This window comes from Bos grunniens, chromosome 6, assembly GCF_055505025.1.
Source record: "Bos grunniens cultivar Pamir isolate PY7600 chromosome 6, Bosgru_T2T1.0, whole genome shotgun sequence".
Lineage (NCBI taxonomy): Eukaryota > Metazoa > Chordata > Mammalia > Artiodactyla > Bovidae > Bos > Bos grunniens.
The window spans coordinates 55,133,079-55,277,257 of record NC_141170.1 but is presented as its reverse complement, the minus strand read 5'-3'; the positions used below and the strand labels follow the sequence as shown (position 1 = coordinate 55,277,257).

Sequence of the window (144,179 nt, the reverse complement as noted above, 5' to 3'; positions counted from 1 at the left end):
GTCCACGCTTTTCAATCATTTTCAGACTCCTGGGCTTAGGGTCTAATGTTCATTCTGCCTGGAAATGCCCTACTCTGCACACAGCCACCTTCTCCTGTCCTTCAGGTTTGTATTAATCTGCAGAGGGTGCTGTAACAAATACCACAGACTAGAAGGCAATGGCACCCCATTCCAGTACTCTTGCCTGGAAAATCCCATGGACGGAGGAGCTTGGTAGGCTGCAGTCCATGGGATTGCTAGGAGTCAGACATGACTGAGCGACTTCACTTTTACTTTTCACTTTCATGCATTGGAGAAGGAAATGGCAACCCACTCCAGTATTCTTGCCTGGAGAATCCCAGGGACAGGGGAAGCCTGGTGGGCTGCTGTCTATAGGGTCACACAGAGTCAGACACAACTGAAAGTGACTTAGCAGCAGCAGCGGCAGCAGCAGCAGGAGGCTTGAATGACAGACATTTATCTCCTCACAGTTCTGGAGGCTAGAAGTCTGAGATCAGTTACCATAGGTTTGCTTTCTGGGCCCTACCTTTAAGACCTTGTTTAACTTCAATCACTTCTTTAAAGACCCTGTCTCAAAAGACAGCCACATGAGAGGTTAGGGCTTTAATATATGAATGGAAGGTGGACACAAGGTCCCTTACAAGGTCCTCAGTTAAAACTTTCTCAGCCAGAGAGTACTACCCTGCTCCCGCCTCTCTAAATTTAATCTCTTCTCTTTTTCTCTCACACTTACATGTTCATTTACTTCAGTGTGTTTCAATGTACATGTTTATATACACATGTAAACATATATATGTAGATTTTATAGTGTTTATTTATTTAGAGTCTCTTCATCACTCCTCTTCACGGATCACAGTCTTGTCGTGGCGAGGGGTTTGTGTAGCTCGGTGAAGCTATGAGCCATGCCCTGCATGGCCACCCAAGACAGACAGGTCACGGTGAAGAGTTCTGACAAAATGTGTCCACTGGAGGAGGAAATGACAAACCTTCCCGCAACAGTATAGACTACATCATAGTCTCTTACACTGTATCCTAAGAGTAAGAGAAAATCCTGTAATATTCACAATTATGTATTCAGCAGTTAGCATAGGGTCTGGCACATAGTGGGCAAGCAATACATACTGTGGTTTTCTCACTCACTTATTTATTGCCTGCGCACATTTTAAGTCAAGATGCAAAAGGAGAACGATTCCTAACATTTACTGAACTCCTCCATGTCCTGGCAGTGTTACAGGCAGTTTTCAAGTGTTATCTCATGTTTATCTCATGTTTAGCAAGTGTTATCTCTTGTAACATGTGAAGTGTTACACTTCACAGCAATGTAAGTTGTTGCCATTTTATCTCCTGGTTGGTAATGCTAAACATTGGCTGCATTTATGATACACAAGAGTGGAATGAATGGGTCAAAACATATGAGCATTTTAAATCTCTTGACACATAGTATTAAATTAATTTTTAAAGAAGTTTTCAATAATTTACACTACCCCCTCCCTACACCCTCACAATTATTAGCATTCATTGGTATTTTTGCTAATTTTAGGGGTAGACATAGGACAGTATTGCTGTATTAATTTGATGAATTTAATTTATTTGGTTACTAATGAGTCTGAATGAGGCAGGAGATAGATGGGTTTGAGGTTAGATATTTACAACTGCCCCCCTGTTCACACTTTCTGGGTTGAAAAAAAGATGGGTCCCAGAATGGACGCTCACTATCAAGCCCAAGTTTACATTTCTTGAGGCAAGGGACAAATGGGCCCCGGGCTACATGCTTATGATCAGATTTGGGTCTACACTTCAAGATCTGCACTTCCATATAAGGAACAATAACAGGAATGGGATGAGTAACTGGACATTGGGTACTTTATGTCAGAAACAAACAGGGTTTAAACCCTGTTAGGAGGTAAAGAGTTCATATATTTCCCATCCTTGGGGCAAGGGAGACGATAACTGAAACTGAAGTCGCTCAGTCATGTCCGACTCTTTGTGATCCCATGGACTGTAGCCTACCAGGCTCCTCAGTCCATGGAATTTTCCAGGCAAGAGTACTGGAGTGGGTTGCCATTTCCTTCTCCAGGGGATCTTCCCAACCCAGGGATCGAACCTGGGTCTCCTGCACTGCAGGCAGACGCTTTACCGTCTAAGTCACCAGGGAAGGGAGACGATACACATGTACAAGTCTTTGAGAGTAAAAAAGGCAGGGAAAGCCAGGCCATAACTCTTGCTAACCTCCCCTCCGGCCCCCCACGATGAAATCCGTCTTGACTGAAGAATGCACGTGCACCTAGGGGAGCATCCTGTGACAAATTAGCCAGGGGAGTCAAAGCAATGAGACTGGCCAAGAAGACAAAGAGCCAGAAGACTGCCCCATTATAAAGAATTTACTCTTGCAAAGGGATGACTCCAGCAACTCTCTCTCAGAGATAGACAACAGGCAACTACAAGGCTTTACCCAGTGGGCCTCCTAAGAGGAAGTACACCTTACCAGACTTGGTGCACAGCCAGGGCCTTCAAGCTCTCTGGAAAGAGTAACAGTCCTAGGAGCCAGGCTCCTCTGATCCAGCCAGGCTCATCTACATATCAGAGATAACCTTATCAGAGACGTTGGAGTCTCCTCCTTCCTCATGTATCCATGAGCTGGCAGTGCGTGCCTGCTAAGTTGCTTCAGTCGTGTTCCACTCTTTGCGACCCTGTGGACTGTAGCCCACCAGGCTCCTCTGTCCACAGAGTTCTCCAGGCAAGAATACTGGAGTGTGCTGCAGTGCCCTCCTCCATGGGATCTTCCCAACGGAGAGACTGAACCCCAGTCTCTTATGTCTCTTACGTTGGCAGGTAGGTTCTTTACCACTAGAGCCACCTGGGAAGCCCTGAAGTGGCAGGAGGGACTCGAAAGTCAAGTAGAGAAGTGTCTTAGGCAAGACTCTTTAATAAAGAGCAGGAGGTGCTGGAAGTGCCCCTAATGAGGTGATCTCATAGGTAGAAGAGCCTGGCTGAACCAAAGGAGCCTGGCTCCTAGGACTGTTACTTCCTCCAGAGAGCTTGAAGGCCCTGGCTGTGCACCAAGTCTGGTAAGGAGTGCTTCCTCTTAGGAGGCCCCCAGGGCAAAGCCTTGTAGTTACCTGTGGTCTAGCCTGAAAAGTCAGGTGGGGTTCTGACATGGAGCTAGACTCCTCTGAGGGAAGCCATTAGCATTCAAGAGTTTAGTTTACTTGGGAATTGTGGGAAATGTCAATGCTAATCAATTGCCTATAACATCAAATCAGGAAGGTGAAAAACCTCATATTTGCCTTCTGCCAAAGCCCTTGTTTGCCCACCTCTGCTTAAGGAGGAATAATGGTTTCTGCTTCTTTTTGGCCAGCTACCCCTTGCCTGAAATACTTATTGGAATCTTACTTGGAATTTTGGTAAATATAATTCTCACATTTTAAGCCCACATGATACAAAATAGCACACAAAGAAAAAAAATAATTCTTGTCAACAAACAAACAAACACAATACATAATACAAAATGTTTCAATGAAGGAATATTATTGCTAGATAGACTCAGTTGATGTCAGATAGATACTTTAAAGTATAGGAAGCAAGATTAGAATGGATGACCACTGGAGGACACTGAGAATTGAGAGTGACTAAGAGGAATGGCGTGGCAACCCACTCCAGTATTCTTGCCTGAAGAATCCCCGTGGGCAGAGGAGCCTGGTGGGCTATAGTCCATGGGGTTGGAAAGAGTCAGACACAACTGAGCGACTAAGCACAGCACAGTACAAGAGGAATGGGGAGACTGAGACGGCCAGGAATAGTCCAAGTGGCCACTTTTAAAATGTGAATAAAGGACTTCCCTGGTGGTTTGGTGGTTGAGTCCCTGATTCCAGTGTAGGAGGCATGAGTTCAATACCTGGTCAGGAAAGGAGACTTAAGATCACCACATGATGAACAGCCAGGGGGGAAAAAAAAGCAATAAATTAATAAAATGTGAATAAGAAATTCATAAAATAATAGATATGAAAAAATTTATAAAGTGAAACATTTAATCTTATTAATAATCCAAGATATGAAATAGACACACAAAAGTTTTGGCCACTTATATTTGCAAAGACTTGTTAATGCAATCAGTACTACCTTTAGATAAGCTATTCAAGGTGCCAAGTAGTTGGTCTTAACTTCCACTGTTAATAGATTTCTTTGTCAATTTTCTCAAAGGCAATTCAAAAGCACTCGCAGAACTTCAAAACTGATTTTCTTTAGCTTCCGGGTCCTAAGTTTAGAAATGCATTCTAGAGGAAAAAAAGTTTGAGTTGCTGGTCAATAGCAACCTAAAATCCAGCATTAAAGGAAAGTTAAAATAGGTATAATTGCCTAAAAGGGGAACTGTTATGAAGCCAATAAAAATTAGACATGGCATAGATTAATTTCATAATAGTGTAAGGGGCATTCTGTAAGTTAAGAGGTACATTTTGTCTGTTATTTATATAGAAATGTGATCAGAAGGAAAAGCACCAAATTGTCATTTGCAATTTGGTGTGCAATTTCAACTGGACAATTTTTCTGTGCAATATTATCAGTGTCTTTTCTCCCCACATTTTGTTATTTTTTGTTTGTTTTCATGAGTTCTATACAAACATGTTTTACTTTTATAAAAATTGAGTTGTTTTGTGAACCTATTTGATATTTTAGTTTATAAACTGAAGTCATAATCAATATTGTTGTATGATTCTTCAGTTTTCCAGCAATTCCCATTAGACCAAGTAGGAAATTAGGTCACCAGGAGTTTGTATTAAAGTAAGATTATATGCAGTTTGGCAAAACAAGTTGGGAGAAAGGCAAAATCCTTAGGGAGTTGGGAAAGTGAGATTCCATGACATCTGGCCTGGATAGAAACAAAAGTTAAACATTGCTCAGTCATGTCCAACTCTTTGCAACCCCATGGACTGCAGCACACCAGGCTTCCCTGTCCATCACCAACTTCCAGAGCTTGCTCAAACCCATGTCCATTGAGTCGGTGATGCCATCCAACCATCTCATCCTCTGTCGTCCCCTTCTCCTCCAGCCTTTGATTTTTCCCAGCCTCAGGGTTTTTTCCAAGAAGTCAGTTCTTCACATCAGGTGGCCAAAGTTTTGGAGTTTCAGCTTCAGCATCAGTCCTTCCAATGAATATTCAGGACAGATTTCCTTTAGGTTTGACTGGTTGGATTTCCTTACAGTCCAAGGGACTCTCAAGAGCCTTCTCCAACACCACAGTTCAAAAACATCAATCCTTTGGCACTCGGCTTTCTTTATAGTCTTACTCTCACATCCACACATGACTACTGGAAAAACCAAAGCTTTGACTAGACAGACCTTTGTTGGCAAAGTAATGTCTCTGTTTTTAACATGCTGTCTAGGTTGGTCATACTTTCCTTCCAAGGAGCAAGCGTCTTTTGATTTCATGGCTGCAGTCACCATCTGCAGTGATTTTGGAGCCCCCAAAAATAAAGTCTGTCACTGTTTCCATTGTCTTCCCTTCTATTTGCCATGAGATGATGGGACCGGATGCCGTGATTTTAAGTTTTCTGAATGTTGAGCTTATAGCCAACTTTCCCACTCTCCTCTTTCACTTTCCTCAGAGGCACCTTAGTTCTTCTTTGCTTTCTGCCATAAGGGTGTTGTCATCTGCATATCTGAGGTTGTTGTTATTGATTAAATGTCTTGGGAATGGTAAAAGAATACTGGGGATGGGTTGGGGAGAAAGAAAGAATTGAGGAACTGAGAATTCTGATGAAATATTTTTTCTTGAGATGGATTCTAGAAGACAGCAACATTCAGAGTGTGGCTGTGGTGGCAGGATGGAAATAGGAGAGAAATAAATATTGCTGTGATTATCAAAGATCTCAGGATGGAGTGCAGGACACATTATCCACAGGATGCAAAGGACACAGTAAGGACACCAAGTCCTCAGTGGACCCAAAAGGGCTCCCCAGAGGAGAGGGAAAGAGAGTGCAGCTGTGGCTTGGGAAGCATACAGGCAGCAACAGTGAAGGAAAAATCAGAATTACAGCATTGCTTCCAAGTTTGAGATTTTCAGAACGTTTCTTTTTTTAACTTAAAAAAAAAATCTTTGATTTTTACCATTTTTAATCATCATCACTCCTTAAAAAATGTGTTCGGATGTAACCAATTTTCCCATGGTACCTTTATGATTACTTAGCTTCTGAAGGGGAAGAGGTTATTGTATCAGTTAATTTACTTCCCAACTATCATTGCAGTGATTAATGACTGACCGTCCAAAGAAGTGTGCTTTTAATTTTTTTTCTCATTAAAATTGTGTAAGGAATGTTGACAGCACCAATTGTACCTTAACAGGCATTTTAGGTTTAAGAATATTTGAGAACCAATCTGTGGATGGTTGCTCCAGTGAATAGATTTCAAATTATGTGAAATTGGTTTCATGTTAAAAGTGCAAGAGTTTGGCCTAAAAATATATTAATTTTATTAAATAGTTCAGTGGTCTAGAGTTCCCTTTGGACAGAGCTAGATAAGGGTAAGGACGAAAGAGAAGACTGCTCTCATGCCTACCCTATGCCCTGGGCTAGTTCAAAGGAATTCTCTAAGGTTATGGCAATCTATGCACCTGAAGGTCATAAATGGGGCCACTGAAGTCAAAGGAACATAGAGTGATTATAACTGATAGTACTTCTAGTTAGAGTTCTTATCAATATATTCTCAAGGTAGGAGCTCTCTGCTCGAGATGTCTTCCTCACCAACATTCCTAGCTCCTCAGTGTTCCTACAGGGACTGTCTTGTTGCAACAAAGGAGCCTGGACTTCATACACAATGGCTTAAGACCTCAAGAGCCAGGGAGCAGAAGTAGCCAGTCCTCCTAAAGGCTGGGCTCAGAACTGGAACATCATATACACCATGTTATACTGGCCAGATGAGTCATAAGCATCCCAGATTCAAGAAGGGGAATAAACATTGTACAGAGAGGGAAGGAACTGTTGACAGCAGCCATACTTCCAGGCACATTTACACAAAGAGTTGGTGGGCAGGTGGGGGCTGTATCATAAAGGTATAGAGAAGAGCTATTCTTAGAAAATTGAGGAAGAAGTTAGAAAATTACTTGAAAAGATGGATAATATGATAGAAACAAACATTAACTCTGTGGTGAGGACATAAAAATGATTAGACATGAGAGTGCTATGAACTGAACTGTGCTCTCCAAAACTCCCTTCCAATTTATACATTGAAGTCCTAAGCCCTAGTGCTTCAGAATATGAATGTATTTGTGGATAGGATCTTTAAAGAAGTTATTAAGGATGGCATCACCGACTCAATGGACGTGAGTTTGAGTGAACTCCGGGAGATGGTGATGGACAGGGAGGCCTGGCGTGCTGCGATTCATGGGGTCGAAAAGAGTCGGACACGACTGAGCGACTGGACTGAACTGAACTGAAAGTAAAATGAGGACTTACAGGTGAGCCTAATCCAATATTACTGGTGTTCTTTTAAGAAGAGGAAATTAAGACATAGAAGTCACAGGCCAAGGAAAGAACATGCGAGGACACAGATAAAAGGAAGCTACAGACAATCTAACAAGAGAGGTCTCAGAGGAACCCACACTAACAGACACCTTGACTTTGGACTTGTAGCCTTCAGAACTGTGAGAAAATAAATTTCTGTTGTTGAAGACACCCAGTCTGTGGTACTTTGTGATGGCAGTCCTAACATTCAGTATCAGTAATATAATCAGTATCCTCAAGACACTTAACTCCACTGAAGGTATAGACAAATATATAGACATTTCTAATACCTACAACAGGGGTAGACACATGATGCTATGGGAGCATATGAAATAGGCATTGTATTATCTTAGTTTCCATTTTGTACAATACCATAATATCTCTGAACAACAATGAATGTCTCATTGTTTTTTATGACACTAAAATAAGAGTGTCTACATAAAACAATGAAACATAATAGATACCCAACACATATCAGCTCTTTAGAGACTTCCTTTATGCCTATTGTATACACACACTGTGCTGTGCTTAGCCGATCAGTCGTGTCTGACTTTTTTTGACCCCGTGTTCTATAGCCCAACAGACTCCTCTGTCCGTGGGGATTCTCCAGACAAGAATACTGGAGTGGGTTGCCATGCTCTCCTCCAGGGGATCTTCCCAAGCTGGGGATTGAACCCAGGTCTCCCGTATTGTAGGCAGATTCTTTACCATCTGAGCCACCAGGGAGTCTGTCTACCCATGGGAGGAAAAAAAAATGTAGAAAGCAAAAGTGGAAGAGTCTTAAAAAACGTTCCATTGACCCTACCTACTGGTTGCACACCCAGGGTATGACAACCTGGCCTTGGAGCCGTGGCTCATGGAGGAGAGGAATCTGTCACCACTAAATGGCTGCTCCTACTGGTTGCACACCCAGGGTATGACGACCTGGCCTTGGAGCCGTGGCTCATGGAGGAGAGGAATCTGTCACCACTAAATGGCTGCTCCTACTGGTTGCACACCCAGGGTATGACGACCTGGCCTTGGAGCCGTGGCTCATGGAGGAGAGGAATCTGTCACCACTAAATGGCTGCTCCTACTGGTTGCACACCCAGGGTATGACGACCTGGCCTTGGAGCCGTGGCTCATGGAGGAGAGGAATCTGTCACCACTAAATGGCTGCTCCCACTGGTTGCACACCCAGGGTATGATGACCTGGCCTTGGAGCCGTGGCTCATGGAGGAGAGGAATCTGTCACCACTAAATGGCTGCTCCCACTGGTTGCACACCCAGGGTATGATGACCTGGCCTTGGAGCCGTGGCTCATGGAGGAGAGGAATCTGTCACACCTAAATGGCTGCTCCTACTGGTTGCACACCCAGGGTATGATGACCTGGCCTTGGAGCCGTGGCTCATGGAGGAGAGGAATCTGTCACCACTAAATGGCTGCTCCTACTGGTTGCACACCCAGGGTATGACGACCTGGCCTTGGAGCCGTGGCTCATGGAGGAGAGGAATCTGTCACCACTAAATGGCTGCTCCTACTGGTTGCACACCCAGGGTATGACGACCTGGCCTTGGAGCCGTGGCTCATGGAGGAGAGGAATCTGTCACCACTAAATGGCTGCTCCTACTGGTTGCACACCCAGGGTATGATGACCTGGCCTTGGAGCCGTGGCTCATGGAGGAGAGGAATCTGTCACCACTAAATGGCTGCTCCTACTGGTTGCACACCCAGGGTATGATGACCTGGCCTTGGAGCCGTGGCTCATGGAGGAGAGGAATCTGTCACCACTAAATGGCTGCTCCTACTGGTTGCACACCCAGGGTATGATGACCTGGCCTTGGAGCCGTGGCTCATGGAGGAGAGGAATCTGTCACCACTAAATGGCTGCTCCTACTGGTTGCACACCCAGGGTATGACGACCTGGCCTTGGAGCCGTGGCTCATGGAGGAGAGGAATCTGTCACCACTAAATGGCTGCTCCTACTGGTTGCACACCCAGGGTATGACGACCTGGCCTTGGAGCCGTGGCTCATGGAGGAGAGGAATCTGTCACCACTAAATGGCTGCTCCTACTGGTTGCACACCCAGAGTATGACGACCTGGCCTTGGAGCCGTGGCTCATGGAGGAGAGGAATCTGTCACCACTAAATGGCTGCTCCTACTGGTTGCACACCCAGGGTATGACGACCTGGCCTTGGAGCCGTGGCTCATGGAGGAGAGGAATCTGTCACCACTAAATGGCTGCTCCTACTGGTTGCACACCCAGGGTATGATGACCTGGCCTTGGAGCCGTGGCTCATGGAGGAGAGGAATCTGTCACCACTAAATGGCTGCTCCTACTGGTTGCACACCCAGGGTATGATGACCTGGCCTTGGAGCCGTGGCTCATGGAGGAGAGGAATCTGTCACCACTAAATGGCTGCTCCCACTGGTTGCACACCCAGGGTATGATGACCTGGCCTTGGAGCCGTGGCTCATGGAGGAGAGGAATCTGTCACCACTAAATGGCTGCTCCTACTGGTTGCACACCCAGGGTATGATGACCTGGCCTTGGAGCCGTGGCTCATGGAGGAGAGGAATCTGTCACCACTAAATGGCTGCTCCTACTGGTTGCACACCCAGGGTATGATGACCTGGCCTTGGAGCCGTGGCTCATGGAGGAGAGGAATCTGTCACCACTAAATGGCTGCTCCTACTGGTTGCACACCCAGGGTATGACGACCTGGCCTTGGAGCCGTGGCTCATGGAGGAGAGGAATCTGTCACCACTAAATGGCTGCTCCTACTGGTTGCACACCCAGGGTATGACGACCTGGCCTTGGAGCCGTGGCTCATGGAGGAGAGGAATCTGTCACCACTAAATGGCTGCTCCTACTGGTTGAACACCCAGGGTATGACGACCTGGCCTTGGAGCCGTGGCTCATGGAGGAGAGGAATCTGTCACCACTAAATGGCTGCTCCTACTGGTTGCACACCCAGGGTATGATGACCTGGCCTTGGAGCCGTGGCTCATGGAGGAGAGGAATCTGTCACCACTAAATGGCTGCTCCCACTGGTTGCACACCCAGGGTATGATGACCTGGCCTTGGAGCCGTGGCTCATGGAGGAGAGGAATCTGTCACACCTAAATGGCTGCTCCTACTGGTTGCACACCCAGGGTATGATGACCTGGCCTTGGAGCCGTGGCTCATGGAGGAGAGGAATCTGTCACACCTAAATGGCTGCTCCTACTGGTTGCACACCCAGGGTATGATGACCTGGCCTTGGAGCCGTGGCTCATGGAGGAGAGGAATCTGTCACCACTAAATGGCTGCTCCTACTGGTTGCACACCCAGGGTATGACGACCTGGCCTTGGAGCCGTGGCTCATGGAGGAGAGGAATCTGTCACCACTAAATGGCTGCTCCTACTGGTTGCACACCCAGGGTATGACGACCTGGCCTTGGAGCCGTGGCTCATGGAGGAGAGGAATCTGTCACCACTAAATGGCTGCTCCTACTGGTTGCACACCCAGGGTATGATGACCTGGCCTTGGAGCCGTGGCTCATGGAGGAGAGGAATCTGTCACCACTAAATGGCTGCTCCTACTGGCTGCACACCCAGGGTATGATGACCTGGCCTTGGAGCCGTGGCTCATGGAGGAGAGGAATCTGTCACCACTAAATGGCTGCTCCTACTGGTTGCACACCCAGGGTATGATGACCTGGCCTTGGAGCCGTGGCTCATGGAGGAGAGGAATCTGTCACCACTAAATGGCTGCTCCTACTGGTTGCACACCCAGGGTATGACGACCTGGCCTTGGAGCCGTGGCTCATGGAGGAGAGGAATCTGTCACCACTAAATGGCTGCTCCTACTGGTTGCACACCCAGGGTATGACGACCTGGCCTTGGAGCCGTGGCTCATGGAGGAGAGGAATCTGTCACCACTAAATGGCTGCTCCTACTGGTTGCACACCCAGGGTATGACGACCTGGCCTTGGAGCCGTGGCTCATGGAGGAGAGGAATCTGTCACCACTAAATGGCTGCTCCTACTGGTTGCACACCCAGGGTATGACGACCTGGCCTTGGAGCCGTGGCTCATGGAGGAGAGGAATCTGTCACCACTAAATGGCTGCTCCTACTGGTTGCACACCCAGGGTATGATGACCTGGCCTTGGAGCCGTGGCTCATGGAGGAGAGGAATCTGTCACCACTAAATGGCTGCTCTCACTGGTTGCACACCCAGGGTATGATGACCTGGCCTTGGAGCCGTGGCTCATGGAGGAGAGGAATCTGTCACCACTAAATGGCTGCTCTCACTGGTTGCACACCCAGGGTATGATGACCTGGCCTTGGAGCCGTGGCTCATGGAGGAGAGGAATCTGTCACCACTAAATGGCTGCTCCTACTGGTTGCACACCCAGGGTATGATGACCTGGCCTTGGAGCCGTGGCTCATGGAGGAGAGGAATCTGTCACCACTAAATGGCTGCTCCTACTGGTTGCACACCCAGGGTATGATGACCTGGCCTTGGAGCCGTGGCTCATGGAGGAGAGGAATCTGTCACCACTAAATGGCTGCTCCTACTGGTTGCACACCCAGGGTATGACGACCTGGCCTTGGAGCCGTGGCTCATGGAGGAGAGGAATCTGTCACCACTAAATGGCTGCTCCTACTGGTTGCACACCCAGGGTATGACGACCTGGCCTTGGAGCCGTGGCTCATGGAGGAGAGGAATCTGTCACCACTAAATGGCTGCTCCTACTGGTTGCACACCCAGGGTATGACGACCTGGCCTTGGAGCCGTGGCTCATGGAGGAGAGGAATCTGTCACCACTAAATGGCTGCTCCTACTGGTTGCACACCCAGGGTATGACGACCTGGCCTTGGAGCCGTGGCTCATGGAGGAGAGGAATCTGTCACCACTAAATGGCTGCTCCCACTGGTTGCACACCCAGGGTATGATGACCTGGCCTTGGAGCCGTGGCTCATGGAGGAGAGGAATCTGTCACCACTAAATGGCTGCTCCCACTGGTTGCACACCCAGGGTATGATGACCTGGCCTTGGAGCCGTGGCTCATGGAGGAGAGGAATCTGTCACCACTAAATGGCTGCTCCCACTGGTTGCACACCCAGGGTATGATGACCTGGCCTTGGAGCCGTGGCTCATGGAGGAGAGGAATCTGTCACCACTAAATGGCTGCTCCTACTGGTTGCACACCCAGGGTATGACGACCTGGCCTTGGAGCCGTGGCTCATGGAGGAGAGGAATCTGTCACCACTAAATGGCTGCTCCTACTGGTTGCACACCCAGGGTATGACGACCTGGCCTTGGAGCCGTGGCTCATGGAGGAGAGGAATCTGTCACCACTAAATGGCTGCTCCTACTGGTTGCACACCCAGGGTATGACGACCTGGCCTTGGAGCCGTGGCTCATGGAGGAGAGGAATCTGTCACCACTAAATGGCTGCTCCTACTGGTTGCACACCCAGGGTATGATGACCTGGCCTTGGAGCCGTGGCTCATGGAGGAGAGGAATCTGTCACCACTAAATGGCTGCTCCTACTGGTTGCACACCCAGGGTATGACGACCTGGCCTTGGAGCCGTGGCTCATGGAGGAGAGGAATCTGTCACCACTAAATGGCTGCTCCTACTGGTTGCACACCCAGGGTATGACGACCTGGCCTTGGAGCCGTGGCTCATGGAGGAGAGGAATCTGTCACCACTAAATGGCTGCTCCTACTGGTTGCACACCCAGGGTATGACGACCTGGCCTTGGAGCCGTGGCTCATGGAGGAGAGGAATCTGTCACCACTAAATGGCTGCTCCTACTGGTTGCACACCCAGGGTATGACGACCTGGCCTTGGAGCCGTGGCTCATGGAGGAGAGGAATCTGTCACCACTAAATGGCTGCTCCTACTGGTTGCACACCCAGGGTATGATGACCTGGCCTTGGAGCCGTGGCTCATGGAGGAGAGGAATCTGTCACCACTAAATGGCTGCTCCTACTGGTTGCACACCCAGGGTATGATGACCTGGCCTTGGAGCCGTGGCTCATGGAGGAGAGGAATCTGTCACCACTAAATGGCTGCTCCTACTGGTTGCACACCCAGGGTATGATGACCTGGCCTTGGAGCCGTGGCTCATGGAGGAGAGGAATCTGTCACCACTAAATGGCTGCTCCTACTGGTTGCACACCCAGGGTATGACGACCTGGCCTTGGAGCCGTGGCTCATGGAGGAGAGGAATCTGTCACCACTAAATGGCTGCTCCTACTGGTTGCACACCCAGGGTATGATGACCTGGCCTTGGAGCCGTGGCTCATGGAGGAGAGGAATCTGTCACCACTAAATGGCTGCTCCCACTGGTTGCACACCCAGGGTATGATGACCTGGCCTTGGAGCCGTGGCTCATGGAGGAGAGGAATCTGTCACCACTAAATGGCTGCTCCCACTGGTTGCACACCCAGGGTATGATGACCTGGCCTTGGAGCCGTGGCTCATGGAGGAGAGGAATCTGTCACCACTAAATGGCTGCTCCTACTGGTTGCACACCCAGGGTATGACGACCTGGCCTTGGAGCCGTGGCTCATGGAGGAGAGGAATCTGTCACCACTAAATGGCTGCTCCTACTGGTTGCACACCCAGGGTATGACGACCTGGCCTTGGAGCCGTGGCTCATGGAGGAGAGGAATCTGTCACCACTAAATGGCTGCTCCTACTGGTTGCACACCCAGGGTATGACGACCTGGCCTTGGAGCCGTGGCTCATGGAGGAGAGGAATCTGTCACCACTAAATGGCTGCTCCTACTGGTTGCACACCCAGGGTATGATGACCTGGCCTTGGAGCCGTGGCTCATGGAGGAGAGGAATCTGTCACCACTAAATGGCTGCTCCTACTGGTTGCACACCCAGGGTATGACGACCTGGCCTTGGAGCCGTGGCTCATGGAGGAGAGGAATCTGTCACCACTAAATGGCTGCTCCTACTGGTTGCACACCCAGGGTATGACGACCTGGCCTTGGAGCCGTGGCTCATGGAGGAGAGGAATCTGTCACCACTAAATGGCTGCTCCTACTGGTTGCACACCCAGGGTATGACGACCTGGCCTTGGAGCCGTGGCTCATGGAGGAGAGGAATCTGTCACCACTAAATGGCTGCTCCTACTGGTTGCACACCCAGGGTATGACGACCTGGCCTTGGAGCCGTGGCTCATGGAGGAGAGGAATCTGTCACCACTAAATGGCTGCTCCTACTGGTTGCACACCCAGGGTATGACGACCTGGCCTTGGAGCCGTGGCTCATGGAGGAGAGGAATCTGTCACCACTAAATGGCTGCTCCTACTGGTTGCACACCCAGGGTATGATGACCTGGCCTTGGAGCCGTGGCTCATGGAGGAGAGGAATCTGTCACCACTAAATGGCTGCTCCTACTGGTTGCACACCCAGGGTATGATGACCTGGCCTTGGAGCCGTGGCTCATGGAGGAGAGGAATCTGTCACCACTAAATGGCTGCTCCTACTGGTTGCACACCCAGGGTATGATGACCTGGCCTTGGAGCCGTGGCTCATGGAGGAGAGGAATCTGTCACCACTAAATGGCTGCTCCCACTGGTTGCACACCCAGGGTATGATGACCTGGCCTTGGAGCCGTGGCTCATGGAGGAGAGGAATCTGTCACCACTAAATGGCTGCTCCCACTGGTTGCACACCCAGGGTATGATGACCTGGCCTTGGAGCCGTGGCTCATGGAGGAGAGGAATCTGTCACCACTATATGGCTCTCCCACTGGTTGCACACCCAGGGTATGATGACCTGGCCTTGGAGCCGTGGCTCATGGAGGAGAGGAATCTGTCACCACTAAATGGCTGCTCCCACTGGTTGCACACCCAGGGTATGATGACCTGGCCTTGGAGCCGTGGCTCATGGAGGAGAGGAATCTGTCACCACTAAATGGCTGCTCCCACTGGTTGCACACCCAGGGTATGATGACCTGGCCTTGGAGCCGTGGCTCATGGAGGAGAGGAATCTGTCACCACTAAATGGCTGCTCCTACTGGTTGCACACCCAGGGTATGACGACCTGGCCTTGGAGCCGTGGCTCATGGAGGAGAGGAATCTGTCACCACTAAATGGCTGCTCCTACTGGTTGCACACCCAGGGTATGACGACCTGGCCTTGGAGCCGTGGCTCATGGAGGAGAGGAATCTGTCACCACTAAATGGCTGCTCCTACTGGTTGCACACCCAGGGTATGACGACCTGGCCTTGGAGCCGTGGCTCATGGAGGAGAGGAATCTGTCACCACTAAATGGCTGCTCCTACTGGTTGCACACCCAGGGTATGACGACCTGGCCTTGGAGCCGTGGCTCATGGAGGAGAGGAATCTGTCACCACTAAATGGCTGCTCCTACTGGTTGCACACCCAGGGTATGACGACCTGGCCTTGGAGCCGTGGCTCATGGAGGAGAGGAATCTGTCACCACTAAATGGCTGCTCCTACTGGTTGCACACCCAGGGTATGACGACCTGGCCTTGGAGCCGTGGCTCATGGAGGAGAGGAATCTGTCACCACTAAATGGCTGCTCCTACTGGTTGCACACCCAGGGTATGACGACCTGGCCTTGGAGCCGTGGCTCATGGAGGAGAGGAATCTGTCACCACTAAATGGCTGCTCCTACTGGTTGCACACCCAGGGTATGACGACCTGGCCTTGGAGCCGTGGCTCATGGAGGAGAGGAATCTGTCACCACTAAATGGCTGCTCCTACTGGTTGCACACCCAGGGTATGACGACCTGGCCTTGGAGCCGTGGCTCATGGAGGAGAGGAATCTGTCACCACTAAATGGCTGCTCCTACTGGTTGCACACCCAGGGTATGATGACCTGGCCTTGGAGCCGTGGCTCATGGAGGAGAGGAATCTGTCACCACTAAATGGCTGCTCCTACTGGTTGCACACCCAGGGTATGATGACCTGGCCTTGGAGCCGTGGCTCATGGAGGAGAGGAATCTGTCACCACTAAATGGCTGCTCCCACTGGTTGCACACCCAGGGTATGATGACCTGGCCTTGGAGCCGTGGCTCATGGAGGAGAGGAATCTGTCACCACTAAATGGCTGCTCCCACTGGTTGCACACCCAGGGTATGATGACCTGGCCTTGGAGCCGTGGCTCATGGAGGAGAGGAATCTGTCACCACTAAATGGCTGCTCCCACTGGTTGCACACCCAGGGTATGATGACCTGGCCTTGGAGCCGTGGCTCATGGAGGAGAGGAATCTGTCACCACTAAATGGCTGCTCCCACTGGTTGCACACCCAGGGTATGATGACCTGGCCTTGGAGCCGTGGCTCATGGAGGAGAGGAATCTGTCACCACTAAATGGCTGCTCCCACGGGTTGCACACCCAGGGTATGATGACCTGGCCTTGGAGCCGTGGCTCATGGAGGAGAGGAATCTGTCACCACTAAATGGCTGCTCCCACGGGTTGCACACCCAGGGTATGACGACCTGGCCTTGGAGCCGTGGCTCATGGAGGAGAGGAATCTGTCACCACTAAATGGCTGCTCCTACTGGTTGCACACCCAGGGTATGACGACCTGGCCTTGGAGCCGTGGCTCATGGAGGAGAGGAATCTGTCACCACTAAATGGCTGCTCCTACTGGTTGCACACCCAGGGTATGATGACCTGGCCTTGGAGCCGTGGCTCATGGAGGAGAGGAATCTGTCACCACTAAATGTCTGCTCCTACTGGTTGCACACCCAGGGTATGATGACCTGGCCTTGGAGCCGTGGCTCATGGAGGAGAGGAATCTGTCACCACTAAATGGCTGCTCCCACTGGTTGCACACCCAGGGTATGATGACCTGGCCTTGGAGCCGTGGCTCATGGAGGAGAGGAATCTGTCACCACTAAATGGCTGCTCCCACTGGTTGCACACCCAGGGTATGATGACCTGGCCTTGGAGCCGTGGCTCATGGAGGAGAGGAATCTGTCACCACTAAATGGCTGCTCCCACTGGTTGCACACCCAGGGTATGATGACCTGGCCTTGGAGCCGTGGCTCATGGAGGAGAGGAATCTGTCACCACTAAATGGCTGCTCCTACTGGTTGCACACCCAGGGTATGATGACCTGGCCTTGGAGCCGTGGCTCATGGAGGAGAGGAATCTGTCACCACTAAATGGCTGCTCCTACTGGTTGCACACCCAGGGTATGATGACCTGGCCTTGGAGCCGTGGCTCATGGAGGAGAGGAATCTGTCACCACTAAATGGCTGCTCCTACTGGTTGCACACCCAGGGTATGATGACCTGGCCTTGGAGCCGTGGCTCATGGAGGAGAGGAATCTGTCACCACTAAATGGCTGCTCCTACTGGTTGCACACCCAGGGTATGATGACCTGGCCTTGGAGCCGTGGCTCATGGAGGAGAGGTATCTGTCACCACTAAATGGCTGCTCCTACTGGTTGCACACCCAGGGTATGATGACCTGGCCTTGGAGCCGTGGCTCATGGAGGAGAGGAATCTGTCACCACTAAATGGCTGCTCCTACTGGTTGCACACCCAGGGTATGATGACCTGGCCTTGGAGCCGTGGCTCATGGAGGAGAGGAATCTGTCACCACTAAATGGCTGCTCCTACTGGTTGCACACCCAGGGTATGATGACCTGGCCTTGGAGCCGTGGCTCATGGAGGAGAGGAATCTGTCACCACTAAATGGCTGCTCCTACTGGTTGCACACCCAGGGTATGATGACCTGGCCTTGGAGCCGTGGCTCATGGAGGAGAGGAATCTGTCACCACTAAATGGCTGCTCCTACTGGTTGCACACCCAGGGTATGATGACCTGGCCTTGGAGCCGTGGCTCATGGAGGAGAGGAATCTGTCACCACTAAATGGCTGCTCCTACTGGTTGCACACCCAGGGTATGATGACCTGGCCTTGGAGCCGTGGCTCATGGAGGAGAGGAATCTGTCACCACTAAATGGCTGCTCCTACTGGTTGCACACCCAGGGTATGACGACCTGGCCTTGGAGCCGTGGCTCATGGAGGAGAGGAATCTGTCACCACTAAATGGCTGCTCCTACTGGTTGCACACCCAGGGTATGATGACCTGGCCTTGGAGCCGTGGCTCATGGAGGAGAGGAATCTGTCACCACTAAATGGCTGCTCCTACTGGTTGCACACCCAGGGTATGATGACCTGGCCTTGGAGCCGTGGCTCATGGAGGAGAGGAATCTGTCACCACTAAATGGCTGCTCCTACTGGTTGCACACCCAGGGTATGATGACCTGGCCTTGGAGCCGTGGCTCATGGAGGAGAGGAATCTGTCACCACTAAATGGCTGCTCCTACTGGTTGCACACCCAGGGTATGATGACCTGGCCTTGGAGCCGTGGCTCATGGAGGAGAGGAATCTGTCACCACTAAATGGCTGCTCCTACTGGTTGCACACCCAGGGTATGATGACCTGGCCTTGGAGCCGTGGCTCATGGAGGAGAGGAATCTGTCACCACTAAATGGCTGCTGGTTCTGAAGTTCCATGAAGCTGATGATATCCTTAAAAATATTCTTGATTAGCTCACTCTGCTCAAGATAAAAAGCATCTTCTCAAGATTAAACTATGAGAGTGAAGATTAGTAAATAGCCTTTTTCTCATTATTTTTAAATAATATGAAAATATAATATTTAAATAATTCTAATGCCTACTTAAAGAATCTGTTTCATCAAAGTTTATAAAGGAGGAAAGGTTTATTGAATGGAGTTCATTCTGAAGGGAATTTATCTTTTGGGAAATATTTCTGGAAATGGTCTATCTAATAAGATCAATTATCAATTCATATCATTCATCAGAGAGAAGTTATTTATACTTCTAATTTATTGTTTGAATTAAGTATTGTTTCTTAATAGTACTTACTACTCAGGGCAGATAAGTAGGGTACAGGTTATAAGCACATAAAATTTGAAACTAGGCTCAATGACTCCTTGAAAAAACACAAACTCAGGGTCATGTCCAAAAAGATATAAAATAAATGCTTTGGTAGTCAGTGTTTACAAAAATTATGCTGGGAGTAAAAATGTCCTTGCATATTCTCTATATTTTTGGGGCTTGCTCCAGCAATCACTGTAAGCAAATGAAGAACATAAACACAGAAACACTAAACACCATTTTAGGGCCCCTTCAAACAATCCTATTCTGAGAAAATTCGAGGAATTTGAAAGAATTCTATAAAAGTTCCTCTAATACACTTTTGACACAAGAAAAACCTTGCTTGTTGTACTTGTTCTGGCTTCTCTCACCCCTACCTGGTCAATAAACGACCCCTCAGAGGGAAGTTCAGAAAGGTTGTTTATCTACAAGGCCCACACTTTTTATTAAGTAAAGATGAATTCCCTAGTACTACATTTTAAAAGGCAAGACAGATTGCAGTGCCTACTCAGGTGGTGGTCTCACGGCAGCTTTTTCAGAAGGCAGCTGAGGAGGCATGCACTTTTGACTGGGTCAGTGGGAGGACATTTGGCTGATGTATTTTCTCACTCCTTCTGCCCCTGCCTGCATTCCACATTTAATGTGTTCCTTCTCACTTGCTGCCTTTAGCCATTCTAGCATGGCTCCTCCCTCTGTACCACATTCTACACCATCAGCTACGGTCTCAGAAAGTTTAGTGGTGGGACAGATAAAACCCATGTTCTTAATGTATACTAGAGTCTGGGAATTATACTTTAGTCACCAAAATCCTCTCCTCAGATGACAGTAAGTTTCAAGTGCCGTTTTCTGGGTGTCACTTTGTATGATGTGTCCTGCACAGTGACAGTTTAGGTGCTAATTGCTGTGCACGTGACAGTTAGGTATAGTTGTCATCTTGAACAAGCAGAGAGTACATTTATTTGAGCCCTCCATGTTATGATAATGAAATTTATATTCCAAAGGTTTGGTGATACTGAAAAGAAATATTCACTAGTTAACTAATTCCTTGGAGTTCTTGATTGCAAACAACAGAAAATGATTTTGGTTAGCATAAAAGGAAATGGGGACACTTCCCTGGGGGTCCAGTGGCTAAGACTCCTTCGTTCTGAATGCAGGGAACCCAAGTCCAATCCTTGATCAGGGAACTAGATCTCACATATTGCAACTTTAAAGATCCCATGTGCCACAACTAAGAACTGGCTCAGCCAAAATAAATTTTAAAAGAAGAAAAAAAGAAAGTAGGATTTTAAAGAAAGATAGAGGATAGATCAGGGCTACCCTGGTGAGTGGCTTAGCAGTAAAGAATTGGCCTCCAATGTAGGGGCCTTAGGAGACGCAAATTCAATCCCTGGGTTGGGAAGATTCCCTGGAGGAGGAAATGGCAACCCACTCCAGTATTCTTGCCTGGAGAATCCCATAGACAAAGGAACATGAAGGGCTACAGTCCATAGGGTCATAAAGAGTTGGACACAACTGAGCAACTGAGCATGCTTAGGATAGATCATAGAATCAATTTTAGGGCAAGAGGACCAAGCTTGTGAAAAGGACATAATTTAAAAGAGACCAGGCAGAGAACATGGCCCAGGTCTTGTCAGAAAGAAAGTCTAGTCTAGCAATTATAACCCTAGCTACATATGTCCTGCTTCTGTTTCCATGAGTACTTCTAAGTGTCCCTCTGTTCCTCCATCACTTGATCAGGATTCCAAGTACTAAACAAGAGGATCTATTAAATAATAGGCTTTGTTCACATGCTACTAGCTTCCATGAATCAAAGAGAGGATATAACCATCTACTTTATTTTCTATTTTGGGAGATGGAGAATACCCTCAACATAACAAGGAGTTCAGATGCTCGGTAGCCAAATAGTAATAATAAATCTTCAGCAAAGACCCTTTTTCAAGTTCATAAAATTGTGTTAATATTTCTAATAACACAAAAATGTTTAGCTGTCTTTGACATGGTCTTCTCATGAATGGCACTACTATGCCAAAAAAATGTTTTCCACTATATTTATGTATACCAATTAAAGTCATCATCCTTTACTTACAATTTCATTCAAGATATATGGAGTATCAAACAGTATTTATTATAATTTTACCCCAGAGATTCTATGGGTAAATATTCACTTATCGAGTAACTACTATATTCCAGGCACTGCTCTAGGTAAATTATGTGCAGCATCCTAGTTCGTCCCCATAGAAAATGAAAGTGTTAGTAGCTCAGTCGTGTCTGACTCTTTGTGACCCCATTGACCGTAGCCCAATAGACTCCTCTATCCATGGAATTCTCCATGTGAGAATACTGGAGTAGGTTGCCATCCCCTTCTCCAGGGGATCCTTCCAACCTAGGGATCGAATCTGAGTCTCCTGCATTGCAGACAGATTCCTTACTGTCTGAGACTCTAGCAAAGTGAACTCCCAAAGCACCTAGCAAGTTTGGAAGGACTTTGCAAACTCCGTATCATTTGTGAAGAAAATGAGATTCAGAAGGTACATCATGGTCTCAAAGTCACCAAGCTGTTTATATGTGGAGGCAGGACTAGAATCTAAGATTTCCTTTCTGAAAATATGTATTTGGTTACCATAATCATGGATTCTCTATGGGCTGCACCCCACAGACCTACAAGCCTTGTGCCTGCCTAGCTTCAGGACTGAGGAAAGAGCTCAAAGTAAGCAACAGAGACATTAATGGTTTATTGAATCAGGGGAGCTTACACATCTGAAACAAGGCCCTGGAGTGATACTCCACAATGTAAGGTGATGGCAGGCAGGACATGGCAGCAAGTCTGCTCTGGGGGAAGAGAAAATTACTAGTTATAGGGGGAATTGACATCAAATTAGCTCATTGGTTACCAGAGAAACTAGCAGAGGGGCACACCCCTCATCACCTTTATTAAGAACAATCACTAGCTGGGATGAGGGACAGTATGTAGGAAGGTCAGTCATCTGAGTAGGGTGTAGGTGAAACAGACATTGGTTGAGCAGGAGATGTACAGAGAGCAAGAGAACAGCCATCTTGAGTGGACTGACTATACACACACCTTGGCTGGTTTTTTAAACTTAAAAAATCTATAATAATTATATATATATATATCTTTGGAATATATGTATGCAATAAAATAATTTTTTAAAAAAAACCTTGGAAATGATAAGTGCAAGGGTGGCTCTTTCTTTGCTAATGAGGTGACTTTAGGATCTCACTCAAGCTGGTTGTCAGGAGAACCAACCATACATTAGAAAATTGAAGCTTTCAGTCCTACCCTCCCACTTCTGGAGAGGGGAGAGGGGCTGAAAGTTAAATCAATCTACAATGGCCAATGATTTAATCAACTATGACTATGCAATAAAACCTTTCAGTTCAGTTCAGTTCAGTCATGTCTGATTCTTTGTGACCCGTGGACTGCAGCACACTTGGCTTCCCTGTCCCTCACCAACTCCCAGAGTTTACTCAAACTCATATTCATTGAGTCCATGATGCCATCCAACCATCTCATCCTCTGCTGTCCCCTTCTCCTCCTGCCTTCAATCATTCCCAGCATCAGAGTTTTTTCAGATGAGTCAGTTCTTCACATCAGGTGGCCAAAGTATTGGAGTTTCAGCTCCAGCATCAGTCCTTCCAATGAATATTCAGGACTGATTTCCTTTAGGAGGAACTGGTTGGATCTCCTTGCACTCCGAGGGACTCTCAAGAGTCTTTTCCAACACCAGAGTTCAAAAGCATCAATTCTTCGGCGCTCAGCTTTCTTTATGGTCCAACTCTCACATCCATACATGACCACTGGAAAAACCAAAGCTTTGACTAGATGGACCTTTGTTGGTAAAGTTATGTCTCTGCTTTTTAATATGCTGTCTAGGTTGGTCATAACTTTCCTTCCAAGGAATAAGCATTTTTTAATTGCATGGCTGCATTCACCATCTGCAGTGACTTTGGAGTCCCCCAAAATAAAGTCTGTCATTGTTTCCATTGTTTCCCCATTATTTGCCATGAAGTAATGGGACTGGATGTCGTGATGTTAGTTTTCTGAATGTTGAGTTTTAAGCCAACTTTTTAACTCTCCTCTTTTACTTTCATCAAGAGGCTCTTTAACTCTTCTTCACTTTCCGCCATAAGAGTGGTGTCGTCTGTATATCTGAGGTTATTGATATTTCTCCCGGAAATCTTGATTTCAGCTTGTGCTTCATCCAGTCCAGCATTTCTCATGATGTACTCTGCATATAAGTTAAATAAGCAGGGTGATAATATACAGCCTTGACATACTCCTTTCCCGATTTGGAACCAGTCTGTTGTTCCGTGTCCAATTCTAAATGTTGCTTCTTGACCTGCATACAGATTTCTCAGGAGGCAGGTCAGGTGGTCTGGTATTTCCATCTCTTTCAGAATTCTCCACAGTTTGTCGTGATCCACACAGTCAAAGACTTTGGCATAGTCAATAAAGCTGAAGTAGATGTTTTCTGGAATCTTGTGCTTTTTTGATGGTCCAACGGATGTTGGCAATTTGATCTCTGGTTCCTTGGCCTTTTCTAAGTTCAGCTTGAACATCTGGAAGTTCTATTCACTTACTGTTGAAGCCTGGCTTGGAGAATTTTAAGCATTACTTTGCTAGCATGTGAGATGAGTGCAATTGTGTGGTAGTTTGAGCTTTCTTTGGCATTGCCTTTCTTTGGAATTGGAATGAAAATTGACCTTTTCTGGTCCTCTGGCCACTGTTGAGTTTTCCAAAATTGCTGGCATATTGAGTGCAGCACTTTCATAGCATCATCTTTTAGGATTTGTAGTAGCTCAACTGGAATTCCACCACTTCTACTAGCTTTGTTCGTAGTGATGCTTCCTAAGACCCACTTGAGTTTGAATTCCAGGATGTCTGGTTCTAGGTTAGTGATCATACCATTGTGATTATCTGGGTCATGAAGATCTTTTTTGTATAGTCCTTCTGCATATTCTTGCCACCTCTTCTTAGTATCTTTTGTTAGGTCCATACCATTTCTATCCTTTATCAAGCCCATCTTAGCATGAAATGTATCTCTAATTTTCTTGAAGAAAATTTCCAGTCTTTCCCATCTATTGTTTTCCTCTATTTCTTTGCATATAAATAAAGCCTTTATAAACACCCAAAATGGGACTTCCCTAGTGACTCAGTGGTAAAGAATCTGCCTGCTAATGCAGGTGTGGGTTCAATCCCTGAGTCAGGAAGATCTTCTGGAGAAGGAAATGGCAACCCACTCTAGTATTCTAGTATTCTTGAATGGGAAATCTCATGGACAGAGGAGCCTGGAGGGCCAGAGTACATGGGTTGCAAAGAGCCAGACGTGACTGAGTGACTGAACAACTACAACAGCAAAATACTCAAAAGGATTGCGTTTAGAGAGTTTCTGGTTTGGTAAACACATGGAGATTTGGAGAGAGTGGCATCCTTTGAGAGAGTATGGAGGCTCCCTTCACCATGCATTGCTCTACACATCTCATTCATGTGGATTTTTATCTGTATCCTATATTATATCCTTTCATAATAAACCAGTAATCTAGTAAGTGAGTTCTGTGAAATGCTTTAGTAAATTAACCCTAAGAGGAGGAACCCCTGCTTCATAGCCAGTTGGTCAGAAGTACAGCCCAAAAATACGGGCTTGGGGTTGAAGTAGGAGAAGGGTTAGGCTAAGACCTGTGGCATCTGATGCTGCCACTGGGTATATGGTGTCAGAGTTGAACTCTTGTACTTCCTGCCATTGTCCAAGAATTGCTTGTTCTCCTTGCCAGAACACTCATTTAAAATTGCCCCAGACTTACACTCATAAGTGAAAATTGACTTGAAAAAATAGATCCTTCATTGTGTCACTGAAAAATAGAACAGAACCTACGGTGCTCTAAGAAAAAGCGGAGCAGGAGATTGTCAATGTGATTTTACATTTAACATTCTTCACTGGGAACCAGAGCAAAGTAGAAAGTCATCTGTCATCAAATGTTGCAAAGGCCACTGCCCTAGTTAAACCACTGTGAACTGGGGCACTTGAGTCTCAGTAATTCGGGACTTTTATTTTCAGCACATGTCCCCATTCATTCCTGTAGAAATGAAGGCCATCTCTTGACTCCAAATGTGCCATTTAACTTTTACACATAACCTGTAACTTTCATTCAAGAGTGAAAACAGAAAAGTGGAAAATGTTACATTCTCAGATAAAATAAATTGAAAGCATTTGAGCAAAAGGGAAAAAGTTTTCGGGCTTATTCCACCAAAATAAAGTGGGTTCCGCCCTGTAGCTCAGATGGGGGAGAATCTGCCTGCAATGTAGGAGACCCAGGTTTGATCTCTGGGTGGGGAAGATCCCCTGGAGAAGGGAATGGCAACCCACTCCAGTATTTTTACCTGGAGAATTCCATAAACAGAGGAGCGTGGAGGGGCTACAGTCCTTGGGATCACAGAGTTGGACATGACTTACTTATTCAACCAAAAAGATGTATCTCTAGTTGTGTACCCTAAGTGCCTTTCACTTTATCATTTGTTCTGTAACACATCCTACTGACCATAAACAGCACTATTAACAAAGGAAAATATCTCCAATCCATACAAATCCGTATAATGCAAACCCTACTTGGAATGAGAGGAAAGCCCTATACTTCATGAGATTTTTTTATTCAAATGCCAACTAGGTCTGACTCTGCATAGCTTATTTCAACTAGAGTTCAGAAATGAACCCAAGAATCATGAAGGTGTCGCTTTATTCCTGTTAGACACTCTGGATTCTTCTTCTATCTTATCATTTTATTATTATTCCCCAGCAGGTAAGGTCTCTGGCTCTTTCTAGTAGTGGCTAAGGTCAAGGGAAAAGGATGATCTGAGTAGAAGTGGTAGACATATTGACGCTCATGGGAAAATGCAAAGCAGTTTTTGCTCAGTAACAGGAGGGTTAAGTTGTGGTTATGGACACTGGAATTCAGTTCTGATTCAAATCCTGGTTATCGACTGAGTAATCTTGGGCAAGTTATTTGGCCAATCTGTAACTAGTAGCCTCATCTGTAAAACAGAGGTGATAAGAAAACTTCATGGAGTTATGGTCAGCATTAAGGGAGTTAATAATGTAAAGCTTCTAGGTCAACGCATAGTAAGTCTTCAGTAAATAACAAAATTATGAAAATTTTGCACATGCATTTTCTCATGTATCATTTTCCAAAATATTTTCATGGAGTTGCCTAGCATTCAACCATCGAGATGAACAAAACCTGATTTAACTTATTGCCTATTGTAACATATTTTTTGATTGTTTCAATTTTTCACAGTTACACATTTGTTTTTCAGATTAACATTAAAGTCATTGCTAGTTTCCAAGAAAAATATTCCTTGATTTTTTTTAATTGGAATTATATTAAGCCTATACATTTATTTGGAGAACATTATTTTACATAGTCCAATTTTCTTATCCTGGGATATAGGATGTCTGTCAACATATCTGATCTTTTTAAAAAGTGCCTCTAATATTTTATAATTATTTTCATAGACACCATTTATATTTATTTTTACATTAATTCTTAGGTATTTTAAAATTCTGCTGTTAGGAACTATTAAATGAATTTATTCTTATTCCTTGCTGTTACAAAATATTTAGTATTTTGTTTATGGTGTTTTTTTATAAGATGTTATCATTTTTCATAGTAAAAGAATCAAAACTTTTTTGGGTATAACTGTTTTTATACACAGAAAAACAATGTGAACCTAAATCCTAAATTTAGAGCAACTTTTACCTATAATATTTTAAAAATTAAAATACTTTCTAAAAGGTAAAAAATTAAAATCTGTAATATAAATATAGCTCTAAGAAATTGTTAGGATAATACCACAGAAAAATTATTATCATAAACAGCATTTTTGCTTCATCTCCCTTAAACAAACAGTAAGACCAATTTAGTCCAAGTAGAAAAAGCAAGAACTTAAGGAAACACTATGATTCGTTAACAGGTTCATTTATTAATTATAAAGTACAGAAGTTTAACACCACAGCACTGCCTTCTCCTCTACATGTTCCTCCTTAGTATCCTTCTCGTAATTCTGTAATTATCTTGTTTATTCATTGCTTACTGTTTTATTGTCTATTTTTTCCCCACTCCCAATGCAATTTCTATTCAGGCTGCAGCCATTTTTGTCTCCTTTACTACAATAATCAACACCCACTGTAGAGGAGGAAAATTTTTTTCTTTCTTCTCTTCTATGTTCTTTGGCTGGCCAAATAATTAAGTTAACATAAGATAGATTAACAGGAGAAAACAAATTTAATTTCATTCATATAGAAGCCCCAAGGATACAAGACTCAAAAGCAAGTTGAGCAACTGAGGCTTATATGCCATCCTGAGCTAAGGAATGGGATAGGGGTCTGGAGCTTCAAAGGGGAGAGGGGTAATTCACAGGACAATCACAGGAGCAGATGTTTGGTAATTATGTATGTGCCCTGCCATATGCACAGGTCTTTCACACATTCACACATCACATGTTCCCCCTTGTCATTGTCTCCTTTCCCCTCCACACCCAGCCCCTCCACCTGCACAATCAATGTTTTCCTCTTTACCTATCATTTGTATTAGCACAAAACCGTCTTTCAATGTCTCTCATCTTAAAATAAAAATTCTTTAATTCAACATCACTCTCCAATGATGGCCCAGTTCTCTGGCTTTTAAAGGGGGAATGTTGTGCTTATGTAAATATACACATATGTATACACACAAATGTATATATATATATATATATATCTATAAAGATGCATGTAGGTTGATAGATATATGATGGGAAGATGTAATTTTCTTCTAGATGTTTCTTTTTTCCAATAAAATAAGAAAAGTCATCAACTAACAGAAAAGAGTATTAGAGATCTGAGTAGTGAAAAAATTGTTGTAGTTATTGTTTAGTCGCTAAGTTGTGTCTGACTCCTTCAATCCCATGGGCTATAGCCTGACAGGCTCCTCTCATGGGATTTCCAAAGCAAGACTATTGAAGTGGGTTGCTACTTCAGGGGATCTTGCTTCTCCAGGGGATCTTCCCAACCCAAGGATCGAACCTGCATCTCCTGCATTGCAGGCAGATTCTTTACCACTGAGGCAGCAGGAAAGCCCTAGTGAAGAAATTGTTTGAAACAATTATCTCAGAAAGTGAAAAAGTGAATTTGGTAGGGTAATACAGTAGGATTTGAAAGGTAGTACAGAGCAGCCGTTTAAGATGTAGTACTATAATAAAGGAGAAACAAGTAGCATTTCCTCCATTCACATTCATCTATTCAGGGAGCAAATGGCAAGCTTACTGAGGACATACATGTTCAAGGGAGAAATTATAGCAATGAACCATGGTGTCTAAACTAAGTAAGAAGGAAATGAGGGCTTCAAACTGGTGAATGAATGCATTGTTCAAATGGAACCAAACAACAGTTGGGGAAGTAAATGAACAGAAGAATAGGAGATTCAGTTCTCAGGTGAATAAAACTGTAAATAATCCTCCCCTGCAATTCTCCAAAGGTCCTGCACAGTGTGACTTTAACCACTTGTACACAGCTTGAAATGTCATGACGTTTTCTCAGAAGGCTCAGTGTGGATTTCCTCTACCCAGTCAAGTATGATTTTACTTCCTTACAATTTCTCAGAAATGCATCCATTAAGAAAAATAGAGTCTATCAGTACAACAACTATATATCCTTTTATCTTAAAGTATTTTAAATTGTTTTAATGCACCAACCAAAAAGCAAATCATCATTCAAACCAAACAGCCTATTAGAGTCCCATCCTTAAGTGCTGTTTTGTCTCTCTGCTTATTATTCTCTTAGCGATAAAAACAGAAATCATATGACCAAATGTGAACGCTAAACCATTTCCAAGATAACCTGAACAGCAAACAAATAGAATCCTGTAATGCCATCTTGAGCGTTCTTCAGAAAACTGTTACGAGGGCAAAGAGTCCATAAAGTAAGGCGCAAGGATAGGCAATGAGAAGTTGCTGTCCTTCCATGGCCAAAGCTGACGTGAAGATTTTGGAGGCTGAGAGACTACACCAGCCAATGATGACCAGTGCCGACACAGTTCCAAAGGTGCCCCTACAGCAGAGACCAAAGAGACGGTTATCTTATACCAGGAGAGAAAGAAGTTATTGAATCACACAGCTGCCTCTAAAATGTCCTTGGTATATTTCCTCCATTTGTAAAATGAGGGTGAAGGGTAATAGGAACTAAAGGCCTCGGCCAGTTAGAATTTTGAGTCAAGTTCACCATTAGAAGCTAAATATTTCATAGGTAGGTAAAAGCTCAGATTACTGGAAATAGGATTGACCTACAGTCACTTTCCGGAGAAGGCAATGGCACCCCACTCCAGTACTCTTGCCTGGAAAATCCCATGGACGGAGGAGCCTGGTAGGCTGCAGTCCATGAGGTCGCTAAGAGTCGGACATGACTGAGCGACTTCACTTTCACTTTTCACTTTCATGCATTGGAGAAGGAAAGGGCAACCCACTCCAGTGTTCTTGCCTGGAGAATCCCAGGGACGGCGGAGCCTGATGAGCTGCCATCTATGGGGTCGCACAGAGTCGGACACGACTGAAGCGACTTAGCAGCAGCAGCACAGTCACTTTCATAAGTCAAAATCACAATTACTAAAATTCTTTTATATGAACTATGTTTAGAGACTTCTTTTATAACTACAAATTTCTATTCCCTGCTTTCTTCCTAAATTTGCCCACTGTATGAGCATAAAAATGACTGGACTTGAATTCCAGTGGGGTTCCCACCCCCCAGTGCTCCAGGGCCATGTCCTGGGTTTTTGTCTGAGACAGCAAAGCCTGACACAGCTCAGGGAGGGAACAGATGGAGCAGGAAGGCACAGATGTGTGTGGCCTCCCAACTCATTGCTGAAGATCCCTTTGGTTGGTGTGGGTGTAGATTTTTATAATATTGAAATGGATTTGTTCAAATTCATATCTTCAAAAAGTAACTATGGAGGCAATTGGTTCTTTAGGAAGAAAGGAGAATGAAGTGACTTGACAAAAATTGCAAGTAAGATGGACATTAAGTCAAGAGCTGCTAACTCCCAGCAGCATATTGTTATGTTTGCCATCAAACTACACTGCCTCACTTGATCTGGTTCAATCTGAAATTGAGGATTGTGCTTATTATTTGTGACAATGACAGAAATACCCACTCTTAACAGTGGAACCAAAGCAAAACAAGTGGAAAGGTACACTGTGTAGTTTGCAGTGGCTTAGGATTGTAAATAAACCAAACACATTTTAAAGCACTCTAATAAATATTATGTCTGTTGGCTTAATTAATGCTATTAGAAATAAAATTTAGAGGATTCAATTTACCAGTTTTTTGTGAACAAAAATGTGAGACTATATATGATTCATTTGAATGTTATAGTGATATGCCCAAAAAGGTAATCTCAGTTTCATGGTCTTTAGGGATCAGTTAGTTGTTCCTTATTAATATAACTTAATGGATTCTTAAATCATCCTTTACATTTCAGAATGAAAGTCTAATGAAAAATATCAGACTACTGATGATTCTCAAAATTTGAGTTGTAGTTTTAATTTTGTTCTTTTAATAATCCAGAGTGATTTAAGATGCCCCAAAGCTCAACTTTGTGAGAAATAATGTCTAAAACATAAAAATTTTTAAATGGCGGATCATTATAGTATTCTTTGGCAAAAGCATCTGACAAAATAGAAATTGTAAAACTGAACTCTCTAGTAACATGTCAAACATCCGTATCAAACAACATAGTAAACAGAAGAGCTAGTTAAAGAACATGATATACAAAAGTCAGGGACAAGACTCAGGAAATATACACCTAACTCACATTGTGGGCTTCACTGGTGGCTCAGACGGTAAAGAATCTGCCCGCAATGCGGGAGACCTGGGTTCTGTCCCTGGGTTGGGTAGATACCCTGGAGAAGGGAATGGTTAACCATTCCAGTATTCTGGTCTGGAGAATTCCATGGACAGAGGAGCCTGGCAGGCTACAGTCCATGGGATCACAAAGAGTTGGACACTATTGAGTGACATTCATTCACTTTTCACATTGTACTTACACATTCAAGGTTTCCATTTGCCATTGTATTTCTCTTTTTTAAGTGTTGAGTACTCACTGGTAAAGTAAGGGTTTGCTCTATGTTATTCTGAAGACCATTACTTCCAACAAACTTAAGGTTACCAGGAGGTAAAGAGTGGGAGGGATAAATTGGAAGTTTGTGAATGACATATACACTCTATTACATGTAAAGTAGATAACTAATAAGAACCTACTGTACAGCACAGGGAACTCTGCTCTGTAGAGGGAAATCTTTCCCCCTTCCCTGGGAAGGGAAGCCAACAATATGAGCTAGAGGTATATTTATTGAAATATATTTAATACCCTGTACTACCCCATATGGGAAAAGAATGCAAAAAATAGTGGATATATATGCAACAGATTCACTTTGCTGTACAACTGAAACTAACACAACATTGTAAGTCAACTATCCTAGAATAATTTTTTTTTAAAAAGTGTTATTTTCAAAATGAAACCGTATTAAAACAGAAAAGCACTTCTATCTATGCATTTCTCAATAATGTTATGAAGAAAATATTTGAGATTATATCTAAACAAAAATATTAGTCTTTCTAAAATGTTTATCTGGCATTGACAAAGTCTGTATAATAACCTATCCAATATAGTGTTAATAACCTAAAACTTGGATCATCCGAGAAAAAAATGTGAATTGTGTCTATATGGAAAAATGAGCACTGGTAGCAAATGATATGTTTCTAATTGGGTTTGGAGCTTGGGAGGTGATAAAGAACTATGGAATTACTTGCTCTCCCCAGCCCAAAGTGGTAGTGCTCTGTATATGCCCTAGGAAAGTGCCCAACAGAAGTGTATTCACTGAATCCTTATGTATATTTTTGAATTACAAATACTAACTGCCCAGGAAGTAAAAAAGAAAAAAAATATTGACTGAGTGTATATGCTATGAAGTTTTCTAGCATCAATATTCTCACCAGGGTTCCTGGGAGTTCTGCACTACAAGGAGCCCAGCTGAGAAAGAACAGTTGCTTCCCTCCTAGAAGGCAGAGTGCCTGGGAGCTGAAGCAATTTGTCAGGATTCACCAGGCACTTACTCTTCCTAATTCAAACAAGTGAATTTTCTGTAGTTGGTTATATTACCCATGGCAATAGTTCATATTGAAGAATGTGACTACGAATGAAGCACCAATTTTAAAGATAACTTGGTTTAATTTATTTTTTAAATCATTGAAATAGGAATAGCACCTGAGCCAAAACCGACCTACTTTCCTGAAACTGTATGTAGCTTTTAATAGCCAGTTTCCCCAATCTTCCTACTAAAATGATCAGAAAGAGGTTAACTGTTGCACTGATGCGGCAAGCTTCAGCGATGTTTGTACATGTGGGGTCAATTACTAACACAGACACTTACTGCAGTGAGAAGAAGATGGCGCAGCTGGAGAGGATGACCATGGGGAGCAGGCAGTATCCCAGCACACTCGCCACGCAGCCATAGGACACTCCTGAAGAGCTCATCAAGTTCAGTAAGGCATGAATACCTAGGCAGCCAATGGCACTCATGCCATACACATAACCAAATTGGACTTTTCCTGCCTGAAACAATGGGAAGAAAACAGTTTGGATACACAATGAACATCAAGAAGAAACCAGATTGTCAACAAAGCAGAGAATACTTTCGAATCATTCAGCTCAATGTTATTCATGTCTTTGGAGTATAAGCATCAGGAGATTGGGAGCTCTAAAGAAAAACTGATTGTAATATAGATTCAGGTCATGAAAAAAATCCCCTCTATACATGGGATGGCACAAGCATGCTTATATCCCCAGACTGATATTTTTATTATAGATTGCCTGTTGGGGTACTAGGCATAGGTGAGGATATATTTTCTTTCCTTATTTGTTGCACAATTAAATGAATGAATAAATGAATAAAAAATTCTGATTTAGTCTTGGAGATTTATAAGACATAATAGTAATATTATCAAACATCTGTTACATTTACTATCTTAGGTCCTGTTCTAGAGATTCTACATAAATTAATTTATTTAATCCACACTATATAATGAGTAGGTATCATTGTTGTACCCATTATACACAGGAAGAAACTGAGGTGCAGAGAGATTATGGGACTTGCCTAAAGTAAAATAATGCTAAGCACTGAGGCTTAGCTTGAACCCAGGCAGTCTGGCTCTACAATTTAGGCCCTTAATACCTGCAGAAGCTCCAATAAGTGACAGAACAAGGGGACCCAGGTGGCGCAGTAGCAAAGAAAATGAAAGTGAAAGTCGTTCAGTCGTCTCTGACTTTTTGTGACCCCATGGATATACTGTCCATGGAATTCTCCAGGCCAGAATACTGGAGTGGGTAGCCATTCCTTTCTCCAGGGGATCTTCCCAACCCAAGAATAGAACCCAGGTCTCCTGCATTGTAGGCGGATTCTTTATCAGACGAGCCACAAATCCATCTTCCAACACAGGAGATGTAGGACACATGAGTTCGATCTCTGGGTCAGAGATTCCCTGAAAGAGGAAATGGCAACCCACTCCAGTATTCTTGCTGGGAAAAACCCCATGAACAGAGAAGCCTGGCTGCTACAGTCCATGGCGTCCCAAAGAGGTGGACACAACTGAGAATGCACACACATGCAAACTAGCATATCCCAAACTTATGTGACTGGAGAATCCTGTTTTCATAATGCCTACTACCAGCTTAACTAAACAGACTTTATGAAAAACTGATTTACATAAAGCAAGCAATAGTGAATCATAAAGGTATTGTTAAAGGAAGTCAGACTAAAGTATTCAGGATAGACTGCTGATCTGAGGATTCATCAGATAGCCGTCACCCGCACAATACTGGAGACTTGTTGCTGAAGCAGCTCCATTAAACTCATCCAGGGAAAGTCACAAACTATTGTTGATTCAATAGAAGATATTTTAATGTTTGCTATCCGAGGATGCCAAATCTCCAGTAAAAAATGCATGTCATTTTTATATATACATTAAGCTGGTTAGAAATTCTAGATAAAGATTGAAGAGGCTGACTCTGATTTTCATGGAAATTATACAAAACCAACAAAACTGATTCTCAGAGAGAGAGCTTTTTAGCTGTCATTTTTTCTTTTCCATAGCTGTTATTCATGAAGTCCTTATATCTTACAGAATAAAGAGATATTTATTTTGTAGTCAATTAACGGAGAATATCATGACCATTTTATTGTTCAAAACTGTCAAGCTATTTTGAATTTTTCTTCCTCTGCAGTTGGGGAAGTTGATCACTACTAAGTTCTTTCACAAAATGTCCCTGGGCTATGCTGCAGAATTCTCTCCTGCATTAGCCATAATAAGTCCTTCTGGCTATTTTGTGAAGTAATGCTGATAATGCTAATGGGTATGCTAAAAGAACCACATCAGTTATGAACTGCACTATTGGGGAGTTTGTTCCACTTGGAAAATCGTGACAATTTCAAATAACTTTCATGTATTAGAGAAACATTTTACTTGACATTTAATTGGATGGGATAATTCAGAGGTACAAATAGTTGTAATGGTGACACACAACTTCCCTACACTCAAAGGACACGTAGCTGGCCCATGACTCTAACCAGTTTTGTGAATGGGGTAAACAGAGGGTGGATTAAATTAATTTGGTAGTAAAATTGTCCTTTTTCATATCAGTTACTGACTTCTCTCTTTATCTCTTTCTCTTGTTAGATTATCCAGTGTGAGGCTTAATTCCATTTGGCAGGGGCCTTTCGCATTTTTTAATTTGTTTCACATTCTAATAAGGGCTTGTAATTGAACTGGAAAATAAATGTTCAATTTCTTTTTACATTTCAAATGTTTGAGATCATCCTTGTACCATTACTACATCTTATTTGAAATACTTCTTATTCTTGATTATGCTTTTATATTGGCCATGCATATCCCTTTTCCAGATCACACTTACAGCTCTACTAGAAAAATTAAATGGAGCCATAGTTTTAAAACATTTGTGTTTATGGTTTGGGGGCTGAAAATAATTTTAAGAGGAAAAATAAGTAAAATTAAATCTGTGTTGAGTGTTTGAAGCTGTTCTTTCTGGTTTGCTTCCTGCAACATGAAGAAAGTCCCCTAAAAGATATTGTGCTTTGTATCAACATAAATCATAAAAATGATGAGTATGTGACTATGAATATTACACCTCTGGAGATAATGAGCAGATTTGAATATTGTTTCTGGATTGAGTCTTGCTTTCTTTATTATAGTGCACTACCAGCTCATAAAATCATCTTTTACATTTTAATTTCAGATATCCAGGACAGGGTTAAAGCCTCAAATGGACTCTGAGTTAAAATATGGCTTTATTAATATCCAGCTGAGTTTTTCAGTCCTTATTGTTCTACAAGTATCAGAATCAATTCCGGAGTAACTGCATGTGATAGTAAAGTTGAAGTGAGAATAGCTGCTTAAAATCTTTGAGAAAATATGAATTTTTACACATTTCCTAAAATTTCAGATTTGAAATGAACCTTAAGAATCACTTGTATAAGCCTTTTTTTTTTGTCTTCAAAGTGAAAAAAAATGGAGGCCTAGAAATAAGAAATAAAAGGTTCAGGATCTTATCTGGAGGCAAAGTTAGGGGCAGATCCAAATTTTTCACTCTCAGTTGAGTTCTTTGTTTGTATTGTTTTACACTTAAAATTGAGGCTATTTAAATAATTCCAACTAACATAATGTACCCAAAAAAGATCTTAATGGGATTAATTTTTTCCTTTAGGAGATGGTAATAGTAATATTTTCTACGAAAAAACAAACAGCTGTTATATTACAAATTACCTGAAAAAGAAACAAGAGTTAATATGTTAAATTAATTGTTTCTGACTATTTGATTAATTGACATGGTCTTACTTGCAACTTAATCTAATATTAATCTAACTTAATCTAATATTATCAAATTACTGTGGCAAAGGCAGAAGGAATGTTTGAAACTGAATTAAAACTCTAGTTGATATAGTGTTATACTTGCAGAGTATTTGCATTTGCTGTAGTTCAAAGGAAGAAATAAGATGCCATAACTAAATACTATTGTATTGGATAAACATGACGTACTTATCGACCAAGTTACAATGCACAAACTAGATTTCTATCAGAATTTTGATTAGTATTATGTACTTAGTAATGCAAAGTGAAAATTAATTTAGTTGCAAATACATTTCATAGCTACTTTTGAGAAGTATAGCTGCATTAGGGGAGTGGATAGCTGTAAGAAACAGAAGTGAACTGAATAATTAATTTAAGGACTTTTCCTAGCATCTTAAATTTTCTGTATCATCTCTCTTGCCAAGTTTACCATTTTGTGCCTTAATGAAACTGTACTTGTCAGACTGGCTTGACCATCTTTTTCATCCTCTGCTTTTAATGTGCTGTCATTACCTCCTTAATGTAAAACCATAAGCCTTTCCTATTTCTTATTTTTCTCTCCTTTTTTGAGGGGGAGAAAACATTTTTCTAAAGTATGAAATAGAATATCTTCTAAACTTAGGAGGAAAAATATTCTTTTTTGGTGACTCCTAATGCCCCATGGAAAAGAAATGCAAAAAAGCAAAATGGCTGTCTGAGGAGGCCTTACAAATAGCTGTGAAAAGAAGAGAAGCAAAAAGCAAAGGAGGAAAGGAAAGATAGAAGCATCTGAATGCAGAGTTCCAAAGAATAGCAAGAAGAGATAAGAAAGCCTTCCTCAGTGATCAATGCAAAGAAATAGAGGAAAACAACAGAATGGAAAAGACTAGAGATCTCTTCAAGAAAATTAGAGATACCAAGGGAACATTTCATGCAAAGGTGAGCTTGAGAAAGGAGAGAAATGGTATGGATCTAACAGAAGCAGAAGATATTAGGAAAAGGTGGCAAGAATACACAGAAGAACTATACAAAAAGATCTTCACAACCAAGATAATCACGATGGTGTGATCACTCACCTAGAGCCAGACATCCTGGAATGTGAAATCAAGGGGGCCTTAGAAAGCATTACTACGAACAAAGCTTGTGGAGGTGATGGAATTCCAGTTGAGCTATTTCAAATCCTAAAAGATGATGCCGTGAAAGTGCTGCACTCAATATGCCAGCAAATTTGGCAAATTCAGCAGTGGCCACAGGACTGGAAAAGGTCAGTTTTCATTCCAATCCCAAAGAAAGGCAATGCCAAAGAATGCTCAAACTACCACACAATTGCTCTCATCTCACACGCTAGTAAAGTAATGCTCAAAATTCTCCAAGCTAGGCTTCAGCAATACGTGAACCGTGAACTTCCAGATGTTCAAGCTGGTTTTAGAAAAGGCAGAGGAACCAGAGATCAAATTGCCAACATCCACTGGATGTATGAAAAACAAGAGAGTTCCAGAAAAACATCTATTTCTGCTTTATTGACTATGCCAAAGCCTTTGACTACTTGGATCACAATACACTGTGGAATATTCTGAAAGAGATGGGAATACCAGACCACCTGACCTGCCTCTTGAGAAACCAATATGCAGGTCAGGAAGCATCAGTTAGAACTGGACATGGAACAACAGACTGGTTCCAAATAGGAAAAGGAGTTCGTCAAGGCTGTATATTGTCACCCTGCTTATATAACTTATATGCAGAGTACACCATGAGAAACGCTGGGCTGGAAGAAGAACATGCTGCAATCAAGATTGCCGGGAGAAATAACAATAACCTCAGATATGCAGATGACACCACCCTTATGGCAGAAAGTGAAGAGGAACTAAAAAGTCTCTTGATGAAAGTGAAAGAGGAGAGTGAAAAGTTGGCTTAAAGCTCAATATTCAGAAAACTAAGATCATGGCATCTGGTTCCATCACTTCATGACAAATAGATGGGGAAACAGTGGAAACAATGTCAGACTATTTTTTTGGGCTCCAAAATCACTGCAGATGGTGACTGCAGCCATGAAATTAAAAGACGCTCACTCCTTGGAAGGAAAGTTATGACCAACCTAGATAGCATATTAAAAAGCAGAGACATTACTTTGCCAACAAGGTCCATCTAGTCAAGGCTATGGTTTTTCCAGTGGTCATGTATGGATGTGAGAGTGGACTGTGAAGAAAGCTGAGTGCTGAAGAATTGATGCTTTTGAACTGTGGTGTTGGAGAAGACTCTTGAGAGTCCCTTGGACTGCAAGGAGATCCAACCAGTCCATTCTGAAGGAGATCAGCCCTGGGATTTCTTTGGAAGGAATGATGCTAAAGCTGAAACTCCAGTATGTTGGCCACCTCATGCGAAGAGTTGACTCATTGGAAAAGACCCTGATGCTGGGAGGGATTGTGGGCAGGAGGAGAAGGGGACGACAGAGGATGAGATGGCTGGATGGTATCACTGACTCGATGGACGTGAGTCTGGGTGAACTCTGGGAGTTGGTGATGGACAGGGAGGCCTGGCTTGCTGCGATTCATGGGGTCGCAAAGAGTCGGACACGACTGAGCGACTGAACTGAACTGAACTGAATATCATTGCTCCCAAATTTAAAGAATGAAAGAGACCCAACACAAGACAACTGGTGACGCCAGGGGGGTAAATGTCTTCATAAAAAATAGAAAACTAAAATGACAGGGGAAATATACAGGTCGAAAAAACAAATCACTGCTTATCATTGCAAGTCTGTTTATTCATAGTAGCCTAACCAGGAACAAGGAGACTCATCTCAGACCTCACAGGATATCTGCAATAGTCTGGAGACACAACCCAGAAAAGAAAATATTGAGTAAATAGGGGATGTTTGTCTAATGTTACAACAGAAATCACACAGAAAGCAAGAAATAAAATTTTGGCCCTATTATTTTCAAATTTCACATGTTCCTTCAACTTTTTCAGATTGATAGTCTTTTTTAAACAACAGAAAAAGGCTTAACAATAAGAAAATCATTTATATGATTTCCTGCTTTGTTGAAAATCTGACTTGGTGATTTGATTTTCAAAATTCTATTTAAATTTACATTTTTTAAAATTTGTCATAAGAAGTGATGACAGTTTCTTTTTGCCATTATGGTTCGAGTAGATATGTCTCTCTTACTAAAAAAAATGTAGTCATGAATTAAACAAGTTTCAGTTTATAAAGTGATATACTACTTTCTGTGTTTACAAAGACAACTTCAAAAAATGACATTTGGAAGGGCATACGTTAAAATCTGATACTTGGCTGTCATGTATACAGAAGTAGAAATATGATATTGTAAACATGAAACTCAGATTATGGTGTAAACCAACGTTACCTCAATTAAAAAAGAAAAAAAGTCTAGAACTGGCTGCTGTTCATTACCAAAAGTAGGGTGGCTCCTAGAGCCATGCAGAACAGGATGGGCCCAGTGAGATCTGTTTCATTCATAATGCTGCCATCTGCTGGCTTCATTGGGTTTAACACTGTCAAGGTTTTTTGCCATATGTGATCAAAATTAATTCCAAGTTCTGCAAAAAAAAAAAAAGAAAAAGAGATAACATAAATATAGAAAAATAAGCATGAGTAATATTCTTTAATTAAAGTTAACTTATTAATTTACAAAGCACTTTAATCTGTTTGTTATACCATCATAGTCTAAAGTTCTATGTAATACGTATGATACAGAGCAACCTTAAACAAAAAGAATGTATATTCCCACACAGTGTCCTAGAGGATATATTTTAGAGATATAGTCAAGGAAAAAATTCCTGCTCTGCAGCAAATATATGGTTAAAATCTAGCCAAAAGTGAAGAAAGAAATGGACATTTTCAGTAAAGATATAAAATATAATGGTAGCTAACAACCCACTCCAGTGTTCTTGCCTGCAGAATCCCAGGGACGGGGGAGCCTGGTGGGCTGCTGTCTCTGGGATCGCACAGAGTCGGACACGACTAAAGTGACTTAGCAGCAGCAGCAACAAACTAAAAGTCCCATCCTATTGCACAGTTATTTCTTTTTCCTGCGTTTTCAACTGCTAACACTTTTGAAACTTGTTCTATGAAACATGCATCATTTTCAAATCAGTTCAGTTCAGTTGCTCAGTAGTGTCCAACTATTTGCCACCCATGGACTACAGCATGCCAGGCTTCCCTGTCCAACACCAACTTCCAGAGCTTGCTCAAACTCATGTCCATCGACTCTGTGATGCCATCCAACCATCTCATCTTCTATCATCCCCTTCTCTTCCCGCCCGCAATCATTCCCAGCATCAGGGACTTTTCAAATGAGTCAGTTCTTCGTATCAGGTGGCCAAAGTATTGGAGCTTCAGCATCAGTCTTTCCAATGAATATTCAGGACTGATTTCCTTTAGGATGGACTGATTGGATCTCCTTGCAGTCCAAGGGTCTCTCAAGAGTCTTCTTCAACACCACAATTCAAAATTATCAACTCTTGAGTGCTTAGCGTTCTTTATAGTCCAACTCTCACATCCACATATGACTTTTGGAAAAACCATACTTTGACTAGATGGATCTTTGTCAGCATAGTAATATCTCTGCTTTTTAATATGTTATCTACGTTGATCATAGCTTTTTTTCCAAGGAGCAAGAGTCTTTTAATTTCATGGCTGCAGTCACCATCTGCAGTGATTTTGGAGCAGAAGAAAATAGTCTGTCAGTGTTTCCATTGTTTCCCCATCTATTTGCCATGAAGTGATTGCCATAATCTTTGTTTATTGAATGTTGAGTTTTAAGCCAGCTTTTTCACTCTCCTCCTTTACTTATATCAAGAGGCTCTTTAGATCCTCTTTGCTTTCTGCCCTAAGGCTGGTGTCATCTGCATATCTGAGGTTATTGTTATTTCTTCTGGCAATCTTAATTCCAGCTTGTGCTTCACTCAGTCAAGCATTTAGCATGATGTACTCTGCATTAAGTTAAATAAGCAGGGTGACAATATACAGCCTTGAGGTATACTCCAGTCCATTTTTCCATGTCTGGTTCAAACTGTTGCTTCTTGACCTGCATGCAGATTTCTCAAGAAGCAGGTCAGGTAGCCTGGTACTCCCATCTCTTGAAGAAATTTCCACAGTTTGCTGGATTTCCCACAGTCAAAGGCTTTAGCATAGTCAATGAAGCAAAAGTAGATATTTTTCCAAAATTCTCTTGCTATTTCCATGATCCACTGGATATTGGAAATTTGATCTCTGGTTCCTTTGCCTTTTCTAAATCCAGCTTGAACATCTGGAAGTTCTCGGCCTATGTACTGTTGAAGCCTGGGTTGGAGAATTTTGAGCATTTCTTTGCTAGAGTGTGAGATGAGTGCAATTGTGTGGTAGTATGAACATTCTTTGGCATAGCCCTTCTTTGGGATTGGAATGAAAACTGACCTTTTCCAGTCCTGTGGCCACTGCTGAGTTTTCCAAATTTGCTGGCATATTGAGTGCAGCACTTTCAAAGCATCATCTTTTAGGATTTGTAGCAGCTCAACTGGAATTCCATCAGTCCCACTAGCTTTGTTCGTAGTGATGCTTTCTAAGGCCCACTTAACTTCACATTCCAGGATGTCTGGCTCTAGGTGACTGATCACACCATTGTGGTTATCTGGGTCTTTAACATCTTTTTTGCATAGTTCTTCTGTGTATTCTTGCACCTCTTTTTAATATCTTCTGCTTCTCTTAGGTCCATACTGTTTCTGTTCTTTATTGTGCCCACCTTTGCATGAAATGTTCCCTTGGTATGTCTAATTTTCTTCAAGAGTCTCTAGTCTTTCCCATTGTATTATTTTCCTCTATTTCTTTGCATTGATCACTGAGAAGGCTTTCTTATCTCTTCTTGCTATTCTTTGGAACTCTGCATTCATATGGATATATCTTTCCTTTTCTCCTTTGCCTTTTGCTTCTCTTTTCTCAGCTAACTGTAAGGTCTCCTCAGACAACCATTTTACCTTTTTGCATTTTTCTTCTTGGGGATGGTTTTGATCACTGCCTCCTCCATCCATAGCTCTTCAGGTGCTTTATCTATCAGATCTAATCCCTTGAAAATAGTTGTCACTTCCACTGTATAATCATAAGGGATTTGATTTAGGTCACCTGAATGGTCTAGTGGTTTTCCCTACTTTCTTCAATTTACATCTGAATTTGGCAATAAGGAATTCATGATCTGAGCCACAGTCAGCTCCTGGTCTTGTTTTTGCTGACTGTATAGAGCTTCTCCATCTTCGGCTGCATAGTATATAGTCAATCTGATCTCGGTATTGACTATCTGGTGATGTCCACGTGTAGAGCCGTCTTTTGTGTTGTTGGAAGAAGGTATTTGCTATGGCCAGTGTGTTCTCTGGGCAAACTCTGTTAGCCTTTGCCCTGCTTCATTTTTTACTCCAAGGCCAAATTTGCTTGTTACTCCAGGTATCTCTTGACTTCCTACTTTTGCATTCTAGTCCCGTATGATGAAAAGGACATCTAATTTTCAATTAGCAGTGTTATTTAATCTGAAGACACTTAGCCAGGGTCTGGTATTTTACTTCCGCTCCTCCTAATGAGCTATGCTATGCTAACTATGTAAAACTCCACGGAAGAGAAAAGGTTCTTTCAGCAAGTAACAGCAATCATGGGTGCACACATATTTCAATCAGGCCAAAGCTCTGTGTTGTTGAGTGTGTGTATTCAGAGACTGAATTCTTGAGACAATTAACCTTTCTCTTTTTTGAGTAGTGATGGTAAAATAAAATAACCAAAATCACTGAGGCCGTGTCTGTGAGTCTAAATTCATTTATACGTTTGTAATTTTTTTCCAGTGCCTTATTTTTCAAAGAATTGTGACTGCCACATTACATATTACATACTCCTCTGCTAGATTCTGTTCCTCTTATATATTTTTCATTAAAAAGAAAAGAAAAACACCCAGACACTTGACATACAGTGAATAAAGAAATAAATTCCAGGATTACATCAGTTACTTTTCTTACCACTCCGATAAACTTTAAGATGTAGAAAAAAAAAAAAAACATTTATAAGGAAGAAGAATGTAATTTCACTAGTTAGGAACCAGTAATTAAGCTGATTTCCCTCCTGCTATCATCTTAAATTTGAATAAGAGTGAGGTGGGGGTTAGGAAAAACTGAAGCTAAACTACTATAAAGTACATACGTTTCAGTTGGAAAGAGTGGAAATCTTTTAGCTGAATGTTTTTACTGAATTTTGCTGTAAGCCCTGGAAGATTTACATGTGTTGGTCTTTCTGACACGCATGGAGGCAAGCACTGTTAGTTTATTTCTACTTTGTGTGTTAGATGGTTGAAGTTTGGGGAGATGAAGTAAGTTTTCCAAAGTCACAAAGCCAGTAATAGAAAATTTAGGTTCCAGCGCTGGAGAATCTGACACAAGAACTCATACTTTTCAAATAAATAAATAGATAACAGTTCAATTTAAAGGATAGATAGAGGAATTGAATAGACATTTTTCCAAAGAAGACATCCAAATGGCCAAGAGGTACATGAAAATGTGCTTAGCACCATTAATCATCAAGAAAAAGCAAATCAAAATCACAAAATCATTTAACACCTGTTAGAATGGCTAACATCAAAAAGAAGTAAGTATTGGTGAGGATATGGAGAAAAGGCAACCCTTCAATACTGTTGGTGGGACTGTTAATTGGTATAGCCACTATGGAAAGCGCTATGGGGGTTCCTCAAATATTATAAAAAAATAGAACTACCATATGATCCAGCTATGTCATTGCTGGGAATATATATGAAGGAAACAAAACCAGGATATCAGAGAGATACCTGCACCTCCACTTTGATAGCAGCACTGTGTATGTCCATGCCAAGTCACTTCACTCGTATCCAACTCTTTATGACCCTATGTACCATAGCCTGCCAGGCTCCTCTGTCCATGAGATTCTTCAGACAAGGATGGGTTATTTACTATTAGTGCCACCTGGGAAGATAGCAGCATTGGGTACAACAGTCAAAACCACCTAAGTGTTCATTGATGGATGAATAGATTTAAAAGTTATGGTGTATATATATATATATACACACACACACACCATGGAGGGCTTCCCTGGTAGCTCAGCTGTTAAAGAATCTGCCTGCAATGCAGGAGACCCCAGTTCAATTCCTGGGTTGGGAAGATCCCCTGGAGAAGAGATAGGCTACCCACTCCAGTATTCATGGGCTTCTCTGGTGTCATCTACTTTCAATGTGTAAGACTTGGGTTCAATCCCTGGGTTGGGAAGATCCCCTGGAGGAGGTCATGGCAACCCACTCCAGTATTCCAGCCTGGAGAATCCCTATGGACAGAGCTTCCTGGTGGGCTACAGTCCATTGGGTCACAAAAGGTTGGACACAACTGAGCAACCAAGCGTGCACATGTGTGTGCACACACACACACAGGAATACTGTTCAGTCATAAAAAATAAAGAAATTCTATTATTTGTGACAACATGAATGGACCCTGGGGGCATTTTTTCTAAGTGAAATAAGCCAGAAATAAAAAGCCAAATACTGCATGGTATCACTTGAATGTGGAGTCTAAAAAAAATTTTTTTTTAAGTCAAACTTACAGAGTCAGAGTAGAAAAGTGGTTGCCATGGGGTAGGGGAAGCAGGAAGAGATCGGAAAAAGGTTAGAAAAGCAGAAAAAGAACCCACCCTTTTAACCATAGCTTTGATTGAGTCAATGTGCATCTAATCTTATAATGTTTGTATTTTTTTTTAAGTGTGTTCAGTTCTCCCATGTGAAGGATTGTATTCCCAAATCATTGGTACCTGGCACTTAACTTCCCTTCACAGGATTTAGTAACCCTCTTTGGTCAAAGAGAGGGTATAGTTCAGTTTCTTCTATAGTGGCATGTACCACCTAAACACCTTGCAGAGCTAACATTCTACACACAGGGTATCAGACGAAATTTCAATGATTGCCATGACATAGAGGGGTCTTGCTCCAATAGGGATCTAGTCAATTTCAGAATATCAGCCAGACATGGCCTGAATTAGGATAGAAGGTGTATCTTTCACTCTTTCCACATCCAGGGTGACAACTGCTAGCCACCCAAACTTGAAAAGAAAGAATACGAATTTAATTTGAATTAATTTAATAGTGAGCAAACAATTTTACAGTTCAACTTTCCTTTTTACTTTTACAGTGTATTTGTATATTTCTTAGTGAACATATACTTTGGAAAATATGAGCAGTTCATCAATTTAAAATAGCTTAGGCTGTCTAATGTGATATTTAAAATAGCAGAAGATTTAAAAAATTGATAAATGCTTAAGTTGAAGTTGATGTCACCTGAGACTTATGTTGTTTTCAAATTTTATTTTCAATTTAGACATTTACATTAACAATGTGCTTTCAGTTTTTACTACAATAAAGTGACTTTTAATTCAAAATAACTTTTTCCTCAAAAAGTGTAATTATTATGCTTGAAGAAACCCAGATGAAAATGTTTTACAAGACATTGTTACTGATTTCAGGCACTTATTTAATGGCATAATTAACTTTTGCATGTTTCAACATTGAGTCATGAAACAGTAAATGAACATAAGATCTAATAAATTTTTTCATAAGAAAAAATATCTTATGTATTTTTAACCAAAATACATTTCCATAATATTTTGTTTTAAAATTTATTACATGGTATGCAAATGAGACTATATGTATTTATCAATTGTAATACTCTAATATAACACCTTATTTTACAAGATAAAAAAGATGAAACTGTTATGAAATTTGAATGCAGAATTTATTGTTTTGCTGTCATCTAGTGGTAGTAAAGTATACAATATATATGCTGTAAAAATGAATTAATACCTTTGTTTTCTATGCAAATTATGGCATTGGCCTTTCAAATATGAACATCAGGCTATGCTACAAATAAAAATACCAAATGTCACAGTAATTTTTTTAGTCTGACAGATTTTAATTGACTATTATTTATCAAGATGCATTTGTTAACACATTGATTGCACATTATCACATAGCACAAGTTATCATTCTTACAGAAAACCAAGCGAAAGCGAGCTTTTTAGCGAGCAAACTGAGGAATAAACAAACATATTTTCAAATAGCATGTTTTTGTGCAAGGGGTAATTATTATAGCTTAATAATTTTATAGGTTGTTTTGGTGTACACTCAATAAAAACTAGCAAATGTCATTTATCATCTTATACTAGAAATCCTGCATATGGTCTTTTTATACCTTTTAGACAGATAAGGCTTGAGGCTTCACAAAGTCACCATGGCTGAAGAGCGTATTGGATCAGAGTCCAGAAATTTCATAGACTCAAAATGCAAAATTATATTAGGTACTGTTATTTCTAATATATATATTTAGTAAGTATAATCACAAAGAGAAAAAAATTATAGGAATTTCTCTGAGCTGGAATAAGGAGGAGGGAAAATCTAATATATTTCCTATTTGAAATTTGAGAAGACATCACAGAAGAATGTGTTATAGTTTAGAATATCAGAATGGAAGTATTTGAGACAAGTAGAAAATATTATATTCAATAAATATTATAAGAAAAATTGATTAACCATAAAAAAGTTAAATTCTACTTCATATACTAACTTAAAACAATTTTGAATGAATCAAAAATTTAAGTCCAGAACAAAAAGATAATTTAAAAATTTGAGAATCTATAAGAATCTATAAGATATATATCTTTCTGGCTTTAGTTAGAGCTGGAGAAATATAGTCTAAACAAAGAACAATTGGAAAAAAGTTATCAAGAAAAATATTGTGGGGTTGAAAACATAAATATTAAAATGTCTATATGCTCTAATATCCCATAAATAAATTAGATGGCAAACACAATCTATGAAAAAAGCATGAAATATATATTCCAGACAATAATAAATATCTTTACTGTTTAATATGTCTAGAAATAAAAAAAGAAAGGAAAAGTCTTAAGATTTTAAAAGCAGAAAGACGTAAAAGTCAACAACATGAAAATAAAGTCTAACTTCTCTAGTAACCAAGAAATAAAAAGTATTATTTTTTTGCCTTTTTTGCCTATCAAATTAACAAAGACATTTACTAGTCTACTGTGTAGGTATATTGGCTTATCATTTTTCCAGATGAGTCTGACAGTGTAAATGCCTTTAACCAGCAATCCCAACGTTATAGATCGATCCTGAGGACAGATTCTGTACAGGTCAAAGTTATCTAATGTGATGTTCACCAAAGCATTATCTATTATAAAGGAATAACGTTTAAGATTTAAATTATGATGGTGGTTTAGTCACTAAACTGTGTACAACTCTTGCGACCCCACAGACTAGTCTCCTCTGTCCATGGGATTTTCCAGGCAAGAAAACTGGAGCAGGCTACCATTTCCTTCTCCAGGGAATCTTCCTGACTCAGGGATCGTACCTATGTCTCCTGCATTGCAGATGGATTTTTTTACTGCTGAGCTAGATTTAAATTATGATATTTGTATATAATGGGCTTCCCAGGTGGCTCAGTGGTAAGGAATCTGCCTGCCAGTGCAGGAGATATGGGTTTGATTCCTCAGTCAGGAAGATCCCCTGGAGAAGGAAATGACAACCCATTCTACTATTCTTGCCTGGATAATCCCATGGACATAGGAGTGTGGCAGGCTATAGTCTATGGGGTCACAATGAGTTGGACATGACTTAGTGACTGACCATGCATACACTTGTATATAATAGATCATGTTTTCAAACAATATTTAATGACTTTAAAGAATGCAAAAATAAAAATGCTTATGATATAAGGTAACTTTAAAAAAACCCAAAACTTCATATCCATAGTATGATCCAATTTTTAAGTATTTACAAATATATATATTCAAAGAGAGGCAGTATTTCATTTTTAAGTGTGTATGTATATATATATATATTCATAGAAAATAGAATAAAGGCTGGAATAAATATTATCAAATCATTAATGATAGTCATGTCTCAGAAACAAAATTTTCAGGGACTTTATATTTTTATTCATATGTTTCTATATTTTCCAAATTTCTATTTTTGAATATAGATTACTTTTATAATTAGACAATTGATAAGTTTTTTTTATTTTTTAAGTAGAGATGTTGGCAGGGTCATGGCAAATGCCTAATGAAAATAGCTTATAACTTTCAGGGGTTAGGTATCAGAGGTAGAGGCAACTTAGAATGCATGGTTAAGCATAAAAGATGCAAAAATTTAACTGGCCTCTGAAGTTCCAACAAATTGATTATATAATTCTATATGTACTTTTCTGAATAGTTTACATCTTTATCCTCTTCTTAATTTTGAAGGCAAACAGAGAAGAATGTTTTAATATCAGGTAGCTGGCTGTGTCCAAACAATGATCTTTTAATGTAAAATACTGGGAACGTTAACCTATCTGTTTTCATTGGACAACATAGAAAAGAGAGCAGTTAGCCTGTGAATATTTCTCCTTGGCTCCCAAATTTAAAACCTCCTTGAATTTTAGTTTTGTAGCATCATACTGTGGAGAAGGAAATGGCAACCCACTCCAGTATTCTTGCCTGGAGAATCCCAGGGACAGAGGAGCCTAGTGGGCTGCTGTCTATGGGGTCGCAGAGAGTTGGACACGACTGAAGTGACTTAGCAGCAGTAGCAGCAGCAGCATCATGTTGACATGCCATAGGAACAAAAGTAGCAGACATAAATTGGCTGAATCTCAAAAATTTTTTAAATAAAAAAAAAGAACCAATGGATGGGAGATCCCTGAAATCTTTGGAGGAAACGTCCATCTGCAAGGGTCCCCAGGTTTCCTTGCCACCAGCAGTGCTACTTACTGGAGTCATATTCCTCCTTACTTAGTCATACCTAGATGAGATGAGGGGGCTCACATGAGCCAGGAAGGAGGAAAAAACAAAAAAAAACTCGCTTCTCCATGATAACAAAAAAAAGTATATTGAGAAACTACCCCTGTTGCCCCCAGGCAAGCATAGCAGAAAATAGTAAAACATGCTGCTATAAAGTAGCTTCATTAACTAGGTGGGAAGAGTGGTTACTTTGATATAATTACTTTGCCTGAAGATGCTCACTGTTGTCTAGAGATGGCCAGGGAGTCCACATGTAAGAAACAGTGAAGAAACATTTAAAAACTGCAAGACCAACATAGTGTTAGCACCTATCTACTTCAGATTTTCCCCACACAAACAGGAGACGAACTCCCATTGGTTTAAATGTATCTGTCTGGCAGACTCTCGTTTATATGTGGAACAATCATATAAAACGCTATATGCAGCATGCTGATAGTATGCATTAAGTGCTGATGATTGCTATTACTATTCAAGCTGTACACACATTAATAGCACTTCCTTAACTTATCTTCTAGTAAAGGAGGCTCTTCTTCAAAGCTGTCAATGTAAGAAGATGGTGAATAATAATCCTGGTTGGATGCTGGCTGAAAAAACTGTCCTGAGTAACCTGATGATGCGAGCATCTCTGCTGGGACAAAGGCAGGCTGAGGCTGTTCACTGGCTTGTTGTCTAGAAAAAGGAAAATATTGATACTGATACATCTAAGAAAGGGATATCATGATAAAGCGGGGAAGGAAACTATAATTTTCCTTTTATAATTTCTCCTGGTTTTTATGACTATTCATCCATGAAAAAATTAACTTGCTTGAAGTTTAACCTAAACAAACAAACCAAAAAATGAAAAGTAACTAGTTGTGAGAAAACTCTCTAGAAAAACAATCCATACTGACTAACATGCACTGATTATTTGCAATGTGTTGGACACTTCACATTTTCTCACCTAATTAATACTCTGCAAAGTAAAAACTGTAGTTTTAATCTCATCTTACAGAAAAAGAAATACAGATTCATGGAGACTGAATGACTTGTCTGGCAACACACAATAACATTCAAGTGCTGGACAGTGAACTGAAGCTGTCTGTCCGAGCAGTGCCCTTCTCCCTACATGATGCTGCTTTTCCACTGATTTTCAGGGATATCACCAAATAGGACATTCCCTATAAATCTGGGCAAAGAGCAATTAAAAAATCACAGTCATACTAAGTGAAGCAAACCAGACAAAGACAAATATCACATAATATTGCTTATATGTGGAATCTAACAAATGAACTTATTTACAAAACAGAAATAGACCCCCAGACATAGAAAAGCTCTGGCCCTTCCCAGACAGTTATTTCCAATCAAATTATCTTTGAGTCCCTGACTAAAAGTCTTTCATAGCTGGCTTCACTGTTCCTCTTTTGAAATATGTGATTTAGTTTTGTCAAAACATAATGTTTCAACATTTACTTGATTGTGCTTTTTTTAAAAAATTTTTACCATTTATGCGAGAAAAACAATCTTAGTAAATAAATTCTTAAAGTTAGAGAATGGGAGGAAGATATGGGGGCTAGTCTACAATGTTATCTGGTCATTTCAAACAGTTTTTAACTAAAGGAAAGGAAAGAAACATAAAGAATGGTCCTTGATTACAGAGCATCTTAGTTAGCCCTTTGGGAAGGTAAATACTAAAATTTTAATGATTTAAAACCCAACACATTATTCCAAATTACTGAATTAGACCAAAATAAACACTGGACTCTGGCAAGTGGGATTTAAACATTAGCTTTGTTAGCAGGCATCTCTTCTAAAAATTATTTCGAACAACTGTGAAGTGACTGCAAAAAGTTCCCTTAGAACAACTGGCAAAATTTTGATCACATTTCCCTTCTTTTACTTTCTGACTCTATGTATTATATTTCTGCCTGTAATGATATTCATCTCACACGCTAGCAAAATAATGCTCAAAATTCTCCAAGCCAGGCTTTCAGCAATATGTGAACCGTGAACTTCCTGATGTTCAAGCTGGTTTTAGAAAAGGCAGAGGAACCAGAGATCAAATTGCCAACATCTGCTGGATCATGGAAAAAGCAAGAGAGTTCCAGAAAAACATCTATTTCTGCCTTATTGACTATGCCAAAGCCTTTGACTGTGTGGATCACAATAAATTGTGGAAAATTCTGAAAGATAGGAATACCAGACCACCTGATCTGTCTCTTGAGAAATTTGTATGCAGGTCAGGAAGCAACAATTAGAACCCGACATGGAACAACAGACTGGTTCCAAATAGGAAAAGGAGTATGTCAAGGCTGTATATTGTCACCTTGTTTATTTAACTTATATGCAGAGTACATCATGAGAAACACTGGACTGGAAGAAACACAAGCTGGAATCAAGATTGCCAGGAGAAATATCAATAACCTCAGATATGCAGATGACACCACCCTTCTGGCAGATAGTGAAGAGGCACTCAAAAGCCTCTTGATGAAAGTGAAAGTGGAGAGTGAAAAAGTTGGCTTAAAGCTCAACATTCAGAAAATGAAGATCATGGCATCTGGTCCCGTCACTTCATGGGAAATAGATGGGGAAACAGTGGAAACAGTGTCAGACTTTATTTTTCTGGGCTCCAAAATCACTGCAGATGGTGACTGCAGCCATGAAATTAAAAGACACTTACTCCTTGGAAGGAAAGTTATGACCTACTTAGATAGCATATTCAAAAGCAGAGACATTACTTTGCCAACAAAGGTCTGTCTAGTCAAGGCTATGGTTTTTCCTGTGGTCATGTATGGATGTGAGAGTTGGACTGTGAAGAAAGCTGAGTGCTGAAGAATTGATATTTTTGAACTGTGGTGTTGGAGAAGACTCTTGAGAATCCCTTGGACTGCAAGGAGATCGATCCAACCAGTCCATTCTGAAGGAGATCAGCCCTAGGATTTCTTTGGAAGGAATGATGCTAAAGCTGAAACTCCAGTACTTTGGCCACCTCATGCGAAGAGTTGACTCATTGGAAAAGACTCTGATGCTGGGAGGGATTGGGGGGCAAGAGGAGAAGGGGACGACAGAGGATGAGATGGCTGGATGGCATCACTGACACAATGGACGTGAGTCTGGGTGAACTCCGGGAGTTGGTGATGGACAGGGAGGCCTGGCGTCCTGTGATTCATGGGGTCGCAAAGAGTCGGACAAGACTGAGCGACTGATCTGATCTGATCTGATCTGAATGATATTCCCATAGTGGGATGTACTCTGAACCAAGTAGAGTGGTTAGCAAACAGGACTTCTAGAGTCCAAATGTCTGCATTCAAATCCCAATTTTATACTCTTAGGCAAACAGTTTCACTTCCTATGCCTCTGTTTATTCATCTGTAACATGAGGACAATAATAGAACTAATAAGGTTGCTGCTGCTGCTGCTGCTAAGTCGCTTCAGTCGTGTCCGACTCTTTGTGACCCCATAGACGGCAGCCCACAAGGATCCCCTGTCCTTGGGATTCTCCAGGCAACAGCACTGGAGTAGGTTGCCATTTCCTTCTCCAAACTAATAAGGTTATTATGAATTAAATTATCTGAAATAAACAAAGCACTTAGATTAGTGCTGGGCACATAAGAAGCAATCAATAAACATTAGCTAAGTGTCCGTATGTCCTCTTCCTGAGACTGACTCTGAAGCATTCTAGACACCTTCCTCACTCCCTGGAACAGCATCTTCTGTATTTTTAAGTAGTTGTTTTCCAGTCTGCCACTTCCTCATAGAAAACAACATTAATCAGAGTCCAAGAGCTTGTATTCCTTCTGTGCTGATCATCTCTAGCTTTTTCCCACTTCGGTTCCCCTGGAACACCCACACTGACTTTCACAATATACCACCCAACCTGTGTTTTCCTACCAGGAGAAATCTCCACTATACACATGCCAGGATTTCTATCCACAACCCATGAAGCAATGGCCATACCTGGTCCATATACAAACTCTCTGAGTACTCACGAATTCTTCAGTATTCCCCTTTTCACCACCTATAGCTGGGGTTATACAATTCCAACCAGCCTGAAGAGACTTGTCTTTACTTAGATGATATTGTGTTGAGATATGGCATGGCCTCCATGGGGAAAATGTTTTTACCTGTTTCTGTAGCAATAGGACTTAACATTCACCTCCCAGTGTAAACATGGAAGATAGAAGATCACTGTTAGGTGACTCAATTATAATTTCTGTGGTTGCAGAATTATGTTTCTTGCAGTCAGGCTTCTGTGTCCCATCAGATGATCACTAGCTACATATTTTATTAGATGGAAGTCCAAAACTATATGGACTTCTATCATGATGGTCGATTGATGCTACTTTTCTTTGTCAGTCTGATCCCAGGGGAATGGGGGTGGTGCACTGACTCCCAGTGTCCCATTTTATCTATATAAGTCTCCAGGTAAGCCAGTAAACAGACATTCTAAGTATCCTTGATTATACAGGGTGAGTTTGATGGCAGTGTGTTTTAGGATATGGTAGCCAGGGGGTTTGGCTTGTTTAACATGCCCAGATTCTGGCTCAGTCAGCAGGTACACATAGCTATGTGGCATTGACAGAGATCTCTAGGGATTCAGAAAAGCTGATTCAGTATGTATTTGCTGAAGGCCTCCTGAAACTTTTAAAGGGAGTTTTCCAGGTGTCACCTTTCTGCAGAAACCACAGTTTATTACTCTAAATAATTGGAAGATATTTCTCATTTCAAAAACTGGAAAACTACAGTGAGAAAATACAGCCTAGATAATTGGCTACAAGCATTGAAAATAATGCCTATCTGAATGACTGGACAGTTAAGCTCTTTAATGAGAAACCTCCACATTAAACTAAGAAAACTTTATACAAATATATTTATTCATAATAAACACATTCAACCAGCTTCAGATCACAATGCCATTTATTGAGCAGAATAAGTTGTTTTTTGGATGTAATTTCATATTGGGGAGGAGAGGATGGGGCAGGGGGCAGAATGAGAAAAATAGACATATTGATTATAACCTGCTACTGGATTCCTATGTCTTTAGCCAGTATGGTCAGCATCTTGTTCTGATTTGGGATATATTTTAATTGAACTATTCACTGTATGAATAAAAGATCAAATATCAAGTCATTTGATGCAAACCAGTAAGTCACTGACCTGACTCCATGTTTTATGTACCTCATAAAAGTACCACAGTTAATACACCCTTTTCTAATTCCTGAGACTTGAAGCATGGGTTGGAATTTAGGGTTGCCACAATTCAAATCAGAACTTGGATTTAAATGCTAAGCAACTGAAGTAGGCTAAGCATTTAAAGCATAAGTAGGCATAAGCATAAGCAGGCATCAACTTGATAATGTAATCATAACTTGTCCTCACTTGGTTATATTAATTTTCATCTTCTTGTTACCTCAACTTCTGTTGATATGGGCAATCAAATGGAAAAAAAAAACAGGGTGGGGTAGAGTAGAAGAGAAGGCTCTAGTTTGAGTCCCTGGTTAAGGAGAGAGCTTTGTCTCTATTTTATCAGACATTTTAGCTTTGTTTAGTCTGAAAACGTAGATTGCAGACCCTACCCAGGTGCTTATTCCATCTGGAGACAAGAGAAAAGAAACAGCAGGTGACTGGATTCTTTCAATAAAACAGGAGCACAGAGCTGAAAAATTCTGTTAGATAGCTCTCGTGTGGATTATATATTTTGAGCTACCCTCTTGTAATACCTTCATGCTCAAACTACTTCGCATGCCATCACATACTTTTCTGTTTTTTCCTGATTGCAAATTGTAAATCATAAAAGAAATAAAGTTCTTTTCCTGTTGTTGAATTCTGCAATGAGCCAATTCTAGACAGCCTATTCCTTCTCCCTTATTTTTCTTATAAATATTTTAAATATATTTAATTTGCCTGGTAATATTCAGATATGATGGCTCGAACTGTAAAGGATCTGCCTCAATGCAGGAGACCTGGGTTTGATCCCTAGGTCAGGAAGATCCCCTGGAGGAGGACATGGCAACCCACTCCAGTATTCTTGCCTGAAAAATCCCATGGACAGAGGAGCCTGGCGGGCTAACATCCATAGCGTCGCAAAGAGTGGGACGTGACAGAGCGACTAACACTTTCACTTTCATAGATAGATATATGGATTTTTTTCATTCTAAGAAATTCTTATGGCAGCTTGACTAACGCTAGACAACACAGACTAGGGGCATAAAAGAGTTAAAATTCCAAATATTTAACTTTAATAACCATTTTAAAAAAACCTTATGGACCAATGGTTTTCCCTATCGCTTTACAGCAGCAGTTCAGCATCAGCCCTTAGGACACAGCTTGTGAAAACAGCACGTATCTGCCTGTGTCTGTAGGAGTCATCAGCCCATGAAAACAATGTCAAGATTGTCCAGGGTGTAGTTGGAACAGAAGAGTCACCACTGCCAGTTATATTTATTGTTTTATTTTTTCTCTTTATTCTTAAGTTTTCAAGGTACTTATCTGTGTGTGAAAAATACACTTCAAGAATTAATACATTTGAAATGTTTGCTATGAAGTTTTTTGCCCTAAACTTGTTGGAATGGCATAAAAAACACACATCCCGGTTTTCCTAAGATGATCCAGTTTATTCTTATTGTATCAACATTGTTACCAATAACACAGATTTTACTTTCAAAATGTCTTGATTTTACAATAAATTATATGACTACCTTAGTTCTGGGTCTAATCCTGTACCCTAGGGCTAGTAGGCTAACCTCATTTTTTACTGGCTATATGACCTTGGAAAAGTTCTCTAATTTCTCTGTATTCCTTCTTACCTTTCACTAATCTAGACCCATATAACTATGGGTTAGAAGTTTATTTAAAGAAGAATATTTAAAGAAGCAACTGTATAACCAAATACAATGTCTAAGTGACTTGGCAACAAAGTGTCCATTGCCTCTACAAACTATAGTTATATGAAAAAATAACATTTCTATAATGGTTTTACCTTCACATACACTTTCCAGTGCATGCAGTCACTAAGACTCGAGCATGACTGAGCGACTTCACTTCCACTTTTCACTTTCATGCATTGGAGAAGGAAATGGCAACCCACTCCAGTGTTCTTGCCTGGAGAATCCCAGGGACAGGGGCGCTTGGTGGGCTGCCGTCTATGGGGTCGCACAGAGTCGGACACGACTGAAGCGACTTAGCAGCAACACTTTCCTACACATTATCAAAATTGCTTTTCAGATAATTCTCATGAGGTAGAGAATTAACTTATTATTAACTCATTATTAATATCCTTATTTCTCAGTTTAAGACAGTCAGGGAAGTTGTCTTTCTTAATGCAACAAAAAATGAATGCTAGAGACAGAACTTAAACCAAATTCTTCTAATCCTACCTGCCTTATTTGGGGCATTAGTAAAGGATAAATACTAAATTCTTAATCATCTTTAATTTTCAACTCACATTGAACTATCAACTTAAATAGCTAACACATCCTGAATTACGTATATCTAGATTTCATTTAGGAATTGCCACATTGCATTATAATAGCATATTTAATTGTACCCTTCAACATAAATTTTTAAATATTGTGAGGGAAAAGATTATGGATTTTTTCTTTATCTTTGGGTTTGTAGCACCTTCCTTAATTCCTGACACACAAGCAGGCACTAAATAAATACTTATTAAATTGAATAAAAGCTGTTTCTTGAAGGGTGTCCTGGAAAATATCAGGTAAAAAGAAAATGTTTTGTTTGCCCAGGGCCTGTATTCACACTCCCTGTTAAGTGATATTTTGAAAAGAGGAGACAAGCCCTTCACCTATAAATGGGCCTGCAGCAATAAAGGCATTCATGGAGAACTGAATGCATTTCCCTGCCCTTTCCTGACATTTCTTCTTGGACATTTTACTGAGAAATAATGGGGAGAGGTTTATCTTCCCCCAAGGAAACCACCCTACCTGAAACCCCATGTCAAAATATTATGACTTTTAAAAATGAGAACATATTTTCTCCATGTCAAGTACTTACTTTCTAGATCCATAAAGATTTCCACAGGCATTAGAATCATTACAAGTCTGCTCCTGATTATCAATGGTGTAATTAGATTGGTAAAAGTCAGAGTCAAATTGTCCCAAGTTTGACATCCTGAAAAATATGAGTGAAAAATGGAGATTAGGAATCAATAAATTTTCTTTTGAGGTATTTACAGGATTAATAGACAATATGATTATGGCTGGATTCCTATTAGAAAACAAGATATTCTCTGAATGGGGGAAGGGTATGGAAATGTATGTTAGAAAGCCATTTACAAAACCTGTATACCTTCAATTAACTTTTCTGAAGTTTTCACTAAGCAGGACTGTAACTAAATTGACTTTGCCTGTGTGTGTGCAAAGTCACTTCAGTTGTTTTTGACTCTTTGTGAACCTATGGACCATAGCCCACCAGTCATCTCTGTCCATGGGATTCTGCAGGCAAGAGTACTGGAGAGGGTTGCCATTTCCTTCTCCAAAATTGATTTTAATTATCTGAGAAAAAAAAAAATCTTCACCTAATACCTTGTTCTCAGCAGTTTAAGAGAAAAAGTTTAAAAGTTGGTATATATCTTGAAGATTTTCCCTTAAATAATGTTATTTCCTCACTTTAAAAACACATATATAGATAGCTATACACATACATATCCATATATATATATATATATACACACACACACATATATATATTTGTTGTTTTTCAGTCCCTCAGCCATGTCCGACTCTTTGTGACCTCATGGACTGCAGCACTCCAGGCCTCCCTGTCCTTCATCATCTCCCAGAGCTTGCTCAAACTCATGTCCACTGAGTTGGTGATGCCATCAAACTATATTGTACTCTGTCATCTCCTTCTCCTGCCTTCAATATTTCCCAGAATTAGGGTCTTTTCTAATGAATAGGCTCTTCACATCAGGTGGCCAGAGTATTGGAGCTTCAGCATCAGCTCTTTCAATGAATATTCAGGACTGATTTACTTTAGGATTGACTGGTTTGATTCTCTTGCAGTCCAAGGGACTCTCAAGAGTCTCCTCCAACAGGCATCAGTTCTTGGGCACTGAGCCTTCTTTATAGTCCAACTCTCACATCCATACATGACTATGGGACAAGCCATAGCTTTGACTATACAGACCTTTATCGGCAAAGTAATGTCTCTGCTTTTTCATATGCTGTCTAGGCTTGTCATAACTTTCTTTCTAAGTAGCAAGCACCTTTTAATTTCATGGCAGCAGTCACTATCTGCAGTGATTTTTGAGCACAAGAAAATATGTATCATATATATATGTATGTGTGTATATATGTATATATACACATAGATATATACACATACATATATATATATATATATACACACATTATACATACTTAGGTTGGGGCAAGGGCTTCCCTGGTGGCTAAGCTGGTCAAGAATTTGCCTGCAATGTGGGAGACCTCAGTTCAATCCCTGGTTGGGAAGATCCCCTGGAGAAGGGAATGGCTATCCACTCCAGTATTCTGGCCTAGAGAATTCCATGGACTATCCATGGGGTAGCAGAGTGCGACACAACTGAGCTACTTATACTTCACTTCAGGTTGGGAGAAATGTAATTGCAGTTTCAGACTTTGAATTTGAAATCATTATAACTAGGCTCAAACATATCTTTATTAATTAAAATAGGAACCATTATAATCAACACATTTTTGCAATAAGAAATAAGTTGGTTTATTCTTGTAGTGTAAAAATCTGTGCTTCTGGTTTCAATGAACTCTTGGAAAGCATTTTCTGCCCCTTGTTAGTTGTGGAAGTATTTTCCACGCTGCTTCTGCTGCTGTTAAGCCTCTTCAGTCATGTCCGACTCTGTGCAACCCCATAGACGTCGGCCCACCAGGCTCCTCTGTCCCTGGGATTCTCCAGGCAAGAATACTGGAGTGGGTTGCCATTTCCTTGTCCAGTTTTCCATGCAAAGTTGCTGAAATACTTGAAGAAGTGGTAGTCGGTTGGCAAGAGATCAAGTGAATATAGAGGATGAGGCAAAACTTTGTAGCCCAATTTGTATATATATAAAATACACAGAAAGTAATGTCATTAGCAAAAAAACATAAAGCAATAAATGCACGTTAAAGTAATGTATAACATAATCACACTTAAGAATGTATTCCAATATCAAACAGCAAAGTTCAACAGTGCAAAACTGCAATTACTTTTGCACTGAGAGTTGGACTGTGAAGAAAGCTGAGCACCAAAGAATTGATGCTTTTGAACTGTGGTGTTGGAGAAGACTCTTGAGAGTCCCTTGGACTGCAAGGACATCCAACCAGTCCATCCTAAAGGAGATCAGTCCTGGGTGTTCATTGGAAGGGCTGATGCTGAAGCTGAAACTCCAATACTTTGGCCACCTCATGCAAAGAGTTGACTCATTGGAAATGACTCTGATGCTGGGAGGGACTGGGGGCAAGAGGAGAAGGGGACAACAGAGGATGAGATGGCTGGATGGAATTGCTGACTCGATGGACGTGAGTCTGAGTGAACTCCGGGAGTTGGTAATAGACAGGGAGGCCTGGCGTGCTGTGATTCATGGGGTCGCAAAGAGTCAGACACAACTGAGCAACTGAACTGAACTGAACTGAACTGAATAGCGTGTGTGTGTGTGTGTGTGTGTGTGTATGTATGTGCATCATCTATCTGTACTCTTTGCAAAGCCAGGAAGTAAATGGCTGATAATAATATATAGGCTTGATTTATTCATAGAGCTTTAAAGTGTGCTAATAGCCTCTCTACTCCCCAAAACAAAGATAAAACCCTCAAAACTAATTTTCCAGTTCTACTTTCTAATTCTTAAATGGTGTTTGGAACATTTTCCTTTTCTCTTGCCCTGTCTGCTGCACCAGGGCTTCTGCTGAGTCAGAGGAAGAAAGGCTTGATTTGGCTATAGGAAAAGAGCCTGTTTCCATACACTCTCTGCATAGTTTCTACTCACTACTGGGAATGAAGAGCAGTGCATATAGTCTTGATTGAGACCTAAGGGCTAGAATACCAGAGGGAAAAACAAAGACTTGACAGGAGAAAAAGTTGGGGAAGAAAGTAATAGCAAAGTGGGTAATAGTGTCTCTTTGTATGAAAATTAGAGAAATGGAGTAAAAAATCTTTTCAACTCAACATTTTAACCCTTATTTTCCTTTGAAAAGCTTTCTATTTCAAAAGAAGAACTTGAAAATCACTAGGAGTAGTTCGTATAATAATCTATGGTATACTACTTATAATACATTTCAAATGAAATTGCATAAACAGCTTGAGCTCTAAGGGCCTCATTAATCAGAAATATTCAAGTAACAATTGTCAAATATATCACTTTTCAGCTCAGTAAAAATGCAAAAAGCTACTCTAAAATTAGACTCATACATTTGATATAATAAATCAAGATTTTTCATTAGTAATATGTATAAAAGTAGCTATAAATTATGTAAACTAAAATCAGGACTAGGAGAATGTAAAATCTTTTAATAACTTGCAATTTAAAAAATTTAGAATTTAAGAGCATAACTTTTTCAGTCAATGAAAATATGTTATTATAAAGCATAGGCAATAATTTTACTGAAAGCACACTATGTTTTCAGAACATGCAAAGCTTTATGTTAATATGATTATTGGTTTTGCAGTCCTCATATAACCTAGATTTGTATTTTGTTTAAGTGCCAATTCTTTAGAAGGATCAGACACATACCTTTATATTATTTTATGTTGAAAGATCCTCCAACAAATAGTAGCTTTACTTGAGAAATTTTTAACAAATCAGCTCATGAAAAGATGACCTGCTGAGTCTATATATAAGCTTCTAAATTTGTACTCTGACACTCTGAACAGATGCTACAGCCAAAAAAAAAAAAAAAAAAAAACCTGCCAAAAGCCAAACACAGTATTTTATAACACTTGTTACAGTGTACAAACACAGTGAATGGTGTAGAGACAATTTGATAAAGTAAATGGTAGATTCAGCTTCCTTGTGTGACTAATGTACCATTGAACTCTAATTTAAAACCATTTATTTGAGGCTAACAATAAAGAGGCCTAACACTTCCTCTGCTTCTTAGCCTAGAAGAATATATTCAGCCTTCACAAGATTTTCTAATAAAGTGGTAAAAATCAACATATGGTACATGAACTTAACATAACAATCTTAGCAAAAATCTGAAAATGTGTGATCAATTTTATCCAAATCTGAACCATTCAATTTAACCAACACTGAACCATTCAACCAACAACACTGAGAAAGACTCCCCATGGTCTATGTCTGATTTTTACCCTGCTTCTTACTTCTCCATCACAGCCCAAGATGGATATACTAATATGATCTAGAGCACTCCTCATTCATAGGGCATATTCTGCCCCATTTTTAAGCCAATCTTGATCACTGAAAGACATCTATGATATTGTGTTTTATAAGGAAAATATATATCTGGTAATTTAGTTGACCAAAACATGTTTCTCATTATATTTGGTCTTTGTCCATGGTTCCTGACTCATGGCTCCTAAAACCGTTGGAATTTCCTAAGTGTTGAGAGTGACAAAGGTGTCTCTTGGTATGTTAATCAGGTGATTTGGGGACCTCATCTAATGATGGGGGCTGGTTGACAATGGAGCCAATAACGTGAATAGAGGGTTGGAACATTCAACCCCATTCTCAATCTCTGAGGAGGGAAGAGGGCTGGGATGTTGAATTAATTGCCTGTGGTCAATGACAGGAGAAGGCAGTGGCAACCCACTCCAGTATTCTTGCCTGGAGAATTCCAGGGACAGAGGAACCTGGTGGGCTGCCGTCTGTGGGGTCGCACAGAGTCGGACACAACTGAAGCGACTTAGCAGCAGCAGCAGCAGGTCAATGACAATCAATTATGCTGATTACTGAAACCTTTATAAAGCCTCAAAAGGATAGGGTTTGGAGAGCTTCTGGATTGGCAAACCCAGAAGGTGGATGTGCTGGGAGAATGGCACCCTCATAGACAGGGCATAGAAGCTTCTCTCCCTTCCCCACTCTCTTGCCCTATGCATTTCTTCCATCTGGCTCTTTCTGAGTTATATCCTTCTGTAATAAACCAGTGATCCAGTAAGTATATTGTTTCTCTGCGAACCTCTCTAGCAAATAAACCAATTCTAAAGGAGATCAGTCCTGGGTGTTCATTGGAAGGACTGATGCTGAAGCTGAAACTCCACTACTTTGGCCACCTCATGCGAAGAGTTGACTCATTGGAAGACTCTGATGCTGGGAGAGATTGGGGGCAGGAGGAGAGGGGGACGACAGAGGATGAGATGGCTGGATGGCATCACCAACTCGATGGACGTGAGTCTGAGTGAACTCCGGGAGTTGATGATGGACAGGGAAGCCTGGCATGCTGCAATTCATGGGGTCGCAAAGAGTTGGACATGACTGAGCGACTGAACTGAACTGAACTGAAGGAGGCAATCCTGGGAACCACCAATTTATAGCCAATTTATAGGTCAGAAGTACCAATTTATAGGTCAGAAGTACAGGTAACAACCTGGACTTGATACTGGTATCTGATGGGAGGAGAGAAGGAAGCCAATAGTCTATTAGGATTCTTAAGAATTGAGTTGAATTGTAGGACACCCAGATGATGTTCCAAGAATTATATGGTGCTGTGTAGAAACTTATCCTCTATAACTTGTTGGAATTGGGGCCAAATAATTTACCACCAGATCCATTTCTTCCAGGAAACTGCCTGAGTTGGTTCCCTTTACATTCAAGGATTACTTCAAGGAGGCAATTTCTATCTGGATCTGGTGGTTTCATCACTAATATCAGCATCAAGGCTGGAGGTCAAGTTCCCCTGTGATCTGCTTCTTACTGATTCTCCGTTATAGTACTTGAGATTTCTCAAGTATCTAGCTCTCAGTAACTGAAATCTGCTGTTCAAGGTTACATTGCACTTTGGAAATTTCTGCTAGAGCCAATGGCAGATCAGATCAGATCAGATCAGTCACTCAGTCATGTCCAACTCTTTGCGGCCCCATGAATCGCAGCACGCCAGGCCTCCCTGTCCATCACCAACTCCCAGAGTTCACTCAGACTCACGTCCATCGAGTCAGTGATGCCATCCAGCCATCTCATCCTCTGTCGTCCCCTTCTCCTCCTGCCCCCAATCCCTCCCAGCATCAGAGTCTTTTCCAATGAGTCAACTCTTCACATGAAGTGGCCAAAGTACTGGAGTTTCAGCTTTAGCATGAAACTAATGGCAGATAGTAAAGTAAATTTCTCCACACTGTTTAAAAATATTTGGATTTTGAAAATCTTTAATCAGAGCTGTCTTTTGCCAGGTCACTAGTCAGGTAACAATAAATCATGCTTTTTTTGTTTGTTTGTTTTGAGGATCTATTGAATACCAGACTGTGTTCTAGATTTGAAGTTATAGAAGTAGACAAATTAAGAAGTAGAAATAGACTTGTACTTCAAGAAGTAGACTTGTACTTCAAGAGACATATTTTAATATCAATCCTACTGTATCTACAACAGAAAACAATGACTAGCCTGGTACAGTTCTATGAATTTAAGGTTTAAGTCATTGAACTTTTGCATCAACCTTATAAAATATTATTCTTCCATTTTACAGAAAAATAAATACAGATTAAATAACTTGCCCAGATGGAAGCTAGTAGGTAGCAAAAAGCCACTATTCGCAACCTGGTAGACTAACTCCAGAACTCACAATTTATCCAAAACAAGGTCAGGAATTAGCCAAAATCTATCAAGAAGTGAGCATAAACTCTTAAGATGGAGAACTCAAAGGGGAGAAAATTAGGGTATTCAGTGAAGTCCTCTTAAGAAAGTCATTTGAATTGAGACCTGGTTGATGAAAAGAAGCCATTTGAAAGACTATGTGAAGAGGGTATAAAGCAAACACTCTGTGGTGGCAAGGAATTGGCAGTTTATAGCTTAGGAAAAAAAAGCCATGTGGTTATGGTTTTGAATCATAAGATGATGAGTTTAAAGGTAGAGGTAGAGGCCAGATCATAAAAGCCTTGGCAAGGAGTGTAGATTTTATAATAATTGAAATAAGATGCCACTGCAGGGTTTTAAGCATGGGGTATGATCAATCTTATGCAGAAATTGAAAAGGGAAACTCATTAGGAGGATGTTGTGCCAGTAACAAATGCATGATATAAAGGTAGCTTGGACTAGGGTAGCAGTGGAAGTGGGACAACTGGTAGAAAAGTCTCGGCAGCTGAGGGAAGAATGAATTGAAGGGATCAGGACCAGACCAGTGCTGAAGTAAGAAGACAGTTCATTCCAGTGAAATGATGTGAGGCTGTCTGAACTGGGAAAGGTCCAATGCAGGTGAGGAGGACCAACCAGGTACAAAAGATATATGGGAAGAAGATTTTTATAGGGTTTAGTTTCTGTTGGCTAAGAGGCTTCCCTGGTGGCTCAGCTGGTAAAGAATCTGCCTAAAATTCAGGAGACTTGGGTTTGATTCCTGGGTGGGGAAGATCCCCTGGAGAAGGGAATGGCAAACCACTCTAGTATTCTTGCCTGGGAAATCCATAGAGGGAGGAGCCTAGTGTGCTACAGTCCATGAGGTCACAGAGTCAGGCATGACCGAGTGACTCAGTTCAGTTCAGTTCAGTCACTCAGTCACGTCCGACTCTTTGTGACCCCGTGGACTGCAGCACGCCAGGCTTCCCTGTCTATCACCAACTCCTGGAGCTTACTCAAACTTATGTCCGCTGAGTCAGTGATGCCATCCAACCATCTCATTCTCTGTCCCCTTCTCATCCCACCTTCAATCTTTCCTGGCATCAGGGTCTTTTCCAATGAGTCCATTCTTCACATCAGGGGGCCAAAGTATTGGAGTTTCAGCTTCAGCATCAGTCCTTCCAATGAATATTCAGGACTGATTTCCTTTAGGATGGACTGGTATCTCCTTGCAGTCCAAGGAACTCTCAAGAGTCTTATCTAACACCACAGTTCAACAGCATCAATTCTTTGGCACTCAGCTTTCTTTATAGTCCAACTCTCACATGCATACATGACTACTGGAAAAACCATAGCTTTGACTAGATGGACCTTTAAAAAAATAAGACAAACTGCCCCTTTCCATCTTGGGCTTCCCTGATAGTTCAGTTGGTAAAGAATCTGCCTGCAATGCAGGAGACCCCAGTTCAATTCCTGGGTCAGGAAGATCCACTAGAGAAGGGATAGGCTACCCACTCCAGTATTCTTGGGCTTCCCTTGTGGCTCAGCTGGTAAAGAATCCACCTGCAATACGGGAGACCTGGGTTCAATCCCTGGGTTTGGAAAATCCCCTGGAGATGGGAAAGGCTATCCACTCAAGTATTCTGGCCTGGAGAATCCATGGACTGTATAGTCCATGGGGTTGCAAAGAGTCTGACATGACTAAATGACTTTAACTTTTACTTTCAAGAGGGAGAAGAGAGGGATAATTATTGAAGATAATTTATAGAATCCTAATGACTTCCTAGTTCTAAGGATCAAGTTTATGGAAAAAGGCCAGATCGTTATATGGTAGCCAAATTTAGATTATCATACTTTCTATTTCTTCTTTCAAAGGCTTTTATGTGAGAAGCTAGATCCCTTCCTATAACAGCAAGGACTCAGAGTACACTCTTTCTTTTGACATATAAAGTCACTGAATTGTTTGCCAAAGATAATAATATTTTCAATCTTAGTTCACTTAGTTGGATTTTAAACTTACTTCGTGGTTTTGTATTTTTCAACTTAGTTTTTTTAATTTATGGAAACCAGCTTGATTAGACGAATTGCAGAAAAAATGTGAACTGAAATGGCATATAAAAATGAAATTAATCTAAACCGCAAGAGAGCTATAAGGTATGAAACATTGAAGACCAAATGACTTCACACTCCTGACAAGTGACTTTTGCTGTCGTTCAGTTGCTCAGTCACTTTTGACTCTGTGACCCCATGGACAGGAGCACACCAGGCTTCCTGTCCTTCACTGTCTCCTGGAGTTTGCTCAGACTGATGCTCATTGAGTTGGTGATGCCATCCAGCCAACTCATCCTCTGTCACCCCCTTTAATACACATATCAAAATACTTTGAAACTACTCTTATACATGTAACACCATATGTATATAAAACATGCATTTAAATCTTTTTCCATTAATGAATCATCCAATTGTTATAATGTTCCCTTGTAGCTCAGTCGGTAAAGAATCTGCCTGCAGCACAGGAGACCCGGGTTCAATCCCTGGGTTGGGAAGATCCCTTGGAGAAGGAAATGGCAACCCACTCCAGTATCCTTGCCTGGAAAATCTCATGGACAGAGGAGCCTGGTGGGCTGCAGTCCATGGGGTTGCAAAGAGTCGGGCACGACTGAGCAACTAACACTTACTTACTTATGTTGAAGGACAGAGTTGAAATTGATATTATAATTAGTTCATATACTTATTTCTGGGTTCTGAATGATCAAAAAAGCTGGATAATATGAATAAGGATTCTCACCTGATGTAAAGAGCACCACATTCTATTCACAGCCAGTTTCTGTTCCTTTCCCCTTCTCCTTCCCTTTATCTTTCCTCCCTTTTCTCTGTCCTCTCTCTAAACTTTCTTCTAAGGTGATCTCATCCACTCCCCTGGCTTGATAAGCCATCTGTATAGAGAGAGTTCCTCATGTCACATATGCAGCCCTTGCCTATCTTCTCAGCTTCAAACTATTTCATATCATATAGACAATTCAAAATTTAACATAATCCAAACTTTTCTTTTACCTTCTACCTTCTCCAACCCAACACTGTTTTCTCCATTTCGGGAGATGGTATCACAAGCCACTCATTCAAATCAGAAATTATCTAATCCTTTGGTGAATTGTATAGATTCTATCTCTAAAACATATCTCCAACTAACTAATTCTCTCCATCTCAACTGTCATCACCGTGATGTATACTCCTCTGTTCTCCCACTTAGACTTCTATTCAATAAAGTGAAATACTCCTTTTAAAGTAGCAGATCCAGTAGGTGGTCATACAAGTTTACATAATCAAGACTGTAAAAGTCATACCATTAATGGCACAGTAACTTGCCAAATAGGGACAAAGTTTCTTCTGTGGTTGCTGACTGCAACTCGCAGTGGGAATAAGGAGAAGAATTTCCATCTGTAATTTCTTAATCTCTCTGGTGATCTGTCAAACGTCAAAAGACTGTGAGTTGGTCAACAGCTATATCTGAAACAAGTTGCCCTCTATCTGACAATTATGCATACATATTTATGTTAAAGGATGAAAGTTTACATAGATGGATGAATGATCACTACTATTAATTTAGCTTACTCAGAAACCAGTGTTTCAATTGTGTAAATCTAAGCATAACATATGATTATGTCATTCATTACTGCAATTTTTCAATATAAAAATAGAGGCTCCAAGAGGTTAAGTGACTTCTGCACAGTCACACATTTAATATGTAACAGATCAAATGTGGAAAATCAATTGTCTCAACCCCATTTCCTTTCATTACTTTTCATCTCTTAAAAGACTACTTATGATTATCTAAAGTGCCGATATTAGGGTGTATCTGTTTGGAAATATTAAACAATATTTATTTACAACCTCCAGCAAATATTTTTCAGCTAAACAGAGCTTCTAATGAGCCAAGAGATATGTCATAATTTTCTACCTCTGCTGACAGAGAAATGGGTTGTTTTTTTATCAGTGTTTATCAGGTAATTATTTTGGCAGTCTATATTTCAGTTTAATGTATTTATACTATAAATTACTACTCTTATTAAGGCAGAAAAAATACATGTTGTGTTCCATTAATTTTTTAAAATACATTTTGCTCAGTGTTCTGTACATGCACCTTTTGCTAATACCATATAAGATTTGTTCAAGATCATCTGCCCTTTAAAGACCAGGCTGCTTCTATTTTATGAGCCACAGTCACATGAAAGTGGGCATAAAATTCTGCTTCACTGAATGAGTTTTAAGGAGTTCAACATGTCCCATGACATGAAAAGAAAATTACAGCATTTTCCTTCATTAATATGAACATAATTATCCTTGACTTTTAATCTGGCTATTTCTTATTAGCTTCCACTTTTGTTTTAGAAGAAAAATCGGAATCTAGCAGAATTATTACTGAACACTTACAAGTTTTCAGTTTGATAGCAAGTAAATGTTAGCAAAAACATAATATACACCTGAAATTGTGAAAATTAATATGAGTGGTAGTTAATTAGTACATTATTATAATAATAATTTCAAAATGTAATAAATTTTTATACAATATAAATTTACCCTACTGATATAATTAATTTTTATAGAAAAATTTCCTAGGAATTACATATATTCTGCCACAAGTTATCTAACTGCAAGGATCCTCAGCTCCCTCATGCATAAAACAAAAATAAAATTTTTACCTACCTCTTAGGTAGTATGTAGTTTATCTTGATCTCATCAACTTAATTTTATTTTTCTCTGTGTTCCATAATATACTTAAACTTCATAATATACCTAAATCAAGGTAAATATAACATATATGTACATGTATATATAAATGTGTATAAAATGTGAGGATTAAACAGAATTTTGAATAGGAACAGTTAACACAGGCAGGGGCAAGTTGCAAACACTCAATAAATATTATTAGTTATGATTATTATGATTACACTTGTCAGCAACAACAATAATTTCTGCTCACACATTTGATTGTAAGTTTAAATCTACTGCAATCTACAGAGATTCTTTTCAGTAGAGTCTTAAACTTTTTTTTGAACAGTTGTATATTTTTTCATCTTCCTAGTATAACTTTAAAAGAGTTTATTCTTCTTATTCTCTTTAATGCGATAACTTTTTTCCTTGGGAGCAAGAAAGAAAATGTTCCACAACTGCCAAAGAGAAATAATCACAAAATTTTGCAAAAGATACTGTTCCAAACATAACTAACTCCCTTTCAAATAAATGAATATTTATTTTAAGCATTTAATAAATCTAAAACTAATATTAAGAATCAAAACAATTAGAATGGGAAAATTAATAAGCAAGTAATGATTCACAAAGAAAGAATAAGAGATGTCAGAGAAGCAGAAAATTAAGCAGATGATAGCTAGATGCTAATGTGATTTTCTAAGACAAATGTAGTCACAGAAAGGTTAATTCCCTTCAGGAATAAAGATCTATTTTTCTTGGCATTTGTGCACTTAGGAATGCACTTTCTTGGGCTTTATCCTTTATTCCTAATTCTTGTAATGGGCATTTATTGCTCCCCAGTATCCAGGTTCATTTTTCTTTCCTGTCAGAACCTAGTTTTTCCTTTGGAGAACACCCTGCTGACTTTGTGAGTTATGTGATTCTGACTAGAATGACAGCACACTTGGTAGAAACATTGTAATACCTACTGTTAACTCCAGAAAGAATGAAGGGATGGAGCCAAAGCAAAAACAGCACCCAGTTGTGGATGTGACTGGTGATAGAAGCAAGGTCCGATGCTGTAAAGAGCAATATTGCATAGGAACCTGGAATGTTAGGTCCATGAATCAAGGCAAACTGAAAGTGGTCAAACAGGAGATGGCAAGAGTGAATGTCAACATTCTAGGAATCAGCAAACTAAAATGGACTGGATGGGTGAATTTAACTCAGATGACCATTATATCTACTACTATGGGCAGGAATCCCTTAAAAGAAAGGGAGTAGCCATAAGGTCAACAAAAGAGTCCAAAATGCAGTACTTGGATGCAATCTCAAAAACGACAGAATGATCTCTGTTCGTTTCCAAGGCAAACCATTCAATATCACACTAATCCAAGTCTATGCCCCAACCAGTAATGCTGAAGAAGCTGAATGGTTCTATGAAGACCTAAAAGACCTTTTAGAACTAACACCCCAAAAAGATGTCCTTTTCATTATAGGGGATTGGAATGCTAAAGGAGGAAGTCAAGAAACATCTGGAGTAACAGGCAAATTTGGCCTAGGAATACAGAATGAAGCAGGGCAAAGGCTAATAGAGTTTTGCCAAGAAAATGCACTGGTCATAGCAAACACTCTCTTCCAATAACACAAGAGAAAACTCTATACATGGATATCACCAGATGGTCAACACCAAAATCAGATTGATATATTCTTTGCAGCCAAAGATGGAGAAGCTCTATACAGTCAGCAAAAACAAGATTAGGAGCTGACTGTGGTTCAGATCATGAACTCCTTATTGCCAAATTCAGACTTAAATTGAAGAAAGTAGGGAAAACCACTAGACCATTCAGATATGACCTAAATCAAACCCCTTATGATTATACAGTGGAAGTGAGAAATATTTTTTAGGGACTAGATCTGATAGACAGAGTGCCTGATGAACTATGGATGGAGGTTTGTGACATTGTATAAGAGACAGGGATCAAGACCATCCCCATGGAAAAGAAATGCAAAAAAGCAAAATGGCTGTCTGAGGAGGCCTTACAAATAGCTGTGAAAAGAAGAGAAGCGAAAAGCAAAGGAGAAAAGGAAAGATACAAGCATCTGAATGCAGAGTTCCAAAGAAAGCCTTCCTCAGCGATCAGTGCAAAGAAATAGAGGAAAACAACATAATGGGAAAGACTAGAGATCTCTTCAAGAAAATTAGAGATACCAAGGGAATATTTCATGCAAAGATGGGCTTGATAAAGTACAGAAATGGTATGGACCTAACAGAAGCAGAAGATATTCAGAAGAGGTGGCAAGAATACACAGAAGAAGTGTACAAAAAAGATCTTCATGACCCAGATAATCACGATGGTGTGATCACTGACCTAGAGCCAGACATCCTGGAATGTGAAGTCAAGTGGGCCTTAGAAAGCATCACTATGAACAAGCTAGTGGAGGTGATGGAATTCCAGTTGAGCTATTTCAAATCCTGAAAGATGATGCTGTGAAAGTGCTGCACTCAATATGCCAGCAAATTTGGAAAACTCAGCAGTGGCCACAGGACTGGAAAAGGGCAGTTTTCATTCCAATCCCAAAGAAAGATAGTGCCAAAGAATGCTCAAACTACCACACAGTTGCACTCATCTCACATGCTAGTAAATAATGCTCAAAAGCCAGGCTTCAGCAATACGTAAACCATGAAATTCCAGATGTTCAAGTTGGTATTAGAAAAGGCAGAGGAACCAGAGATCAAATTGCCAACATCCGCTGGATCATTGAAAAAGCAAGAGAGTTCCAGAAAAACATCTATTTCTGCTTTATTGGCTATGCCAAAGCCTTTGACTGTGTGGATCACAATAAACTGTGGAAAATTCTGATACAGATGGGAATACCAGACCACCTGACCTGCCTCTTGAGAAACCTATATGCAGGTCAGGAAGCAACAGTTAGAACCCGACATGGAACAACAGACTGGTTCCAGACAGGAAAAGGAGTACCTCAAGGCTGTATATTGTTACTCTGCTTATTTAACTTATATGCAGAGTGTATCATGAGAAACGCAGGGTTGGAAGAAGAACAAGCTGGAATCAAGATTGCTGGGAGAAATATCAATAACCTCAGATATGCAGATGACACCACCCTTATGGCAGAAAGTGAAGAGGAGCTCAAAAGCCTCTTGATGAAAGTGAAAGAGGAGAGTGAGAAAGTTGGTTTAAAGCTCAACATTCAGAAAACCAAGATCATGGCATCTGGTCCCATCACTTCATGGGAAATAGATGGGGAAACAGTGGAAACAGTATCAGACTTTATTTTTCTGGGCTCCAAAATCACTGCAGATGGTGACTGCAGCCATGAAATTAAAAGACACTTACTCCTTGGAAGGAAAGTTATGACCAACCTAGATAGCATATTAAAAAGCAGAGACATTACTTTGCCAACAAAGGTCTGTCAAGTCAAGGCTATGGTTTTTCCAGTGGTCATATACGGATGTGAGAGTTGGACTGTGAAGAAAGCTGAGCACCAAAGAATTGATGCTTTTGAACTGTGGTGTTGGAGAAGACTCTTGAGAGTCCCTTGGACTGCAAAAAGATTCACCCAGTCCATTCTAAAGGAGATCAGTCACGGGTGTTCATTGGAAGGACTGATGCTAAAGCTGAAACTCCAATACTTTGGCCACCTCACGCGAAGAGTTGACTCATTGGAAAAGACTCTGATGCTGGGAGGGATTGGGGCCAAGAGGAGAAGGGGACGACAGAGGATGACATGGCTGGATGGCATCACTGACTCAATGGACATGAGTTTGGGTAAACTCCAGGAGTTGGTGATGGACAGGGAGGCCTGGCATGCTGTGATTCATGGGGTCGCAAAGAGTCAGACATGACTGAGCAACTGAACTGAATTGAACTGAACTGAATGTTAAAATGCTCCATAATATCAATAACTTTTAAACAAAATTTACTGATGATAAAATTGTTTACATGTTATTTTTTATTATTTCTTTTCTTATGGGCTGAAGTGAGTGTTAAGGTCCATATGTTGAAGTCTAACCCTTAGTACACCTAAGAATTTGACCACATTTAAAGACAAATTCTTGGGGCTTCCAGTTTACAGTGGTGGGGTAGAAGGACATGAGCTCATCTCCTCCTGCCAGAGCACCAAAATCGCAACTAGCTGTTGAACAACCATCTGCAGGAGGATGCTGGAACCCAGCAGAAAAAGATACCCCACATCCAAAAACAAAGAAAAGCCACAAAGAGATGGTAGGAGGGGCACAAGGATGATAAAATCAAATCTCATACCTGCCATATGGGCAACTTACAAACTGGAAAACAGTAAGACCAAAGAAGTTCTCCCACTGTTGTGTAGGTTCTAGCCCCCATGTCAGGCTTCCCAGCATGGGGATCTGGCAAAGGGACTAGAAATCCTCAGGGAATATGATCTTGAAGGCCAGTGGGATTTCATTATAGGACTTTCACAAGCCTGGGGGAATCAGAGTTTATGCCACTCTTAGAGGGCATAAACAAAATCTAGTGTGTACCAAGACCCAGGGGAAAGGAGCAGTGACCCCATAGGAAACTGAACCAGACCTACCTGCTAGTGTTAGAGGGTCTCCTGCGGAGGTGTGGGTCAGCAGGGGCTCACCACAGGGATGGGGGCACTGGCAGCAGCCCCTGGAAGATACACCTTGGTATAAGTCCTCTAGCTTCTTGGATGTCACCATTAACCCTACCATAGAGCCTGTAGACCCTAGGGCTTTATTGCCTCAGGCCAAACGACTAAAAAGGAGGGAGCACCCACACATCAGCAGATAACTGGATTAAAGTTTTACCGAGCAAGGCCCTGTCCACCAGAACAAGACCTAGTTTTTCCTACCAGCAGTACTTCCCATCATGAAGCTTATACCACCCTCTTAACTTTATCTACCAGAGGGCAGACAGAAGAAGCAAGAAGAACCACAATCCCACAGTGGCTAGAACAAAAAACACATTATAGAGAGTTAATCAGGATGACAAATGAGAGATAAATCTTAGATGAAGGGACATAAAATTTCAGAAAGATAAAATCTCAGAAATACAACTAAATGAAGTGGAGCTAGGCAACCTTCCAGAAAAAAAATTCAGAGCAATGATAGTGAAGATGATCTAAGATCTTGGAGACAGAATGGAGAAGATGTAAAAAATGTTTAACGAAGACCTAGAAGAAGTAAAGAATAGACAGAGATGAACAATACACTAGAAGGAATCAATAGCAGAATAACTGAGGCAGAAGGGTGGATAAGTGACCTGGAGGACAGAATGGTGGAAATCACTGCCTGCCACAGAACAGAATATAGAAAAAAAAAAAAAAAGCAGGGAAGTGGGGGGGGGGGGGATGAAGACAGTCTAAAAGACCTCTGGGACAATATTAAATGCATTAACATTTGCATTATAGGGGGTCCCAGAAAGAGAAGAGATAAAGGATCTGAGAAAATATTTGAAGAGATAATAGCTGAAAACTTCCCTAATATGGAGAAGGAAATAGTCAATCTAATCCAGGAAGCACAGTGAGTCCCAGGCAGGATAAACACAAGGAGGAATACACCAAAACAGATAGTAATCAAACTGACAAAAGTTAAAGACAAAGATAAAACATTAAAATCAACAAGGGAAAAATGCCAACATACAAGGGAACTCCCATTAGGTTATCAGCTGATTTGTGAACAGAAACAGTACAAGCCAGAATGGAATGGCATGAGATATTTAAAGTGATCAAAGACAAGAACCTACAACCTATCTAGGAAGAATACTCTGTCTAGGAAGACTCTTATTCAGATTTGATGGAGAAATTATAAGCTTTCCAGACAAGCAAAAGTTAAGAGAATTCAGCACCAGCAGCAAACCAGCTTTACCACAAATGCTAAAGGGTTTTTATTCAGGCAGGAAACACAAGAGAAGGAAAAGACCTAAACAAAATGAACCAAAAACAATTAAGAAAATGGTAATAGGATTATATATATCAATAATTACCTTAAATGTAAATGGATTAAATGCACCAATCAAAAGACATAGACTGGTTGGGCAGATAAAAACACATGCATGTGTGCACTTCCACTTACCACATCATCCTACTTACTATCCCAAATTGTATGTAATTATTTTATATTGTTAGTTTAGGCATGTTTCCATTATGGCTTGCAATTATAATTATCTTTTACATTTTGTCTGACTATTAATTATGAAAACTAATAAACATCTTTTACTATTGTGATTATTTAACTATTATTCACTTAATACCATTGTGTCATGGTTGGTTGACAGAAAATAATAGAATTCTATTTCACCAAAACTACCATTTAGTGGAAAAATCTGTCTTTACATTTTAAAATTCAGAGGAATATCAGCATTATCTTGGAATTTTCTGAAGAATACAAATGCCCAGGTATTGCTTTTTTTCCTCCAAAGCTCCACATGTTTCTTTTTTTAAATTATTTATTTTTTGGTTGAAGGGTAATTGTTTTACAGAATTTTGTTATTTTCTGTCAAACATCAACATGTATCAGCCATAGGTATACATATGTCCCCTCCCTCTTGAACCTCCCTCCCGTCTCCCTCCCTGTCCCACCCCTCTAGGTTGATACAGAGACTGTGTTTGAGTTCCCTGAGACATACAGCAAATTCCCATTGGCTATCTCTTTTACATATAATGTAAATTTCCATGTTACTCTCTCCATACATCTCACGCTCTCCTCCCCTCTCCCCATGTCCATAAGTCAGTTCTCTATCCACATGTTTCTAATGAGCAGACATGTTTAAAAACAACTAGACTATATGATGATCTTTTACTTTTACTTATTTTGATTTTTTCTATTTCATATTCAGTGCTTCTATTACATTTAGTTTGTGTTTTCCATCTCTCTTTTTTATGTTTCTCAAGTCTTTATCAAGAGTAGTAGAAAAGCTTTTGTATACATACACATGTATATAAATAGTATGTATAATATATATATTTTAGAAAACTTATGAATTTTTGCCTAGCTAAAACACTTATGACATTTTGATTCTACTTGTTTGATTTAGTTTGGATAGAATGCTAGATATCTAATTTACATTCACTCAAAACTTTGTTATAGTTCCGTGTATTTTGGCATCTAGTATTACCGCTAGATGTCTAGAAAGTTTATCTTAAGTGATTTTTAAAAATTTTTGAATAAGGCTTAAAATTTCCAATTCAATTCTGAGAATATAAAGAAATACCATGTTGCAAAAAAAAAAAAAAAAAGCTAAAAATTAATGTGATAGAGTATTATTAACTAAAGTACAAATTTTGTTCAAATTTCAAAAAATTTTATGCTAGTGTCCATTATTTGTTTTCATACCTTATTCAAGACTCCACAATGCATTTAATTGCTTTGAGCAGCTTCAGCTGTATGCAACAAATTTTGGTAAACTCTCTACATTTTCATTCTATTACAAATATTTTCTATTTCCTTGTGGCATCTTAGACACAGCTATCATTTAAAAGTGGACATAATTTCCAAATACATGGGATTTTTAAAGTATTTTTGATAGTAATTTCTCATTTTGATATTAATTTCTCATTTAAATGGTTTCTTCTCTGCAAGTACACTCTATTTTTTCAGTCTTCTAACTTTATTGAGATTTCAATGGCTTAAAGATTTCTCTTGGTAAAAGTCATACTGCACTTGAAAATATGTGGGTTATTTTAAAATGTCTTTTGATATTGAGCTGTAAAATAATTCCAAGTGATATGAGAACAGATTTTGTATGATTTCAATAACTTTGCTGCTGCTGCTGCTGCTGCTAAGTCGCTTCAGTCGTGTCTGACTCTGTGCAACCCCACAGACTGCAGCCCACCAGGCTTCCCTGTCCCTGGGATTCTCCAGGCAAGAACACTGGAGTGGGTTGCCATTTCCTTCTCCAATGCATGAAAGTGAAAAGTGAAAGTGAAGCCGCTCAGTCAGACTCTAGCGACCCCATGGACTGCAGCCTACCAGGCTCCTCCGTCCATGGGATTTTCTAGGCAAAAGTACTGGAGTGGGGTGCCATTGCCTTCTCCGAAAGTGGGCCCAAATCTAGTACAACTGATATCCCTATCAGAAGAGATAAAGAATGGACAGGTATTGAGAAAAGACCACGTGAAGACACAGGGAGAGGATGGTCATTCATAAGCAAAAGAGGGAGGCCTCAGAAGAAACTAACACTGCTGACATGTTGATCTTGAACTTGTAGCCTCCAGAATTGTAAGGAAATAAATGTCTTTGTTTATGCCACCCGGTCTACAGTGCTTTGTTATTACAGCCTTAGCAAACAAATAGACCCTTTAAATGCCTTTAAAAGCATAAGCAAAACAGCTTTGGTTTAGTGTACTATGCAAGACTGTAGCTTCTCCATTAAAGATTCGTTCTATAGGGAAATAAGCCTTGGCTTATGTGAGTTTTTAATTATGTGTGCTCTTCAGAAATCCTTGCCTCAAATAAAATGCCACTGTTCCAAATTCTGGCCGTGTTTCTTTTCTCAGTATTAACTCAATATGTCATACCTTTTTACTCATTTATCCTCACTCAGCAGAGCTTTTTTGGCATGGTTAAGGGTGTAGATGCTGAGGCCAGTAATTAAATGTATGATTTAGGCAGTTACTTAAAAAGCTAGCACCATATTTTTTTCTCAGATATGTGCACTACAGAAAGAATTATAAGAGTACCTGCATTAGCGTTCTCTGTAAGGATTAAATGAGTTGATATATACAAAGTATATATTTAGTATGTGCAATTATGCTGGAAATGATCACTCTGCTTGATTAGGCTCCAGTTATCTCTTTCAGAAAAACTTTATAACCTTCAAGGCCCAGGGAAAAAAAAAAAAAAAGAAACCTCAACTCTGAAACTTCAGTGATTCCACTTCCTCTTTATCCCCAGGTTGAATGCTAAATCATCTTGTGTTATCAAAGGTATTATAGAGATTTGAGCTTTGGTTTTTAATAATCTGGATTCAAACATAAATTTTTTTCCATTTACCTATTATACAATTTCAGACAATTTGTCTAATTTGTCTGAGTTTCCACATCCAGCACATTACATGACACAGTGATGTTCAGTATTTTTCTAGTAAATATGTATTTCATCTGTGGATCTAAGAGTATAATGTCAACTACCTAACATACTGCAGTATTCCCAAAATGTGGGACTAGTGAAGGTACCAAGATAATTTTAGGTGAGACACAGACATGACAGTAAGGACACTGAACCATACAGAGAAAATTTTCTCCTCTCAATTTTATTTCAATACTTCTGATTATGTCAAGAATTAAACTCTCACTTTGGTGCTGTCTTAAAATTCTTTAATGTTTGTTAATTTCCAGTTTTAATCAAGAAAGATTCTGAGCCTTTGTCAGGTAACATCTATTGAAATTGAATCACATTTTTAATTAATTATACTTATTTTTACTTTTAAATTTGTGACAGGTAACAGCTCTTTTTCCACTTACAGAAAATAATACATTTTTTTTCTTCTTTTAAAAGAAACCCATTCAAGTGTAAGAGGTAAATTGATTTAAAGAAAAATGTTATGGATATAATAGAGGTGTGAGGACATGGTGAAAATCACTAAGGAGAATAAGCAACTTATTGAAGTTTCGGGCAACCAACTTACACGAACTATATTAGGAATGATTGTGCTTAATACATTTCCAGGTGGTTCTTAAGTTCACTAACAAAGAAGAGAGTAGCAAATTGTGATGTACAGTTACTGTTTTAATATACAGTAGTCCCCTAAATGAACTAGAAACAATACAATGGTGAACTCAACAGTTGCCGCTTTTTCTCCTGAATATTGCAAAAAAGAACATGGGATGGGGGTGGGGGGCAACACTAGATATTGTCTTATCTCTTATCTTTATCCTTAGCCAGAACTCTCTCCCCTGCAAGGTAAACATTGTTTAATTGGTAACCCAAAGATGACGAAAACTCCAGGACTTTCAGGATGCAACTTTTTCCCACTTTCACTTCCGGCCCAAATTTTCCTAGGATAGTTGCTAAGTCATGTCTGACTCTTTTGTGAACCCATGGACTGTAGCCCACCAGGCTCCTCTGTCCCAACGGATTTCCCAGGCAAGAATAATGGAGTGGGTTACCATTTCCTTCTCTGGGGAAGCTTCCCAACACAGGGATGGAACACGCCTCCCATGCATTAGCAGGCAGATTCTTCTCCAATGAACCACCAGGGAAGCCCTAGGATATTATTCTTATTGCTATCAATTTTACTGCCCGTTTCCATTCAGATGAACTTCAACATTAGCGATGTTGCAGGCAACATGGAGAACACAGCAGTAATTTAAAAAATCACTCTAGTATTTTGCCATCTGGCAGTTGGTTAAAAAGCAACATTCTGGTAAGAGAACAACTAGCACTGCGCTAAACCTTCGCTCACGCGCCTTCCTTTCAGCTTCGCGCTGACGTATGCAGACGTCACGACGTAATGCGTCGTGCAAACGTCGGCGAGCGGCGCTGTTCTCGGTTGTCTGGTTCCAGCAGCTAGATGTGGAGTGTTGCCTCCTCACGTGTTTTCCGCGGGTGGCCGAAGTGTGTTTGAATCTCGTTCGCCAGCTCTTAGCGAGGGGCAGTTTTGAAGAAAACGGAGCCTGGGGTGATGGCGCCATTGCGTCCCGGGACCTTCTCCTGACGCCTCGGTTGCGCAGGGGAATGTGGACGCTTGCAGGTCAGGGTTGGTGGCGCGGACGCGCGCTCGCGGCCTGGGTCACCGAGGCGGCGCGTAAGGGGCTACTCTGGCCTCACCTCGCGCCGGCCCGGGGGACTGCAGCCGAGTCCAGGGCTCCGGACCGGTGCTACAGATCTGCAGACCGCAAGGTGACCGCCTTGAGTCTCTTGTCATTCACGTTTTAAGCCTAGGGAGGGTGTTCCTGGTGAATTTGTGAGGGCTTCTTAGTACTGACTAGTGAATGCAGGTTGCACTGTTGTGAGGGAGACAGGGCTCGGAGTGCGGGGGTGCGCTTCGGTTTCGGACTCCAGTGCTCAGCAGTGTGACCTTGGACAAGTCGTGTCCTCCCTTTCCTCATTGGTAATATCAGGATCTTTGTTTATGCGAGGGATTGTTCTCAGTATGTATTTAGTTTTAAAAGCGTATCGAGGAAGCTACTAGTTCCATTTTCTTGCGACTTTTTAGCCACGTGACCTAGGCAAGTTACCTGACCTTTCTCTCTTTCTTCATTTGTTGAATGAGATGCTTATAAAAAAAAAAAACGTTGAGTGGCTGTCAGACTTGCGCGAAGTGAGGCATAGAACTTTTAGTTCAATACCGAGAATCTAAGAAGTGCTGGGTATGCCTTAACTTCTCTTTATTATTTCGTCTTAACTCAGCTAGAGCAGACGCGTGCTCATTCTGTCCCTGTGGTTGGAGGAGGTGGGGCTTTTTGCTCCTCAGTCACGACGGACTCTGCGGTCCCACGGACTGTAGCCCGCCAGCTTTTCTGTCCACGGAATTTTCCTGGCAAGAATCCTGGAGTAGGTTGCCATTTCCTACTCCACGGGATCTTGCTGAACAAGGCATGGAAACCGCGTTTCTTGTGTCTCTTACACTGGCAGGATTCTTTACCACTGGCGCCACCTGGGAAGCTTCAGCGACCCTAAAACTATACTTCGTTATAACTGTGAAGAGAAACAGTTTAGGCAGTAAAATAAAGTACTTGAATGAAAGTTATGAGTAACTGGAGAAAGAAAAACACTGTAATTATTCAGTTTTACTCTTTTCTAAAATGCCTGTAGAATGGATTTATGTTGCAATTGTAAGACTAAAAACGGTGCAGTGGATGGAAAAATCACAGGGCAGACAATTCAGGTTTAGATTTTTGCAGAATATCTTTCAGGTATAGTTGCACTTGTATTGAAGCGCTTACTGGGGGAAAAAAAAAGGAAACAACTTCATGAAAATTTTGTATTTCGTAGTTTCACTTTTTTTTTTTTTTTGCTCATTATGAGATATAAATTTGATTGGAAAAATGAAACGTTCTGGGTCCAAAAAAATGACATATTCTATGTGCAACTGAAAATCACAAATTAAAATTTTAAAGTATTTTAAAGATTTAAGTGAAAAGTGAGCCTTTTTTTCCTGATAATGTAATTTTTTCCCCTTCTCTCTCCAGAGAAGTTGTTAGGTAATAAAGTCATCTAAATTAAACTTTTGAAGGCTCTATTAGCACAAATTTTTAAGTAGACCTGACTGTGTTGATTAAATATGTGATGGGGGCAAAAAAAATATTTTTTTTCTTTCAGCTTCTCTGTAGCTTTGTTTATTTCAAGAAATTTTGTTAGACCAGGTGCTCTAAGGCTGTAGAGGAGTTCCAGGTATCTTGTGTTCTCCATTTGTGAAAATACATTCAGCTCCTCATCGGCCTTTGAAATGGTGAAAATATTATAAGGGACTTTTATTTAGCCATATGGTCTGTGTATGGTCATATAGCCTTTGTCAGTGAAACTAATTTATTTGATGGGCCCTGTTGTTATCCATGGAGAAGGCGATGGCACCCCACTCCAGTACTCTTGCCTGGAAAATCCCATGGAGGGAGGAGCCTGGTAGGCTGCAGTCCATGGGGCCGAGAAAGTCAGACAGGACTGAGCGACTTCACTTTCACTTTTCACTTTCATGCATTGGAGAAGGAAATGGCAACCCACTCCAGTGTTCTTGCCTGGAGAATCCCAGGGACGGGGGAGCCTGGTGAGCTGCCGTCTGTGGGGTCTCACAGAGTTGGACACGACTGAAGCGACTTAGCAGCAGCAGCAGTTGTTATCCATTGCTTGTAATATGACTTTAACCATACATCTCTTTACTGTCAGAGAAATAATACAAACAGTATGAATGCTTTAAATAAAGTTGTTTTAGGAAGACTAAAAGTATTATTTAGTGTACTTGTTTTATATTGTAGACAATTTATACTCATAAATGTAATATTTCCCTCCTCTTTTCTAGGAAAAAATTGATATGTCTTGTTTTCCTGTTGAAAACACTAGAAATTTCAGTATCATTGCACATGTGGATCATGGCAAAAGTACTTTAGCAGACAGGCTCCTGGAACTAACAGGTATTTTCATTTTATAGTCTGCACCTAATTAATGGCAATGAGTGGTTGATAGTTACTTTTACTAGCATACTTTGACTAAGTTTTTTTTTTTTTAATTGTGGTAAGTTTATATGCAGTATTGTCTGTTTTTAAAAGCTTGTAGAAATATCAATACACATTTCTATTTTTAGGGGCAATTGATAAAACAAAAAATAATAAACAAGTTCTTGATAAATTGCAAGTGGAACGAGAAAGAGGAATCACTGTTAAAGCACAGACAGCATCTCTCTTCTATAACTATGAAGGAAAGCAGTACCTTTTAAATCTTATCGATACACCGGTAAGTTTTAATATCAATTTTGTCTCTGTTGTTAAAGTCAGCTTTGTATTAATAGTGCAAACAAATCCTTTTTTTCAGTTTTTAAATTGAACATTAAACACTTCACTTTGCTTTTTTTTCCCCCTCTGTGTTCTTAGATTAGTGAAATTACTTCACAAAAATAGGCTAAAAAGAAGCTTAATTACTTTTTATTCAGTGGAGTCAGTAGATTTGCCAAAATGCCTCTCTGTAAGAAACATTTAAACTCTTAACATTTAGAGGTTTTAATATTTTTTGTTTCTCAGGGTCATGTTGATTTTAGTTATGAAGTATCCAGGTCACTCTCTGCTTGCCAAGGTGTTTTACTTGTGGTTGATGCAAATGAGGTAGGTACATTTAATTTTATATGATATGATATGCTATTTCGTTGTTCCAAGATTTTTCTTAAGATGTTTGGAAATAGAATTTTTGTGTTTGAAGAAAGTAAGAATTATTTTATTATTTAACCAAAATTATGTTTTGGTCCTGTTAATTTTAAGTTTTACTACACTAAAATGGCCTGTGAAATTGACTAATTCATCCTTTAAAATTTTTAAGCTGATCAGAGGAATCGTTCAAAAGATTTTTGAAGTATGTCATATATACATCTTACCAACCCCCCGCCCCCCGCCCCCCCCAGTTTTAAGCACTTCTTAATCTGTGATGTCAGTTTTTAGCAGAACTAGAAAATCTATCTTTGATGTCATTTTGGGTGTTTTTAAGGTAATAATTTGAGAAGTGCTACATTTAAAGAAACATGTCAATAATATTACCAAGTTCTCTGTTGTGAACATAATCATGAAAACATACTGAGATGAAAGTGTAAGAGCCATGATATACTATTTATAGTAAGCTTTTGACATACTTCAATTTTCATGGACTTTTCATTCAAACCCAAAGATTTTTTTGTTGTGTTAAATCCTCCCTAATCCTGTCAAGGACAGTCAATCTCTACCTTAACATCCATATACTTGGCTTTATAAAATATGTCTCATAGTTCTTTAGGAGGCTTCAAGGTCCTTAAGGATCCATGTATTACTGCTTTGTTCCCAAAGCTTAACACAGTACCCTCTAAAAAATGTTTCTAGAACTGAAAGGAATTTTCACAGGGAATGATCCAGATGCATGAAGTATAGATACCATAGTTTGCCTTGTACCTTTGCTTTTGATGAAGCTGTGTGGAATGGTCTTGAATTTCAGCTTTTGTGATGGATAATAGAATGATTATCTTAGTGTCTTGTGTCTTCTTCTTGTCTGCTTTTCTTTATAGGGTATTCAAGCCCAAACGGTAGCGAACTTCTTTCTTGCCTTTGAAGCACAGCTATCAATAATTCCAGTTATAAACAAGGTAATTTGTTAGCGCAACAGTGCTATTATTTTACTTTCTAAGGGTAAATTTACTGTATGAGTATCACTTGTACTACTTTTTATATGAGAATCTTCAGGTATTTATTAAATGGAATTGACTATTGAACATCATGGAGGTTAAGGATGCAAAACCCCTGTGCAGTCAAAAATCTGCATGTAACTTTTGATTTCACACAGTTAACTACTAATATCCTCTTATTGACTACAATCTTACCAATAACTTAAACAGTCTGTTAACACATACTTTGTATATTATATGTATTGTATATAGTGTTCTTACAATAAGACAGAGAAAATGCTAATCAAATCATAAAGAGGAGAAAATACATTTACAGTACTCTGTTTATCAATACCCTGAGTTTACATCATCTTTTATAAGGTGAATCATCTCTCGGTACTTACATCAGTATTGTCTTATGTGATGACAAAACACCATAGATGTTATATGTATTACTGACACTAAACGTCAACAATTAAAAGATAACGTGAAAAGGAACTTCATATTTATTTACAGGTAAATGATTGATGCATTGATAACAATGAAGCAGAAATATTGCTTTATGCTATGACATTATGTGATTGCTTCATGGTAACCTAGTGTATACACTAAGGAAAGATTCATTAAAGTTTTTATAGCGTACAATATTATAGTCATATTCATAACAGTATTGGAAACATTGTTACAGTAAAAAATGTTTATTTGTAATTATAAGCTGATATGCAGTTTCTCTAATTATGAGAGTCATACTGTATGGTAATGTAATTCTTTGAAAGCAAAGTTATAAAACAGAAAGCCAATACATTATTAATTTTATGTTAAATATCACTTATGCCTTTGTTAGGGATAAGCTATCCACCTCAATACAAGTCTTGCACCTGGTATTCTACAAGTGTAGTTTTACGTATTTATTGAAAAAAATCTGCATGTAAGTGGACCCATGCAGTTGAAACTCCTTGTTATTCCAGGTCAGTTGTATACTGGGATTTCTTTGAATTGCATACGATAAAAGTTCAACTCAAACTCCTCTACCCTGGCATGTAATTGAGAAGATAGTCTCCCTGAATTACATGGAGCGATGGGGGGCTGTTTCTGTAGGGAAGGGCAGGACAGGCCAAATAGTCTGTTAAACTAAACTGTAGAGGAAAAGAAAAGGACATTATGAAGTAGGATGAAACAGTGTAACACAGGATGCTTAACAGTTAAGTGCTAAACTGAGAACAGTGTTGATAAAGCTTAACTTTTATATTTTAAAATTAATAAATCAAGAATCTTAATTAAAAATTTGCATTGCATTCAGTTTTATTTTTTGATATTGAAGATAGGTTTAAAGGAAGCAAAGAAAGACAGTTTGTTGTTATAAATTATATATAACACATAAAATCAGTGTACATGATGTTGTTATTGATCTCTTTGGCTCTGAGTAGCTAATGACCTCAATTTCTTACTTGCTTTGCTGTCTGCCTTCTAATTTCAGTGGTCATGAGCATTAAAATTTTATTACTTTTTTGTCATTATTTTTCTCTTAATACTTTTGAAAATAAAATTGTTAAGGGGTCAGTTAGTTCAAAAGCAAGTATGCATCTATCTCCAAATATTAATATGTAATACATTTTAATTTCATTATATTAAGACATGGTGATTTTTTTCTTTTAAGATAGATCTGAAGAATGCTGATCCTGAAAGGGTTGAAAAACAAATTGAAAAGGTGTTTGATATTCCAGGTGACGAATGTATTAAGGTAAATTTTTTTTTTAGAAGACTTGATTTTACTTTCCAAAATCTCAGGTAATTGGCTTAAGTAAAATTTCATAGTATTTGATAGCACATCATTATTATATTGTGTAATTATAATATTACAGTTTTACAAAGTTCTTTTTACTGATATTTCATTTGATCTTTACCAAAAATCCTTACCACATGGTTAGGACAGATAGAAATTTCTCATGATACAGTTGAAAGGACGAAAACTGAAAGATTTTATCACTTTACGATTATAAATCTAGTTAGCTAATGTGCCAGGACTAAAATGTAGGTCTTTTGTAACTCTTTGTTATATTATTTCTTATATGCCATTTTGCCTCTATGTAAATGTTCTCCTTGAAGAGTAGGGTCAGACTAATTTCAAGGCATTGTAGATATCATTCTTAGAACTATATTTAATGTAAATCAAAGTTGATAATATTTTAAACTAAGATTTTTAAATTTACCTTTTAAATGATAGTTGAGTGTTAAATCAGTTCAGCTCAGACACTCAGTCATGTCCAACTCTGCAACCCCACGGACTGCAGCACACCAGCCTTCCCTGTCCATCACCAACTCCCAGAGCTTGCTCCAACTCACATCCATTGAGTCAGTGATGCCATCCAGCCATCTTATCCTCTCTCGTCCCCTTGTCCTCCTGCCTTCAATCTTTCCCAGCATAAGGGTCTTTTCCAATGAGTCAGTTCTTCGTATCATGTGGCCTAAGTATTGGAGTTTCAGCTTCAGCATCAGTCCTTCCAATGAATATTCAGTACTGCTTTCCTTTAAGATTGACTGGTATGATTTCCTTGCAGTTCAAGGGACTCCCAAGAGTCTTCTCTAACACTACAGTTCAAAATATCAATTCTTTGGCGCTCAGCTTTCTTTATAGTTCAACTCTCACATACATACTTGACTACTGGAAAAGCCATAGCTTTGACTAGACGGACCTTTGTTGGCAAAGTAACGTCTCTGCTTTTTAATATGCTGTCTAGGTTGGTCATAGCTTTTCTTCCAAGGAGCAAGCATCTTTTAATTTCATGGCTGCAGTCACCATCTGCAGTGATTGTTAAATAGCCCTAGCTAAACTGTGCTATTCTACATGCTTGTGTAGTAAGTATATCAGAGTAATAATGTTTAGCTTTTATTTTCAAGCTTGTTTAATTTTTAAAAAAGCAAGTTTCAGCTGATGAAGTGGATTTTTTGCTTATTTTTTAAACTTTAACACATTGGTTGATTATATACAACTTGGAAAAAGCAATAGTTTTTTTCCCTTGGATACATACATAGAATTTAATGTTTTTTACTATGAAGAGGGACCTCATTGTAAGGCAGTCCTGAAATTATGGTATCATGACTGGAATTATGTTAAAGTATATTTAGCTGAAAATTCATTCATACACTTAATTTGGTGTGCCAGCTAGGGATGCAGCAGTGAACAGTACAGGCAAGACATCTGTCTCGTTGTTTTTATATTCTACTTGGGGAGGCACTCATTAAATAAAAAAAGAAGGAAGTATAATAATTAGTGAGTGAGACTAATGTTTTCAAGGAACATTCAGCAGAGTGTATTGTTCCAGGTAGAATTACCATACCTAACAATGAAAAAAAGTCTTTTTCTTAGAGAAGAGCTATGATGCAGAGTAACTTAGGGAATTTTTCTCTGATGAACTGAGACTTGAAGAAAAAAAGAATGGGGAGAAATAATTTCCGAAAGAGCAAAGAGCAAGTGTAAAGGCTTGAAATGTTTGGGAAGGTTTGACATGTTTAAGGAACAGAAAGAAGGCAAGTTAGATGAGATGGCTTTGTAGGGAAAGGCAGGGGTCAAGTTATTCTGGGATTCTTGCTGTGCTAAAGAGTTTGAAAACTTTAAGATAATGAAAGGATTATAAAGCAAGAGAGGAAAACTGATCATTCAGAGAATGGATTAGAAAAGGGTAAGAAAAGATACAGGGAAACCAGTTTGCAGTAGTAGTCCAGGGGCAAAATGGTGGTTGCTAAGTATGTGATGCAGATATTTTAATAAGTGGCCAAATTTGATGTGTGTTTTGTGGACATGGTAGATTTTGCTGGTGTGTTATGTGTTCAGGTCAGTCATTCACTTCTGTCTGACTCTATGGGACCCCATGGACTGCAGCACACCAGGCCTCCACGTTCTTCACCAACTCCCGGAGTTTACCCAAACTCATGTTCATTGAGTTGGTGATGCCATCCAACCATCTCATCGTCTGTCGTCCCCTTCTCCTCCTGCCTTCAATCCTTCCCAGCATCAGGGTCTTTTCCCAGTGAGTCAATTCTTTGCATCAGGAGGCCACAGTATTAGAGTTTCAGCTTCAACATCAGTCCTTCCAATGAACAGTCAGGACTGATCTCCTTTAGGATGGACTGGTTGGATCTCCTTGCAGTCCAAGGGACTCTCAAGAGTTTTCTCCAACACCACAGTTCAAAAGCATCGATTCTTTGGGGCTCAGCTTTCTTTATAGTTCAACTCTCACACCCATACATGACCACTGGAAAAACCATAGCCTTGACTAGACAGACCTTTGTTGGCAAAGTAATTAATGTCTGCTTTTTAATATGCTGTCTAGGTTGGTCATAACTTTCCTTCCAAGGAGCATGTGTCTTTTAATTTCATGGCTGCAGTCACCATCTGCAGTGATTTTGGAGCCCCCAAAATAAAGTCTGCCACTGTTTCCAGTGTTTCCCCATCTATTTACCATTAAGTGATGGGACCATATACCATAATCTTAGTTTTCTGAATGTTGAGCTTTAAGCCAACTTTTTCACTCTCCTCTCTCACTTTCATCAAGAGGCTCTTTAGTTCTTCTTCACTTTCTGCCATAAGGGTGGTGTCATTTGCATAACTGAGGTTATTGATACTTCTCCTGGCAATCTTGATTCCAGCTTGTGCTTCCTCCAGCCCAGAGTTTCTCATGATGTACTCTGCATATAAGTAAGCAGGGTGACAATATATAGCCTTGACATACTCCTTTTCCTATTTAGAACCAGTCTGTTGTTCCATGTCCAGTTCTAACTATTGCTTCCTGACCTGCATACAGACTTCTCAAGAGGCAGGCCAGGTGGTCTGGTATTCCCATCTCTTTCAGAATTTCCCACTTTTTATTGCGATCCACACAGTCAAAGGCTTTGGCATAGTCAATAAAGCAAAAGCAGATATTTTTCTGGAACTCTCTTGCTTTTTTGATGATCCAGCGGATGTTGACAGTTTGATTTCTGGTTCCTCTACCTTTTCTAAATCTAGCTTCATGATTCACGTACTGTTGAAGCCTGGCTTGGAAAATTTTGAGCGTTACTTTATTAGCGTGTGAGATGAGTGCAATTGTGTGGTAGTATGAACATCCTTTGGCGTTGCCTTTCTTTGGGATTGGAATGAAAACTGACCTTTTCCAGTCCTGTGGCCACTGCTGAGTTTTCCAAATTTGCTGGCATATTGAGTGCAGCACTTTCAAGCATCATCTTTCAGGATTTGAAATGGCTCAACTGGAATTCCATCACCTCCACTAGCTTTGTTTGTAGTGATGCTTCCTCAGGCCCACTTGACTTCACATTCCAGGATGTCTGGCTCTAGGTGAGTGATCGCACCATCATGATTATCTGGGTCGTGAAGATCTTTTTTGTACAATTCTGTGTGTTCTTGCCACCTCTTTTTAATCTTCTGCTTCTGTTAGATCCATACCATTCTGTCCTTTATTGAGCCCATCTTTGTATGAAACGTTCCCTTGATATCTCTTGTTTTCTTAAAGAGATCTCCAGTCTTTCCCATTCTATTGTTTTCCTCTATTTTCTTGCACTGATCATTGAGGAAGGCATTCTTATATGTGTAAGGATGTGAAATAAAGAATCATGATGAGTTTGGGTTTGAGCAACTGGTTGAATACTGGTAATCTGTTAATGCAGAGAGGACTTGGGGAGGAACAGATAGTGGGAAAATTAAAAGCTCTGTTTTGCACATAGTGTGTTTGAAATGTCTAATAGACATCCAAGTAGGATATTACATACATCTACACAATTCTGGCATTTGTGGAGAGGGCTGAGTCAGGGATGTTTAAGTCATAGCGTGTATGTGGCGTTGATGCCATGGGAATGGATGCCATTTCCTAGGGAGAAACTGTAAGTAGAAAAGAGATCCTAGAAACCATTCTACATTATTCTCAATTTGTAGAGTGTTATGAATAAGAATTAGAGAGGATTCAGAAGATGAGGGTGTGAGGATTGAGTTTTCAGAGAGGTGGGAAAACAAATTGTAGCAGGAGAGAAGGCAAAGAGGTTGTGGATATAGTGCAGATGGATTTGTATATTTGAATAAAGGAGTTTTTGATGTCTTCTATTTCCTTGAATGAAGTAAGAGGCAACGTTATCAAATGAGAGTGAATTGGCCACAGGGAAAGTGTGTAGATTGAAAAGGAAGGTGGTGTGAATTATCTTAGTTAGTGTTAATGTGAATTTAGTAAAGGATGTGTCCTTGGACAGCCAGCAAGTCTTAACTGCATATTGAGATCGGTGTCATGAACTTACAGAAACCAACCAAACCAGTTACTTGACTGTTCTCTAGTAATGTTGAGCTGCTCTGATTATAAGCATAGAAAAGGCAAATAGTCGGATGTAGTTGCAGTTAAGGTTTTATTAATACCAAGGGCTTATGATAGAGAATAGAAAGTAGTTGAATGGAATGAGTACAAATAGTGGGCTCTTGGGGTCTCAGCTGGGAAAAGAGGCAGGGGGCTAAATAGATAATGAAAAAAAAGTCCATTCAATAAATTAGAAAATGTGATCTTAAAGGATTGTTGTACCACTCCAGTACTCTTGCCTGGAAAATCCCATGGACGGAGGAGCCTGGTAGACTGCAGTCCATGGGGTTGCTAAGAGTCGGACATGACTGAGCGACTTCACTTTCACTTTTCACTTTCATACACTGGAGAAGGAAATGGCAACCCACTCCAGTGTTCTTGCCTGGAAAATCCCAGGGATGAGGGAGCCTGGTGGGCTGCCGTCTGTGAGGTCACACAGAGTTGGACACGACTGAAGTGACTTAGCAGTAGCAGCAGAGTCTAAAGCATCATTCTTATTAGGAAGTAGTTTTTTGCCTCTCAGGAAACATTTGGCAATGTCTGAAGACCTTTTTTGTTGTCACACTGGGGAATAGGTGCTACTGGCATCTTGTGAGCAGATGAGAATCCATGGATACTGTTATGCATCTTGCAGTGAGCACATAGAACAGCCCCTCCAAACAGAGTTATCCAGGTCAGAGTGTCCTTAGTGCTGTGTTGAGAAACTCTGATCTAGAGGGACTTTGAAGGGCAAGAGGAAGAATTCAGGGAACTGAGTTTGAATAAAGATTTCAAAGATAGTTCAATTATTGGTAATGGCAAAGGTGAGTCAGATGAGCATGTTTTGAGTGTTTTGGCTGCCTTTTCAGTGTAAGAACAGTAGTGGTACTATACCTTACAGTTAGCCTTAGCTGTATGCCATCCACATATATTGTTTATTCACACAGCAGCCTTGAGGTTTATGTAAAATATGAATAATCACTTTATTTGTCGATGAAGAACTTGAAGCTTGAAGAAAACATGTATTGGCTAAAGTCATGTATTACTCGTAGAGTCATAATTATAACCCAGATATTTTGAACTCTTAGTCCAGTGCTCTTTCAGTACCACAATCAGAATGCTTTTGTAGAGAAATCAGAGAATCATCTAACCATAATCTAGAGAATCACCTAACTGTAATGGAAGGGCAGTTGTCAATAGATAATATGGTGTGTGCTTCCTTTTACCAAGCTTTTCAAGCAAATTGATGACTTTTCGAGTTGTTTCTTTTTTCTAATCATATGCTCAGTCACAGGATAGAAAAGTAAAGTCCTAAGTGTTTGTTTCATATACGTATTTTCAGATTTCTGCTAAACTTGGAACGAATGTGGAAAGTGTTCTTGATGCAGTCATCAAAAGGATACCCTTGTAAGTATTCTGCTGCTCTTTGTATACTATTTGTTTATCTTTAATAGTAAAAGTCCATCAGTTTGATCTGTTATTTTAATTTACTTGTTATGACAAATATACTCTTCGTGGTCAGTGAGAATACATTTTTAATTTATATCTAGTAACACATAGAAGGCAAATACAGATAGAAAAAAAAAGATAATAAGGATCTCTTAATTATTGTAACAGACTTGAATACATTGGTAATTATTGTTTTTGTTTTAATCCTGAACAAATATATTTCATCCATTTCATAAATAGTTTAAAAATGGTTACTTAAAATGTATTTAGGGTTTTCCTGGTGGCTCAGATGGTAAAGAATCTGCTGCAGTGCAGGAGACCTAGCTTCCATCCCTGGGTCAGGAAGATCCCCAGGAGAAGGAAATGGCTACCCACTCCAGCATTCTTGCCTGGAGAATTCAATGGACAGAGGAGCCTGATGAGCTATAGTCCATGGGGTTGCAGAGTTGGACATAAATGAGCAACTAACACTAACAAAATGTATTTAAAACTCAAGGGTGAATTAAAATGAATATAAATATAGGCATTATACCTTACAGAAAGGTCCTTTTATTTTTGCTGTCAGTTAATCTTTCTCAAGTATTAGAGTAAATTAAGCGTAATATTTGAATTAGGCATTTTGTTAAGATTTTATTATTTAATTTTGAATTATTAGTATTTGTTCTTTACTTATTTTTAATAGTCCTAAAGCCCATTGCAGAAATCCCCTGAGAGCTTTGGTATTTGACTCCACCTTTGACCAGTATAGGGGTGTGATTGCCAATGTAGCATTATTTGATGGAGTGGTTTCGAAAGGAGATAAAATTGTATCTGCACACACTCAAAAGACATATGAAGTTAATGAAGTAGGAGTTCTGAATCCTAATGAGCAGCCAACTCATAAACTGTAAGTAATCTGCATTAGTAATTAAAAGACACTTGGTATGTGTTTCTGTTGCTGATTTTCTTAATTTGGTGTGCTCAGGATGTTCCTAATTTGGTAACTTAGGAAAAAAACAAAAAACAAAACTTGATTGTTTAATGCAACTATGTAGTGAATGCTCTTTCAGAATCTCATGGGTGAGGGACAGTAGGAATTTGATGTGTTTTTAATTCTTTTTGGCCATAACTGATTTTATTTTCTAGTTGTGACTGGGTCCAACATTGATGTATTTGATTTGACAGTGAAAGAGAGAGTTCTCTCATGCATATTCATACTTGGTATCAATCTTTGATATTTAAATTTTTTGTAGTTAGATTTTCAGCATAGAATAGTGAAGAAAATTCAGTAATTATTTTGTTTAGTGCGGAATTCATGGTAAAACTTTGATTAGAATTATGACATGAGATTAGCATAGTAGTGTACATTATTATAAAACTGAGTTCTGAGTTCACTTATAAAGTATTTATTGAGTGCCTATTCCATCAGTACTCTAGATACTAATAACATTGATTACCTTGGGCACATAGTTTTCTAAGGTCTTTATTTCCTCATTTGTCAAATTTAAGATTGAAGCAGGTCTCACTTTATAGCTTAATGCTGTATGTCTAAAACTACCACTATTTTGTCATTTTTTATGTAATTGAAAGTCATAAGGTTTATTGTAATTTTACTCAACTATTTCTAAAGTTTGTATTCTTATTTACTTAAGTATAGTCAATCATTACAGTATCACATTAATTTCAGGTATACAGCATTGTGATTCAGTATTTTTATAGATTATACATCATCAAAAGTTATTACAGATAATAGCTATAATTCCCTGTGCTATACAAAGTCTGTCTATATTCTGTCATATATATTCATCATTATTGCATCTTCAGTACTATTTTTGTATTTCATCCTAAATGGAAATTATCATATAGGAAATTTGCTTTAAAAAAAAAATAAAGCTAAAACTCTGAAATCTTTGGATTTGCTGTTTTCCTGCAAGAGGCACATCAAATAGGTATCAGATTTGTAGAGAGTTCACATTTTTATTTGCTAGGTTAAAAACATTGTTTTTGCTTTTTCTTCCTTTTTTAAAGGACATTTGTAATATAATTCACTACTAAATATCACAAGGAGTGTTTTATGTTTCTGTGTCTATCAGTTTCACTATTGTTTTATATGCAGAGATGGGCAGTCATGAAGAAGGTCCCTAGGCTTGTGTTGCAGAGGTCCTCGGTCATGGATTGTAAGACTTGGAATGTTCTTTTGCTGACAGTTCTTAGAGCTGAGAATTAGAGAATTAACTAGAATGCAGCATCTAGTTTCAGCTTGGTGAGGTTTTGTTTGGAAAGTACAATCATTTCTTGGAGAAGTAGAGCTAATTGTGAGTATGCACATGAAACATTAAAATAGTAAATATTTCCATGTAATAATTTTATTTAGATATGCAGGACAGGTGGGCTATCTGATTGCTGGGATGAAAGATGTCACTGAAGCACAAATAGGAGATACATTATATTTACATAAACAGCCAGTGGAACCCTTGCCTGGGTTTAAATCAGCGAAGCCAATGGTATTTGCAGGTGAGGAGCTCACATATTCAAAGGATAAGGGCCAATTTATTCTAAGCTGAAATAATAATTATTAGGAATACTCACTTTAAATAATCAATTCCTGTTTAAATAACAGCTACTGTTTAAAAAAAATTTTTGTATGATATTTATATACCAGTTAATTATATATGGATGATACAACTTTATATGGGAGATCATTTCCTCCTAAATTTAAGGACTTCTTAAAAAAATAGCCTCTTGAAACAAGCCCTCTGATAAATTAGAGGAGCACAGTAATATGCATTTCCTTCTTGTTTCACTAGGGAGTAGGTCATTATATTTGAAATACTCTTTCTACATAGGGTGTTTTCATTACTAATTATCAGTGGACATTTACTGAATGCCTTCCCTTTAGCTGGCCTTTCTTTAATACTGTACTATTGTACTAGTGTCGACATAGCAGAGAAGAGTGTCACCTCATGTATATATAACTCCAGAACCTGTTACTTCTGTGTGATATTACAGACATTTGAAAAAGGAAGACCTGGTTGAAGGTTATCAGATTACTCTGTGCTGGGTATCCAGTCATTGTTTTCTCCCTTTTGTATCTCATTGGGAATTACAAATATTAATTTGTAATTAATATTAATGCCCCTATTAAGACAAAGTCAGTCAGTCATTTAGAGTTTGAAGGACTTAAGTGGTGAGGACTTGGGTTTGATGTGAAAGAGAAACGGATGAATCAGTTTTTGTTTTTATTTCTTCCTGTTATTTATCTGCTAATGGGATTTTTCTTTGTGGTTGTGGGATATCTTGCACTTTTGTTTCTTAAAATAAAGATGATGTATTTTCTTGATAGGTGTAATTCCCATTGTTCTTTTTTGTTTTCCCTATACTATTTGCAAAAGCAAAAACATCACTTTGAATATGAATCTAGTGGTAAATTCAAAGCTTATGAAACTTGCAAAATACTTTGAAGCCAATTTAATTTAATGGTCATAGTTTTCTTAGCAAACCAATATTTTGGTCAGTCAAATACAGAAAGTAATTTAAAAGCTAACTGATTAATTTTGAACTTTGCAGCAATGCATATTAGGTTTTCTGGGCAGAGTGTCACATGTAATAATTAGAAATCATTGTGTCCCCAGGAATGTACCCTGTAGACCAATCTGAATATAATAACCTGAAGAGTGCTATAGAAAAACTGACACTAAATGATTCCAGTGTGGTGGTTCATCGGGATAGTAGCCTTGCTCTAGGTGCTGGCTGGAGGTGAGATTCAATTATGTTGTAGGATTCCATTTTTATTGAAAAATAAAGTTTAAATGGCTTACTGGTCTTGACCATTTCTGAAGATCAGTTCATATTAGTGTAAAATGAACTAAAACATGTCTGTTTCTCACTGTGGATGCTTATTGTATGGATCAGTTTTATAGCTACTTTAAATAGAATCCCAATGGAAGATTTTATTTTATTTAATGAATTTATGCTAGGTTTTAATTATGATGTGAATTGATTGAATGACTTTTGATTCCACCCCTCCCCCACAAAATAGTAATATCAAATCAAAGAAAATAGAGCCCATGGGACATAAACATTTTGGAGTCTGGCTTTTTCTCCCTCAGGTTAGGATTTCTTGGACTTTTGCACATGGAAGTTTTCAACCAGCGACTAGAACAAGAATATAATGCTTCTGTTATTTTGACAACCCCTACTGTTCCATATAAGGCTGTTCTTTCATCAGCAAAATTGATAAAGGTACTGTTGTGAGCTAGCATACATAAGAAAACTAAATAAATGTATGTGTGTGTATGTATATGTAGAATATGAGAAACATTTTAGTATACCAGTAGCTGACTAGCTATTAAAACTAAATATTTCTTGATTAGTAGTAATAAAAGTTGAATTATCTTATGATGGACAAGTTTCTTCAGAACTAATGATGCATATTTTTCTTAACCTGATGAAATCTCCACATTATCAATACTAGTCTGTTACTAAGAGTAAAAAGTAGAATTAGTTCTGAAAATACTGTTCTAAATTCAGCACAAAAAATAAGAGTGTGATTTTGGGCATAAGTAATTCATCTTATGATTAGTAAAGCATTCTTTCCTATATGGTTGCGGGAAATTTTAGATTTCAGGTTAACAGTAGAAACAATATTGTATTCAATCTAAGTTACAATATATTTGTTTTAAACAAATATTAACTTTGGCATCTGTAAATATTTTCCAACAAAATTAAGTTAGGAAACTAATTACAGTGACATACATGGGACAGATTGAAATGTATTCTTATATCATATTCTAAGTGGTGTATAAAATGATTTTAGTAAATATCAATAATCAGAATATATTAATAATTGTTATTAAATATTATTTTAGAGAGTTTTTCTCTTTTTAATCTAAAGTGTGTTAAAATAATATTCTAACCTTTAGGAATTCTTTTGTTTTTTATTAATTCCAACACATTCAATAACAAAAATTCTAACCTATGTTGGTAGAAAATTTAAAAACATGGTAACTACTAAGATTTCTTTTTAACTATTGATGACTTTTCTTATTTTTTAGGAATACAGAGAAAAGGAGATTACAATCATCAATCCTGCACAGTTCCCTGATAAGTCAAAAGTAACAGAATATTTGGAGCCAGTTGTTTTGGGCACCATTATCACACCAGATGAATATACTGGGAAAATAATGATGCTTTGCCAGGTATAAATGTAATACAGTTTGATATAAAAGTACATTTTAGTCCTCTCAAACAGTGGTACCCAGCTTAGGTTTTGAATGGTTTCTGTCTCTATGGAGCCTGTCGAACAAAAGAAATTTTCATAAAGATCTTTATATATTTATCTGTTTAGATATACATACATATAATTACTGTATTTTGACTTTTAAATAAGAAAACAGAGCCAGAATTTTTGATCATCTTGAATTTATATTTTAGCTTAAAGCAAAGAAATTTGATGCTTTTTTTCATCTTGAGTAGCTAAAAATATAGTTTCCTTTCACCGTTTTTGACTATTTGAAATTGGGTATTATTTGAAAGATAATTACAATACTTTAGAGACCTTTGATTGAAAGGTATTCCTCATTTTGCTTTAGTTCTTGACACATTGTAATAAACAATTTAATCCACAAATTTGATATAATCATAGTCATCAGAAAGTACGTATTTAAAATATTCTGACACGTATTGGAAAGAACTCTCAAGTGATGACTAGTGAACTTGAATTTTTATTGTCTTGTACCAAAAAATATGTAACTTTAGTTGCTTAATTTCTCTGGATCTAAATTTCTTTTATTTGTAAAATAAAAAATCAGAACTTGACTCCACCTGTAGCTAATTTGATTTATTCTTAAGTGAAATATTGTATAATTAAAAAAGAGACTTATTTGATTAAAAACAAAAGATTAAAGTTTTGATAGGAAGTATATTATAATTGAAATACAAAATGATTCTCCCTGTATTATAAATATTTGTCAGCTGTTTTTACTGGACCATTAAAGAAAGATTCCTTCATTTTGCCCACTCTTAAAAGTTGATAATTGACATCTGTCTATATTTATTAAATAAATCATTATGTGAATTATTCAAGCCATTTTTTCCTTCCCTTTTCAGGCTCGAAGAGCAGTTCAGAAGAATATGATGTATATTGATCAAAATAGAGTAATGCTTAAATATCTCTTCCCTTTGAATGAAATTGTGGTGGATTTTTATGATTCTTTGAAATCTCTGTCTTCAGGATATGCTAGGTAAAAATTTAATGGGAAACTCAAATATCTGGACAGTTTTTTTTTTAAGTATTGACCAGCAGGTGTTTACTGATATTCCACTTACTTAATCTTGGTGATCTAGTGACAGAAATTTTAGTGCCCTCTTCATAAGAAGAGATGTACTCTCTTGTAAGTTGATTAAAAATTGCATGTTATTTGAAAAAGCTACTGTGACCTAAGTGGCACTTTTAAAATGTATTTGAATGTTAAGTAATCCTAGGAGTATCTGTGTACATTTGGAAAATAGAAGTACTTGTTTAGAGAAATGCTAGGTGTGTCCCTATATTTGTGAACACTTCAATAACTTGGTCTTCCTAGGACTAAGTAGTCTGCATCATGAAACCCATTATCTTATCCCATAAAAGCACATGGAGGCATAGCCTGTTAAAGGAAGAGTGTAGCATTGTGGGGGTGTTTTTTGTTAGGGCAAATAACTAGATGCCCTTACTGTCCTAAAATCTTACATTCTGTTCAGTTCAGTCACTCAGTCGTGTCCAACTCTTTGTGACCCCATGAATCACAGCACACCAGGCCTCCCTGTCCATCACCAACTCCCAGAGTTCACCCAGACTCACGTCCATCGAGTCAGTGATGCCATCCAGCCATCTCATCCTCTGTCGTCCCCTTCTCCTCCTGCCCCCAATCCCTCCCAGCATCAGAGTCTTTTCCAATGAGTCAACTCTTCGCATGAGATGGTCAAAGTACTGGAGTTTCAGCTTTAGCATCATTCCTTCCAAAGAAATCCCAGGGCTGATCTCCTTCAGAATGGACTGGCTGGATCTCCTTGCAGTCCAAGGGACTCTCAAGAGTCTTCTCTAACACCACAGTTCAAAAGCATCAATTCTTTGGCGCTCAGCTTTCTTCAGTCCAACTCTTTGGACTTTCTTCAGTCCAACTCTCACATCTATACATGACCACTGGAAAAACTGTAGCCCTGACTAGACGGACCTTTGTTGGCAAAGTAATGTCTCTGCTTTTCAATCTTACATTACTGGATAGCATATACTAGGATATAAAGGAAATATATAATGGGGAAGTTGACAGAAAAGTGAATGTTCACATCTGGTAAAACACATGCATACATGAATGTGCATGCATACTTAAAATTATAATTCAAAGAAAAATCCCAGCATTTTGAAGAATATGCTGCAGTGACCTGGACGTTTACTTTGTGAAATGAGCTTTTCAATGAAGCGAGTCAGCATAACTCATGATACAAAGTTATTTTTTCTAATTGGTCACCCAATTTTTTTTTTATGTCTTCTTTCAGACAAGACCTTGAGTGAATAAGTAGCGATGTAATTTAAAATGAATCTAGGCAGCATATTGTTAAAGTTACTATAATTAAAAGGATAATTACTAAGTGTTTATAACAGTTAACAACAGTCTTTGAATTCTAGCTTGCATTTGGGTACCACTTTCTGAGTTAAGTGGTCTTAAAATCTTTTAGCTGGGAAACAACTTTCACATTGAGAGAACATGGCTTATTTTGAACTATTTAAAAATAATTCCAACTTCCAAAATTAAGTTGTCCTTATGTTCAGGAATACATGATATTTTTTCATATTCTAAAAAAATTGAAATTATAAAATTTGGGAGCACAGAAAATTTTAAAGCTGTAAACACAGTGAAAATCTCAGGATTAATTTTGCATAGTACTTAACATGGTACCTTTATGTAGTATATGATTAATGTTTATTGAAAAAAGAAAGGATCTGGGGAACACTTTAGGCAGTAGTCAGGTTTTAGAGACTATTAGTGTCACCTTGCGACCTTCCTGTTGAAAACCTTTCGAAGCTAAACATTTGCATTGTTTGTTTTAGAATTACGGCAGTAGGAATACACATCTTCTCATACATAACTGCAAAGACACGAGAGCATAATTGAAATTTTCTTTCTCATCAGACATTAGTTTTGTAAAACCTGTTTTGATTATTACTGTAAGCTTTGACCATATTGTTAGAAATAGTTGACACTTAATAAATGTTAATTGTGCTTAGGTAGGCTCTGTTCTTAACACTTTTTATGTTCTAGGTACATGTATTAACTCATCATCAAAAATGCTCTGTGAAGGTTTATACTAAAGAGCCATATATGAAATTCAGAAGTCTCATTTATTAATGGCTACTTAGCACTGCCCTAGCATTTATTTAACTTGTAATAGAAAACTTAACAGAAACCCAACTCATGAGTCTGAGACTGTATATACATTCACTAGTATATACATTGTCTACAGCCAGCCAGCTTCTAGGAAGGAACATTGGGAAGGTGACATTTCTTTCAATGATGTACTTTCCTAGCCTGGTTTAGCAGTTTTTTTTCCCCTTCCCTCAGTGGAGCATGTTGATTTTTGTACCTGATTTCATAAATGTAAAAAGATAAGGAAGCTTGTTCTTTACTGTGATCAGGTCGGCCCATTTATCTGAAATTTATATGTAATTTGTTTGAAAGTTAAATTTTTTGGGAGTGATACCAGAGGAGGTAGAAAAAACATATTTTGAAAAGGAAAAAAAATGTAATCTCTTGGGAAATATAGTGCTTATCTGTAACTTGGATATTTTTCTTTGTTAGTTTTGATTATGAAGATGCAGGCTACCAGACTGCAGAACTTGTAAAAATGGATATTCTACTGAATGGAAGTATTGTAGAAGAGCTAGTAACTGTTGTACACAAGTAAGTTGAATAGTAACTAATTACAGAATGTGAAAGTTGCTATTCTTTTTACTTTTTCATTTATTATTGCTCATTTTTATTTGACAGCTACATTTTGAAAATTAAAAGGTGTAATTAATTTCCATGTACTAGTTTTTCCTTCTTTTTCCATGCTTCTCTTACCAAACTGTTGACAAGAGAATAGAATTAAAATAGCCAAAAAGGATAGTGTCATGGAAGGAAATGTTTTCTTTACCATATAAAACAAAGTAAATGTTTTCTAAACTATGGTAGACTTAAATTGAGAAATAAAAGTTATTTTTTTAAATTTCCATTTCAAGAAATAGTGGTTGGGTAAAATAAATTATGGAACACCCATATAATATTATTTTAAGCCATTAAAAGTATAATTGTAGAGCAATATTTAGTGATGTAAAAATGTCAATTAAGTAAAAAGGTAGAATATATCACACTGTGATCCAAACTGTAAAAAACATAAATATGTATTCAGAAAAATAACTAAGTATGGATATATGTTTAAAAATATTCTAGAATGTTTAACAGTGGTATTCTGTGGGTGAGGGAAGGGCATTAAGAATGGTTTTTATTCTCTGTGTTTTTCTAGATTTTCTGTAAGAGATCATGTTATTTTTGCTGTCAGAGGTCACATATGATTCAGAGATTAAGTGGTGTTTATTAAAGAATCCACCTGCCAATGCAGGAGATGTAGGTTCAATCCCTGGGTTGGGAAGATCCCCTGGAGAAGGAAATGGGAACCCACTCCAGTATTCTTGCCTGGGAAGTTCCATGGACAGAGGAGCCTGGTGGGCTACAGTTCATGGGATCGCAGAGTTGGACACAATTTAGCTATTAAAAAACAACAACATGATAAACAAGTTCTACTTGTACCTCCTTAGTAACCTTTACATTGATTATGCATATTAACTAGAAAACTACTTTTATTTAGAATATATGAATAGGTGCATTTTTTTCTGTCTCAGAGACAAAGCATACTCTGTTGGCAAAGCCATATGTGAACGTCTCAAGGATTCTCTTCCTAGGCAGCTGTTTGAGATAGCAATTCAAGCTGCCCTTGGAAGTAAAATCATTGCAAGAGAAACGTGAGTTGAAATTCATTTTTGTTCCTTGGTTGGTTTTAGCAATGATATACATAAAAAATGAAAGAATATTAAAAAATTTAACATTGCTCTAAACTTTATTCCTACTTATAGAAATGTTAATCTCTTAATTCCACTAATTTAAGTGATGACTGTTACTTTGAATTACTTATATGACACTTTTGGGTGATAATTATTTACAGTTATTACTCTAATGTATATGGTTTAAGGAATTTTATTTCCACTCATTCAGTGACCCCACTCAATTTTCTGGTGAAGGAATTTCTGTAAAGTTTTATGGTTTATCTCTTCAAGTAGATTATAAACCAATAGGAACTGGAATTAAAAATTAGGTTTTAGAGATATTCTTCCAAAAGAGAAAACTGAATTGATTTTTACTTGAAGCATTTAATATCACTTCCTTAGAGCTAGTCAGTGCATAGAGGGAAGGGAGGAAAGCTGATACCATGTTAGGCTTCAGGGGTTTGCAGCAGTCTTTGGATGAGTTGTGTGCAGGTATTTGCAATGAATTTCATTTCCTAATACTATTTTGTGTTAGTTATTTTGTGTTTCCTAAGTACTCAGATTAGGCAGAGTGGAGTTTATAATCAGGGAACTTCCAGGAAAATGCCATTTAAAATAGCAAATAATCATTCAAACATATGTGTGCTGAGGTAGAAAAAACCTTAAAGAAAAAGACTTTTATATCTTCATTTGGAATACAAAAAAAGTGGAGTTATTTTCAAAGTTTTGATCCTCCATATTTCTCAGATACATACATTATGGACATAGATTAGTTTATAGCTGCTTGAATGGCTATATTAAAATTATTTCATTCCCCCTGAAATGGGTTTTATAGAATATATTGTTCTTCATATTCCTAGTCACTCTTGACGCACATTTGATAGTCAGTGGTGAGATAATTGAGAAGGCAATAGCACCCCACTCCAGTACTCTTGCCTGGAAAATCCCATGGATGGAGGAGCCTGGTAGGCTGCAGTCCATGGGGTCGCTAGGAGTCGGACATGACTGAGTGACTTCACTTTCACTTTCATGCATTGGAAAATGAAATGGCAACCCACTCCAGTGTTCTTGCCTGGAGAATCCCAAGGACTGGGGAGCCTGGTGGGCCGCCGTCTATGGGGTTGCACAGAGTCAGACAGGACTGAAGCGACTTTGCAGCAGCAGCAGCAGCAGTGAGATAATAACCATTTTAGTATTTTTGAAAGTAGTAGTATTTTTAAATTGAACTAGAAATGCCCTTATATAAATTTTCACCATCAAGGTCACACCAGTTTTTATTTTGGCCTCTTTGAGACTATCCACAAACCTTTTTTTAAATTCTTAGTAAAATCTGTGTTTTCATTTTGAATTGTCTATTTTATTCCAAATACATGAAATACAAGAGCATGTAAGCTATCTAATGATTTGTCTTTTGGCAATTTTACGTAAGTATAACCTGATCTTACTATCTTTAGTAAAGGGGGGATTGTTTTTGAAAATAAGTACTTTTAAATAGTATAATTGTGTACTTAAGGAAAATTTTCTCTTTTACAGTGTGAAAGCCTATAGGAAAAATGTTTTGGCAAAATGTGTATGTATCTACGTGTGTTCTTTATCTATTTTGTAAGTTTAAAATCAGAGAGGGTATAAATACCTTGGGTTTCCACTGTTGGTTTTTATAGTACTTTGTATCCCATCTATGTTTTCTTTTTAAATAGGTAAATGTCAGCTTGACTTTAATGATTGCATATTCATTTTGCTCACATTTCTTAAGTATTTTCCTATCTTATTTTTAAAAATTTCCTTATGTGCAACTACCTAAGAATGTTTTCATAACAGTTATGATCAGGATGTTTTGATTTTTAAGGAAGAATCTGAAGACAATTACTGTCTTATAATGGGAGCTAAAATTGAAATCCACCTCTCCTACATTAATTTGCGAAGTTTGCTGTTTCTTCTGTTAAAAAAGATTCTTAACTCAGTTATAATGAGAATTAAATGATAAATGCTTTTTCTAAATCTTTAACATTGGACTGACACATTTAAGCCTATGCAAGTTTCTGTATTAGACTACAGCTATATAATCCAAAATTTCAAGGCCTTGAATCAGTAAGGAGATTGATAGCTTTTCTTGACTTGCATAATATAGTACTGGGGTTCCTTGAGAATCATCTCCTTCAAAAACAAATAAAGCACTTATCATTCTTTGAGAAGATACTAATAGTAAATTTAGGATCTGCTAGGAAGGGTCTTAGAGGTAACTTTCCAAGTGTCTACTTCATGAATAATAACTATAAAGTTGTAATTGTATTGATATCTCTAATTAATTATAGGATTATTTTTCTATGGAGTGATTTGGACTTCAGTTTCTTAAAATGTTTTTCAGTATGGTGGTGATATTACCCGAAAAATGAAGCTTTTGAAGAGACAAGCAGAAGGAAAGAAAAAACTCAGGAAAGTTGGCAATGTTGAAGTTCCAAAAGATGCTTTTATAAAAGTTCTGAAAACACAATCTGATAAATAATTGGTGGGAAAATATAAGGAATTTTCATAAATTAAAAATTGTGTATCTTTTAATTTTCCTTAGTAATTATAACATGTTGAACACAACAGAAGGAAAATTATAAAATTTGCTTGTTACCTTCAAGGTTTTCAATTTTAAATAACCTCTTGGCTTTTCTTTGAAAGACAGTAATGGGTAGATAAGAACTTAGATTCTGAAACCATATTGCATGGTTTCACATTTCTGTTCTACCACTCACTAGGCAAGGTGACCTTGACCAACTTACCCTTTCTTCATTTACTCTTTAGTAAAATCAGAATTATACTATTACTTCATAGGCTGTGAGTATTAAATAATATGTTTAAAATGTTCAGAAGACTATGTGACACATAGTCAATGTTAAGTGATTCTTACTAGTTTTCAAGCATATTCTTTACACTAAAAGGGCTCATATTTAAAGATTTGATCTCGTTCCAATCCCACAATAAGCTTGTTAGATGGATATATTTAGATGATATATATGAATCTGTTATTAAAGTCAAATAACATAGTATTTAGACCTGTGATCTAGTTTTTCATAAAATTTTTACAAATGTTATTTGGAAACCAGATAGTTTACATATATATAAAAATAAGGATATGAGCTGCCTTATTCTGAGAATTAAAATGCATTTATGTAAAGGGATAGATGTTTGATATTAGCATATTAATAGCAACTGTCATTAATGACAGTCTAATAATTATTGTCTAGATTTCATAATTGAAACTAATTGAGACTGACTGAAGCTTTAAATAACTTAGTTAAGGTCACATAGTCAGTAAATGGCTGTCTTACTTCAAAGCATATCTTCTTAGTAAATAAACAAGAGGGCATATTGTATTATAGTAAGATAATTTAGCCATTAATTTTTATCCTTTACTTTGAATGAATTGAATGAGGATAAGACTGTCAGTGATAAATTTTATACAAGGTTGTTATGAGATAATTATAAATTCAGATAGTGGCAACTTACTTAAAATTGTGAATAGAGGTTAAGTAACATGTGGCTTAGTCCTAGTTACATAGTCAACCATCTTCTTCTAGCTCTGGTAGATCAGATGGATTATGAGATCTCATGAGAGTATTATTTTAATATAATTTCTTAGATGTTCTGTCATACCATTATGGCCAGGGGAAAGTTAGAAGTTGGTACCTGGCACATAATATGTACTGTGTGTCTGCTATTTAACTTGTATGCTTACTGTAAAAGACCTTGATGCTGGGAAGGACAGGATGACATGGCTTCATGGCATCATCAACTCAATGGACATGAGTTTGAGCAAACTCTGGGAGATAATAAAGGACAGGGAAGCCTGGCATGCTGCAGTCCATGGTGTCGCAGAGTCGGACACAACTGAGCAACTGAACAACAAAAGTATTTGTACAGCTTGATACTTTTTCTTTTCCCTTTAACCTCTGACTTTTTAGGAAACAGTTTTAGTAGTAGTACAAAAAGTATTTTTCAGATTTTTTTTTAGCATACTCTTCTCTCCCCAGCCACTTTGATAAAACATGATTTAGAGTTGTGTATTCCCCCAGAGTAGCAGTCCCCAACCTTTTCGGCACCAGTGACAGGTTTCCTGGAAGATTTTTCCACTGCTGGGGGGTGACTTATGGATGATTGAAGTGCATTACATTTTTAATAAAGTTTTATTTTTATTTATTATTATTTTTTTGGCTGTGTTGGGTCTTTGTTGCTGCATGGGCTTTTCTCTAGTTGCAGTGTGCAGGCCTCTCATTTCAGTGGTTTCTCTTGTTCTAGCATGCAGGCTCCAGGGGTTCAGTAGTTGTAGCTCCTGGGCTCTAGATTGTAGGCTCAATAGTTGTGGCACCTGGGCTCTGCAGCATGTTGATCTTCCTAGATCAGGGACTGTATCTGTCTCTTTTGCACTGGCAGGCAGACTCTACCACTGAGCCACCAGGGAAGCCCTCATTTATTGTGCACTCTCTATTATTACATCAGCTCTACCTCAGATCATCAGGCATTAGATCTCAGAAGTTGGGGACACTGCCCCAGAAGACCTTAATTACTAAGATTTTTCTGTACATCAAAATATCATAAACTGTTAGTATTATAATAGACACCATTTATTGAGTTTAGTATGTTGACAGCCACTGTGCTGAGCTCTATAGACTTTCCCTCATTCAATCTACACAACAATGGAGGTACAGGCAATATTACCCTGTTTCATAGGGGAAGAAGCTCAGACTTATGTATTCCCCAACAACATCAAAACAGTGGTTTCTTTCTTCAGACCACAATGCTTAGCTACCATGCTTTATTGCCTCTTGTGGAAATATCTTCAGTAGACTTAATTACCAGGTATGGGACTGGGAGATACTACTGATTTCACCAATTATTCAAAACCATTTATAATACTCAAGTCTATTAAAACTTCATTATCTAGAATTAAAGCAGCATATTTTATCCTAACAGTCCTATTTATTTTTATTTTTTAATTTTCTATTTAAATATTTTTAAGACTATATTTCAGTCACATTGGCGATTAAGCAGGTATATATAAGTGATGCTTCTACTAGGTGGGCATATAAAAAGCAAAATATGAAGAGTGAAAAGGAAGTATTTTTTACTGTCTAAGAAGCAGAATTAAGAAGCTGTATAGGCAGAGGCATTGTCTCTTAAATCTAATTGAATTATGACAACAAATAAAAAGTATTAATAAATGCAATCTCACAGCTACTATTAATTGTTAGAATATTTCAGATGCATGTGTTCAATTTTACTTCTGGAAATAAAATTTAGATAACTTAATATTTGTTTATTACAAGCTTTATTTGAGTTATAGAAAACAATATACTTTTATTTGTAATTTAATGATGCAAATTGTTATGCAATCAAATAGTTTACAGTAATTCCTTTTATATTTCATATCCTTTTATACAGTATATATATGTAAGGAATAAAGCTAATCGTTTAAGAGGTTTAATAATTTTTCTTAAAAAAAATTTCCTTCAGTGTGTTTCTAGGTATAAAGCTCATAATTGCCAAAATACGTATATTAAGTGCACGAACCCAAGTCATTAAATAAAACTAAGGTCACATTTATAAAAAGAGAAAAAAAAGTGCTAAAGAAGACGGTGCACAAAAAACATGCACTTAATACATACGTTCCAAAAGGACATAAACTGTAGTTTTAGGCACTGCCATCTCTTCAAATTTTTTGTACCAACAATATCTAACAGGACTTTTGATGTCCAGATGCTACTGTAGAAAGATGACCAAGGCAATCACGTGCAGAAAGCTTGTGTGTAATGCAGAGAAAATAAAGATAGCATTTGGAAGTAAAGGCTTGCAATGATAGTTGTATGATACCTGAAAGGCTTGGAGTGTCCTGTTATTAAAAAGTTAAAGTCTAATAATGCCACTGGAGTCATATGAATGATACTTGATGTACAGAAGTCACCTTTAAAATGATTTACAATTTGTAAATAGGCAGACATTTTTGTGGTGTTACATTGACAGTGTGGCTTCTGTAACAAGTAGCTGATTAACCGTGAGAGCCAATTATTTCTCCTAAACCCTAGTATAAAATGGACACATTGTAAATATGGAATGTTTAACATAGATATTAGACTTCAAAAATGACAATATTCAAAAATCCCCCAAGTTTTAATCATATTGCATAGCTGAAAATTCATATATGTATAAAAGTGTTCTGTTCATTCAAGCAGAATTTTGATCCAATCTCCTTCAATTTCCTTCTTTCATACTGTAGAGTGGATCCACAAGTTTATTGTGCACATGCATTAAACCTTAAAGAAAAAAAGCACATTTCTAGCTTTATTTCTAATTTGAACTGTATCTCATTTACTTTAGAAAAAGAAAGATTTAATAAAATACAATGTATATTAGCTACCACCTAATACAAAATAGTTGTATTGGAAATATGCAAACAAAAATGTTTCAGACTGTTTAGTTTTCCCTTCTCCAGAGGATCTTCTTGACCAGGCATCAAACCTGGGTCTCCCATATTGTAGGCAGATTCTTTACCGTCTGAGACATCAGGGAAGCCCCCAGTACAAAATGGTTGTATTTATTGGAAAGATGCAAATAGAAATGTTTTGCAATGTTTAAACTACCTAGCAAGTATCAATTTATGGTTATGAAGTCGTAGATCTAGAATGGGGTATAGGTTCTTTGTAAGTAACCAAAAATAAGAGCAGTTTTGGCTTTAGAATTTCAGTACGACAAAATAAAAGATTTGAATACTAATTACATCTAAAGTCTATTGAGTTTGACTCTCTGAGAAGCTTAGAGTCAAACCCTAGTCACACTCTACTGAGGAGCTCAGAACTGTTGTTACTTTAGTTCTCCAATGTATTACCCTATTCACTCATCTGGCAAATTATTTTTCACTTTTTTACATGGGTGTTTACAATAGGGGTTGATGACAAGTCACTCAGACAAATTTACTAAAACAATAACCTACATTAAATATTAATTTCCAAGTAAATTTAAATTTCATCTTATAATTGGCATGCTTGTAAACTCTCCTTAATTATTAAAGCTTCTTGGGGAAATCTTCCAGTTACTCATGTCTTTGGGGAAATAAATGGTCCCAATTAATCAACTAAAGATTTTATTTGGAGGTCAGAGAAATCAGTTAAATTTACCACGCTGTTAAGAACACGGAGACTGGGAAAAGGGACTAATGTGGTTTTCTTAAGAAATGGAATTACTAGATTGAGGACACAGGGTACTTGCTAGTAAGGAAGTATTCATTATCAAAAGACTGCAGAATCACTCTAAAATTCAAACTGTGAAGACCCATTTTTAAGAGCTAAGTAAAGGGACATGTAAAGAACACTAAAGTCCTACTACATGTAGTAGGAGAAAAACCAGGAGTGGAACAGTCCTGAGAGAAATATTCACTAGTGCAGTTGAAAGAATGTTAATTACTCAACAGCTTACTTCAGTGTCTCATGAGCACCTCAAACTTGTTGACAAAGTCCAGATCCATTTTCCCCTTCTATACCATTTCTTTAAAAATATTAGTATATGGTATCATCTATCCTTTGCTGAGCTGCTAACACCAGACAACTGAAATTCACTGGTGATGTTTTTTCTTTTAAACTCAGGAGCAAGACTGGTTGACATTCCTTTCAAAATACATTGCAAAGTAGCTATATTTCTTCATCTCCATAGCTGGTTGAAGCCACTTTCCTCTCTAATCTTACTACCAGCTCAACACCTATTTGCATAATTTTCCCTTGTCTAATTAAAGGAAAAAAAAAAACTAGATTATACCATTCCCCTACTTAAAATTCTCTTATTGCTATGGTCACTTAGAAAATAATTTAGATTTTAATCTATTTGTTTATCCTTCTGATCTCATTTCCTTCCACTTTCCCCCTTTTATGTCACTCTCAACCCTGGCTTTGTTGCTATTACCTCAGAAAGGCTAAGCTTGGTCACAGTGCCTGGTCTTTATGTTTGCTGTCTCATTTAACTGGGAATGCTCTTCTCCCTGAGCAAAGCATGATTTTTCTCCTGTAGACTTACTGGGTTTCAGCCTAAATGTCACCTTATAATGAACTACTATTTCACTTTCTTTAGAACAATATGCACTCTCAGAAAATAAACAGGTTCAGGACCTTAAATTTACTACTCTAAATTCTGGGTCTATAAAGATCATGATACACAATGGAAGCTCAGTAAACATTTACTTTAAAAAATCTGTGAAGGTTCAGTGAGATGGCTTCTGGGAAGCTTTTTTTTTTATATAAACAAAATGAATTTAGAATATATATTGTTAAAAAGGAGAAAGGGAGAGAGTGGAGACCAAGATTCTATAACTCAAGGTCCTTAAGACTGAAAAGAATCAAGAGCAGTGGCAGAATGGCTAGACATTGAAGGATGCTTAATCATTAACGATAAATTTAGAATCTTGGAGGTGAGACTGGAGGGACTGAAGTTAAAGTGTTCCACGCAGCTGGAGAGAGAGAAGGGTCAGAAGGTTAAAGTGAGTAATGGGAACAGCTGGAAGACAGCAAAGCAAGGAGCACAATTAACCCAAGAAATGAAAGAATTATGTATAAAAAGAACTAAACTAAGCATAAAGGCACTTGATAGGTTCTGCCTCCACCTCAGGAATATGACAGCTATTTAGCTATCTGGCCTTATATATAAAATGAAGTAACCTCTGCTCAAAAGTTCAAAATAGAAAGCAAGGTACTTAGCATAGCGCATAAAAGGCTTATAATGATGTTTGGTTTCTATGTCTTAGATAATGTAATCTCTAAATACTTGAATATAGTTTCTATAGTGACAGTTCCATAAGTTATTTAGCCTTCCCTTCCACGCTTACCAGTGCTTTGAAGATAAAAAAGCCTATAATAAAATCCATGAGAATGTGGACAAACCAACAAATACTTCATTCATTCAACTGTTTCATGCAAACTATCTCTGAAGCTAGATTTTAAATTACTTATTTATTGGCATGTGTTATTTGCTCAAAAAATGTTAATACATAAGAATATTTTTCTCAGGGCTAGTAACTCCTCTCCTCCAATATTCTTTTAAAAGGCCACTGACATGTGAGCCCTCATTTGCCTTTTCACTAAATTTTTAAAGTTTAAGTGAGCCCCATTTTAGCTTGTACTTTCAAAACAATATACTTTGTTTTCTATTCTATTAAGAGGAACTTTCTCTGCTACTGTGTTAGTTCATCCTTGCACCTGTGCTGTTGATTATGCCATTTTCTTGAAAACTAAATGCTAGGCATCTTCAACAGCTCTCAGTCCCATCAGCTCAATTAAAGTTTTCTTCAAGTACTATATAAATATAAAAATCTCCTCCTTAATGTACCTTGGATTTCACAGTGATTTACATAATTTAGGTCTTAAACTCAAGTGGTATCAGTGTCACATGTTTATCCATCTACCTGCCCAACTTCCTAGAATTTACCAAGTGTCTCCAATGTACTAGGTATCCTTTGAGATGCTGAACTAATGCAGTGAACCAAAACTAAAGTCCCTACCTTTATGGAGCTACATTTTATAGATATTTTCTCAAATCACTTAATGAGCCAGTTTTTATGAAGAATGCCAACTACCTTCAGGCAGGGAAACTTATACTTCTTTTGAGTAATACCACAGGAGACAATATATTTGAAGGCACTGTAACTCATGTTTCCTGGCTGATGACATTAACTGGAAAATAAAATTTACATTTCCTAAAAATGAACATTAAAGGGTAATTTTTTATACTGCAAAAGTTATCTGCTCATGAAAAAAATTTACCAGGTAATTATGACTAAATAGAACCAATCTTATTTAAAACAAGATTTAACTGAAAAGTTTACAAACAGTATGTAAAAAGCAGCAAAGTGGAGACTAGAGAGACCTGAGAGGAGACAACAGAGACAATGGTAATCTCAACCATGTAGTTTAGAAGATACATGTCTTCTAGAGTATCAGCTCTAAGAGGATCGTCCTACTTGATATAATTCACCTACCATCTGCTTAAAGCTTTGACCATGGTAAGAATACATCAGAGCTTAAAAACGCACAATTTAAAACATCAGGATAAACATTACAAAGCCAAGTCATTCATAGTTTTTTTTTTTTAAACTAAACACTAAGATAAAGCAACTTGTACATAAGATGACTTGTACATTAGATAAAGCAACTTCCTATACAAGAATGTGATAAAAAATAATTGCCACTTAAATCATAAATAGAAATAGGTAAATTCTAATGAGAGAATGATGAAAATGTATAGACTTCTGACATGTTGCCTGAAGAAGAAAAGCTAAATATAGATTTTATGGTTTGGTTCAATCTGAACTCATTCAAGGTCTATCAAGCTATTGGAGTAGGGCTTAAAAAGGATAAAACAAAACAAAATGTTCACCATGATGATAGTGTCTTGAAAATACATTACTTCAAGGACATAACACATAGGTTTTATTAAAAAAAAAAAAAAACTGGAATAAAACAAATTATTAAAATGCTTTCCTGTGATCTATTTATATCTTTCAAAAGATATACTGAAATAAACTTCCATTTGCTAATGAATTTTATTGTTTTAGATGTAGTTAAGATTTCTTTAGGAGCTAATAATTAGAACCCTTTAAGATTCCTATTGATACTTTTAAAGGGATGGTAGAAGAAAGAACAGTGGTATGAATGGTATTTGAAGAATTAAAGATAACTATGCGATTCATTTCCTCCAGTATATCTAGCAATAATCTAATAATGAGGACATGACAAATATATAAAATTACATTTATAACGTATAAATTTATGAAGTCAACCATTCTACCTTGTATCAAAATTCCTTACTGTAAAATGAGGTCTATATATAGCCCAGAACAAGATCTCAAATCTATTTTTCTCCATATTGAAGGAAGTATCCTGACAGAGGCTGATGTCCTGAATCTCTTCAGAAATATGTTCAGCTTCATAATTAGTAAGTGACTTAACATCCCTACTAAGCCTGTTAATTCACCTATAAGTGGGATTATAAGAGTAGCCATGTCATAGAATTTTGAGAATTAAGTAAATCAGTAAGTATATTATGTTTAAAATAGCACCTGGTAATATAAGTATTGGCTGTTGTTATTTTCTGATAAAAACCAGACCGATCAGACAAGGGGGGTTTATCTGGGAATTACTCGTGCTAGAAAATGGCAATGTTAAATGAATCTCCTCTAAACTGGCATTAAAGTAGGTGGATATTGAAGACTGCTTCTGTTAACTTTGTCAAGGAATCTAATAATTGTGATGAAACCTGGACTACATGGAAATACATGGGTAAAATGCCATCAAGAGCTCTATCTTATTCATAACCCATAACTGAGCTATTCTCTGTTTTTATCTGTCAAATTACTAATTACAATTTTCAGTTTAGTTTGGTATATTTGTGACTTGGTAAAAAGCTGGTAATTTAACTGATAAAAATATAAATGACTAAAAGTAATCTAAGGTTTAACAGTAAGGGAAACATTTAAGTAAACTACTATATAGCCATTAAAAATACTTCTGAAGAACATTTAGTAAAACAAGAAAATTCTCACAACAGGTTAAGTGCAAATACAAAGCTCTATATCTATGATCAAAATTCCATGTTAGAAATGAGACTATTTTCCCTGTTTGCCAAACTTCATTTGTATTACAGTCAAGATTTTTTGACATTCACACACTCGCATGAACCATGAGTTACTGATTTCCTTTAAATTGAATTTTCAAGTTATTACTATATTTCATGAATATGAGATGCTGAAAAAGTATAAGACATGCTATTATTTTATGTACAACTAAGGAAAACTTGCTCCCAGATAAACTATATGAAGTCAACTTTAAACATCCCAATTTCAAATTAGATAAATGTGAAAAAAGCAGTATCTTAAAGCTAATAAAATACAGTAACCTCTTTAACCTTGTCAAAGCAATGATATCCATGAAATACAAGTTTGGTTGGTTCAGTATATATTTTTTCTAATATATATTAAACACCTAGTTATTAGAGTAAAAAGATTAAAAATATATTTTCATTCATATAATATCACCAGTATACTTACTACATACTTTGTGAATTATTGACCTATATATGACTAATTACATCATATTCAGTCACATTAAGTTTTAATTGTTATCTACAATGGAACATTCGCCCAATCTACTTTTGAAACTTCAATGCTCACCTTTAAAGTATTTCACAGTTTTAACTCTTAATTCTAAAGTAGCATCTTCATCACATACAAAAATAGTTCGGGGATGCTGCTGGAAAGCTGAAACAGTCCACATGTGATTGACTCCTTCTTCTATTGCTTTGTAGAGAGCAAATGCCTTGTGTGCGCCTGTAATGAGGATCATTACCTGAAAAACCATGAACAATTCTTAAAACACGTTCAAATGACTAAGAAGCTCTATTTTTTAAAACAGAGAATTTAGCACCAATATTTTTCTGAGGATTGAAATAAAAATAAATAGCTCCGTATTTCTTCATAGTCCAAGATTATTTCTACTCTTTAAGGTAATAGGCAAGCACAAAGTAAACAAAGTAAAATGGTATCTTGTAATGGAGTATTACTAAATATACCATAATGCCTATGATATTTAACACATATAATAATGATGTGCAGAAGAAACCTGGGAGAATAAAGAAAAAGAAACAGGCTGTTTTGTAAAAGCAGAGTTACATAAATTACATAACCAGGAACGATTTACCAAATTGCTCTAGTCCAGATAAGTAATAGATATTACTTTGGAAAAGCAAAGGACTCTAAAACAATAGATATTTTAAAAGTAATCTAGAGTCTGAAGACTGTTCACTGAATAGGTTCTATATAAAGCTATTTTGGAACAAAACTAGATTTAAAGAAGGATTCAGAATCTACTTAAATATAGGAACTATCCTTTTTTTCTCTTAAGACTCATATGTGTTACATAATTGAGACCCATCCTTAGGTACAGAAAACCCAAGCTCTTGGTCCCAAATCCCTAATAGCCTATGAGATAGTTCAAAGAACATGTGCAAAAGTGATTAAGTGTACAGATGTCTGAAAGAATCATTTAACATTTTTAGCAGTAACTCAATCCTATTTTACAAGTTAAAAGTTTATGAAATAAACCTTTAAACATTTTTTCTCTTTACAATTGTTAACTAAAAAATGAATGTTAAGGTGGTTATAATTCTAAAATATCTATAACAACGTAAAAATTCTATATTTCATATTTTATTGCCAGAACTTCTAAAACATGGAGGAAATTAAAGATTAATAAACCAGATATTATTGTATTTCTTTTATCAAGATTCACTACTTTTCATTTTGGAGCTATATCTTGAAAAATATCAAAGCGCAAAAATGCATTTAAAATGCATATGAATTTCTACTGTTTTTTTTTTTCAGTAATTCAATAATTTATTCCTCTAAAAAAGTGTGTAAAAGTATATAGCTCTCATTCACAAGGTATATATGAATGACATTTAAAATGGAGGCTTTTTAGTATTGTTTCTTTTATCAAAGTCTTTTAGTGTACTGTACCAGCGCTATACTGTAGTTTTTTTAAATGAACTTCACATATTTTTGTATTCTTTCAAATTGTTTGCTATATATAAAAGAAGCTCACTGCAAAATGCTTGAAGGAAAAAGGAAACAAAAGAAATTCAGAACTTCCCAGAAATGTACAGCCTTTACATTTAAAAAAGGTTCTGAAATATACATACAAGCATGCTGGACAAACCCACCCCTCTCCCCTCCCCATGTCCCCTCTTTAGTTCAAACCAAGGTAAGAGTTCTGATTTCTGCAGAATTTCCAAAATTAAAAATAAAAAAAATAAAATAAAGTAAGTTCTCACTCTGTAGCAAATCCAGGGCTTGTACATTTCAGATTAATTCAGTAAAAAACTCACAAGTAAAATAATGCATATTTAAGGGAAATATTATACAGACTTTTTCACACAGAAGTACATAATAAAGATTTTTTTAAAATCTATTGCCATTCATTTATTTTTGCACAAAAACGTATAAATATGTCACCAGCTTTTTCTTAACTTAAAAAACTTAAATAAAAGACACTGGATGAAAACTACCCTTTGCTGCCTTTTTTTTTTTTTTTAAGTTTTTGTAGGGGTTTTTTAGTTTTTTGTGTTTTTTTTCTTTTTTTGCTGAGAATTGGGTTTCGAGGGAAGAAAAGCCCCTGCATTAAAAACAGCCCATTAAAAAAAAAAAAAAAATTCAAAGTTCTGATGAATTCTGGGAAAAAAAGCAACCCCAAAGTGGTAAAAGATTACAAATATCTACTTTATTGATACTTCTTAAGTGTAGAAATCTCAGTTCAGTGAAGAATTAGTATGCCTATAATTAAAGGCATTTTTAAATTAAAACCACCTATAATTAAAAGCACCTATGATTAAAAGCATTCTTTTAAACATTAAAAATGCTTGATATAATGTAAGCACAACACTGATTAGTGGCTTTATTAATTAGTTTTCCTTATTGGAAATTAAAGACACAGGAGTTAAAACAACAACAACAAAATATTCAAGTTCTTTGCCCTGTCTTCTATTCAGAATCTTTGGAATTAGAACCCAAGAATCAGGGTCCCTTAAGTGATTATTATGCAATCTGGCATAAATCCTTATACTAGCATTTGAAAAGTCTGTTTAAAGCAACTTTAACACCATTAAATGGGAATATGTAGTGATAATTGCATGATAGATATTTATTGAAATGGACATTATTTCATTTCAGGAGTTTTAAGACGATTTGGTGGTTTCAAAGTTAAACACTGAACATAGCACTTTCTATGAATCATCTCATTTAACTCCTCAAAACAGCAGCATAAGAATAAATACTATTCTTATTTTCCTATTTTATAGATAAACTGAGGCACAGATATTCAGTACCTTGCTGAAGGTCTTGGTAAGGCTACTATATAAACAAGAGGTCTGATTCCAGCAACCACATCCTTAACAACTACAATAAGACATATATAACCTTTAATTGAGAATTATGAAGACATATCTGGAGAATCAGGAATTGAAAAACATTGTTCTCATAATGTGATCTGATGTTACTAATGTGATCATTTCTACTCTACCTGTTCCACTATTTTCAAGGAATAAGAGAACAAGATTTAAGGAATAAATGTGAACAAGATTTAAGAGTAGCTCCTGTCTGAAACCAAGCCTTTAAGGATAAGCAGAAAAGGGGGCATTTCAGACAATTATGGGTGGTCAATAAAAAGCTAGAAATTTGGTAAGGCTGAACCATAGGGTAATGAATGGAAGTGGCTAAAAACTGAAATTTGAATATGAGTCTTTTCATGCCCAACAAAGGGGCTGGATATCATCTTGTGATGAAGCAGCAGGGAATCAGAGACTCATTACATACACAAGTAATAACTAAATTATGTTTTTTTTAAAAAAAAATTGGGCTGTAATATAGAGAATGGGATAGGTAAAGGAGATAGGCATGAAGTTTAGAATGGGTTTGCAATAATCCTCAAAAATAAAAACTGATATAGACCAGAAATAAGGCAGTTCTGATGAGAGCTGGTCCCTTAATTTATCTCTAAGTTAAATGGTGGAATGTAGTGACTGATAAGATGTGAAGAAGCCTAAATGACAAAAGTTTCAAGCTCAGATAATTTTCATGGAGAGTGTTTCTATTCACCAAGGGAGGCAAAGACAATTTTGGTAGAAAGATGAATTTTGAACAATTAAAGGAGTCACTTGAAAATATGAATTCTGCAGCTTCAGAAAAAGAACTGGCTAAAGATTGGTAGTTATCACTGTATTGAGCACAGTTGATCTTTCTGGAATAGTACTAAACCTTCTGAGAAGAGTATTACAAAGTGAGACTGCTACTGATGTGTTAATTAAACAAACAAACAAAAACATGCACACAAAGAGGTCACTGAGAAGACTGCCCCAAAGTATGCATAATGAATATACAGTGCTAGGATGAGAACCCAAGGCAGATGGAGGACTGACTGGGAAACAATGGGTCAGAAAGGAAGAAGAATAGTAGTTTTATGACAGAAGAAATAGGAATAGATGATGAAAAAGAGGCCCAGTAGGATAAGACTTGTAAAAGGATGATGGTTTTAACAGTTAAGAAATCATTGGTGATGTCTCATATTCAGTAATCAACAAAATCAAAAGTGGATTTTTAAGTTTTAATGGTCATCACAAAAATAAATATTCAAATTATTATATATAACAATTTTAAAGATGCTACAACAGTTAAAAACAATTTTGTGCCTTTTCTTTTTGAAACATCAAGGCTGTATATTGTCACCCTGCTTATTTAACTTATATGCAGAGTACATCAGGAGAAACGCTGGGCTGGAAGAAGCAAAAGCTGGAATCAAGATTTCCGGGAGAAGTATCAATAACCTCAGATATGCAGATGACACCACCTTCATGGCAGAAAGTGAAGAGGAACTCAAAAGCCTCTTGATGAAAGTGAAAGAGGAGAGTGATAAAGTTGGCTTAAAGCTCAACATTCAGAAAATGAAGATCATGGCATTTGGTCCCATCACTTCATGGGAAATAGACGGGGAAACAGTGTCAGACTTTATTTTTTGGGGCTCCAAAATCACTGCAGATGGTGATTACAGCCATGAAATTAAAAGACGCTTACTCCTTGGAAGGAAAGTTATGACCAACCTAGATAGCATATTCAAAAGCAGAGACATTACTTTGCCAACAAAGGTCCGTCTAGTCAAGGCTATGGTTTTTCCAGTGGTCATGTATGGATGTGAGAGTTGGACTGTGAAGAAGGCTGAGTGCCGAAGAATTGATGCTTTTGAACTGTGGTGTTGGAGAAGACTCTTGAGAATCCCTTGGACTGCAAGGAGATCCAACCAGTCCATTCTGAAGGAGATCAGCCCTGGGATTTCTTTGGAAGGAATGATGCTAAAGCTGAAACTCCAGTATGTTGGCCACCTCATGCGAAGAGTTGACTCATTGGAAAAGACTCTGATGCTGGGAGGGATTGGGGCAGGAGGAGAAGGGGATGACAGAGGATGAGATGGCTGGATGGCATCACTGACTCGATGGACGTGAGTCTGGGTGAACTCCGGGAGTTGGTGATGGACAGGGAGGCCTGGCATGCTGTGATTCATGGGGTCACAAAGAGTCGGACACGACTGAGCAACTGAACTGAACTTTTTGAAATTACCTTAAAAATATAAGCATTATCTTAAATCTCAGTAAAAATCAATTTTAATACTTTGAGGGTAAATTTGGCTTTCGTCAAACAGCCAAAAGTTAGTAAAAATCAGATCTGATAGGGAGATAGCCAAGCTGTGGATAGAACCAACCTGTCTAAAATGAATTATGGGCAAAAATAACTCATTTAAACTGTTTCTAACAGTAACTGAATAATATATGTGACAGGCAATGTACTATGTTAGACATACATAACCCAATAACGCTTGGAGATTATAAATTAGTGAGGAAAAGATATTAAACAACTAAACACAAAAAACAATTATAAACTGCAAAAAGTGTTATAAAGAGAACAGTACAGTAAAACAGAGTAAAAGTAATTTTGATTATGAGGATTATGGTCAGAAGAGGGAGCTCTGAAAGCTGAAAAGTGGTGCTATTTTAGCTAAGCAAGGACTAGATAAAGTATAACATTTCACAATTAACATCAGTGTAAGGCCTCAAGGCAAGAAAGGAGTGAAAATTGAGGGCAGTGACCTCTGTGGTTCACGATCTAGTAGATAATTCCTAAGTCTTAAGAAATCTGTAATAACTTACAGGTGTCACTTCCAACATGTGCACGGAAGGTCCTCATTATCTGAGCTGCCCAAATGTGAAGATACTCATTGATGCACTGAAGACTTAATCTCCCAGTCAAACCTACTTTCCACTCAACAGAGGCATGCCCCACACATGGATCCAAATTTTACACGTACTTGCAGTTATTGGAAACATCATTGAAGAATAATTGACATCAGAGTTAAAACTACAAGCAGATGAAAATCTATACACATTAAGCCCATTAAAATTGAAGATAAGCAAATCATTAAGTATAATCGTGTGATACTTCTTTCAAAAGAATGTTATGAAAAATCCAGCGGCATTATTTACAATAGCCAAGACAACAAGAACAACCCAAGTGTGCATCAGCAGAGGGTCGGTGTAAGAAGATGTGGCTTGAGTGTATACACACACACACACAAATATTACTCAGCTATTAAAAAAAAATGAAATGGTGCCATTTGCAGTAACATGGATGAACCTAGAGAATATCGTACTAAGTGAAGTAAGTCATACAGAGAAAGACAAATATAGCACTCATATGTGGCACCTAAAAAATAATACAAGTGAATCTATATAAAACAGAAACAGATTCACAGACACAGAAAACAAATTTATGGCTACCAAAGGGAAAGGGGGATAAATTAGAAATATGAAATTAAAAGACACAAACTATGTAACAAGGACTTACTCTATGTAGAAATGATCTGAAAAAATATATATATATCCGAACTGAATCACTTTGCTATACACTGGAAACTAGTACAATATTGTAGGTCAACTATACTTCAATTGAAAAAAAAAAGAATGATATAGGATAAAGCATTAAAGCCCTTAGGAAAATGATGAAGCCCTAGTTTTGTCACAATTTTCTCTATAATCATGCTGGGAATAAATACTATGAAGTGAATGGCATCATGTAATTTTGTTGGAAAACCTGAACAAAAGAAAAAATCAAATGTCTGAAATAACTCTCTTCTAAGAATTAGTGTAAGAATTGCATTATAACTTAAATCTTGCTAAATGTAAGAATCTTTTCCTGTAACTTTGAGTTTTATATTTTAGAACTAAGATTGCTCTGAATTATTTTCAATTTATTTACTAGGAAAAAGGTCTTTTTCATAAACCAATTATTATTTTCACATGAAAAACTCCTGCATTCTGAATGACAGTTCTGTTTACGTATTCAAGCCTAGATATATTTATATCAAGATCAGTTACTTATTCACCATACGTTGTCTATACTCTTTCCCTTGAACCTATCCAATCCTGCTGCCAGAAAGGGATGGAGTTTCGGGGTTTCCATATAATTTAACTACTTATAATCATGAGCTGACTATAATTTGGTCTGTTATTCTCAGGGCAGGAAATAAAAGATTAAAAACTAAAAAATATAAGAGTCTACTGTTCAGAACTCTTACCTTCTTAAACATACCAAATTTAGAACAGATCACGTCTTAGAGGGGTTCTTTATCCACTGGAAACCAACTAAGCTATGCTTCTACAGTCAAGAAGCACATGACACTAAATTACTTTCAGGCTCCAAAAGCAGTTTAATGTTAATTAGAACTGCATCTTTCCTGTAACAAGTCCTTTTATATAAAGTGTGATGTTAGGACATCAAATTGTGAAACAGGAAGAGGCAAGTGAAGCAGTACCTCAAAAGAGGTGGTGCCTAATTTTTAATTTCCAGCTCCAAAGACTTAATTTACTTGAATTCTAAACATGGCAATGAGCCTGACAGCAATTACTGAAAGCTAAACAACAATTTATATTGCAAATATGATTAAATCAAAACATCACTTATTTGACAACATAATTTCTCCAAAATCTACAAACATCAAAAGAAAAATATCAAAGAACATTTAATTCTTACTTCTCTAGCATCCATCACTGTCCCCACACCAACTGTTAGAGCCATAGTTGGCACTTTTGATAAATCTCCGTCAAAATATTTAGCATTTGCCAAAATGGTGTCCATTGCTAGAGTCTTTAATCTTGTCCTTGATACTAAACTGGATCCTGGCTCATTGAAAGCAATATGACCATCTGGACCAATTCCTTTCAAAAGAAATACATACATACACACATATACACATAAGTAAATAAGGTTTCTCACATAAATAAGTTTTCTCAAAGTTAAACGTGATTTTAAGACCAAAGAAATAGTCATAAACACACTTACCTTGTTTTATCTGACAGCTGAATTTCTAATGCTGCAGTAAGATATTTGTTCCTATATTTGATTCAACAAGTATTTCAATGTTTTCCATATGCTTAGCATTGAGCTAGCATGATTCTAATAGCAAAATTAAGTATCACTTTATATTAGAATAATACTTTATAGTGTGTAAAGCATTTTCACATGCATCATCTCAACATCAGACATATTTAACAATCTTGTAATACAGTCAGATTAGGCATATCTATTTACCTCATCTCCCCCACCTATTTTTTAAACTCAAAGGAAACTCTGATGCTCAAGGATAATATATGACTTGTTCAAGGTAATAATTTAGTAAATAACTAAGACTAAACTCAGTCTAAATCTTCTGATTCCTAACCTAGTAGTCTTTATAGTCACACTTTAACTTGCTTGCTTTTTAGTCTAGATAGGGCAATTAACTACAGGACCTCTCTATAGTACAGTTTATAAAATGTCTACATTGGACAAGTTATTATCTAAGGCAATAGTTTTCTTCAAACTTTTTTTGACTGTAACCTATAGCAAGAAATACATTTGACATTGCAATCTAGTACACATATAAATACAATTAAAATAAGAACTGCATGAAATAATACTTACTCTTACTAGGAGTCATTCAAGCTACTTTTGAATCCATTCCATTTACAAAAGGGAAATGCTGAATGTGACTGACCATACTGATTTCATAAGCTAATAATCTGTGACAACCACAATTTGAAAACACTACTTTGAGGAGATCTACTACCAGCTCTAATACTCAAGACTGTCTCTAAAATATAGGTAAGAATATGACATTTCTTATTTGAAGGAAATTGGAGGTAAATCTTTTTATAAAATTAAGAATCTTTCTGTGTAGTTATTACTAAATCAAGTTTTACATACATGGACCCTACTTGCTAGTCAGATTTCTGGCAACTTCAATCAAAAAATAAACCCACAAGTTCTCTGGGTCAAAATATCTGTCATATTTATATTCTGCATATTTAATGACACACAACCCACTCCAGTGTTCTTGCCTGGAGAATCCCAAGGACAGCAGAGCCTGGTGAGCTGCTGTCTATGGGGTCGCACAGAGTCGGACATGACTGAAGTGACTTAGCAGCAGCAGCAGCAGGTATATCTTATTGATTCTTAATACATAATTCTAAAAACTTTTCCCCAGGCCACAACAAGGTAAAATATGACAAAGAGTAACCTGGTTTTGAAGGAAGAAAGAAATGAAAACCTTAGGAAGCAGGTATCAACTTATTTAGTCGCTAAGTCATGTCCAACTCTTTGCAACCCCATGGACTGCAACAAGCCAGGATCTTCTCTCTGTGGGATTTCCCAGGCAAGAATATTGGAGATGGTTGCCAATTCCTTCCCCAGGGGATCTTCCCAATCCAGGGATGGAACCCACATCTCCTGCATTGGAAGGCAGGTTTTTTACTACTGAACTACCAGGGAAGCCCAAGATACGAACTACCAAAGCACAATGCATACTAAGTTGCTTCAGTCGTATCCAACTGTTTGCAAACCCACAGACTATAGCCTGCCAGGCTTCTCTGTCCATGGGATTCTCCAGGCAAGAATACTGGAGTGGTTTGCCATTTCCTCCTGCAGGGGATCTTTCCGACCCAGGGATCAAACCTGGGTCTCTTATGTCTCCTGCATTGGCAGGAAGGTGCTTTACCACTAGCACCAGCTGTGAAGCCGTTAATCTAAGGAAATCTTTAGTAATACAGGATTAACTTTTAATCTAGTACATAAAGCCCAGACCTATATGTGGTTAATATGCATGCTTTGTTTCCACTATTAAGTATGTATGTGCTTGGGAATTTTAAACCATAGATATCTCTCTCTCTAGATTTGTAAAACTGTTCTGCCTTTCCTCTTCAGTATAAATCTGCCCAGATACTTTTATTTATTTTTTTCTATAGAGGAAAGGATAGAAATAGGAAAACAAAGAGTTCCAGAAAAAATAGGAAGTCCTCCAAGATCAATTCTAGTGGTCTCACTGGTGATTTGAGTCCTACAGAAGTGTACAGCAAAGCTGAAGTTAACCACAAAGGCTCATGATGGAGAGGAGTCAATACAGCCCCTTAATGACCATGAGTAATTACCAGAAATTGAACTTCTGGATATAAAACTGTATTTTTTAAATGTTCAGAATTTTTTATAAAGCTTTATCAAATTTTCTTTAAAATAATCATCAACTCTAAAAACCATGCTTAATTCTTATTCAGTCTTTGAGTCTATACTAAGGTATCAACACCCTTATGAAACATCCCTAAAACCTCTGCATCCGAGTTGTGTGTCTTCCTTGTGTCTATAGTTCTGTGGGCTAGAAGGTAAACTTCATGAAAGTAAAGACTTTTTTTTCCACTACTATATCCTGATATTTAGAACACATGACACATAGAAGGCCCTCCATAAGTAACAGATGAATAAATGAAAGGAGGCTGGTATTCTTTGGTATGTTCAGTATAGTTTTTTCCTCCTCCTTCCCTTCTCTGATCCCCTTACAACAGGGCCTAGATCAATTATAACACCCTATATCTCATCTCTTTTAGGCAGAACTGTAGTGGTCTAGAGATAAGTACTTGTGCTAAGCTGAAACAATCAGAATTTCTCTCTAGAAATCTGAAATTTGACCAAGGGATGCAAAAAGAAAGAAGTCATCTAGAGCTGAGGCATCAAAATTTGATGATAGCACTGCAGGAGAGGCTCAGGTGAGTCCCTGCTTCAGTGATCTGAGGCTTATGGTTCTTGTTCTTCTAAATACGTATTTTTTCAACTCTAGTATCAATTCTGTGAATTACTCCATAATCATCCCAATAAACTCACTTTTGGTCCCATTAGCAGATTATAGTTACTTGCAAATCAAAGAATCTAATCATGTAACCAAAGTAGAGGGTTAAAATCTTCCCATCATCTTTTAATTTTACCTTTTAAGCACAAATTATCTTAAGATCATTTTAAAGTTAATAATGCATTTAGAATCTATTTATAGATTTCCATGTTTGTGTATTTTATTGTTGGATCAGAAATTGCATGATACACCTTATTCTTTCTCCCAACACTCTCTCATCAGAGGAATTTCTGGGAGTGTATTTCCTCCTTTCTCCTATCTGTAGAGGGACAGGAACTCTTGCTCCATTTCCTAGGAGTGAGCTATGGTGGTTACTCTGCAGCTCTTCTCTGGTCTTATTATTTCCAATTCAGAGGGGAGAAGTAGGCAACCCCATTCTAGCCTCAAGCCCAACCTGCCATCTCTAATTCAACTTTACCTTCAATAAGGCTGATATTTTGATCCCATTTGGCTCAGTTCTTAGTGTTTTTATTAACCAAACCCTGGAACAAAAGAAGGGTAAGTGGTAAGACCCAGATACCAAGCCTCATCTTGAAAATCCAATGATAACAACCTAGATCAACAAAGGCAAAGAATCAAATGAGATTCTTTCATGAGACACATCCAGTAATAGGGTATTCCAAACAGGGAAAAGTCCAAAGAACATGTAATAAGCCAACCCTTCATTCTCTACATACTATTATATGTCCCTTGGGTGATAAACACAAACTGTCAGACCCTGGATTGGCCCATGACTACAGTGAAGGTGTTAATGGAAGAGGAAAGGAAATCTTAGATTTGGTTTTGTTTTTTTTGCAAGGGGAGAACTAGAGGAAGTTTAAGACAAAAATTGGTTAAAAAACAATATTAAGTCATTTTTAGTAATAAGAGTCATTAATAAACAATTATGATTATGTGCTATTAGTTTCAAAGGGAGAACTAAGGTGGGTTATTTGAGGAAATGCACCAAAAAATTTAGCTAAAAAGAAACAAGAAGTGACTTAAAGCTATGAGGAAAAAAGAAAGTTCTACTAGAAGTATCTGAAAAGCAAAACTAAACATTAAACATTACATTAAGCTAAAATATTTTCTGGAAAGTAGGCAAAGGGAAAAAATGGACTTAAAGAGTTCTTATCAAGTTTTTTCCCCCCAGTAAATTCTATTTCCTGGCATTAGGATGCCAAAGGATTTGTCACAAGAAGCCTTTTGTAAGATCAATGAATTAACAGGAAAAAATAAGCCCTCCATTAAAGTAAAAAAAATACTATTTATGTTATCCATGTAGTCATTTTTTAATACTGAAGTTTTAATAACTGCTGTATCATTTTGTATAATGGTATGAGTGAAAAGTCACTCAGTCATGTCTGACTCTTTGTGACCCCATGGACTATACAGTCCATGGAATTCTCCAGGCCAGAATACTGGCTGCTGCTAAGTCACTTCAGTCGTGTCCAACTCTGTGTGACCACATAGACGGCAGCCCACCAGGCTCCCCTGTCCCTGGGATTCTCCAGGCAAGAGCACTGGAGTGGGTTGCCATTTCCATCTCCAATGCATGAAAGTGAAAAGTGAAAGTGAAGTCGATCAGTCCTGTCGGACTCTTAGTGATCCCATAGACTGCAGCCTACCAGGCTCCTCCGTCCCTGGGATTTTCCAGGCAACAGTACTGGAGTGGGGTGCCATTGCCTTTTCCAAGAATACTGGCGTGAGTAGCTGTTCTCTTCTCGTATAATGGTAAATGAGTGAAAATGCTTCTTGACATAACTAAGATGAACAAGTTAGGTATATTATTTTACCTTATTTTGGTATAGAGTTTATAAAATCTAAAGAATACATCAGTAGTGCACACAAACATTTCAAATGTACTGCCTTGCCTTGGTATTGGTAGGTTCAAATGATAATTATCCTAGAATTGAGCCATATGGACAAAACTAGAATGCAAATATTTTCCAGGAATACTGAAGTAATATTAGTAAGTTTTATTTAAAACATAGATATTTTCTACTTTGAAAAGCAAGAGTCTAACTTGAATTCTTGCTCAAATAAAAACCATCCCCTATATTTAAGGCAGTAATTGATATTAGTTCTGCTTGGTAGATAACAATTTCCTCAATGAGAAAAACTTCATTCTTGCCAGATATCCTTAGAGGTAAATCAGTAAAACAGCAGGACATTCAATATGTTAAGAAAAAATTACTTTACAAACTATACCTCAGAGACAAAGAGTAGAGTAACACTTAATGGAATGCCAACTATATACCAAGTACTTCACTAGGCATTTTACACAGTATAAGATGGTTAATTCTTATCAATTTTGAAATGGTTAATATTAATCCTATTTTACAAAGGATGAATTATACTTAATTAGTATACTGAACTAATTTACTGAAGTCAATAAATTTCCCAAGATCTTACAGATAAGTAGGTGGCCAAAACTGGATGCTAGTTTTTGTCTAACTATAAAATCCAATTTTCCTCAAAGGCAACCAAACACCCCAAAAATACTTGACCACCTACCTCAACCATAAGTTAACCAGGTCTAATTCATAAAATTTTGAGCATCTTCTAATAAATCATAAGACATATCTAGATCTAACAGATATGTCTACCTCTAGATATCCAGTGTTAATTTAGAGCTTTTAGTATGTCTAGGTGAATACTAAAGAATCTGGCAAAAAAAATTTTTGGTTTGTTTACATGATGTTGTACTATTCAGATGCTGCACTGTGATGACAGAAAATCATACTGTCATTACAAAGGTACAGACTCTTTCACCTCTCTTCAATGGTAGATCAGGAAGACACAATACACACACACATATGTATACGTGGGTGTGTGCGCACACGTGTACATAGACATTTTAAGTGGAACTTTAATTATACATTTATTTAGATCTTATTAAGACAATTATAAAGCTCAATTCATACTAGCTAAAGGCTGATGATAAACAAAATCTGACATTCTTGACACGTTTCTTGGTGAAATGAAGCCATTTAATGGTCAGTAGAAAAATGTTAAAATCCACCTGTACCATATGCAAACTTTTAGAGATTTAATGCTGTAATTTGATAAGAAACCTGGGTTGTAATTTTAAAGAAACAGTAAAAGAATAAGAGTATCATTTAGGAAAAGAAACACATCATTCCTTTTCTAAGATGTGGTAAAGTGTCAGTTCTAAAGAGGTAATTATAAGACTTCAACAGGGATTAGGAGCTATTTCTCAAGCCACAATCTAAACAATTCCCCCTGCAACATTAAAATTATTTTTTGATGAATATAAAGTAAAACGGAAATCAATAGCTAAATAAATGGGTATTACGGGCAGTCACAGATGTTCTTCACATTACACAAAGGTAAGTTTTTTTTTAAATTTAAAGCACCTAATCCAAGTTCCAACAAATGACTAATGACAAAATGTTTTACATACCTCCAACAAAAAGATCAATTCCTCCAGCTTCTTTTATTTTCTTTTCAAATGCATCACATTCTGCTTGCAAATCTGTAGCATTCCCATCAAGGATATGAGCATTATTAGGATCTATATCAATATGCTTAAAAAAGTTATTCCACATATAAGAATGGTAGCTTTCAGGATGATTTCTGGGAAGTCCTAAACACAAAGTTAATGAATAAAAATATAACTATTTTCAGAAATAAATCTAAAGTTGACTCTTCTGATTAAGCCACAAATGCTATTTATATAATCTTTCTATGCCATATTCAATTTAAAAGCATTTTTATATGGAATAAATGCTTATTATGTCAGACATTATTTTAACCACGGTAAATGTATGTATTAACTCAATGTGTACAACATCTGTAGAAATACTAGTATGAATCTCACTTTATAGATGAACAGAAACACTGAAAAGCTAAGTCACTTTCCTAGGGTCAGGAAGCTCATGGAGGTGCTGGAACATAGAAATCTAATTCATGTGCATTTAATCACTATATTCCACTTCTCAAATATAAAATTTAACCAGTAAGATTGATTTATGTCTTAAATTCAATATAAATTAAGTGGCTGCTGCTGCTAAGTCGCTGCGGTCGTGTCCGACTCTGTGTGATCCCATAGACAGCAGCCCAGCAGGCTCCTCCGTCCCTGGATTCTCCAGGCAAGAATGCTGGAGTGGGTTGCCATTTCCTTCTCCAATGCATACATGCACGCTAAGCCACTTCAGTCGTGTCCGACTCTATGTGACACTATGGACAGCAGCCCACCAGGCTCCTCTGTCCACAGGAGCCTCCAGGCAAGATACTGGAGTGACTTGCCATTTCCTTCTCCAAATTAAGTGGCTACACAACCGAAATCTTTGTCCATTTTCCTCTTCTGTTATTTCTATTTGCATGCAAGGTATACTTAACTACGACGGTTCTTTGGCAGTCGTGCTACCATTAAAAATATACACAAATAAAATGTAAATGTTAACACAGAGTTCATATGTTTCCAGTTCAGCAAGTTGTGCTTAGTTGCTCAGTCGTGTCCGACTTTTTGTGACCCCAGGAACTATAGCCTGCCAGCTCCTTCTCTATGGGATTCTTCAGCCAAGAATACTAGAGTGGGTTGCTATTTCCTTCTCTAGGGGATCTTCCCAACCCAGGGATCGAACCAACGTCTCCTGCACTGTAGGTAGATTCTTTACCCGCCGAGCCATCAAGGAAGCACAAGCAAGTTAACAATGAATAAATTATAAAAGCTTCAACGCTACAAATATAAATAGCCTTATATTTGAAAAAATTTTACTAATTACTTTACATACATATTAATTACTTTATCCCCACACTGGTTTTAACTTTGTTTTGAGGAAAAAAGAAAAAAAAAGAATGAGAAACGTCAATGAATTGGCTCAAAGTTGATGGAGCCAGGACTGGTAAGTAGCACAGCTGAAGATTAGTGCAGATCTTCTAATTTCCAGTCCCATGGTCCTTCCACTGTGTCATGCTGTCATTACATAAATATAGACATTTTTACATAACCTTCCAACCCCACTACAAGGTGGTACGTTATACTCTAGAAATATAGTCATTCAAAACAAATTTAAATAATGTTAATATTCTCAAAACATACTCAATTTAAAATATAACATGTCCAAATAATATATTCAAACAATATAGCTTACCTACATATTCATCCATGTTAAAGGTCTTCACATATTTAAAAGAAAGGTCTCCATTCTTGTGATATTCTATAAGTTTTTTATAACATCCTAAAGGTGTACTCCCTAAAACAGATAAAGATTCCATTTTCTAACAGTCTAATTTTTAAGAGTGTATATTAACTTTATTCTCATCTTACTTAATGGTATTTTATACATATTAGGCAAATGATTATTAATTTAAATACATATTCAATTAATGAATATATGTTGAACTAGTCTCTTTATAAGATACCCTAAAATTTTAGGAAATCAGAATTTGCTGAATAAAGCTGAGAATCTGTCAGCTTAAATTACAGCTTGGAAAATTCTTATATTGTTGGATATCTGGAATTAATGGTGTATATTCCAAGACTAGAAATTTCTAGAGAGCACACATTTGAATTAAAAGAAAAATAAACATCCCACTGATAGAGAAAAAATCTTTATCTAGGGAGGGATTTGTAGCACAAACGATATGTAAATAGGTCAAGTGTTGACCATTTAATGAAATCAAAGGGGAAACCAGAGCTGAGTTTAAATATTGCCTCTACTTTCAAAATAGAAAGTGGCAAGGACTGAGTGAGGAACCTTATCCTTTTTTAACTGGAATTCCTGCTTCTCATTTTGTGTTACTGTCAACATATATCAGCTAAAATGTATAAAGTAAAATGGTTTCTAGGAAATGGGATCTTGGCTTTGGATACTTCATCTGAGCTCTTAATATTATTGTTTTATAAATGTGATTCTTTCATATGTTTTATAAAATTAAGATCTGATTGACAAGAGCTCCATGAAATGACACAATAAAGATAAGTGAATTCAGCACCTTGCAGATGTTTTCAAAATTGCTTCATTTTTTTAAACTACAAATTCAAAGACTAAACTGACTGCATTCTTATAACAAACAACCTGGCCCACACAATCCTGGTCACAGTATTGGATTTTTAACCCACCTACCATCACAAAGCAAAATAAAAAACAGACACATTAAAGTTTCTATTCAAGAAGCAGGGAGAAGTATGGCAGAACTGAACAGCATCTGGCAAAACAAAACAAACAACCAAAAACAACAACAACATCAAATACAGAAGAAATCTGGAGTAGTAAAAAAAAACTGCCTCTCATTTAAGATGATAGGATAATAGAAGTAGCTAAATATGACGCAGACAGGTTCAGAGAACAGAAGATTAATAGGTTTTCTTAAAGTTAAAAGCACAAATTGTTTTAAATTGTCATAAATAATTTAAAATTTATGTTGTCAAACTTTCTAATTCCTTATCAAAGAACTACAGCCCACTAACATGAGACCAGGATAAAAGATGGACAAGTATACTTTTCTTTATTCCTTTCTAGGAACATAACAAATTTTCTATGTCTATCTTTTGATGTCAAGAGAAGAGTTACAGGATTCCCTCCATAATTTAAGAGCATATGAAGAAAAATTTAAAAAGTTTTTACAATAGTGATGACAAAAATACATTCATTTTCTACGTTTTAATCAAAATGGCTGAATAGAAAAAAAAAAACAATAGAAAAAAAAAAAGAAAGATATGATACAGGGTGAACTGGTAAAAGAAACTTCATTTTAATATATTTGCTTTGCAATACTCATTTGCGATTCATGGGGTCGCAAAGAGTCAGACACGACTGAGCGACTGAACTGAACTGAACTGAACATAATTAATTCAGTAAGTGTTTACCATGTTTCAGATCAAACAAAGATTAGGACTCTTTCTACCATGGAAGAACTCACAAGACATGGATAGACAAGTACTAAATAACCATAACGCAAGGAAAAATATTATAAAATAAACTATGAGAGATCTGGAGAAGCATAATGAATCAAAGGAAAGACTACAGTCTTGGTTGTTGAAAGGAGGATCAAAAATAGCATTTCAATGGAGTCTTTGAAGAAGAGGTGAAATTCCCACAATCAAAGAATGGGGTAAGTCTTGACTGAAAATATAAAAAAGATGGGGGAGGTTCAGAGATGACATTTGTATGCCTACCATGTGCTAGATGCTACACTGGTGTTTCATCTGTTAGCTAATGTAAGTCTCACAAGTCTGGGAAACCGGCATCATGTTTCCCATTTTGAAGGTGAAAAAAACTGGGTCAAAAAAATTAAGGAATGTGTGAAATATCACACACATGGCAGTGAAGTCAGAGATTTAAGAGATTCTGCCTGGTTCTGGAGCTCACAAAGTTTTTATGATACAGCACATTAGCAACACTAGTGAAAGGAAAGCCAGCAAGTTCAGGCCTGTTCTTTCAACTACAAGCAGTCTAACTCGCCTACCATGATTCAGTGTAGGGGAATGGTGGGAGTTAAATCTGGGAGGCAGCTCAGGCCCACAGCATGCAGGCCCTTAAATGTCATGCTTGTCAACATCACTTCAATAAATACATACTGAAGAGATATTCCCCAGAACTGTGCTTGACTGTACTTGTATGGGCGTGCATGCACAGTTGTGTCCGACTCTGTGACCCCATGGGTTGTAGCCTGCCAGGCTGCTCTGTCCATGGCCTTTTCCAGGCAAGAATACTGGAGTGGGCTGCCATTTCCTACTCCAGGGGATCTTCTCCAAAAGGAATCAAATCCGAATCTTCTGTGTCTCCTGCATTGGCAGACAGAGATTCTTTACCACTGTGCCACCTGGGAAGCCCCAGAATTGTGCTTGGTGCAGCATAATTATAATACAGCATGCTATTTACAATTACAGAAATGTATGTTCACATTTCAAAAGCACAGGGGTGAGGATGGGGCATGATTAACACCGTCACTGGTCAATGAAGGAGAAAAGAGATAAATGTCAATAGAAGTTTTTCAGAGATCAACCTTTGGCAGGTGTATTACTAAGTAGTTATACTATCCAAAATAATGCAAAAGGGTTGTATATTTAAATACACACAAAAAATGTTTACCATTGCTGGTGTTTATGACTCTGAAGTGTTTCTGTCCCCACACTCAAATTACTGTTTATTGCTTCACAATTAACACAGAGTGTTAATTAAGGCTGCTAGTCTGAGCATGGCCTAGGTTCATACAAGGCAAACGGATACAGAGGTCTTATTCAAACACTGCAGCTCACATATCAAAACTGTGGGTGCCAAAGGGCCCACTTCCAGTGTACACAATTAAAAAAAAATTACTCTTTGCCATTCTCACCAAGAACTACTGTCATGGACCAAAAAACAAAACAACAAACAAAAATAACAACTTGGTGAGTCAGAGTACCCTTCATGGAAATTATGCAAGTGAAAAAAATTATGATTGTAGCTTTTATGAGTTGACATGTATCGGGGAAGGCAAAAAAGGAGAAAATGCTGTTTAAATAAAACACATTTATGAGCATCTTAAAGTTATATAGTGTTTACAATATATAAAGGACTTTCTCTTATTTGAGCTGCAAAACAACACTGTTAGCTATTAATTTCCTTACTTTCATTAGGTAAGGAAAACAAAAATTAGGGTGTATAATAAATGCCCTGCAGTCATCAAAACAATAACAGCTCTCATCCCAGAACCAATACTCTTTTCTGTGGAAGTCAAAACATCAAATAAAAGTGCCATGGTATCAATGACACTACTTGGTTATTTTTAAAGAAAAAACCTTAACAGAGAACTAAATCCAGCAAAATATATAATTAATGCTTATGTTCCTTCTGTCATGAAGACAGACACATCAGTCTTCAATTTTTCAGTTATATTTCTAAAATAGAAAGAAAATAATCACAGAAATAGCAAAGAGCTAATAAGACGATATGGAGAAGGAAATGGCAACCCACTCCAGTACTCCTGCCTGGAAAATTCCATGGATGGGGGAGCCTGGTAGGCTACAGTCCATGGGGTCGCAAAGAGTCGGACACAACTGAGGGACTTCACTTTCTTTCTTCTATAGTTCCCTTTTGGAGAAGGAAATGGCAACCCACTCCAGTGTCCCTGCCTGGAGAATCCCATGAAGAGAGGCCTGGTGGGCTACAGTCTATGGGGTTGCAACAGACATGACTAAGCAACTAACACACACACACACACAAACACACACACACACACAAAATGACATGAGGTAAAATTAAGAGGCAATAGTACATACTTTAGGTACCTCTTAATAATCAATGAGAAAGCTAATCTCCTAAGATATTTCTTGAATAGTGAAAGCAACACCTCTAAATACAAACAAAAAACTACTAGGAAAAAGGGACAAAAAAATATCATGACCCTTACTTGAGCTATATTTCTGTATTTCCTTTTGCATTCTGGAGTGGTAGGTGAGACAGAATTTTAACAAAGAAAATAGTAATGGAATTTAGATACTAGATATGGAGAATTTATATCTATATATTTGACTTTATATGCTAATATATTAAATCAGTGATATGACAAGAAATAAAAAGGAAACATTCTATCAAGGAAAATCCTTCAATCTCAGAACCTTGAGTACCTAACATGGAAAAAAATGGTATATTACCTGTTGGCAAACCCAGTGTAAAATATCTGTCTTGTCCAGGTCTGAATTGAATGATGCGATTACAGATGTATTTGGCTGCCCATTCACTAGCCAAGTCATAGTTATCAAGAATTACAAGCCTCATTATGGTGACGCACAGCTTCCAGGACAAGAAGTTCAAACCTGAGAAAATTTCATTGTATGAGTACTTTAAGTAACTAGCAGATAGTCAAACAGAAGCATAATACAGTGATGACTTTAAAAAGGATATTACTTAAGAAAGACATGCATGTATACAAATACAATGTGTACTTTTAAAACAGCAGTAATAGCTGCTCTCTACTGAACAGACTTCAGGTGCTGGGCAGTGGGCTAGGTCAATTAAGTACAAATATGAATCCTTATGACAAGCTTCTAAGGTAAACACAATGTCCAGTTTCAGAACACAATTTGAGTTCACATAGTTGTTAAGTGACAAAGTCAAAATTTTTATCAAGGCAAATTTACTATAAAGACATCACACTGCATTGTCTCCACAGGGATACTATATAAAGCAACATAAAACAAATCTAAAGGCAAACAAAGCAGCACTCATTTATTGATTGCAAGTTAATGACAGTAGTTATTACTCAGCACCTTATGGGTTACTTACTAAAATCCAGAACTCTCCCTACGAATGATGTAATAACCAAACCTCTCTTCTGGTAAATAATGTTTTTATAAAAGTAACACCTGCACTTTAAAAAATTTCAATCAATACAGAAAGGTACAAAGAATTAAAAAAAAAAAAAAGACCCAAATCCTGCCACCTCGAAATAAAGTTCATTACTATTAGGTATACATCATTCCATACATCTATATAATGCACATATACAAATGGGATGTATATAAATAATTTCTAACCATGGTATCATATAGACACTTAATTTTTCTGCCTTCAACAGAAGCAAAAGAAAATAAAGTGAACTAAAAAAACTGCAGATCTCTAGGCAAAATAATTCTTCACAAAAAGCAATTTCAGTTCCTAAAAGAATATTATAAAGTTAAGAAAAAATATTATACAAATATTAAGAGAGAGGAGTCACTTTAAAACTGTATGATTCCATTTTGGACAACATGGCTTGACCTACTACCATGAAATACGTGAAAATTGCTTTCTTCTACTTCCGCCCACCCTCTGATTTCTGTAAGATGTGTTATTTTTATATTGTCTAGATTTATAACATTTACACTGTGCTTTACAACCATAATTTCCAGATTTTAATTCTTAGTTTTGTATTTAAATGGATGTTACACCAATTCTTTCACAAACGGCTTCAGCAGTCCTGAATTCTGAATTCAAACTTACGTAAATACAGTAGTAAATCAAATTCTTTACATTGGTGGGAATAGGAGGTCTTATAATAATGAATACACTGAATCTAAATATGTCCTTAGGAACGTATGATTTAGAAGTCTGGCATAACAAAAACTTACAATCACCATGATCTAGAATTCTGACACAGTAACAAGAGATAAACAACATTTACAAACAATAGTTCACACAGTAAGTCCAACAAATGGACTTAATTAATTTAGTCCAGGAAATGGACTTGGCCTCTATTAAAACTCATTAATAATCTAGTGTTAGAAACTACTTCAAAGTTACATCAAGGGATCAGAAACATTTCCAAGCTGTTTTCACCATCAAGAAACATAATTATTTCTAATAAAAATATTCAGCAAAATGACTACTGATAATAAGAGGAAAAAAAAAAAAAAAAACCTGTGAGGAGGAGGAAATGTCATGAGAGTTTTGGGGGCATGCTATTTCTTTTCTCAGTTCTTTCTCCCTTGTGAGGGAGGGCCTATTAAATACTAAGCACTAAGCTCTGTAGACACATAAATGACTAAGATAAAGATCCTACTATCAAAGGGCTTAGACTCACTTAATAGTCTCTGGTGTATTAAAAGAACTTATCATCTTCATTCTTCAGATATAGAAAACTGCAACTCAGAAGTTTATTACTGAAGTTATAAAGCTATTAAGTGGTGGAGGGTCTATCTGACTGAAAAACACATGCTCTGCAAAAGTGTCTTATAAGGAAGAATCACTTAGGATCCCTGTTAGAAAGATTCCCAGGACCTTTCCCTGGACATAATGTTGCAAAAGATCTGGAACGGGAACCAGGGAATCTGCACTTACACAAACATCACAGGTGATTCTCACAATCAGGATAAATTTGGAAAAGAACATCATACACAATGACTTCATTGTACAGAGGTTCAAGTAAGCCCTTCAGACCAAGCACATTGTTTTCTTAAACTCTTGCGTGTGCCCAGAGTTCACTTCCAAAATTTCCAAATGATTCACCTGAGAAAAGTTGAATGTTTTTGCCACATGTGTTCAGATTTTTAAATGTGTCATTTCCCAGTTTTCGCCAATCCTCAGAGATCCAAACGGATGCGGTCCTCGACCATTCTCTAGCATCTTGACTCTACAGCACTCAAAAAATGACACAGCACCACCTCTGTCTCATCTTTCTCAGGTGCTGATTCACTTTGGGTGTGCATCCCTTCGACAAAGAGCTGACAAACACAAACCTCAGAACTTTAATGCTGGGTGGGAACTCCTGGACAACTTGGGTTACACAGCTGTTTTATTAGAATCTATACTAGAATCTAGAATCTAAGCTTCCAGAAACCCTGCTATGCGTTTTTCCCCTACAACACACTATACCTGACTTCAAAGAACATCTGAAGCCCGGCCTGGAAGGAGGCCCTCTGGGAAGTGGGGGGTTTGGTCCCGAAGAGGGGCAAGAAAAAGCAGCTAAGGCTGTGGTCCCCGCCCCGGAAGGCGAAGGCTGCAAACTCAACCTCACCTGCCTGGCTGCTGGGCCCATCCCTCCGCAAACCATAATGAATGCAAATGAGGATGACTATAGCGCAATTCTAACAAGTGTCTGAAGGCCCCCAGGGAGGCACCCTCCCGGAGACTCAGTTCCGAAGAGGAAAACCTGATAAGTTAGAGGGGGAAAAGGCTTGGGAACTCTACGGCCCTGGCCTCGAGGCTCCTGGGAACCCCATCCGCCCGGCGTCCCAGTCTCCGCATACAGCCCACCGGGGGAGGCAACGACCAGGCAGGTCCCCGCCCGACTCCCCTTCATGGTCCTTTCCCGTGGCTCACCTGTTGACCCACTGGCTCTTCCGACGCTGGAACAGCTAAAACAACCAACACCCAGCAACCCGGAGCGACCTCAGCCAGCGCGTGTAGCGCGGAGCCTCAGGACCCGGATGTAAACCCCGGCGCACAAGAGACCGCGGCGCGTCCAGCGAATCCTGCGCATGCGCGCGCCTCAGGCTTGCTAGGGATGAGCCGAACAGAGGTCCTTGTGAGTTGCGCCAAACAGGAAGCCTTAGCTTACGTGAGTCTCGAGTTCCTGCGGCATCGCTTAGACGGTGCTCGTTTTTTTTCATCTCTCAAGGGTTGAATGGCAGTAGGTTTTTTGGGTTTATGAGATTTAGCACATAGGACTGCAGTGCTCATGCATAAGCATTTATAATAAATAGCAGTATGAATTCATGTCTCTCTTACCCCAGGCTATTGAGTGTGTACTTTGCAAGCACAGTGACATCTAACCGCTTCTTATCAATAAGCTCATCAAAGTTAAATTGGGTATGCTGCAGAAAGGCAAGCCTTGGAGCGGCTCAGTATGCCTAAACTTCAAAAGGAGACTGATGAAGTACAAACTTGTGCTAAGTTTCTAGTAAAGGGGTAGAGGAAGCAGAATCTGATTTGAGCTCAGTATCATAGATCTTTGTTCATGAGGGGAATGGAAGGAAGCGGGGCTGGGGAAGTTATTGTTAAGAAAGCAATCAACACTCGAAAGAAAGGTCTTGTGGCTTCACTAGGACCCATTAGAAATAGTGCTTAGAGTTATGTTAGGAACTAAAATCTGATTACCATTATCAGCATGGGATGATAGGCAGACTCAAGTCTCCTTGGACGCTGCAAAGTTAAGACAAATGTTCCCAGATTCCTTATCTGAACTTCTGCACCTGAGCTGTGAATCCAGCCTGCACCTCTGGGTCAAATGAATCCCCCTGGCTCAAATGAATCCCCCTGGCTCACATTTTTAAGGCAAGAGTGGTGGTGGTGGTTTAGTGTCTAAGTCCTGTTCAGCTCTCTGTGATTCCATGGACTGTTGCCTGCCAGGCTCCTCTGTCCAAGGAATTTTTCCAGGCAAGAATGCTGGAGCGGGTTGCCATTTTCTGCTTCAGGGGATCTTCTCTCAGGGATTGAACCTGGGTCTCCTCCATTGCAGGTGGATTCTTTCCCTACTGAGCCACCAGGGCAAAGAGTAGATTGTTCTGTTCTCAGAGATAAGTTCAAATAGCAAAGTTCCTCACAAACATATACTAAGGGACAAGGATTTATAGCACTATAGTCTTGAGTTAGCTTACAAAAGCTGTTGTTAACCCCTCCTCAGTATTATAATTTATCATCTAACAAAAATCAATTTTGTATCCACTGTAGTAAAAAAAAAAAATCTGCAAATAATAAAAAGAGCCTTGCAGAAAATATTATTGGCGCATAAACGGGTAATTGTGAAGTGTATTCTTTCTCAGTGGTTTTACTTCTTCATGCTTTTCTAACACTAGAAAAAAGTTCTGTCTCTGCTGTTAGTGTTTGGCAATGGTTACTTCTGCTTTGATTGCACAATATCATGTCCTATCTTCCTTTTCAAGTAGGTGTTTCTCACCTCTTGCAAGGCATATGCCATTTCATTGTATAAGATTAAAACAATGTTACTGCCATTAAAAGCAAAATATGTAAAACTAAACAGAGAAATTGTTTTTTACAAAGACAGGAACATTTTTCCATTCAATAAATATTTACTGATTATGTGGTTTTGTGCCAGACGTCAGCATGAGAAGGACAGACATACAGTCCTTGCTTTTTGTGAACTAAGAGTCTTGTGGGGATACAGCAAATCCTAATAAGGGAAAGTAGTCTGAGAGTACTGAGTAGCCATGGGACTTTAATGGAGACGTTCCTTTGTGTTGGGGATGACTTGATCATAGAAAGGACCTGTGTCTTGTCCTCGAAATAAAGCCCCAAACAATGACAAGATTAATAGAAAGGTACCCTGAACCAAGGTTTCAGATGAAAAGTTTGGTAGGAAAGTTCTCACAGGTTGTCACCCAGCAAAAGTGACAGACTTAACAGTGGCATGGGGGCAGACTATAAAGGTGACTATGTGGGTGACAGGAAAGATGCCTGATGACAGCCCTGGTCTACTCCGGGTTACAGAAGGAAGCATCAGACAGCAGTCACCTCGTGATCGGGAGTAGCTGACACGGACCTGGAATAGGGTTTCCACATGTACCAATGGAGGGCAATGGACAAAAGCTGTTTTGGCAGACACCAATTGGGATATATACTTTAGACAAAAACACACAGGAAGAGGTGTCTATCCATGCGGTTGGTGTCAGAGAAGAGAAAATAGCCCCAGAACAGATGCCTCTATGGACGTAGACACCAGGAGTCTCCCCACCTTAGATGTCATCCTGAGTCAAAGGTGGGGAAGATGGATGTTCCAAAGTGACAGAATTTACACTTAAAATGACTAAACAAGGAAACACTAAAACAGTTAAATGGACCTGAAAATAACTTTTAAGTAGCCTGGTCTCATGAGAATGGGACTAAGGGAAAGTTTTAAGTAAAAGTTATTTAGTACATTGAAACTGTATATTATATAGATATATCACAGAAAAATAAGAAATGGCACATTGGAATTTATGGCCTATGAAATTTTTTGTATTCTAAAGAATGTTTTAGCAATGTATACCCTGATTGGATTTGTATGTAAAACAACAGTCACCCTGTATGCCTGTAAAGAACAGATTGAAGTTGGGTCAGAAATAGATCAGGGAAATCTGGATTTTTCCAGGAAGCATACAGAAAAGGACCCTATAATGTCAGAAAATAATTTGTATGAAGGTCTGCAGGCAGGAAAGTAAAAGGCATGCTGCATATGGAATTCCGAATAACTTCCGTGTAGCTGAGAGTAGGATGTATTTCAAACATGAGAGAAAAATGAATCTGGAAAGAGAGATGGAGGACAAATGAAGTACCTTGTAGGCTATGCATGAAAATTGGACTTCATATTGTAAGCAGTGGAGAACAACTTAAGCTTTATGAAATGTAACAGGAAACTAGAATATTGTGTGTTAGGAAGAAGGAAGTAGAATGGGTGGGGATTCTATTTTAGTCATAAGAATCCAGACACAAAAAAGACTCCAGGCTCATTTTGTATTTTCTTTGCCCCAGCACTGGTACTAGGCATTTCACTAATGACTGATAATTTTTAGTTTTAGTTTGTTTTGCTATTTTATCAAGAATATAATACTTGCCAAACACTACCTGAATCTGTTAAAATGACAGGTTGGTTTACTATTTTACTCTGTAAGTGAATTATGGTGATTGATTTTTTAATGTTAAATATACCATGCATTGCTGAGATAAACTTGACCAGGCTGAGATAAACTTGAGAAAAACTTGATGGTTTTTCTTGGTCATGGTCATGGAAGCAACTAAATTTTTACCTGTAAAGATTGTTTTAACAAATGCCTCTTTCCCTACGAAAGGTCAGTTGCTCAGTCGTGTCGGACTCTTTGAGACCCCATAGACTACAGCACACCAGGCCTCATCAACTCCCAGGGTTTACTCAAACTCATGTCCATTGAGTTGGTGATGCCATCCAACCATCTCATCTTCTGTCATCCCCTTCTCCTCCTGCCTTCAATTTTTCTCAGCATCAGGGTCTTTTCCAATGAATCAGTTCTTCCTATCAGGTGGCCAAAGTATTGGAGTTTCAGCTTCAGCATCAGTCTTTACAATGAATATTCAGGGCTGATTTCCTTTAGGATGGACTAGTTGGAACTCCTTGCAGTCCAAGGGACTCTCAAGAGTCTTCTCCAACGCCACAGTTCAAAAGCATCAATTCTTCGGAGCTCAGCTTTCTTTATAGTCCAACTCTCATATCCATACATGACTACTGGAAAAACCATAGCTTTGACTAGACGGACCTTTGTTGGCAAAGTAATGTCTCTGCTTTTGAATATGCTGTTTAGGTTGGTCATAACTTTTCTTCCAAGGAGCAAGCATCTTTTAATTTCATGGCTGCAGTCTCATCTGCCGTGATTTTGGAGCCCAGAAAAATAAAGTCTCTCACTGTTTCCATTGTTTCCCCATCTATTTGCCATGAAGTGATGGGCCCAGATACCACGATCTTAGTTTTCTGAACGTTGAGTTTTAAGCCAACTTTTCCAATTTCTTCTTTCACTTTCATCAAGACGCTCTTTAGTTCTTCTTCTCTTTCTGCGATAAGGGTGGTATCATCTGCATATCTGAGGTTATTGATATTTCTCCCGGCAGTCTTGATTTCAGCTTGTGCTTCATCCAGCCTGGCATTTTGCATGATGTACTCTGCATATAAGTTAAAGAAGCAGGATGACAATATGCAGCCTTGACATACTCCTTTCCTGATTTGGAACCAGTCTGTTTTTCCATGTCCAGTTCTAACTGTTGCTTCTTGACCTGCATACAGATTTCTCAAGAGGCAGGTCAGGTAGTCTAGTATTCCCATCTCTTTAAGAGTTCTCCACAGTTTGTTGTGATCCACGCAGTCAAAGGCTTTGGCATAGTCAATAAAGATGAAGTAGATGTTTCTGTGAAACTCTCTTGCTTTTTCAATGGTCCAGTGATGTCAACAATTTGATCTCTGCTTCCTCTGCCTTTTCTAAATTCAGCTTGAACATCTGGAAGTTCATGGTTCACGTTCTGTTGAAGCCTGGCTTGGAGAATTTTGAGCATTACTATGCTAGCGTGTGAGATGAGTGCAGTTATGCAGTAGTTTGAGCATTCTTTGGTCTTTCTTTGGGATTGGAATGAAAACTGACCTTTTGCAGTCCTGTGGCCACTGCTGAGTTTTCCAGATTTGCTGGCAAATGAGTGCAGCACTTTCACAGCATCATCTTTTAGGATTTAAAATAGCTCAACTGGAATTCCATCACCTCCACTAGTTTTGTTTGTAGTGATGCTTCCTAAGGCACACTTGAGTTTGCATTCCAGGATGTCTTGCTCTAGGTGAGTGATCACACCATTGTGATTATCTGGGTCATGAAGATCTTTTTTGTATAGTTCTTCTGTGTATTCTTGCCACCTCTTCTTAATATCTTCTGCTTCTGTTAGGTCCGTACCATTTCTGTCCTTTATCGAACCCATCTTTGCATGAAATGTTCCCTTGATATCTCAATTTTCTTGAAGAGATCGCCAGTCTTTCCCATTCTATTGTTTTCCTCTATTTCTTTGCATTGATCACTGAGGAAGGCTTTCTTATCTCTCCTTGCTATTCTTTGGAACTCTGCATACAAATGGGTATATCTTTCCTGTTCTCCTTTGCCTTTTGCTTCTCTTCTTTTCACAGCTATTTGTAAGGCCTCCTAAGATAATAATATTGCCTTTTTGCCTTTGTTTTTCAGGGGGATGGACTTGATCCCTGCCTCCTGTACAATGTCAGGAACCTCCATCCATAGTTCTTTAGGCACTCTATCAGATCTAATCCCTTGAAACTATTTGTCACTTCCACTGTATAATTGTAAGGGATTTGATTTAGATCATACCTGAATGTCTTAGAAGTTTTTTCCCTACTTTCTTCAATTTAAGTCTGAATTTGGCAATAAGGATTTTATGATCTGAGCCACAGTCAGCTCCCGGTCTTGTTTTTGCTGACTGTTTAGAGCTTCTCCATCTTTGGCTACAAAGAATATAGTCAATCTGATTTTGGTATTGACCATCTGGTGATGTTCATGTGTAGAGTCTTCTCTTGTGTTGTTGGAAGAGGGTGTTTGCTATGATCAGTGCGTTCTCTTAACAAAACTCTATTAGCCTTTCCCCTGCTTCATTCTGTACTCCAAGGCCAAATTTGCCTGTTACTCCAGGTTGCCTTCCAGTCCTGTATAATGAAAAGGATATCTTTTTTGGGTGTTAGTTCTAGGAGGTCTTGTAGGTCTTCATCGAATTGTTCAATTTCAGCTTCTTCAGCGTTACTGGTTGGGGCATAGACTTGGATTACTGTGATATTGAATGGTTTGCCTTCAACGAACAGAGATCATTCCGTCATTTTTGAGATTGCATCCAAGTACTGCATTTCAGACTCTTTTGTTGACTGTGATGGCTACATTGTGTTGACTCCATTTCTTCTAAGGGATTACTGCCCACAGTAGTAGATATAATGGTCATGTGAGTTAAATTCACCCATTCTAGTCCATTTTAGTTCTAAAATGTCAGTGTTCACGTCTCCCATCTCCTGTTTGACCACTTCCAATTTGCCTTGATTCATGGACCTGACATTCCAGGTTCCTATGAAATATTGCTCTTTATAGCATTGGACTTTACTTCCATCACCAGTCACATCTACAACTGGGTGTTGTTGCTTTGACTCCATCTCTTCATTCTTTCTGGAGTTATTTCTCCACTGATCTCCAGTAGCATATTGGGCACCTACCGACCTGGGGAGTTCATCTTTCAGTGTCCTATCTTTTTGCCTTTTCATACTGTTCATGGGGTTCTCAAGGCAAAAATACTGAAGTGGTCTGCCATTCCCTTCTCCAGTGGACCACATTTTGTCCGAACTCTCCACCATGACCTGTGGTGGCTTTAGCACTAGGTAAAAACTCTGAGTTGGACAAAATGAAAGAAGCCTTTTAGAGGCTTCTTCCAAGGTTCGTCTACCTTAAACAAAAAGTGAAAGCATTTGTTGCTCAGTCATGTGCAACTCTTTGGGATCCCATGGACTGTAGCCCTCCAGTCTGCTCTTTCCATGGAATTCTCCAGGCAAGAATACTGGAATGGGTTGCCATGACCATCTCCAGGGGGTCTTCTTTTTTCAGGGATCAAACTCAGGTCTTCTGCATTGCAGGCAGATTCTTTACCTTCTGAGCCACCAGGGAAGTCCTTCCTTAAATAGATTAATAATGGCTGTTTCTTGGGAATGAGATATAAAAGTGGTTCAGTCCAGTTTTAGCTCCATATAGTACTGGGAATGTAGGATTTTGTTTTTGTTTTTCCAAAGGCTGTCACTGATCTGAGAGCAGGGAATAGGATGAGGGTAAATTAAAACATACAAAACTGACTGTTCTCCCTGATGGTCAGCTACCTTTCATAAAAAAGCCCTCCCTATGTTGCTGAAAGTCTGTCACTGTTTCCAAATTCTCAGAAAGTTGGTTTTGATGGTTTGTCAGTTTTCTTTTTGCTTATTTGGAGGGGCAAAGTTTTCGCTATATTTATCCTGCTATTTTTGCTGATATCCTCAGTTGATTACTTTTTGAGTGAGCACTGTTAGTTTCTCTTACAAGGAATTTTAAATTTTATGTTGCCAAAATTATTGGCATAGCATTGGTTGTAATATTACCTTGTTACCTCTGCATTCCATAGTGATTTCAACTCCCTCATATCTGATACGGTAAATTATACCTTCATTTTTTTTTCCTTTCTAATCACTGTGGTTAGATGTTTATTAGTTTAATTGATCTTTTCAAAGAACCAAATTTTGGGTTAATTGGGTTTTGTATTTCCTTCTTGTTTCTATATCACTGATTTCTATTCTAATCTTTATTATTTCCATCTAATCTCTATTATTTCCCAA

General features: G+C 38.3%; 3 protein-coding genes and 1 long non-coding RNA gene across 21 annotated transcripts; 2 read left to right on the top strand and 2 right to left on the bottom strand.

The window, feature by feature from the left end:
- Window positions 1–27,353: 27,353 nt before the first annotated feature.
- On the bottom strand, window positions 27,354–73,283 carry YIPF7 (Yip1 domain family member 7). 3 transcript variants are annotated; one of them, XM_086407711.1, is made up of 6 exons: window positions 60,848–60,976; window positions 57,145–57,261; window positions 49,669–49,827; window positions 39,736–39,883; window positions 32,852–33,033; window positions 27,354–29,477 (listed from the first exon to the last, which is right to left on the bottom strand). In XM_086407711.1, the coding sequence occupies exons 2-6, from the start codon at window positions 57,258–57,260 to the stop codon at window positions 29,315–29,317; spliced, it is 768 nt and encodes a 255-aa protein (XP_086263837.1). In that variant the 5' UTR covers window position 57,261; window positions 60,848–60,976; the 3' UTR covers window positions 27,354–29,314. The 3 variants fall into 3 exon arrangements, with proteins under 3 accessions (XP_086263837.1, XP_086263839.1, XP_086263838.1); XM_086407713.1 differs by lacking the exons at window positions 49,669–49,827; window positions 60,848–60,976 and adding an exon at window positions 73,100–73,283 and having other exon boundaries at window positions 39,736–39,881; XM_086407712.1 differs by lacking the exon at window positions 49,669–49,827 and having other exon boundaries at window positions 39,736–39,881.
- A 4,622-nt stretch (window positions 73,284–77,905) lies between these two features.
- On the top strand, window positions 77,906–103,638 carry GUF1 (GTP binding elongation factor GUF1). 9 transcript variants are annotated; one of them, XM_086407697.1, is made up of 17 exons: window positions 77,906–79,370; window positions 81,487–81,598; window positions 81,769–81,917; window positions 82,202–82,282; window positions 83,206–83,283; window positions 84,959–85,042; window positions 90,955–91,019; window positions 91,744–91,947; window positions 93,415–93,554; window positions 94,673–94,796; window positions 95,150–95,282; window positions 96,095–96,238; window positions 97,149–97,282; window positions 99,875–99,976; window positions 100,957–101,076; window positions 102,631–102,667; window positions 103,463–103,638. In XM_086407697.1, exons 1-17 carry the CDS (start codon window positions 78,963–78,965, stop codon window positions 103,598–103,600), a joined length of 2,253 nt encoding a protein of 750 aa, XP_086263823.1. In that variant the 5' UTR covers window positions 77,906–78,962; the 3' UTR covers window positions 103,601–103,638. The 9 variants fall into 9 exon arrangements, with proteins under 9 accessions (XP_086263823.1, XP_086263825.1, XP_086263822.1 ...); XM_086407699.1 differs by having other exon boundaries at window positions 102,631–102,699; XM_086407696.1 differs by having other exon boundaries at window positions 91,717–91,947.
- A 2,756-nt stretch (window positions 103,639–106,394) lies between these two features.
- On the bottom strand, window positions 106,395–136,759 carry GNPDA2 (glucosamine-6-phosphate deaminase 2). 8 transcript variants are annotated; one of them, XR_015166173.1, is made up of 8 exons: window positions 136,655–136,759; window positions 133,510–133,671; window positions 129,023–129,124; window positions 127,330–127,512; window positions 124,342–124,405; window positions 120,743–120,927; window positions 113,288–113,462; window positions 106,395–107,393 (listed from the first exon to the last, which is right to left on the bottom strand). XR_015166173.1 is itself a non-coding variant. In XM_086407706.1 (7 exons), exons 2-7 carry the CDS (start codon window positions 133,631–133,633, stop codon window positions 107,332–107,334), a joined length of 831 nt encoding a protein of 276 aa, XP_086263832.1. In that variant the 5' UTR covers window positions 133,634–133,671; window positions 136,655–136,759; the 3' UTR covers window positions 106,395–107,331. The 8 variants fall into 8 exon arrangements, 4 of the variants coding, with proteins under 4 accessions (XP_086263832.1, XP_086263833.1, XP_086263834.1 ...); XR_015166174.1 differs by lacking the exon at window positions 136,655–136,759 and adding an exon at window positions 135,842–136,020; XM_086407706.1 differs by lacking the exon at window positions 124,342–124,405.
- LOC147370743 (uncharacterized) lies at window positions 111,184–119,131 on the top strand. The gene is made up of 2 exons (XR_015166175.1): window positions 111,184–112,053; window positions 117,416–119,131. It is a non-coding gene; the product is annotated as an uncharacterized LOC147370743 (long non-coding RNA).
- Window positions 136,760–144,179: the final 7,420 nt, after the last annotated feature.

Bases quoted from the DNA above. Each gene is read 5' to 3' on its own strand.
- GNPDA2 (XM_086407706.1), bottom strand. From the start codon at position 133,633: ATGAGGCTTGTAATTCTTGATAACTATGACTTGGCTAGTGAATGGGCA. The intron at 127,513-129,022 runs GTAAGCTATATT...CTTTGTGTTTAG, and splicing joins TAACATGGATGAATATGTAG to GACTTCCCAGAAATCATCCT. The intron at 120,928-127,329 runs GTATGTAAAACA...TTCTTTTGAAAG, and splicing joins AATTGATCTTTTTGTTGGAG to GAATTGGTCCAGATGGTCAT.
- GUF1 (XM_086407696.1), top strand. From the start codon at position 78,963: ATGCAGACGTCACGACGTAATGCGTCGTGCAAACGTCGGCGAGCGGCG. The intron at 91,020-91,716 runs GTAAGTATTCTG...TTGAATTATTAG, and splicing joins GTCATCAAAAGGATACCCTT to TATTTGTTCTTTACTTATTT. The intron at 102,668-103,462 runs GTATGTATCTAC...AATGTTTTTCAG, and splicing joins AAAATGTTTTGGCAAAATGT to TATGGTGGTGATATTACCCG.
- YIPF7 (XM_086407711.1), bottom strand. From the start codon at position 57,260: ATGTCAAACTTGGGACAATTTGACTCTGACTTTTACCAATCTAATTAC. The intron at 49,828-57,144 runs GTAAGTACTTGA...TCCTTTTTCTAG, and splicing joins AATCTTTATGGATCTAGAAA to ACAACAAGCCAGTGAACAGC. The intron at 39,884-49,668 runs AGATAAGTTAAG...TTTTTTTTTTGC, and splicing joins GAAGAGCCTCCTTTACTAGA to AGAACTTGGAATTAATTTTG.